Source organism: Ammospiza nelsoni, chromosome 8 (assembly GCF_027579445.1).
Source record: "Ammospiza nelsoni isolate bAmmNel1 chromosome 8, bAmmNel1.pri, whole genome shotgun sequence".
NCBI lineage: Eukaryota > Metazoa > Chordata > Aves > Passeriformes > Passerellidae > Ammospiza > Ammospiza nelsoni.
Window position 1 is genome coordinate 17,140,290 of NC_080640.1, and position 141,779 is coordinate 17,282,068.

Here is a 141,779-nt window from a genome sequence, read left to right on the forward strand (position 1 = left end):
AATTAACCCTCTGGGAGACGAGCTTTAACCTAAATCCCTTTTTTGTCTGATTCATCCCTGACTGTAAAGTTCTCACTTATACCACCTGCCAAGTGCCTAGACTGTGCTTGTGTTCACTTCTGCAGCTTTCTGCATACATCTCCATAAATAAGGATGAAGGCTGGAAACCATTAGAGCCAAGAGAGGTGTGATGTGCCCTGGGGAAATCTCAGAGCCTGTTGCCAAAGGGGAAATTTGGGGAATGATCTGGTGAACCATGGGGAACAGGGCTCACTCTGTGACAGGTGAGAAGATGTGATGGGCGTATTTCCAGATCTGTCAACTCTGGATTCCCCTGTTGGCTCCCAGTTGCATAGAAAGCCATCCTAAGAGTGTTTATGTGTCAGCACAGTTATACCTGCTGCCAGTGAATAACGTTCTGTACCGATGTTCCAGCCGGGTAGTGTCCCGAGTATGAATCTGTTCGACTCTGCAGACAAAGCAGAAGTGTTGTGAAGGCAGAGATCCAGTGCTGTGACAGAATAAAGCTGTGAAGGCTCTGAGAAACATACTGCTGCATCCCCCATTTTTATAGGATATTCTTCAGATATAAAAATGGAAGTTGAGGAAAGGTTCACAAATATGCTAGTTTACATAGGAATGAATACATGGGATTTTATATCTTTGGGATAATATTTTCAACATTCTCAACACAGAGAAAACATCATTTAAGAAGCATCTATGGCCTTTGTTTTCCCAGTTTGTATGATTTGTATAATGCTTTTAAATAGTGCTGTGCATAATCAGTAGAGAAAGATTCTCTACAGTTCTCTTTGGCATAATGAAGCTTTTAATAGGGACACTTGTTAAATAGTGAAAGGTGACTGGAGAACAGACATGTGAAAGGTCTGTAAGAACAAGAGGTAGCAGCCAGAGTAAAGGAATGCAATCTTTCTGCTGGGAGAAGTGTGGAGAAAAGTTTTGAGTTTTGGCTGGAAATATTTCAATGTGTACCAAACAAAAAGAAACCATTTCTTCTGTTCAGAGGAGTCAGATGTCTTGTTGTTTAGGAAAGAAAATATATGAATTGTGCAAAAGAGAAAAACATCTTTGTCCAGTTGCCCTTCAAAGCTTCTTCAGATTTACCTGTATGAAGCTTTTCTGGGAGGTGCTTACCGTGTTCATATTTTGTATCCTGCCCCCGACCAGGTAGCAGAAGATACTGCCACAAACTTTCCCTTGACATGCACAGAACCGTGTTACAGGTCCTTTCATCAGCTCATTGTATTGAAGAACTCCTTTGCAGCCAAGCAGTAACTGAGGGGAGGAAAAGTGCAAAACTTTTCTTAGCTGTTGCAAGATTATTTAAAGAAGAAAACTCCCTCTTCTTTAAGTTACTCTCCTTTAATAGCCTTGCCTCTTCACAAGGGGCAAGATTGCTGAAACTGCTTGCCATCCCACTATCCTTTACGGAGTGTTCTTCCCAAGGGCAGAGCACATGTTCCTCCTTCTCCTTGGCACGAATGCTGGAGGTCACATCCATCTGCTTTTAGTGCACTGATCTCAGTGAGAAAGGAAGCTGGCTACGCTGATGGCTGCAGAATATAGGAAGTCCCTTTTTGCCCTAATACCTTTTCCTGGCAGGTGCAAACTGTACTGTGAGTACCACTCCTAAGTAAAGAGGGATCAGATAAATGAGAAGGGTGTAGAGCTGGATGCTCTGTAGTCGTATCATGAGTGCAGCTTGGACAGAAAGAGGATGTGCATCTGTGGTTTGATATAAAGCATAGCATGCATGATTTCCACATTCCCAGCGAATTCTATTAAGTTGACACCTTCTGCTGTTTAATTTATCACTTTAAAAGTAACTACTTTACAAGCATAAATGATCTGCATGTCTGATAAAATTAAGATGTGAAATATTTTACTTGTGGTTTTTATTAGTGCTTAAGGCTAGATTTAGTAGACTATATTAGATTTCTTTTGTTCTGGTATTTGAAAGTTTTCTTCAGAAATATTTGCCTTAAATAAATAATGGTGAAAGTATACCTGCTACCTTAAAGAAATTGCAAAAACCATACCATGTGAAACCTTGCAGCTCAGCTCCTTGGAAAGTCTGAAGTCTGATATGCTGAATTCAGTTCTAACTGAGCACCCCTTAAAGGTTCAAATTGAGTGAGTCCAGTAGAGACAAAGCAGAAAATTATGTCTTTCTCTTAAGAAGGAGAAATTCCTTACCCTGATCAGTGGCTGGGGAAGCAGTGCAATTGTTATCATAGGACTGGTAGAATGTGTGATGGTGGTCACTGGTGCCAAAGCAAAGAATGCTTTAATCTTCTGAGGCATATCAGGATAAGTAGAAAGTGCTATGAAGCCTACAAGCTCAGAAAAAGAAGTCAAGTTGATGAAGAGATGTCCACAGACCAAATAAATAAAAAAGCAGTAGGCAGCAAAGGAATGAGACTAGGTTAGCATCCCACTGACTGTTTTCTATTTCTGTGCTGCAGACCTAAAGAGAATGTTTGATTCTTGCTTAAAACCTTTATTTGGAAGATAAAGTTCATTCTAAGGATACAAGCTCATTAGAGCATGTCCTGATACTGCTTTTGTCAGAACTGATAACTTTGTGTCAAGGCCGGTTTTGGTTGAAAAGGTATATATTAATTAGATTTTTGAAATTCAAATTCTTTCTAAAGTTCCCTAAATTCAAAATAAAAAGTTTTTCAGCTTGTAGTCTCTAAAAGACTGTACATGCGTATGCTGCCATTCAGCAATACAAAAATTATCTGAAGATTGAGAATAAATTTTTTCCTTGTAATCGAGCACATACTTGCATGAAAGTGAATTCACACATAAAGGAAGAGTATAAGGAATTTAAATACATTCAGAAAAAGGTTGTTCCATCCTTTTTCTGAATGTATTTAAATTTATCCACTGATGGATTTGACTGGCTGACATAATTATCTGAAGACAAAGAAGGTGGTGATTTTGTCCGAACTACTAATTCTGTAAAAAGACTCTTAGAATGCACATATGGGAAGAAAGGAAAATAATTTTCTAATAATGCCACTTCCCTCAATTTTCTCCTCTCTTTCTGAGTTTGTTTTTCTAAAAGGATAATGGTACACTGTGACATAAGAATCTGCTTACAGACCTTATCTATAAATCATAAACACTAACACCGACTGTTTGGTATCCAGGCAGTTCTAACATTACCTGCAGCTGACCCTTCAGAGTGACCAATATAGTAAACATCCTTCTGTCCAGTTTTATTCAGGATGAAGTTCAGCTCTGCTGGAATATCATATTTACCTATCTCATCGAAGCTGTGGGGAGAAACACAAAAAGCTGGCAGACAATGTGACTGTCACAGTGTGAGTTCCTGACTGTCAGTTTTGTTCATGGCAGCGAGCAGGAGCCATTGCAGGAGGAGGCTGCACACGGTGTCTGCACCCTTGCCTGAGCTGGGGAATGGGCAGAGGGTGCAGCTGTGCAGCCTGGCTGCCTGGTGCCCTGGGCTCTGTGTGCATCAGGTGCCACTTTCACCTGACAGCTGCAGCCCCTGGGGAACTGAATTTAATCAGGGCTTTCACCTGCATGGGTTACAAGAAATATTTTTCTCTCAGATAGCATCAGTTGTGGTAGATCAGATTTCTAGGCTGAGCTGAGCAGTCTCCTGTCCTTTCTGCCCTTGGAACATGGTGTCTGGTGGGAGACTTCAAGGTGACAGATGCCTCCCCGTTTTGGAAGCCATTTCCCACAGAAACCAGCAAAGATGACCTGAGTACTTCCTGCTTTGCTTGTGTGTGTGCTGATTCCAGAAGAGCCAATCCAGCTCATGCAGCCAATTCCTTCTTAAAACCTCCTTGATATGCCCAGGAGTGGCTGCATCTCTGGAAAAGAGTTTGTCTAGTCTCCTGAAATGTTGCATGTCCCACTTGAAGTCAGATTATATGAAAACATGTCATGTTTTCATATAATTTAGAAGGGATTTTTTTTTCATCTAGCCAGAAGGGGAAGGTTGCGCATTCTAATGGCAACTGCCTAGTCTTGCTAGTTCCCTGACAGTTGCTTTATTCAGAAATTCTTTCTCCAAAGAGTACCTGAACTGCCAGAACTCTTTCTGGCAGGGCTTAAGGGTCTTATGTTTTAAAGACCAGGTGTCTCCTCGGCTGTTTCCCAACCAGACATCATAGCCAGCATCTGCAAGGATGAAGCCCAAGCTGTTGTTGGGCAGGTTGGCAATCCAGTGAATAGAATCTGATAAAAAACCATGATGTAGCAAGACTGCAGGCTTCTTCCCTACAACAGAAGAGATTTTCTTAAGCTGTAATAGTAATAGGTAATGTGTACTTAAATGTGGGGTGCAGAATTTGGTTTTGCAAGAGGGTTTTAACCAATATACAGAATTCAGACCCCATTCTAGGCTGAATGACTAGGTACCCTTGCTGAGATGGAAAGGTGTGGAACTTTGCATTTGCAAAGGGGAAGGATGGGGAATCCATGTGAGAGTTGGCTCTCATACTGCCCTTATATCCTATATGTCATACCTGTATTGGGGCTGTTCCTTCCAGAAGGAATTCTGACAACACCAAGAATGTATCCATCCTCCGTTGGAACTTCGTATTCCTCACTGGGGAACCCATGATATCTGATAATTTCACTCTGTGGGAAGCCAAAGGAGAGTTTGTTATCCTGCATTTACAGTGAAGATATTGGTGTAAGAACTGTTTGGAGGCTGCTTCTGCCCAGGAATGTGAAGCTAGTCAAGAACATGCCAGGGAGATAAATGTGATAGCACATTGCTAGCCTTTCTCTACTGCTCTGTGTGGTACTGGTAGGGGAGGGACAGGGATTCCTGCAGGAAAGCAAACCCCAGGTCTCTCTTTTTAGTGGATGATCCTATAGCTGCTATGGGAGGCTGGAGGATGCAAACAGCAGCTAGAGGAGTTGGGATGGGTTTCTGTGAAGTGGTTTGTGTATTCTACTTAATGCCTAATATCACTCAAATGGTAGTAATTGCTGTAGCTGTGGCACTCAAGCACTACACAGATTTATAAGAGTAGCAGGATGCAGTAAAGTCTTCATCAGACCTGCTTACATGGTAGTTGTCTGGAATTTGGTTCCCTGTTATGGGGCAAAGTGAGTAACTAACCTTTTGGGAGATAGTTTATCCTGTTTTGCAAGGGTGACCCAGGTCTGTATTATGATATTCTGCCTTGGAATGTGGTCAAACCACTCAAATAATGTCCTATTTTGCAAGCTATCAGTGGAAGGCTGAGAAGGAACATCATGTATTCCTGTTGGTGTTGAATTATTCTAAAACAGGTCTGACACATCAACCCCAAATTAGCATCCTGATAATGAAACAAAGATCTGGCAAGGATAACCTGCTAAGCCAACCTGCAGGCATAAGGTTGGTAGTCAATCACTTTATAATTTCACTGCCCAGTCCACTTTCATAGGGTTAAGTTCTCCTAATACACCCCTTCTTGGAGTGTGTATGAAGATTTCTCCTTTGGTTGGGATGCCCCTCAAAGTTACTCCTAGAGGCTGAGCAAAAGAGATTTTGCCCACAGTTGTTGGCATGGGTGAGGGTGAGTTATATCAATCTCTACTTTAATAATTGTTTATTTTTGCTAGCTTTAATACAATTGCTTTTATACGATTGCTTTGATATAATGCACTGTCCTATATTATCTTATACCAGTAGTTTTAGCTACTCTTCTGTATAGTAAAAAATTCTGATTAGGTTATTTTTGTCTAATCATTAATTATAATAAATCATTTTTAATATAAATATATCTGGTTTGCCATGGTTAGTCCTGCAGGACAAAGTTGTAGAATGGTCACACCTCTATAATTCCTTAGGCTTCAGCAGTCAGAGTCAGAGGCTGAGACTGGATTCAGCTGCACCCAAGCTCCTCTTTGAGGAGTTTAGAAATCAAGAGGGTTCCTTCAGCACCTCAGGACTCAACAGAAGGGCTTCTCTAATAAACTTTGTCTGCAGCTCTCACTCTCCCCACAACAAGGTTGTACCTTTCCAGACAGAAAGCATGCAGCAGTATCTCTATCTGATCCACAGGGAATCCTTTCTTGCTGAAGTGAGGTTAAGCAAGCCACGGAGGGTGGATCTCCTATTTCAGACTCACAGCACCACCTACTACACTGCTGCCACAGTGAGGAAATCTTTGGTGATTCAGAGCAAGGGGTTTTGTTTTGAGAATCTGTTGTTTGAAGAAGGGGTACAAGCACCCTTAGCACTGTACTAGGCAAAGAGGTTGTTACAGAAGGGCAGGCCTTGAGACTAGAAGCCAGCCTTTGTTTCCGCTGCAAAGGAATTCTTCTCTCTAGTTCAGACTGTTTGGATAGGAGCACCAACATTTCCTCTAGGTCTGTGGTGCTGGAGGGACCCCTTTGAAGGGAACTTTAGCCTCCTGATAGGCACTGTTAGTCAGTGGTAGTGGGAGAGAAGCTTTAGGAAAAAAGGAAAGAAAGGTGACCCAACTTACAACATTCATGAAGCATTCCGGGTTGCGGCGCTTGCAGCGGCTTGTGTCAACACCTGCACTGGAGGCTGCTGAGAATCCTGCTGAGAATCCTGCTGGAAAGGCAATTCCCTGGGTGCAGAGCAGCACGAGGAGGCACCACATCTTGGGGCTGTGTGGAAGAGCACGTGGTTTTGGTTCATTAGGAAGAGAGCGGTGTAGAATTCCACAGAAGGACCCAAGAGCAGAGTCTCCTGAAGGTTGCCCAAGGTCTGTTCCCCAGGGGCTGACAGAATAAGTACCTGTGTAAAGGAAGGATTGTCTACAGCTTTTCCTGTTTAATATGGATTACAAATGAGTAAAAGGCTCCAGGATGAGAAGGAACCAACCTGGGGTCTTGTGTTTATACGACATTGATGCTAGTTTGTGATGAGTACCTTCCTTTCTCTCTACATATAGTCTTTTCTATTGTAAATCTGTCTTTCTTGGAGAAAAGGCTGAATCTTTCTGGATTTTAGGCATTGTCTGGTAGTCACAATAAGCCTTGTCTGAGCAGAAATTGTAGTGCTCTCTGTGTAGTTACTGCCCTGCTTTTTGGTTGTAGCCACCTTTGTAATTAGCATGGATGGAACAGGTCATAAACCCAGAGTGTTTTATCTGAACCACCATGGGAAAGATCATTAAGGTTTTGGAGTTTGGAAAGGACAGGTAAAATTTCTTTTATTTGTTTCCTCTGAATTTCTTTAGGATGGAGGGAGTGAGTGGGTTGTCAATTATCTTCATTTTTCATTAAATCTGTCGTATCCCTTGAGTGACTACAACATTTGGATTAAGCCAGAATTGGAATATTATAGATAGATGGATAGATATAATATGAAAGTTATATATCATTATATATTATTAAAATATATAGATATAGTGTAATATTATATTTTTAATATTGAAATCCAAACTCATTGTGGTCTATCCACTTTGTAGGAGAACACTCCAATTCTTCTGTCAATACAACAGAAATCCTCCTACCTGTGTGCTCTGGAAGCACAGTTTCAGAGTAAATATTCCACTGCTTTCTGCTATTTTATTTAGTTCAAACAAAAGTAAAAAACACATTTCTCTTTTTCTGCATGTGGAGCGTTGTTTGGAAAAAACTGAGAAGTTCAGCATGTCACAGTTTGTATTAAAGATGAATCTATGCGGTAGATAAATTATTACCTTTTTTATGATGTGCAAATTTCTCTGTACTGTACTGAAGATGAAAGCTTTGTAAATCAGACATAATGCACCAATCAACTCCAAGGCTTGGCACACAGCTGTCTCATTAATTTCAATGGCCAAGTCATAGGGGCTTTGAACAATAATCTAGTCTTTTTATGCAACGAAACAATGCCAAAGAATGGCATTTACCGTGGCAAACTGGAAATAACTGAAATATTTTAAAAAGAAAAAAAAAAGGTAGAGGAAGATGCCTGAAAGATACATTCATGCCATTTCTGGAAGGTTTTGGTATTAATGAAAACAAACCTTAAACCTAGAAATTCATCAGTGTACTCTTGGGAGAGTCCTATGGCTTTCATATACAGTAAAAATGGGACAGAAAGACACCAGGCTAGCAGGTGTCAGAATCTCTGGGTTAACTTACAGGGAAAACTCAAATTCTTTTGCAGCTATAAGATTTATTTAATCTATGTACATGCTTTCAATGCTGAGATTTCCATGCATCCACAGTGACATCCTTAGGGGGGAAAAAACAAGGAGAAGAAAATGAAACCATCAGTTACCCTTTTTCCCACTTGCATGGGCCAAAGGCTTTTTCCTCTCCCCCTCTGGCACACCGGCCCTTTGGTGCACAGCAGTCAGCAAGGATGGCAGGCTGGCTGCTCTGAGAAGCAGCTGCACAGAGCCAGGACAGCACACCTGCATGGAGACAGGCAAGGGAGAAAGAGAGCATGGATGCATAGGAACAAACTCACCTCTGGTTTGGCTCCTGTGCTTGCCCCTCCTGCTGCAGTTCCTGGTCAATCTCCTGCTGATTCACTGCCAGAAGCTTGTGCCAATGCAAGGAGCAGCAGCAGAGTTCTGTGTGAGATCTGCATGCATGGGAGAGCATGTTTAGGTGCTGTTTGCTTGGCAGTATTTAAGGAGTGGAGTTTTTCTATGATAAATAGCACCGTTGCATGAATTCTGAAAGACCAAATTGCACCATGGATCTGGTGAGGTAAAGAGGCATCTAACCTGTTATTAGAATACTTATGAGGAACTTGGTTATTCTTGTTCCCTGAGGCTGTGGCAGATCTTTATCTGTACTGCTACCTGTCTTACTAAGTGCTGTAACTACTATATTTTGGGATAAAAAGGAGGAAGGATCCAGCTTTTTCAAAACTTTCTAGCTACGAATATGATCTCTGCTGCTGAGAGTAGTACAAAAACTATTTTGGTCACAGGTTCCACACCAGTTGCTTGTTTTCTGAATTGCTGATTGCCTGGGACAATCCTTCTTTGTTAGATAATCTTAGAATAAAACCAGAAGTGATTTCAAAGGTGTGAACCCCACAACATACAAAAAAGAATTTGCTCTGAATTACCCTGCTTCTGTAGGGATTCTGAGGAACTGAATTAAATTTGAAAACATTGTTTAAACTTCGAGTCAAGAGAGGGTGCTAACACTAATTCTTATTATTTCCAAGCCCCGTCCATAACTCTGTGAACACAATATATTAGAGACCCTGCCTCACCACTGAATTAGTTGAAGTCAGCCTGAGGGGCTTGATCCTCACTGAAACTGGCCTGGCTTCTTGATGCTGCAAATTCTTTGAAACGTGGGTGCTAATGATATGCTGCCTTGCCTGGGAAAATGAATGGAGTAAGTACTTGTTAGTAAACACAACCTACCTGAGAGTCACCACAGAAACAGTTCTGCTTTATGAAATAGGGCACACTCTGTGGAAAAGCCAAAAAGGTGATTTCTCAATGAAAAGCATCAGATCAGCAGGTCTGATATTGAAGAATATTGAAGACTCTGCTCTATTCCCAGATTACAACGTCCTGCATTTTTTGTTTTATAGAATTGCCAGCTGGGAATGATCTGCAACATTTTACCTATATCACCTTGTAGTGGCATATGGGATGTATGGTATACTTTCTGATATTGTTGATGGGAATCAAGTGAAGAGCAAAATATATGTTAGCCCATCTGAAAAGGAAAAAGAGAAGGAAAGTAATGCATAAAAACAGAGAATAAAACCCACAAAGCCTAGAAACACAAACTTCCCAGGATGGGCTGCCCTGACATAAAGAGCCAGGGAAGCTGAGACAGTAAGTATTCTGTTTTAAAATGCTGTGTCAAAACTGAAGTGCAGGTGGTCAGGCCTGGAGCTGGACTTAGCATGAGCTCAGTTTAGTGTTACAAAATGCAGGCTGTGGTCCACGCCATGGAGGGGTTTCTTTGTGTGTCTTGGGTCTGTTGAGTCAGTCCTGTCCTGCAGCAGAGGTGCAAGGGACCTTGCAAGGATGTTGTACAAGTGGTTAACAATCTTCTGAGGGAAAGTGTAAGGTGTCAGTGTCCCTCTTGTGCAGACACTGGCCATTCCAGGACTGCATTTCTCAGGAATGTGCATTTGGGAGGACTGCTCTGCACACATGACTCCAAGAAGCCACAGTCTGCTTTCCTGAGAGTAACGCGGCTCGTGGGATTTGTGGCAATACAAATTCTAGTGCTTGGAATTTAAAGAGACAAATGATCTTCTGATTTTTATTGAATATGCTGTTTTTAAGCTATTGATATCTAGTTTAAAAATTAGTTTACCTTATTAGTGCCCTAGTAAAGTCTCTTATGAAAAATATTTAGTTCCCTTCTGGCTCACAGGAAACTTTTGAAGTATTGTTGAATTCTGTTAGGAAGTAAGAATCATGTTTCCCACACAGACTGGGTAGGGGACAGTTTGCCCATGCACTGTCTTGGCACCTTTTGGAGAAAAAAAAAACCTTATTCATATTAAAAAAAAAAAAAAAACCAAACGTTTTTCAGGATTCTAATCTTCATTTACAAGTATGGCAAAAAGCACTGAAGCAATAGGTTAGTCAGAAGAGAACCTGTGACTATATACATTTGCATGAGTTTCATATCTCATCATGGTTGGGCTGCTTGACTGTTCTTCAGCTGAAGCTCTGACCAAAGTAGTCATTTCAGTGCTTTTCAAGAGGATCTGGGATGTGATGCTGGATTAAATGGTAATTTACACTGTGTTGGGAAAAGTAAGTGTTGCCTGAAGCTATTGCTCTGATTTGGAGAGGATGTGGTTTTTTGGGGTTTTTTTTGGGGTTTTTTTTTGGTTTTTTGTTTTTTTGTTTTGTTTTGTTTTGTTTTGTTTTGTTGTTGTTGTTGGTTTGTTTGTTGGGGTTTTCTAATACTTTTTCAGATTACCATACATTTATTTATTTTTGTTAGAAAGAGATTAATTAAACTACTACGTTGTTTTATGTAGCATCTTAGTGATTCAATATTTCTTTCAACAGGTTGTAGCTTATAAATTCCAACAAGCTGGTCAGTAGATGCAGGAGGATGTGACTATCTCAGGATCTTGATGTGAAGAAGATCTTAATGAAATACTGGTGAGGAAGACCTTTTCACCTTTGAGGTGTTACTCACTCTTCCATGCCCTTAGTCCAACATGATATTCAACACATGCTTGAAGAGCAGGCTGTTGTGAGGATCCCAGTGGGTCTGCCACGGGTAAGTGTTGTATCTGTGTCTGTCACTGCCAGCCTAACTTTCCTCTGATAAACAGCCACTGAAAGGGCTACAACTGGTGCCAACACAAGAACACCACAGCCAGCAATGTTGTACTACTTTAATTAGATAGAATAAGAAATTTTATACGGTCCTCCACCTCACTGAGAATAAATATGAACATTATTTAGAAACAGAAGTTCTCAAATGTAAGGCAGAGGGCTTGGATTTAAGATGCATACTTACATTAATATGTTTTTAAACTTTTTAAAAATTTGCTAGAAATACATGAAGGGTGATTTAAATTATAAAAGGAAAATATATTTTTGAGGTGAATGCAGAAATTTGAAATACACATGCCTTGCTCGGAAAGACTGAGTGTAGTACAGAAATGCCATCAGCACCTTATCCTCAGGGCCATCAGCAATAATTCTCTTCCCAATTAGCATATAAAATTATCAGGGTAGACATGAATCATATTCATTGGTTGGGCTGGGCTAGAAAGAGAAGATGGAGCAAATGTGATGAAAGCAGTCGGCCTGTTTAATTAAAGAGTGAGAGGCTAATTATACTGGGAGTTCTCGTTAAAGGCGTGGGATTTAGGTGCTTCCCTTTTCCTGACAGGCATTTGAGGTGTTCTTGCAGTAGGTTTGGAATGTATTTTAGTCAACAGCAGCTTGGGTGGCAAGCTAAGTACAATTCTTCATTATTTTAAGTTTTAGATTTCAAGCTCTTTATTTTTTTCACTCCTCCATTTCTTTACTTGTGTAACTTCCTTCCCTTTTTTCTCCCTCCTCTCCTCAACCTGTTTTTCTACTTTCCTTTTTAGGTAACTGGAGGATGTTATTGCAGAAATGACAAAGGAAAATGCTTCTGTGTTGTAACTTGTTCCATCGCCTCCCGTAGGCTGCTGTTCGCATGTTTGCCTCCCTGGGCCGGGTTTCTGAAGACAATAGTTTTATGCTACTAAGTAGAAAGCACTGAGAGGAAACACAGCTTAAGAAAAAGTGATACTTTCACGTTTACTATTAACCAGATTCAAACAGGCTCGAGCACATTTCAAGTGAGGGTAACTTGGGCTGTTGAACAAGAAGGAACTCCAGAGTGAAGAATAGGCATGGGAATACTCTATTCAGAGGTACGTGACCATTTTCTGCAGTTACTGACGCTGTTCAAGGGATGGATATTCACTGGGCTTGGTTTGCTCCCTTTGCAGCCTCCCATACTCAGGCTTATAGAAATCTGGAAGTTTTTTCCCTTTGGAAATGTTTTCCTTTGTCTATTACAAGCTGTCAGTAGTACTGTTTATAGAAGCAAAAAAATAATGCACTAACTGGCATAATTATCGTGGTTTCACGAAGTGAAATGTGTTCAACATTTTCTGTTGTTCTGTGTTGAGATCAGAACGATTCTGTACATGGTGCAAGCAACAAACAGCTTTGCAAAAAGAAGACAACTACTCCTGCATTCCTTGGCTTACACTGAATAGAGATAATTAAGTTAATGCCTAAGAAAGCATCCCATGCCCCCCATATCATTTTAGGAAGGTAATTGTTTTTTACCTTATCTTTATGGGTTTGTCCCCAAACTACAGTTCATTTAATATTTTCCTGTACTTTAGAATAAATTCTACCCAAACGTATTCTGTTATAGATTTCCCATTTGTACATGGGGACAAATGAGGATTTTGGTCCTTTGTGACTATGAAAAGAGTGCGTTGCACTGTGTTTGTTTTTCTGGAGGTAGCATTACATAGCTGTTGCTTTTAAAGGTTACATTTCTATGCTGAAAGCCACTCTTTTATTTTCAAAAAGCTATTCCTGAAATCAGGAAATCAGGCATCTTCTCCTCTTTCAGTATTACAAGGAACTTGAATCTGTGCATTCATAGGGTGATCAGCTGAAGAGACTGTAGCTTATTCTGAAAGGATTTCTTGCTTCTCTCCAGATCTGCTACTCTGGGATAGTATTGCAATGGAAATCAGTGTTGTCTAGCTTAATTACACAGGTTTTTAAAGCATGTTTAAATGCAGTCCATGTTTCTCATGCTTATTAGTTAATATTTTCATATAAATTCATTTTCTCTCTTTAAACATTTTGAGAAGCAGTTTTCTGCATAAATTATGGTTCATATGGTAAATGATGTAAATTATACAGGATAGAAAGCTAGGCAACTGAAAATAAAGAATTGTAGGTTGCCTTTTCTGAGTAGCAGAACTTAGATATTAGTGTATTCCTTGGCATCCTAAACATAATTTAGACTTTCCTGTTAAGTTGACAGCATGCTGTTCATATAATTTTAGTGCAAAGGAAGAGGCTATGGATTGGTTCAGAATATTTTGACATTGCAAAATGTTTTCCTTTTTTCTAAACAATTGCAAAGACTTGATGTAATTTAGGCAATCCCCTGGAGTTCTACAGGAGGAAGCAATTGCAACTGAAATTGCTCTCCAAGTTGCAAGACAGGCTTTACCTTCACCTCCTCTCTATTGGTTGAATGCTTTGTCCTTCATACTGTGCCTTTAACCTTTACTTGGCTGGTAGAACTTGCTAAGTAGCTGGAGGTTTATCACTAAGCTCATCAAAGCTGAGCAGAGGGTGATGCAAGAAACTCTGAAAACACCAGACAGATTCAGATGTGCTGGTTCATCTGGATCTGGGTAAACTGCTAGGACCTAGCATCAATCATGTTCCACAATTGATTAAAAAAAATTAAAAAATTGGTTCTATAACTGCCCTTTCTGATAGTGAAAGTGATATTGCTTTTCTTGCACCATATATTTGGTGATCTTGTACTGAGTGGTCTCAGTCATGAAAACCCTTGCATGTCCTGTGAGTATTTCTCACCTTCCCTGAAGCCTTTTATACTGAACAACTAAAATCTGGTCTGAAGGGCTTGCAGAAGAAGTATTGGAGAAAGAGAGATTTTAAACACTCAATTATTGGCATATCTAATCTTCAAACTCTATTTTCCATTCTCCAGTGTCTGCCCACTGCTTTTTTTTTCAGCTGGGCAGACTGTGCTCTAGTTTATGATTAGCCCTGATGCTATGGCTGGGAAAAGGCACCTCTGGAGAGGGTTAAAGGAGTGTTTGGGGCTGTGATTCTGGTTTTTCCCTCCCTTCCATGTACATTTTGTGCAGAGTCACACTGTCAGGTTCGTCCCACGCACCGTGTCTGAATGCTGGGTGGTGCCGCAGGAGTGTGAATGAGAGCAGAGCTGAAGGGCTTTGCTGCCAGATCCTCCACAGAGGCCCTCTCCTCCTCTTTGCCTGAGCTGGGATTGTGGCTCCTACTCCCCCTCCGTGCAGAGCTGAGCCCGTGTCTGTGTGGGGTGCAGTGTTTGCTGTGCCAGTGCTGGCTCTGCCCTGCTGCTTCATGGGGGTGGGCAGGTCTGCTGTGAGTTCCCTGGGCAGCCAGGACACTGGGATTTATAAATGAGAGGGTGTGGGCAAGAGAAGCCACTCTGTGTCTTGGACTGCAAACCACTCCTCCAGAAGCTGAGAACTCAGTTCCCAGTGGTGCTTTCTTCAGAACTTGTTGTCGTGTTCTCTTCTCACACATCCCTAAAGGAGACTCCACAGACATGAGCACAAGACATGAACTTTGGGTTCCTTGGGTATGGCTTGCCCCTGGCATGTGAGGCTCAGGTGTTCTGAGAACTATTGCATAGGTTTATTTCTCTCTTGTGTACGATGAGTGGATAACAATAACATAGCAACGGTAATAACCATAACACAAATATGAAACTGGCTGTATCACTACTGAGGCAATCTTCCAACACTGTAGAAAACAGGGTGAGATTTTCCAGCCCCTTATCCTCCAGGATAGGTTAAAACAGTCTAAAGCACAGTTAGTCCTCCTTTAGATAGGGTTGCCAGAGTGACAACCCAAAAAAAGTGAGAGATGGAAAAGAGTTTTGTGGCTGAGGCTTCACAACCACAGAAATCCTGGCACAGGCTCAAGCCCCAGCCTGGGGCCAGGCAGGTTTTGTGTCCAATCTGTTGCTACTGGAAGCTTGTTTTGTTACTTTACTCTGCTTATGAATACAAATGTCTTTTTAATTTTCATGATAAATTTCTTGGTCAGATGTATCAACTTTTTTACCATATTCCTTGAAATTAATTTGTCTTCTTTAATACTGTCCCTTTAATTTATTTTGGAGCACCAGGGACAGTGCTGTGTCTCCCTAGCCCAGCTGAACAAATCAACCTTTCCTCAGGCTCTTCATGTTCCTCAGTTGTAGAGATGTTTCATGCTCCTGCCATGGTCTGAACTCATTTTAGTTCTGGTTCTGGTTCAATGCAAAACCCCAAATTGTATATGTATACTTCTATACAAATATAGACAGATGTGCAAGTTTAAAATATGGCATGTGTTCTTTGTAGTTTTTGACTCATAATTAGAACAAAACAAGAAGTGGTGTAAGGTCTGGTAAGTATGTAAATACTTTCTTTGGAAACAAATCACTTCTCTTATGCAGCTGTCCAGAAAACTAAGCAGTAATTATGCTGGAGGTAAACATGTTTTGTAAATCAAAGTTTGGCTGAAAATGTGTAAATAAGATGAATATTTTTAATGCAGGAAGGTGTAGGAGTAGAGGGGAGGACAGAGAGAAGGGAACAATCTGGAGGAGTGAGGAAAGAGCTCAGAGATCAGGACTAGATCTTTTTCAGATAAAGTATTTAGAATGTGAAAAAAGGAGAGTGAAGAGGAAAACTACAGCTAATATTTAAAGAAAATATCTGTTTTGGAAAATTTTGGATAAAATCTTCAGTATCAAAGAAAAGACAGACTTATTCTATTTTTGTCTGGAGAATTCAAATGCTACCAGTCTGCCTCACCTCTAAATGTTAGTTTCTGCCTGTATTAGGCTGTTAGAACCCTGCAGTACTCCTGCCCTTCCCAGCTTCTCCTTAGTCTGAATTAGTGCTACAGGAGATGGAAGAAATTGCAGTTTAGGTCAAGGATGTGTAGAAATATTGAGCGAAAAGCTGAGCAGAAAGCAGTTCTCAAAAAAAAAAAAAAAAAAAAAAAACCAAACAGGATCTGACCCGTGGGCACACTGGCATGGGGATTTTTTAGGTATTTCAAGGTCTAGAAAAGAAACATTGGTGGGGCTTGGTTTTTCAACTTTCACCTGAAGTGTGGCTCTCTTCTGGGAATGGGTGAGTCAGGAGTGGCTCATTCTGCTCAGCCAGAGGTAAAGCCTGAGGAGAACTCGGGCACAGGGACTTGTCCCTCCCTGCTGCTTAACATAGTGACCAACTATATTACAGAGTTATATCCCGTCAGAATGGAAGCTGCTTTGGGGGTCTCTTTGCTAATGGCTGCAAATATACAGGACTTATTTCCTGGGTTATAGAAATAGCATCCAAAAGGAGCAGAAAATCCATTCCACTGTGCAAAGGCTGTCACTTTGGGGCTGGAGGCTGTGTAGAGCTGCAGGAGCGTCTCCTACCACCATCTTCTGGAAGGCACCAAGAACTACAGCCTCTGCCAAGTGTCCTGGGGTGTGTGAGGAGTCAGCCAGGATGGGAGGTATGGATGTCTTAGTGAAACACGTGCTGATGAATATTATCTTCTCACTTCAGCCCATCTGTCAGGCAGCTTATAACAACGATTTCAACAAAGTTCATCTCCTTTTGGAGAGCAACAGCAACTATTTGAATGTCCAGGACAGCTTCCTTGGAGACACCCCCTTAATTTGTGCATGTAAACAAGGAAACAACAGGATAGTTAACTATCTTCTTAGGAAACATGCTGATGTCAACCTCAGAAATAAGGTAAGTGGCCGCTGACTCTCCTTTTTGGGACTGTTCTTTCAGATTCTTGGTGTGCCAGTGGGGACACTGGAAAGCACAGACAAACATCAAGTTTGTTTCCTATTGAGCATACGTGGAGAAACAGGTGGAACTAAAAGGCTTCTCTGCTTATTTTGGGGCTGTGTCCAGCTCCATTTTGACAACCTGTAACAAGTTTAACACTGTAGCACAAAACTATGCAGACCTGCCCTTTAGTTACTTTGGTATTCAGTATTCAAGGATTTTTTTTTAAAGCTCTATTCTCAATAGGAGTCTGTGGGGGTTTTTGCTGCTTTCCTCTTTTTCTCTGATGTCCCAAAAGCGATGTCCTAAGGTCTCACATATCCTTGCTTCAGTAGTCAGCACCTCCATAAGAAGGAGGGCTGTGATGACTCCTCCTGCTGATTTACCTTGCTGTGTGGCAGCAACAGCCACATGAGATACCCACTCTATCCTTTGAATTTCTGCAGCCAGGTCCAAGTTTGCCAACACACACATGGAATCCTTTGGATCCCACATCCTCCTTGCATGTGTAGTCCAATTTCCATGTCCCTCTATGTGTTAATGTGCTTCTACTTGAAGGAAGCAAGATGCATGTGTCTATTTCTGCTTGAAAATCACAGGAGATTTCCTATTAGAAATTGTAGAAGAAAGCTTGTGGAATTTAAAATGGTCTTCTCTAATCAATGTTAGTCAAAGTGAGATGACTGAATCTGGTACTAATGAGAGTTGCTTTGTGTTTAGAAGGGCGGCACTTGCCTCCACTATGCTGTGAGGAAACGGTTCACCTTCCTTGACTACGTGCTCATCATAATCCTCATGCCAGTTATGCTCATTGGGTACCTTCTCATGGTGAGTCTGGAGGGAAGCAACAATGACTCTGTACCTTTCCCTTGCCATTTTTCCTGGCAGTGTTTCAGGCCATATCCAGCTCTACAGAATATGGGCTGCTTTCGTGAAGGAACAGATTTGTATTGCTGCATCAGTCTGACATTCCCACAGACCATGCCTCTTTTTGGGAAAAACCCCACTGTATTTAGCACAAATATACTTTAGACTATATGCAAATTAACTGTTTTACTGTGTTACTCTTGCCTTGCACCAAACAGGTCTCAAAGACAAAACAGAATGAACACCTGGTCAAGATGTTGCTTAGAGCTGGAGTCGATGTGAATGCTACAGACTCTGTAAGTAGGTTTATACAAATGCAAATGTGGCTCACAGGAAGGAAATAACATTAAAAACAGACTACAGAACCTTCTACAGCATAGCTGGAGTAGGAGCATCAGGCACTGAACTCAATAATGTACCAGGAAGATTCAGTGCTTCTGCTTGACACTCAGGCAACAGATTTATAGTGGATACAGAAATAATCCCCCACTGATCAACTAATCCTCCCTTTCTGAACAATGCCCTCATAAGAGAATCCAGGCAAACTGGGCTCAGGTACTGATGTATTAAATACTCAATTCTGTAAAGATTCTAGTGATAAAAGCATCTGAGTTTATCAGCATTTATTTTGAACTGGAACAGAGTTGTGGGCTACAGGGCAAGACCCTGTGTCTTCTTTTGCTCTTCAAAGTGTGCTGATCTGCCCTAAACAGAGTTATGTATCCACTATCCTACTTGGGTGAGGTAAAGAGCTGCTCTTCTCCAAGGCAGAAAAGGAGAAACATTAATTTTAACAGCAATGAAATTCTAAAACACTGAAGTACAAGCAAACAGTATTGTTTAAGATGTAGTTTCTGAGGTCAAGCTCATGTGATCCCCTGAAATTACTGGTTTCCTGCTAATGTATCAAACCTGTTTTAGCAGTTGCATCCCAGGGAAGGAATTAATTTTTTTGATCCTGTTTTTCTCATGGTAACGTGTTTGTTTCATCTTGTACTGTATTGTGACAGGAAATGGTGTGTGTGTTTTGCAACCAGCTGTTAGGGGGAATCTGATATCCTACAGGTAGTCCTACTTACCTAAGCTCTACTAAAGAAGTCAAAGAAATAAAATTAATTTGCTTCCCTTTCCCTTCAGTCTGGCAGCACAGCCCTTCACTATGCTTGTGAAATGAAAAACCAGGCAGTCATTCCTCTACTGCTTGAAGCTCATGCAGACACTTCTGTAAAGAATCAGGTAAGAAGGTGAAGTTGATAAATGTATTGTTTATCATGGTGGCCAGCCAGTAGGTACATTGTAGGCCTTAGCTGGTGCACAGCAATGTAAGGAAAAGGGTGCACATCTTCCTGGCAGCCAATCTGTTCCCTGTTTTCTACTTAGCTCAGAGCTACTCTATAGTTGTTCCTAAGATGTAGGCTGCAGGGCAAGGATAGAAGTCTTCTCAGGTGGTTTTTGTTCTTTGAGCACCCCTCTTCTGAGAGGCTAAGTCAATCTGCTTTTGTCACCAGAACAGCTCAAGTGTTTCCCAAATCAATATTGACCTGGGAGTATCTGCACTGCTGAGTTGAGGTGAGCAGTGTATTACCTATGCTGCTCTTGAAATCAAATCTTAGCTGAGCTCTGTACATTTGGATATTACTCCCAGGAAAAGTGGAAAGGCTTTCCCTACTGTAGGGGAGGTCTCTGTTCCTTTCTTCAGCCAGAGCAGTATAGGCCCAGCATGTCCTGAAACCTTTATTTTAGAGCAGAAGTGACAGGGAACCTTACACAGGGGGCAAAGTTAGGAAATCTCTTTGTATGTGACCCATATCTGTCATATTGCAATGTATTTAATGTATTTCTTTCAGAATGGGGAGACTCCCCTAGATATAGCAAGAAGATTACAGTTCCACAGCATTGAAAGCATGATAAGAAAAGATTCTTAGCCATCAAGAACTGTCAAACATGCAGAAAATTACCTCATCTGACAACCCACCTTTCAGAACAGCAGAAGTGGGGGCTGATACTTGATAAAGACTCAGTCCACATCCACCCCTTCCTTGCTGCAAACTTGGACAATTTTGTGTGAGATTTATCAGTACCCCAAGGCCATGAAGTTAATTTTATTTTACTAAGCCATGAATTACTACAATAGTGTTCAAAATATCGCCCTTTGCATCTGCTTCATCAGTTTTATTACTTGACTTCTGCAGACTGTGCATTTTGAAAGCTAGCTATAAAATATCTGGAAGCCTAAACATTGCATATGATGGTTGGCAGCCAATGCAAAAATAAAATATCCTTTAGAGTGTGTGCTACTTGTTCCATAGGGAAACTAAACAATGTGCTACAGCAGTTATAAAAGGTCTGGTACCCTTCTTCTTAGTGTTTATCTTCCTTCAATGGGAGGGGCTTGGAAAACGGATCTCTCAGTTGAGCCCTTCTTTCTTCCATCCTTCCTACGATTTTCACACACCTTAATTCTCCCTGTGTTACTACAAGAGTAGGACTTAGGTTTCATCTAAGAAACAGCAAAAAGAGATTCAATCCCTTGGTGGATTAGGAAAGAAAGTCAATTCCCAGATCACTTAAATGCATTAAGAAATAGTAAAGAAAATATGTTTGGCTCAGTAGAGAAACAGGTCTCTAGACTAACTTTCCAATATAAACAGTGCACTAAAGAAAAAAAAAGAGTCAATAAATGAAATGCTGTTGATGGAAACCAGATGTGTCATTCCCATGGGACTAGGCATGATAGCCTGCTGTACAGAGTGGTGCATGCAGCAGGGGATAATACCAATCACCATAATAATATATCCACGAGTCTTCTCTTGCATAAGTGAAGGCAGAAGAAAACCTGCAGTAATAAGCAATGTATCAAAGTGGTCCAGTGCTTTGTGATTTAATAATGCAGCAATAAAGGGGAAGCTCCTTTCATACACTGCTGTGTTGTACCTCCTTGGTATAATGGATCTTTATTTTTGTTGACAATTTTGGCCTTTTCCTGTAAGCTGTCAGAAGTGCAGTACAGCATTGCCAATGGTGCCACAGTAGGCGTGTGGAAAAGCTAGTGTACTTTTCCTGTGTTGCAAAGCCAGCTATATTGTTCAGTGTAACTATTGTATTGGATGTCAACTCCAACTGCAAGGGTTCTTGGCTTGGCAAGAGGAGCTTGAGGCTGCAGCCAGAAACACTCCATGAAATAAAGCTCCTGTTGGAGCCTGTAATAATGAACATTTTGTGTGCAGCCTGGGGACAGACACTCCAGAGCAGCTTGAGGTGAGAAGAGGGGAGGCACTTGCATGGATTGTGAAGACGCCATCACTTAGGGCTGATGGCTGGGTGGAGAAAACATCCAACTGCTGTGCCATGTTTCAGGAACTGCTTGAATGAAGAATGGCCCAGACACAGAGCTGTGTAAAACTGAACGCTGACAGCTCAGAGTGCCGGCAGCAGCTTCATTGCCAGTGTGAAAATAATTCATAGGGTGGAAGCTGTATTGCCTGGAGTGCACCTTGCTGGATGGGTCTACATCTCCTTATTCCACAGCTGCCATCTGTGGTCTTTGAAACTGTGAGGGGCTCAGGGTGTGTGAACAAACATTTGTGTGACTTGTAGGCATGGGGGGTAGAGGAATACTTCAGTAAATTTTTTTGAGGTTGGATTCCTTGATTATTTTAGTCATCTATTATCTGCTCAGCTTCTTGTGCTTGAAGATCTCTTGGTTGTGTTGAATTTAAGGGGTAATTTAAGGAGGGAAAAAAAAAAAAAAAACAAAACCCAACAGGTTCTGTCAAGAGGATCAAGAATTTAATTTAAACAAAATTGTTCATTTCAACAGAGAAATGATCAAATCACACTTTTGGGTCTCCCTAGGAAGACAAAAATTGGGAATGAGAATGCCTCAATTGGATGAATAAGATCCATCTGAAAAAACAGAATTTAGGCTTAGGGAAATTAGTCTTGTAGAAATAAAAACTTTTGAGGTTTAGTGATCCCTGCAATATGTACTCCAATGTATTCATGTTTTCAGCTTTCATTCTTATATACCTCGGACTTCTCAGGAAGACAGCAGTCACAGTAACACCATGGAAAAACTCAAATTATGAGGAAAGCAAGAAATAAATAAGAACAAATAAATACCTGTAGAAGTATCCATTATGTGTGCCTGTGTGTTTACCTCTTCCCCAGATACCACCCTTATTGCCAAATAGAAATTTTGGAGGTTTTTATAATCAACACTCTGCTCATGGTTTCAAAAATATTTTCTTAATAATTCAATGATTTTCAAATACATTTTCTCAGTTGCATCAAGGCCCCAGATGAAATCGAGATGTCCCCATGCAGGAAAATGCTCATGGTAAATGAGATTAGTGATCCGAGGAAGAAGCCTTGCCATGTCTGTTGGGTCTGCAAACGTGTCCTGCCCACCACTCCAAACAGCAGTTGGCACCTTTATCTCCTCTATCTTGTACGCAGGAGGAGCAGTCTGTAAGAGAGGGAGACCTGAGTGAGTGCTGGGTATCAAAGTTATGTTTAGAGAAAGGTTTCTATGCAAGCACCTCTCTTGGTCTTTTGCCTCTGCAGTAAAACCATAAGGATGAAGGTCACTCTCTTACTGTTCATTGCCCTAACCCCATTCCCTGTCCATGGAATGACCCATCCTATTCCTGTTCTTCCTATAAAGCATGGCTAAGGGTTGTCCTGCAGTTTGGTCCTGCTTGTGCTCTTCAGAGGTGTGGGCATGGAGAGAACAGTGGCAGTATTCATCAGTCTGGAGATTTTTCTGGAGATTTTTCCTCTATGTATTCAGGGTGAGAAGACCTATAAGTTTTTTGCTGTGCACAGAGTGCAGATTTTGGTCTTAGTTCTCATGCTTGGAACTGAAGTGGAAAGGAAATAATTTGGTTATTATTTCCCCCCAGAAAATTTCTGAGTGTGCAAGATAGAAGTGACTGATTGTAGCTCTGGAGCCTTTCTGTTTGTGAAAATCAGCATTTTAGTACAGCACAGAGCACTGCAAGTCAAATGTGCTGGTTAAAAGTGAAATGGTTGCCAGTCCACTGGAGAGGTCACTGTGAGATCTGATTCCTCTCTTAAATGAAAGACAAGCTTTGAGGATTTTAGAGCAAGTGAAGAGCTCTGTACTCACCCAGTCCTAGGACTTGGGTGTGGTTCTTATTAAATTTTGAAATGACATTGAGCACATCCCAGCATCATAGGGGAGACAAAATGAACTTCTGTTAATTGTCTGTAAAGGTCTATCTCTGCCTTGTTTGTGAATAGACTTTTACACTTGTGTGTGATTCAGCTGAGACCACTCTCCCCCTTGTTAATACTCACAGGTGCTAAAATTTGAATTTTTCTATCACTAGTTTTACCAAGACTCAAGGGTAAGTTCTGAGGGGGTCCATTTTGTCTTACCTGGTTGTATTTCTTCATGTTTTCCTTAGAGCCATAGTCATAAGCTTGAAACCGGTCTGTATGTGCTAGCTGTTAAAAGGACAGACAAAATAAAAGGTATGAGAGATGAAGGAGTAGAGTGCAAGAGGCATATTCCTGCCTGTGAGTTAAGTCAAGGCTCAGGTAGTGGATTGTGTTATTCCCACACCTTTCTCTGGTTGCAGGCTTCCAGGGTGCTGAGAATAGATCATAGGATAAGTGTCATCCTTGCTTTCTCTCTTGCTAACTTTCTGTCCAGATCCTTATCTTCCACCCTCGGTATGTTTTGTTACTTAAAATTTTGTTTTACTACCTTAGATAACAGAAGTGGGAATCGCTGTTTGTCATACAGAATTGGGTCCAGCTGTCACATGGAAACAGAACCTGAATGTCTATAATGTATCAGGGCTATTACAAGTGTTACAGCATATTACAAGTGTTTGTAATATGCCTTGCAGGACTGGTGAGTGAATACTTGGAGTTATTTGTTTGTTTTGGTAATTTAATTTTTTGCACAAACATGACAAGCAATTTCACTTGTGAGTGTTCTGTAATAAAGGGTGAGAGAAACCCAGTTTAGAAAACCTTTGCTTCCAAGATTTAAGTAGCTGGGTATGTGCTAAAAATCTGCCTGATGCATTGTCTTTGCTGTTCTATCTTCCTGTATCTGTGTTTGCTTTGCATCCACTTGAGTTCATGAGAGGTTGGCAAAATAAACCAGAGTCACTAGCTGTTCATGGTTTGTGTCCATTTCCTGGCTAGTTGTATCCTGTGGGACTGACTGTTGGGAATCTTTGTCTTCAGGAGCACATCTATATCCCAGACCATATTAAATGTGCAGGTGCTCATGGCAGGAGGTGAGAAGGTATGATGGTCAGTTTCCCAAATCCAGAGCCTCTGGATTTCCCTGTAGGCTGTCAGGTGCATAAAAAGCAGTAGTAGGAGATGGTTTACATGTCAGTTTACAGTTGTACCTGTCGCCAATGAAAAATGTTGTGTGCCGATGTCCCAGCTGGGGAATGTCCTACGTACATATCTACTCGACTCTGGAGAGAAAGCAGACATTTTATAAAGACAGACATCCAGTGCTGTGAGAGAATAAAACTGTGAAGAAAGTGAGTTTCTATTAAAGAAGTCAGCTTACAAAGCATTTTTCATAGTTCTGTTAGGGACATGTCCCAATTCCATCTCCCTGGATTCTTCTTCAGCTGTGTTATCTTGCTCTGAGAACCACATTAGTGACTTAAGCAAGGCAGGAAATATCCGTCATGGTTTAGCTCTGCAATTCAAAAGCTGCAATTGATTTTGCATTGAGCCATTCAGTCTAACTGCTTTCCCATATGTGCTTTTAAAAAGGATTATAGATGAAAAAAATGGGCCCAGTTGTTAGAGACACTGCAATAATAAACATTATACAGGCCAGCTTCTGCATACTTTGGCCACTGTAAAGGGGATTGGCACCACAGCATCCATATACTGGCAAGCAGAGGGAAAACTCTGCTGTCTCTCCTGTCCCCTCTGATTGATGCACAAGTGTTTGTGAATCCCACTGTAGGTGTGCTGCACTCCTCAGCACAGTGGAAGGACTTTCTGTAGCTTTGCTCCTTGTGGATGGAGCTGTTGGGCCCAGTTCTAAGGTCAACAAAGCCAGGAAAATGTCCATTACAGTAGTTCTTTGGGACCAAGTTTTGGTGCAAATAGTCTGAAAATTGGGAAGAAGAATAGGTTTTTCTCCTGTCTTTTAGCTATTTCAGTGTTCAGAGGACCCCAGTGTCTATATGCTAAAGAAGGAAACTGCCAAATATATTGGCAAGAAGTCTGACTCCATCACTCTTTGTCTCTTTTTAAAGATCATCTGTGTGTGACAAAAATCTGGTTGGCTTAGCCCCAAAGAGGATACATCCTGACACATGCAATATAGCTCCACTTTGAACTCAGCTCTTTCTCTCTGCCACCGGAATGTGCCCAGCTGTTGGTCCCACCCATCACCTGCCCTATCCATGTTCCCACTGCTGACAGTCCTGGCATTCCCTCGGTCTGCTGAGAGCTACATTGTGGTCAATGTGCACTCACATGCATGACAGTAACTAGACAAGGATACAGTGCACAAATGCAACTGCCAAAATCCCTTCAGTTTTGCTCTGAGTAGGTGTTCTTGCACATACTCACCGTGTTGATATTTTTTACACTGCCTCCAGCTATGTAACAGAGAACATGGGCACAAAACTTATCCAGGCTTGTACAGAGCTGTGTCACGGGTCCTTTCAGAAACTCGATCTGGTGGGCAGCTCCTTTGCAGCCAAATATTAACTGAGGGAAAGGAAAAGTGCAATGCCTTTTTTTCTTGTTACAGAAGAACTTTATGCAGAAAATTATTGCTAATAATTGTTGCCTAGCCTTCATAACACAGTAATCAGAGTGCTGACAGCTTACCCTCACAGTACCCCTTTAAAACACCATCTTCCCCATGGCACACCATTTATTCTTCCTCTTTCGTATTACTCTCAGCAATCCTCAAGCAAGCTGTCCTTCCATTTCTAGTGTGCTGACCCTAATGCCTACTCATTTTCATAAGTCCTACAGATTGTCACGTCTGTCACTGCAGTTCTGGTTTAACTCCTCCTGCATGAGGTCAGCAAAATTTTAGTTAAACAGAAGGAATCCTAAAACAGGACAGAGTTTCACAAGTCTCCTATTCATTGGGAGCTGCTGCTACAAGCTCTATATCCTAACTATTTTCACCACAGGGTTTGGGAACAGGTTTTTGAGAGGACTCAATTCATCCCCAGCTCAGTGTCAGCATTGTCACTTGTTTGGGAACACTCAACCTCAGGCTGAGGGAACCCTGTGAAGATCAGTCAGGCATTGGACTCTTAGAAGGAAAAAGTGACATACCCTGAGCAGTGGTTCAGGAAGATTTGTTATCTTAATGAGAGGGCTTGTAGCATGTGGGCATGCAGTCACTGGGCCCAGAGCAAAGAACACTTTCACCCGTTTAGCCAGCTCGGGGTACATATAGAATGCTATGAAGCCTGCAAACACAGAAGAGACAGCCTGGGTTAGTGAAGATATCCTCCACAGACAAACTAAATACATGAACAGCAGATAGAAAACAAGGCATCATAGCATGTTTGCAGCCCAGTCTGTTGTGTTTGTGCTGCAGGTTTTACTTAAGGAAAGTGTTGAACTGAAATCCTGAAACTAATTTTATTTGGGAGGCAAAGTTCATTTTAAGGTTTAAAACGTGTCTGGGCATTGTCTTTATCAGAAGCGTTTTTGTAGGGAACATATCAGTGAGGTTTTGAAGATATCATAAATTCTCAAGTTAATGAAACTCTTACTAAAAAAGAGTTTTTGAAATTAGAGTCTCTAAAGATCTATGCATGTTTATGCTTTCATGAAACTATAGAATAATTAACTGAATACTGGGAGCTTTGAGTATTTGAACTGATTGCTTGCGCCACAGGCAGATGATGAAAGCCTAGATGCATGGTTTGTTTTGCCATGGGGATACTTAAATACTCTTATGAGAGGCAAAAAAAAGAAAAGGTCAGAATTTGTGACGATATATGATTTTTCCACACTTCCTTCTCTTTTTCTCTGGGTTGTTTACACTAATAACTGGCAGTGGCTTCTTTCTAATCAATGTCCATTCATGGGTCTTATACATAAACCATAACCATCATAACTTTCAACTGATGCTAAAAGAAAATTTGCTGCATTTAGAGGCCATGAAATGAGTAATGACAAAGGCTGGATCTAAGAGAAAATAAACTATTAATGTTTCTACTTTCCTGATTTTTGTTCTTTGACACTATGTTTTTAAACAGCAAAGTGGCCAGTTATAGCCTGTCATTAGCTACAACTTAAATTGTAAGATTTAAACAAAGTCATGACTTAGTAATGCTAAGGTTATTTTTCCTTGCCTTCAAGTAATTTAGTTTAAATAAATGTATTCATGTAAATGATGTATTGTATGGGCTGTTTTATCTTTTCAGTTTTTCCATCCTGTTCACAAGAACAGGGTTCCCAGGGCAGTGGTCACAGCACCAATTCTGCCAGAGATCAAGAAGTGTTTGAACAGTGCTCTTAGGCACAAGGTGAGAATGTTGGGGCTGGCCTGGGCAGGGCCAGGAGTTGGACTTCAGTGATCCTGTGTCCCTTCCAGCTCAAGATATTCTATGATTCTAATTGTCTGCCTTAATACAAAACAATTTCATGTAAATTCCTGTTGCTGAGAAAAATACCCTATAGCAGTACAAGCAGTACCCAGTAAATGACTGTTATTATGTCTGTTATTATTTAAAAAGTTGAACTACCACTGCAGATTCTATTAAGTTTATTTGCTTCTTAAGGGTAACCAAAGCTGATTTAAGAAAAGTTTTGCATATTTTCTAAATCTCAACACAGAAAAATCTCTATGTTTTTTCTAATTCTCTACAAACAAGAAAAATAAGGGAATTAGTGGGGAGAGTCACCTACTGATCAAATAGGAACACAAATGGTTGTCAGTAATTCTCCTGACATTACCTGAAGTTGACCCTTCAGAGTGACCAATATAGTAAACATCCTTCTGTCCAGTTTTATTCATGACGAAGTTCAGTTCTGCTGGAATATCATATTTACCCATTTCATTGAAGCTGTGGGGAGAAACACAAAAAGCTGGCAGACAATGTGACTGTCACAGTGTGAGTTCCTGACTGTCAGTTTTGTTCATGGCAGCGAGCAGGAGCCATTGCAGGAGGAGGCTGCACACGGTGTCTGCACCCTTGCCTGAGCTGGGGAATGGGCAGAGGGTGCAGCTGTGCAGCCTGGCTGCCTGGTGCCCTGGGCTCTGTGTGCATCAGGTGCCACTTTCACCTGACAGCTGCAGCCCCTGGGGAACTGAATTTAATCAGGGCTTTCACCTGCATGGGTTACAAAACACATTTCCTTCCCTCTTGGCTGAATTCAGCTGTGAGAGATCAGATTTCTAGACAAGACTGCTCAGCACGTTCCAGATGAGGTTCTTGTTCCCCCTTTTACAGTACAGTCTCCCTTTTCCTCAGCGTCCCATTTCATTTCCCAGTCTGAAATCTCTTCCCCAGCCAATGCTCCCAACTCTGGGTAGTAGTGAGCATCCATCTTTGTCTGGTTCTTTGCTCTCCTGGGTGTAGATCCTGATCTGATGCTGGTTTAGGTAAAGGCCATCAGGCTGAAGCTCTCTAGTCCCCTGGGAGTTTCTATGTTGAGTCTTTGTCTCTCAACTGAGTACCTGAACTGCCAGAACTCCTTCTGGCAGGGCTTAAGGGTCTTGTGTTTTAGAGACCAGGTGTTCCCCCTGCTGTTTCCCAACCAGACATCATAGCCAGCATCTGCAAGCACGAAGCCCAAGCTGTTGTTGGGCAGGTTGGAAATCCAGTGAGTAGCATCTCCTAGAAAAGCATGTTGCAGGAACACTGCAGGCCTTTGCCCTGAAAAAGATTAAAAAATACTTTTATTGGAACAGCAATTAATGTGTATTTAATATTGGAGCACAGAGTTCAGTTTGTGAGGTTTCTGTCTTCTAGAAGCTCCCAGGAGAACTATACATAGATATTGGTTTGAGAAACCTGAAGGATTTTTTCTATGCAACCAGGAACCATTTAATGACATTTCACAACAATTTTATGACAGGTCTGGCAAATAATCAATTTACTGAGGATGCTTGTCCTACTTCCTCTTGCACTGGAAAGGCAGCTTATGGCCCCCATGCTGAAACCATCTACCCAAAGGTGAAAACTGCTCAAGGCACAACAGTGTATGGAAGAGGAAGAAAAATTAAATAAATCCAAAGAAGGATTAATTAATCCAGACAGCAGACAAAGAACTTAATGTTACAACTTACTTCATAAGTTTTTTGACCAATCACACACAGCAAAAGCATATTGACAGTAGTTTTCTCTAATTACTATAAGCACAAGTACCTTTGGTTAAAACAATGCTTACTTATTTCGAATACAATACCTGCTTGTAAGCCTTAAAACACAATGCACAGAGCTCCATTATTAAGCTTAGAACTTCCTAATATCTCACTAGATAAACTTTTCTGCAGCTTAGGGAGTTATTCTAGACAAGCGTTAATACACACATAATTGTTCTATTTGTCCTTACTTTTCTACTTCTTACATAATTTTTCTGCTGACCTATCTCATGGCTGCTGCTTAGCTCTTATCACAGTTCTGCTGTCTCTGATGCCTGCCTTTTGCAGCTTTCCCAAAACCCTCTGATTTTATGGATTCCCACAAGTAAGCACTGAGCAGGGAGAGGCCCCTGATGTAACTTGGCCAGTTTTATTTTGAGAGTCAGGCTGGTCCAAATTATCTCCAAAGGAGATGCAGTTAGGGGAAGGCATCCAAATAAATTATTCTATAATACTAACAAGGACTAATAATCAAGGTAACAGTACCCAGGGTACCTCAAATTCCAGCTAGAAATTTTTATTCAATTCAGAAAATGTGATGAAACAGATGAAATGCATTTGCTTTTCATTGACAACCTGGTTTCTTTCCTCCTTCCCTAAGAATATCTCTGTCCTTCAGAAGCCTGGGAATTATTCATATGCCTAACCTCAGAGGCTCTGTTGTCAGGGTACTATTTTATATGTGTATGATTTATGTTGTTAAGGCAAAACCTTCCCAAATTCTGTTTACCAGCCCACCTGCCAGACCATTTGAGGGAAGAAAAGCCTCCAAACCTTGTATGTAACACCATTATTAGGAAAGTCAGAAATAAGGACAGAGACACTGAATGTGTGGACTTCAGATGGATTCAGGATTTGAGTCACACTTCTGACAAAGTGTCCTTGTGGAGATGGAAAGGAATGAAACACTCCATTGCCCATGAAAGGGGGAAAGATGGGAATCCTTGTAAGAGTTGGCTCCTCTCAGACCTTCCTTGTGTCCTGTAATTGTCACACCTGTATTTCGGTCATTCCTCCCAGCAGGAATTCTGTAAACACCAAGAATGTATCCATCTTCTGTTGTAACTTCATATTCCTCGCTGGGGTATCCATGATACCTGATAATTTCACTCTGTGGAAAGCCAGGAGAGTTTGTTAATGTTCCAGTTGTCCTATTCTAGAGCCTAACTAAGATGAGCAGGGCAGATGTGGGATGTGCTCTGATGGTAGCGCAAGGCCCCAGCCACAGAGACCATGGCTGAGAATAAACATTACAAATCTTGTAAAAAGATAAAGCAAAGTCCTCTTCAGACCTGTTTAGATGTTGTTTGTCTGGTATTTAGCCCTCTGTTATGGGACAAAGCAGAAATGTGCTGTTACCAGCTCCCTTCTGAGAAGTAGTTTGTCATGTTATGCAAGGCTTATACAATTGTACCTTTCTACAGATTAAATATGCAGCTGTATCTGTGTAAGACAATGCCAATGCCTGTGGGGATGGTCCATAACAAATCACTTTTTCGAAAAGTGTGGTTAGGCAAGTCATACAGGCAAAGCAAACAAGGGTGGAGATCTCATCAAAGGAACTAATGGGACCACCTACACCTAATTTTGCATGTACTCTGAGGAAACCTTTGGTGACTCAGGGCAAAGCATCTTTGATTAGCTTGCATTGAGAGAATCTGAAGAAGGGGTTCAACCTCCCTTACCACAGTTCTGAGCAAACAGTTTGTCATGGAAGGGTAACACTTTGCTTCACTTGATATTAGAAACAGCCTTTGCCTTCACTGCAAAGGAATTTTTCTCTGTGGCAGCCCAGATTGTTTGGATATGAAAATCAAGGTTTCTTCCAGGCTAGTGCTGGAAGGTTCCTTGTTCTCTTGCCAGGTTTGCATTCCTCCTGTTCTGCAGTAGCCTGAAATACCAACATGTGTTGACAAAACTGACTGCAAACAGATATCATGAGCCATGACACAGCTCCACATTTATCATATATCTGTTGGGCTTCACTCTAAATGAAGGCAGCAAAGTCTGTTGTTCAGTTTAGCATGGACTGGAGCAGTAGTCAGTGCTCTGTCCACAGCCAGGGCTGAGTCTGGACACTGGGACCACAATTACATGTTGTGGATCTCCAGTGCCCCTCAGGAGGTTCTGGGGTGCTGCCCAGCCTTGGAAGCAAAGGCAGCAGCCAGCAGTCCCCACTGCAGTGCTGTGTGTCTGTCCTCATGCAGTGAGGCACATCCGCCCCTGGCGCGTTCAGAGCCAGCCCTCACGGTGGGAGTGACCCCAAGGCAGTGGCTTTGGAAACAGCAGGCTGGGAAAACAGGAGATGCAAAAGGGGCTCTTCTTAGCTTTCCTGACAAGGAGTGTTAGTTATACGACTGGAAAAGAAGCTTTAGAAAAGGAAAGAAGGTGACCCAACTTACAACATTCATGAAGCATTCCGGGTTGCGACTCTTCTTGCAGCGGCTTGTGTCAACACCTGCACTGGAGGCTGCTGAGAATCCTGCTGAGAATCCTGCTGAAAAGGCAATTCCCTGGGAGCAGAGCAGCACGAGGAGGCACCACATCTTGGGGCTGTGTGGAAGAGCACATGCAGGGGTGCTTGTGTTAGGAAGAGAGTGGTGTGGAATTCCACAGGAGGACCCAAGAGCAGAGTCTCCTGAAGGTTTTCTGAGAACTGTTCCCCAGGGACTGCCTGAGTAACAACCTGTGTGGGGATGGGCTGTCTTAAACTCACCCTGTTTAACAGGTAGGATTGCAGAACAGGAGTGGGAAGCACCTGGGCATACCATGCAAGAATATGCCTGAGCACTCTGCAGATTACAAGAGAACTGGGCTTGGCAGCCAGGGCCAGCTCTTGGCACAAGCCTAGCAGAAGCTTGACAAAGAAACATGATCACCTGAGGTGATTGTCACCCAGCTCGCCCACCTTTATCTGCTTCCACCCTTCTGCCAGCAGGAGAGGCAAAGGGAGAGGAAAGCACTGTTTGTTTCCTGTCTCCTCAGGAATGAGGTGAAAGAGGTTCAGGATGGGCTCTCTTTAAGCTTGCCCTCTCTTCCTCTGGGACTGAATGCTATTCTGGTGTCTGTCAGTGGTGTGCTGGGGGGAGGGACCAGATAATGAGGCTCATGAAGGGGTCAGGAATAATTCAGTCACTCTGTGAAGAGATTTAATGGATGTTGGGCAACATGCTTGCATGTTCAGTGCCAGTTTGTGCTTTCCTCATAGGGTGATGTGCCCCAGAACATAATCAGTTCCTCTGAGAATATCGAGCAAACAAGGTGACCATGTGTGGGTCCCCAAAATCCCCATGAGTCAGTTCCTAGTCAGCCTTACCTTTTGGCCACCAGGCAAGCAGCCGTGAGGAGAGAGCAAGAGATCCTGAGACTGCCTTTTTGCTGCCAAAGGCATGTCTCCAATACCTCTTAGAAATGGTTGTCTGTAGTGCAAATCTTGTATTGGTCATGGGAAAGTGAGACCTTGCCCTTTCCTGGGATGATGGATGGTTCCAGATTAGCATTTCTGAATAGAAATTGCAGAGTGCAGTCAATCTAGTACCAGTTTATGCCAACTCCATGTAAAATAGATATGCTGCCAGGTTTTAGTCTTTATTTTCTAGAACCCAGATCAATGAGTGCAGGAACTGAGCTTCCCAGACATTTTGACAAAAAAGATTGGTCCGGGAAGCTCAGTACTGTGCTTACATATTCAGGAAAAGCCACATCATACATCATACATCAGATTTTTGTTTTATGTGTGAGGAGAGAATGATACCTCTGAAGAGAAGGGTAGTAGTATAAAGACCATAAAGATCAGGCAGGAGACCTGAATATTCAATAGTAGAATCCATGGGACTTAATGCAGTGTAAGGCTTCAGCTCATTGCAGCACCTTGTAAGAATGCCTCAGCAGGAGTGGCTGGGGACACCACTGCTCTTGCAGGCTGGGCTTCCTCAGAAGAAGAGGACAGGTTTCTATGACCATGGTGTGTTTGTGTTCACCATCCTGTCCATCCTTTAATGGACTTTTGATGCAATTGTAAAATATCTGCCAAGTCCAGCACTGAGACACAAGCCTGCAGCAGTTCCTGAGGACAGATTGTCAGGGAAGGACAGGGAACTCCAGAGGGTTCAGCCTTGCTGGGGGAAGGCAGGCAAAGGCAACTGGTGTTATGCTCAGCAGCAGCCAGCAAGAGAGAGATTGTCAGCATTTCAGAGTCCATCTAACTTCACAGTAGCCATAGCATACATGGTTTGTGAGTGAATTTCATAGGAGACCTTCCTGTCTTAAAGTTTTTGTTAGGAAGTTAAGCAGGCTCAGGAGACAAGTCTTTTGGGAACCAGGCATTAGACATGGAGAATGCAATTTTTAATGATGAACAGAGGTTCTCATGCAGCCACATGTTTCCTGAGTCTGCTTCTAGCCTAAGACATCTGTTATGATGAGATATGCTGCTCTGTGAAGTTTATTTGTACTCAGGAATGTTCAATATCAAGATCAAGAGAAAATAAGGAAGTATTCCCCATAAAGTAGTGGGGAAGAAGAACAAAATTTGTGGGATGAGAGAGAGATAAACAAGGAAAATATGTTTTGACTTTTAGTGATCTTCAATTTGGCCTTTAAATTTGACTGAACAAATTTAAAGAAGTCAAACCTCATGAGTCATCAAACAGTTGAAATGAGGTAGCTTTTGGAAACACCCAGACCTTTAAATTTGGCATAAAAACACACTTCATTAAATTCCCTTTGTATATCAAATACTTCTTAATTTTTTGTCAAAACAGGAAGCCTCACAATTACATACTCAGGCAGTGCAACACTCTGTTTTGCTTTCTGCTGTTTTACTCTGTTCTAGTGGGAGCAAAATATGCCTGCCTCTCCCTGCACTGGGAATCTCAATTTAACAAGAAAAAGTTCTGCTAATATCTCAGCTTGTTTTCACATCACTCAAAAATTTAATTGAGGCAATGCAAAGGCTTAATCATTCCTCTTGTTAAGGTAAACGTTCCCCAATGCACTCTGTGATCACCTGGCTTGGCTGGCATGGATTATGGACTTCCAGGTATTCACCTTTTACTCAGAAGCAGGGGGCCAAGTAGCATCAACCTTGGCAGGCTACTGCTCCCTTAAACTCTAGGAATAAAGACAGGAGATGCAAACAGCTGTTTTCATCTAGTGAGATGAAGTCATAAGTAACTACTGAGCGTCGCAAACTGTCATAAAAGAATATGCTTAGGTGGAAAAAAGATCAGGGAGATAAATGCCCTTGAAAGTTCCTCTACATACTTTTAAGATTTAGTGAAGCTAAGTTGCAAGCCATTCTGAAATTTGTCCTTTTATCCTCATGCCTTAAGCAGTCTAAAATTTACTTTATAGAAGCTCTAAGGCATAGGCACACCAACCAGAAGAGCAACTGTGACTAAACATGCATGAGAATTTGCTGTCTTACTCACTAATAAAACGTAAACCTGCATTATACAGAAGGAACAGGAGGTCCAGATTACACATTGCTGCAATACTTGCACATTCATTCCCTTGTTCTCAGAGGGAAGAAAACAAGTAGGAAAAAATTAAATAGTTTCTCTTTTTTTCTTTTTTGTGCAGGTCAAATATTTTGCCTTCTAGTTTAAGCAGAGAAGCACTTCAGTGCATCGCAGCAGACTTACAAATGAGAGGAAAAACTCTGCTTACTTCTACAACCAACTGCACAGAAGCAAGGCAGCACATCTTCATGGAGACAGGAAACAGAAAGAGACCACGAGCATGTATGTACAAGTAACTTACCTCTGCTTGGACTGCCTGGCTTCTGCCTTCTGCCACGGTCACTGGTCTGTCTCCACCAGCAGACTGATTCACTGGCAGGAACCTGCGCCGATGAAAGGAAGTCCAAACAAAATGAGCTCTTCAGGGAAGCAGCTGTGAGTGTCATGAGCTGGCAACAGGCATTGCAGAGCGTGTTTAAGTGCTGACTAGGCAGTATTTCAGAAGTGGGGTAATCTTTGTGATGAAAAAGATGATCTGGTTTAATTCACCACCCCAAAATGCACCATGGAGCAGGAGAGTGTAGAGACTACCTACAAATCAGTGGTTAGAATGTTTAGCTGGGACCTGGGTGTTGCAGTTCACTGGGGCTGTGGCAGACCTTGATCTGCACTGTTGCCCAACTGAGGGGCTGCTTCAAATGTAATCTTTTAAGATGAAAAGGAGGAAGTGTTCAGCTTTTCTCAACATAGTGTCTCAAGAACACCGTCTCTGCTATTGCTTTTCATTTGGTTTATGTTAACTTTAACATTGCAGACTGACCTAAATCTGTTTTCCAGTGAGCAATACAACTAATGAAACCCACCTTATTCTGCATTAATTACACTCCAGTGACAAAGAAGGCTTGAGCACATGTAACCTTTTTCCCAGTGAGGGAATGAACAAGGGTTCTTGTTTATCCCAAGCTATTTTCATCACCTCTGAAAACATGGTATCTGGAGATCTTTGCTTAACGGCCCAATTAGCTGTAGCCAGCCTGAGGGCTCAGTCCTCACTGAGATTGGCTGATGACCATGGGTTGAAGGACTTGTTCCAAGGACTTGTTCCGTGTCCTTGGGCAGCTGGGCTGTAAACTAAGTACAGTCCTCCTAGATGAGGATCAACCTGTTCAGCCAATTAACTCACAAGTGTCTTCAGGAGAACTTGAGTTTCATCATGGACTGATGAGCATTTAGAAGAGCACCAGATAAGAGGAATGTGTTCTTGGGAACATCATTGCATAGTATGATGCCTTCGTGTACTGGGGGGAAGGAAATGAGTAAAACAACAGGATGCCACCGCAGTAACAGCTCTGTTTTACATACAAAGTAAAGAACATTGTTTGGGATAGTGGGAAAGGTAGTTTGATAATTTCTCAGTGAAAAGCACTATAACTTGACTTCTCTGATGTCTGTAAGTGACAATAACTATCATCAAACCATAAACTGATCACTCAGAAGGACTTCTGCAACATGATGTCTCATCCCTTCTCGTGTCCCAGGGTGGGATCAACAGTCCCCATAATGTGTCCAATGCTGTTTGCTCAGCCTGCCTTTCCTGATTTTCCAGAAAATTCCTCTATGGTGTCCCAGGTTGCAAGATAGCCATACAATTGCAAATTCCTTTCTAGGGGACTTTATGGAATGCTCTGTCACTCTCAGGTATGATGCTGTTGCATTTAGCAAGGAAAGGATTGAAAACTTATAAAGCAGGTCTCATGTCCTCATACATTTTCCCTACAAGCAGTGAGTTAGTTGAAAGATTGACTCTCTGAAGGGCATTTGTCTCCAGGAATTTGTATCTGATGGAAGGAATGTCCTTTTCTTGATGGGCACTGTTTTGTTTGGATCAAGCTCTGGTTACATTTGTGAAACAGAAGGAAACAGGACAGCCTTCAGCAGCGGGCTCAGGAGATGAAAAAGGCCTGTTGTTTCTCTTGGAAGGGAAAGGTGCAGAAGTGGTAACAGCCATGGTTAATTTGTTTGGCCAATGAACCATTACTCAGAGTGAGACATTGGTCCTTTGGTCCTACAGTGTCACCAGTGAACTGTCCCAGTGCAACAGCTGCACTGTGCTGGCTAGGATCCCAGCCCTGGCCCACATTAACATGTCATTGAAAAGGAGAATGAGGGCGTCAGGCTGAAAGGAAACCCCTAAATGCACTGTGCTCCCTTCCCCAGTGCAGCTAATGGAACTTTGTTTTGGAGGAATGGTGACCTATAATGCTGTAACCTAATAACCACAGAGGTTACCCTCCAACTGAGTGGTTTTGTGCAGTAACTACCTATTTGAAACAAAATTGGTAGAGTCATAATTACCTCAGGAAATTAATAGGATGAATAATTCTTTAGCACTGCCTTGAAAGCAGCTCTTTCCAGTAGTGGTCAAAGTGCTCTAAATTTACATGGGATGAAGATAATGAATTCCTTCTAACTATGTTCAGGTACTTCTCATTTTAGCATCTAAACTCCAAAGAGGCTGCTCAGAGCCTTGACCAAGGTTAGATCATGTCAGCTCTGTGATAGCCCGTAGCTCACATGTGAGACAGCAGTATGTGTGAGGTTTCTGCTGGTGTAACTTGGAAATAAATGGTCCCATGGAAGTGCTGCCATTGCCAAAATGATTAAGATTGAATCAGCAAGGATTTCTCTTTTTCAGGGTGGGTCTTGAAGCCAAGTTTTCCAGCTTCCAGGTGCATGCTTGAACCATGGTACTGACTACTGTCTTCTGTTTGTCTACCTTGTGTCCCTTGCTCTTCCTCATGAAAACAGGGAGCATTCCTGTTTCAGACAAAGACAAACCATCTTTTTTTCAGGAGTGAGGTGATATTTTTTGTATGAACTCACTTTTTTGTTTAATAATCTTGCTTAACAATAAAATTATACAATACCAGAACTGTTAGAATAAGATTTTGATTACACTATGCCTTTAAATAACTGCCAGCCCAATAAACTGAGCAATAATGTGAAGAATGGAAAACATCTAGAAATCACAGAATCTATCCAGAGAAAGGAAGTGCTTTCATTACTGTTACAGTCTAGAGAGGAGAGTAGGCTGGAAGCAAACCCTGTCTTCTGTTAGCAAAGTATAGTTATTGCAGAATTGAAGATGTATAATTTGAAAAAGTATTACAGATCCACAAGGTTGCCAGAAAACATGAGGTGCACTATCAGGATGCAAAAGGCATTGGAGTGACATGTAGTGTGCAGGAGGAACCCTTTCCCTGACTCCAGATACAACAGAAGGGGGTTTCTGTACCTAGTGAATCTAAGAGCTGTTGAACGAGTCAGGCTCCTGGCTGTGGGTTAAGGATACTTCTGCATCAGGTCAATAATTTCATTGTACACATGTAAAGGTGCATCCAGTCCCCAGATGAAATCCAGGTGTGCCCATTCAGGAATCTTCTTGTGATAGCTAAGCTTCTTGATTTTGGACAGTAAAATGGCTGCATCCTTGGGATCTGCCAGCAGGTCTCGGCCCCCAGTCCATACCGCAGTTGGTACAGTCATCTCTTCTATGTTGTAGAGAGGAGGAATAGTCTGGAAAACAGCACAGGAATGAGTGTCCAGGAGAGCACAGCAACTTTAAACATTCATTTGGGGCTTTCTTCTGTCACTGCTCAAAGTAGAAGTGTCTAAATCAAGGAGGAAGGAAGTTCCCTTGTTTGCCTTTTCTCTCTGTGCTCACAGGGATTACTCAACTGATTGCACAGCCAAAAGTAAAACACCTCCTGAGCTGACAAAGAGTTATTGTTGGGTCTTTGCCTTCTCAAGTGGGAATCTTAGGGCAGGAATCTGAAACTAGACAGAGATGTCAGGATGGCTCTGGATAAACCCCCATCATGGTCCTTTTGAAGTACTGTTCAGTCCCAGGAGACAGGGGCTAGAGAGAAAACACCACATGTGACCAGGATGAAAAGGATCAAAGAATGGCTTCTGTAGGAGGAGAGGGAAAGCAGCTTAGGACTCCTGTGTTTGGAAAAGAGACGCCAGAGCAAGGGCAGGAGACAGGTTTATACAACCACAAACGGTATGAAGAAAGAGCACTGTAAGTAATTGTCCCAAACACAAAACCTAGAAGGCATCCCGTGACTTTCCAGGAGCAAGCAAATTCAAAGCAAACCAAAGGAAGCTGTGTTTCATGCAATTCATCATTAAAACATGTAACTTGTAATGACAGGCTGCTGTGGAGACCTAAAGGCTAGGAGGGTCAAGGATAAGATTAGACTGTTGAATGGAAAAGGTGCTCCTCAGGGTCTGCTTGAGGACAAAGTCCTTTTGTCTCTGGCTGCCAGAATCTAGGGGTGCTTGTTAGTTTTCCAGTTTTCCTATTCCTATTGTTGTCATCTGTTTCAGTTACACTAGTAGGCAAGATGTTTTTGTTATTTTCTGTGTACTCTTCGTTTTCAAAATGATTTTCTATTTTTTTCTGCCCTTACTTCCTCTTATTTGTATTGATCATTTAATTGGAAAGTTTTTCTCTTCCTCTCTCTCTCTTTCTTTTAAAATGTTTTAAATGTATTATTGCCACTAGTGCTTGCATGCTTTCTCTGTTGACTTCCAAACTGTAAAGCAATAATATTTTCTGAAAATGTGTCTCCCACCACGTTCTTGCTCTCTTCCTGTGTGTTTCTGTGCTGTCCAAGGTTGCTTCACCAAGACATACCTGTTGGTATTTTTCCATGTTCTTCTTTGAACTGCCCCAGTCATAAGCTTGGAACTTCCCTGAGCGGGCCTCCTAAGAGGATGAACAAGAGAAGGGTAGTTATAAAGCCATCATTTGGGAAGTCTGTGTGTTCTTTCCCTGACTCCAATCTAAAGCCCCAACAGAAGTTCTTCCAAGGGCTATGAAAGAGCTGATAGTAAATTAATTAGAAGTGTCAAAAACTGAAGAGTCAGATGTTTTTGTCATAATGAAATAAATTCACATCTTCTGCAGACAGACCCAAGGATGTCCTCACAGGCAATTTGTTCAAGTTTGTAAAACTGCTGTTAACAGCTGCTGTCAGCAAGTTCATCTCAGTGCTACTGCCCTGTCCTATTCTTGCAGTCATGTTGCCAACACTCAGCTCTGTGAGTGGCTCCATCTTATGTTTTCTCTTCCCACTCTATTTTGAATACAGAAATTACTATTTTTAGTTCTTCCCCTTCTTGGCTTTACCTACAGCATGGGTTGCTCCTACTATGAGAGACACCTTCACCAGAATCTTAGTATTGAAATTCTGTTAGCCCTTTGGTTGTAATAACAGTAAGGACTACAAAGACTTGGGAGTATTACTTCTGCATGTTTATGCTTGTATTCTGTGGTTAGATGCTGAATTACATCAATTTGCAGAACTCCCCCCACTCTGCTTTTGTAACCCTTTTTCTTTACAGAAGAAGGTCTAGGTCATGGTTACAAAAGCAATTTATTCAAACCTACTATCTAACACAATCTCACATCCAAAAGTATAATTTTATTTTGAATAAGTGCTTGTGCAGATGTCACTCAGACATATGTGTGTGTTTGCTTTGCTGAAAAGGGCACAAACACTCTTGCAAATTCTGTGTGCTCACAGCTGCTTCCAGGGCTGCCCCAGAGCCCGTGGTGCTGCCAGCAAACCTTGGATCCTCAGAGTGTGAGCCCAAAGACAGAAAGGCAGCTCCCATCAGCACTGCTGCTGAGGAGGTACTGTGGCAGTACCTTGTAGGCAAGGGATATAAACAGTCTACTAAATAAAGTATTTATTATTTATGGTTCTACTGCTCTCCAGACACTGACAGCCTTGAAAGCAAGAGAAGAAACTACAAGGTTTTAATAGTAAAATTCTGCTCATTTGTTGACACCACATTGGAAACATGACTAATTTAAGGTAAATTCCCTACAAACTGTGGACATCATTTATGCAAGGTACCAGATACACAATAAGAAGAGTGATGTGTACACCTGCACACACAGCTTCCAGCCTACATATTTTCACTCAAATGCAGCACTTCACTGTTGGCTTCAAATGTACCTGTATCACACAGGACATTTCTATGCTGCTGGCAAAAGAAGGAGCAATGAAAAATAGTGTTCTGAACTGAGTTTTCAGCTGCAATTCACAAGTTGCATGTGTTTCCAGGAAGTTGGCAATGGCTTCACAGCTGATTATCTCTTACCTCTCTACTCAGCTCAAGGTGAGCTGAGGTATGATATCTTATAAAGATAAGATATGATATCATATAAAGATATTTTATCTTTCAGGGGATTGCTCATACCCGACTCCAGTAGACTATGTTCATACCTGACTCCAGTGGATTATGTTCTGCACAGAAGTTCCAGCAGTGGTTTGGGCAATATACACGTTGATTCGGTTCTGAAAGAGAATATTCAGTGAGCATTCTCTTCTTCCCTTCTATGCAGATGTACATCAAAAGATGTATTACTGCTGCAGCAGAGTCATGTATCAATTAAACAACAGAAATTGGAGTAGCATGATTGGAGACTCCCTCAGTTTTACTTTACATGTGGCAGTATGTCAGATTAGGAGTAGCATGGAAAGAGCAATCCCTTACCAGAGCATTTTTGAGGATGACTAAGAATCTAAAAGAATCTACAGGTGAGAAGGAATTATAAAAAAGCCTGCATTTTAGATCCCAATCTGTATGGTTTTTTCAGAATTCTGAGAGAATCACTGTTGCACAGGACAGCAAAGGAAAATGCAATTTCCTGATGGATGCACAAATATTTGAAATAAAACACGCCCCAGTACTGCAGGGGTTTCTTAGCAAGCTGCTGTGGGATCCTTCCTCCATGAACACTTTCTGAGGCATTTTTTGAAAAATGCTGGAGCAAAATTTTGACTCCCAGGTGATCTGACCTATAGCTGAACGTAGCATGAGGTGCCCAGGTACATCCTAATACTCTCCTACCCTGATGGCCCAAGGCTTGGAGAACAAGGACAAGGAGGAATATGTGTGTTCCTTTCTGTGTTGCAAAGTGAAAACATGAAGCTGGCAGACTTTTCATTTCTTCTTTTTCAGTGTGCCAGCATGTGAAATATCTCTGATGAGACCAGTAGCCACAGGATGGACCAGGATATGGTGCCCTGGGTGAGGTCTGTCAGGAGGCAGACTGCAGAATTCTGGGGGGCTCTGAGCAGCTGCCAACTGCAGAACTGGTGCCAAATGCTCTTCTGAGGGCAGTGATTCCCTGCTAGAGAAGGATAGTCAATCAGCAGATACTGCTGTCCTGTAGCGGGGACTGTTCCCTGCAATGTGATACTCACAGAAATTCAGGATTCACACTACAGGATAGAGGGTGAATTTGAGGAGCATAAGCTTAAACTCCCAGAAGAGCTGATAAAAGCTGTACGTACCACATCAATGTTTTTCAGGTTACAGCCACCCAGATTGAAGAAGACACTTCTACAAAGCCTGGCAAAAGCTTGGTAGCTGCAGACAGGGGCTATTATCTTTGTTAAACACTCAGTCTGGGGAAGGAATTCTCTGTTGCCCAGCATACCCTGTGAAATACAAAGGTAACAACAATTTAGGAATGCGCACACTTCTCCATCAATTTCAGTGGTTCTTACTCGCCTTTTCTCCACTTCTCAGATGATGTTGCCACAAACAAGTGAGAAATTACTTGGTTTCCCATTGCATCAGCCTGCTTGAGCATTACTCAATCTGGGTTACATCACTTTTAATGAAGAGATATGTTAAATTAATTCCAATTCATAGTTTAAGCTTTTATATCAGTGGCTTTGCCTGGAGGAATCTTGGAAACCTTTGAGGATTTGCATCTTTGTACCTCTCTGGATGACCTGTCCCTGTGCTGCCTTGGACTGAAAGCTTTTCTTATTGCCCTGTCTGAACTCTCACCACAAGGCAAACCTGCCCACATGCAAATGAGTCGACTTCACAAAGCCCCATACTTTCCATTTATCCATTTTAAGAGCTGAACAAACAAGTATATGGGTAAACAGTGGAAACCAAGACATCACACACCCTGAGCATTTTCTCAGGAAGGTAGAGGAGTTTTGTTGCTGGGCCTTTAGCGTACTTAATAGCAGTGACAGGTGCCAATGCAAAGAAGAGTTTGATTTTTTGAGCCAGCTCTGGCATTGTTGAAAATGCAATGAAAGCTGAAAAAAAAAAAAAAAAGAGGAGTTAAACCCCCATATTTTTGCAATAGGCTGTTTTCAGTATTAATATATATTCTGCACTTTCAATTTATAAGTAACCTTGTTAGTTGTTCAGAGACTATGGTTCAACCTAGATTTGTATGAAATCTCTCCTTTCCATAAGTTACCAGCTTGTACAAGTTTTCTCCTATTCAGAGAAATTTCTTTCTATATTTTGCAGCTTTCTTCCAGACTTGATTAAAAATGGATGTACATTTCTGATGTACATTCATGTATTTCTTACACTATTGGGAGGAAAAGTAATTTTTCTTCTGGTCGATCCAATTTTGTATTTTCTTTTTCATGCCTACATCTGGTCCAAACTGGCCAACTTCTCTTTCTGTACTCTCATCTTCCTGTTTTGTTTATTTTGGTGAACTGACCAGCTGCTGTTGGGCACACCCTTGCATCTTGGATAGAAACAATTTGCACAGCCCACGCACATTTTCCAGATTAATTCTTAGTTGACAGATTTCCAGCAGCAGTGCATTTGATTCATTATGCTTCATTATCTTTATAATACATTTTAAACACCTACATGTTGAAAATTGCTTATACTAACACTGTATTTCCCAACTAGAAAGAGTTAATGAAAACTTCAAGTACATTCAGAAATTCAGTATCTTAAATCACATTTTACACCTGTTTTCTGGAAGAATTCCTCTCTTGTGTGTAACTTACCAATGGTAGTACCTTGAGAATAGCCAATATAGTACAATTTTTCCTGTCCCGTTTTCTCCAAAATGAAATTTATTGCTGCTGGAAGATCAAACTTTGCCATCTCATCAAAACTGCAGGCAGGAGATTTAAAGAGAGGCATGCATAAATTAAAATCCAGACATTAAATTGAATTCACATTTTTATTAATAGCTTGCCAGCAAAGAAACAGTCTGACTTATTTAGTGAATAATTCAATTGTTCCAAGTTCTTTGTTTTTCTGGCACTGGATATGGAAGATTCTACTCAAGATTTTTTGAGGGTATTGTATTACACAGACTAGTGTTTGTGAGTAGCTGCTAAAACTGGCTCTAGGGCTGAGGAATGGCTTGGAGATGGCCTGGGCAGGTTCCCCTGAGTCATCCTGCTGCTGTCCTCTAGTTTGAAGAACCTGATCAAGCAGTAATTAAAGTTGTGTCCATTAATATTACAGTTCACATGCTTTCATAGGGGCACCTCAGCAAAAGCAAATGTAAACAGTGCTTATTAAAAAGTAGCATATGTAAATCCCTGATTTAGCCATCTGAAATAAATATGTAAGGATGGGCTGTGGACATCCCCTTCAGTGGTTCTGTCTACCTGAAAGCCCAGAATTCATCTTGTTCAATGGAATACTGCTGGTGTTTTCTTGACCAGCGATTGCCTCTGCTATTTCCCATCCAAACATCAAATCCAGCATCAGCTAGCAGGAAGCCCAAGCTGTTGTTGGGCAAGTTTGTGACCCAGTTACGAGCATCTCCCAATAATCCATGCTGGAGAAACACAACAGGCCTTGAAGCTGAAAAATAAAGCAAAACCAAAACAGTTTATAATTGTTTTTATCTTTTCATTTCCTGGTTGTTCAGAGACATTATTGTCTCATATTCAATACTGGGATTTTTTCCTGAATCAACAAATCATAAGAACAAAACCCCTCTTTCTGTAAGAGAAAACTTCTAAGCTTCTGAAAGAATTGATGGAAAGATCTGCCTGACAGCACAGCAAAATAACTTGGCACTCTCTGGTCATTGTTTGTACAGTCAGACACATCAGCTTGAGATTCTCAGCACTGATAGGGAGATGAAGGTGTGCATTGTTTTCAGAGATTTCCTTTACCCAAAATATGAATCAGACACTGATACTAACCAGGTGTAAGCAAAAGCAAAGCAAAATGAGAAGCTGGAAAAAGCTTTTGCAAAACAGGTTGATTAGGCAACCTTTATCCTATTTTTAATTTTTTTTAAAGTTTTACTCATCAACTCTTCCTAGGAAGTATATGCTTAATACTATGGTGGATTTTTATTATAAACAGGTGCTTGAGATTAATTCTATTGATCTTACGGGTTGTTCAGCGCAGCCAGAACACTTTGCTAAAATTTCACTCATGTATACAAGCTTTGGTGGATATTTTAAAAATATGAGTTGTCTCTTTTGAGAATATGCCTTATCTAGATTGGTGTTGTGTCATATCAAATAACTGTACCTGTGCTTCCTTGATTCTGAGTACCATAAGGGATTCTGTTAATGGTAATGGTATAACCATCTTCTGTCACCACTTCATACTCCTCACTGGGGTACCCTTTGTAAGTAATGAGCTCATTCTAGGAGAGAAGGTACAAATGCATTTGCTTGCCCAAGTCCATTTCAAATATTTTAAGACAGCCACAATGAAGGAATGTTAAAAAGGAGGTAAAGCTGGGGATTTAACCTACATACAATAAGCATCTGAATGTATGTAACCCTAAAGCAACAACAAATTTCCTTTTTTCTTTATGTTATGTCTAGGGCTTTACTACCTGGTTAAAATATGTCATATAAAACCTGTATTACACTCCTGCCATACAATCATCACAAGCCCTTACATTCTGGGGATATAAGTATCCCTATAAGCTCATAGGAGGACTTTATGAGCTGACATGAGGTGTGTGGCTGAGTCGAGGAGCTGTGTGGGTGCAATGCTTCTGATTTTGACACAGCCTGGGAGCAGCTTGTTTTAAACTACCTTCAGAGGAATCCAGACAGCTTCACAACTGTGGTTTGCTGAACAGCATAGATGCAGTGAGCACTGCTGAAAAGCTCACTATATTATGGAGAAAAAAAAAGATCAGGCATTTGCCCAGTTTCAAGGGAAACCAGCATAGCCCACCTTAAGCTCTGAAGTAAATATTACTTCTGTCCTGTAACGTTCCATCTGTTTTGCTACAAAAGAGTATTGGCTTTTATAAGTTGTACTCAGAGAATTACTCAATGTGTTTTGCCATGCAGGACAGAACCTCCAAGATTTTGACAAACAATGAAAGACCTACACAAGCTTTCTTGGCAAGAGGTGTTTTTCTGAAAAGCTGGCCATTTCTGGTCTCTGCTGGTCACCACTAGTTGTTTACAGACTTCATTGCTGATGAAATGCTGACATTCCAGATAGTCATTCTTTCAGATAGGCAGGCAGTGCCAGCAATAGCAAGCTGGTAACTGATATTTAAAAGGAAAACAGGTCTGGAGATTTACTATTTGCTTTAATTTCTACCAGAGAGAAGACGGGCTGTTACACATGCAGGCAGAAGAGAATAGAAGAAAAAGCATACACTGACTAGAGAGGATAGGTTAAATACAGGCAGCTTATCTACCCTGTTATTTCTAACACTTAGAAACCCCTCTGCTGTTAGTCATGCATAACATCCATCCTCAGGTCTCTCCATCAATCAACTTACAATACTCATAAAGGCTTCAGGATCCACAACTCTCTTCATTCTTCTCAGTTCTTCTGCATAAGCAACTCTCTGAAACAAATATGTCACAGCAACAAACAGCCATATCTTCTCCCTGCAAAATCCAATATATCAATCTGTCAGTAGTCCTCCTCCGCACTTGCAATCCAGACAGGTTCTGTATTTTTCTGATGAGGAAAGTGCTGTCTAATAATGAATAGAGCCAGTCTGGTACTCCCTACTTGTTAATTAAATGGAACAAAGCTGACTTCAAACACCTGTCTGAGGGTGTTGGGCAGCAATCTGAACTGTCTGCTAAGGTTTGGGCAAGGATGCTGCTCTTGATCAAGGCAAAAGTATCAATGAATCCAAGAAAAGGAGCAAAGCTTCTGGAGAAATGAACTTCACTCATTTGTCTGAAAAGTAGGTCACTTGCATTCCCATACCATGCATTTGAACTGTAGGTGAATTTGGAAACATTTCTGGTTACCTCTGTGAAACAGAGTTATTGGGTAACTTGTAAGTAAATCAGTCATTGTCACAGTGAAGATTTCAAAGTGGAGATAACCAAGTTGTTGGATAGTTAGTGAAAAAATTAAAACCAATTGCAAATAAAAAAATTAAATATTTATCATTTAATTAAAAACTTAGGAACCTAAATAAAGCAGTTCTTTATATTTGCAAAATTCATACAAATCTTCTTAATGACAAAATTTATCCACTCCATAGGATGAGGATGGATAAAGGAAAAGGACACTTTGCTAAATGTAATGCTAGGTAGAGACCGAGTACAGGGACCAGGATCCAGTTTTGTTCAGCAAAAAAGGAACAAAAACCCCTGGAGGTAGCTGTCCTGCTTAGAGGCACACATAGAGCATTGTCTGTGAAGACCTACATACTCTTGGCTCAAAGAAAATGCAGTGTTTGTATTAGCATCTTCTCTACACTGTATAACCACCCAGAGGCCACACCTAAACTTCTGTAGTCCCAGTGATACATCTTTCAGTCAGACTGATTCAGCCAAAATCTATTGCATTTATTGTTCTCCTATTCAAGAAGATTTTTAAACGATTTTCCCCCAAAATGATATGAATAGCATGTTATTTTCTTCTCAAAGAACAACAATTTATACACTAACTTCCTAGCACTGCATTCTGGTACAATCTGTGTGTTGAAAATGTGTAGCTCCTTTTGTAGAAAAGGGACATTTAGAGACCTTTGTTTTACTGAGCTAGCACCCTTTCTTTTGGTTTAAACTCACCACTTTCTGATTCTCTCACTTGCCATCTTCCCACACCTCTTCAGCTACCCCAGAGTTACTAAATTCAGGCTAGGTGAGCCAGGCCTGAATCTCTTTAGTTACAAGGAATCTTGTGAGAAAATGCCATACTTTCACCTACCTACAAGCAAAACAACACACAAAATACATTTGTTCCCAAATAGTAAAGCAACTCCTCAAGCTCAGGTTTCATACCATCTTTTGCAGCTCCCATGAAGCTTCACCAGTTTTGGATCATAAATAAATCAAAGCATTACTGACCTTGTGCCCAAAGTCATGTGTTTGGCTGAGCAGCTGCGGCTGCAGAAGAATGAAAACTCAATTCCTGCCTGTTTGGAAGCGGTGCTGGCAGTGAAAGGATGGTCATGCACTGTTTTTTCCCCCAGTCATGCAGCAATTTGACAATAAGCCTCTGTTTCTTTCCCACTATTCACTCCTTCTACTATCACTTCAGCTTTTCCCTGATGCAGAATCAGAGAGGGGTGACTCCTTTTATTCTCAAACCTCATGCTTTTGAGCTCCTTAGCCACCACAGCTATAACAAGGCTCTTCTACTATCACAGATTGCTGGATTTTTAAGGAGAATACCAGCCTCTGGAGAGTGGCAGAGCAGGATCAGGAATTTGAAAACAAATATATTCATAGATATACCTTATCATACCTAAGGAGATTGTCAATAGAATTGCATCAATTTTCTCTTTTACTAACAACCAATTCCAGCTTCTCATGTTATCTGGAAAGGAAGGAAGGAACTCTGATACCTCTACAGATGTTACTGCACATATTTTTCTTTTATTCTTGAATGCTTTGGTTGCTGCTTCACAATTCTACATTGTTGCTGGAGTGGTTTCAGGAGACTTTCCTCCATTTATATTTCACCTCTTAAATGGGCATAGAATTGAATGGATATTCCCTAAATGAATAGTTATGAAACGAGAAAGCTTTTCTGCAATCTGTATGGACTCAGAAAACATTGCCAAGATGGGCACACTTGTGTCAGTGGTCTCAAGCATAATCTGAGTGGGCCAGGATTGTTCAGCAGTGGAAATTAGGCAGGCCTGAATGGAGAGTCCAGACAGGTCCTTTCTAAGGCATTCAGGACAGTGACCTTTTAAAGTCTCCTCTGTTAATGGAGGACAAGCCCTGTGCAGCCGTGTTCCACCATGAGTGGTGACCTCCCTACAGCAATACAAGCCTTGCAGAAGGATGAGTGAGAATTCTGCATGTTCCAAGTATTTTTAAATCTTGAAACTATTTAATCTTTCTTGTCCAGTTCCCAATGTTTATTCCTCCAAATATTCCTTCTGTCTCACAAATAATGTTTATCCACACAGAGCAAATCAGCTTAAACACTGAGATGAACATTGACCAAGATTTTGAGCAGGATTTGATATTTCTATTTCTATTATACCTTGCAGTACTGCCTGTGGTTAGGATCAAAAATATTCAATATATCCTCAGAAATTATTTTCTTTAGTATTTACAGATCAGAAAGAAATATGAAAGAAAATCTCAGAAGACCTGTTCCTACAAATGTTGTTATCAGGCTTTCAAAGAGAAATAGAAACATCTGAGTTCAGTTTCTGGGAGCGAGTAAGGAGAGGAAATGATTTTCAAAGAGCTGGTTTAGAACATGGAGTGTTTTCAAATATTGATTCTACACACAGGATGGGATGTTTTTGAATCTTCTCATTATTTCCTTTATATACTCCAAGTTCTTTCATCTTTCTTGTAACAAAAGCAGGTTTCTGCCTTTCTAAAGTGTCAGTGTCTTTTGAAACTCGACAAGAATTTCATGAGTGAACTGTTTAAATGTGTACTTGCCTTTGAGTACCTCATGCTATTCTGTGTCATTAAGATGTGCTATTAACTCACTGTGAACAAAGCCATCTTCATTCTTTAGTGCAAAACAATGCTCCAATAACAAAAACTCACTAAAACATTGCATACACATGCCATAATACCATAAATAGCAAATGACTGGATAAAGTCATTGCAGGCAGTATCTGTTCCGAGTGAGTGTTTGAGATGGGCAAAGAAGGTGAAGTAGGGTTAGTGTTGGGCTGATTTTTTTAAAACCAGACACGCACACTCTGTTGTAAATTATCCAGTTTCAGGGGAAGTTACTCACACTATAATAAGGTATGGAATTCAGTGGAAATGCTTCAAGGTTGAGATGTTGCTGTCAGAGTTGTGGCTGCATCTTCACAAGTGTGGTCATATGTAAATGAACTTTAAACTGGTCAGTCTAGGTGTCTTTGTATAAATAAGTGCCTTATATAAATTGCTCACTACATGCTCAGTTTATGAAGCCTCAGCTCTTTCCAGTGTTTTTTATGGATAAAACCCCCATCAATGTACAGAATATAATCCCTAGCATTTTTGTGTTTTCTGTAAACTCTTTGCTCTCCCCATTCCCTCCTGCTGCAGGAATTGGACCTGGCTCTGGAAATTACTTAGGAATGGAAGATATTTTTATACAGCTGAATATAGCAGTTCATCATGGATCAAATATGTCCTTTTGGCTTCTTCATGTAGCTAGTGAACGTAGTTATCAGAAATGTTTGGCTATTTTAAGTATGTTAAGGAGGGCCTTTAAGGGGAGGTATGCTCTATTGAGAGACCGATTTGTTTTTGTGGAAGTTGCCATCCAGGAGTCTCCAAGGGAACACATAGCAGCAAAACCAGAAGGATCCCTTTGTGCGCTGATATGGCTTTAAAAACATTTCATGTCATAATGGTGTAAACAGTTGCTTCCTGAGAGTGAGAAAAACACTGAGAACTAAGCACAGGGTCTCACAGTGTGCTCTCCACTGAATCCCTGGGATAATACCTGGTTCCCACAGCATACAGCTGCCCTCAGCCACCCACCCCATGCTGTTGCCTCAGCTGGAGGGCTGGCTCCCAGCACAGGCACATTTTGGGGGTGAAGGCAGAACCTTCCTATTCAGCAATGGACCCTACACCTCCATACAGCAAAGGAACTGCTCTCAGGGGAGTCCCTACACACAGACAGAACTGCAGAAGCATAAAGCACTAACGAGAACAGGCACTGCTTGGGTGAGAGATTCTTCCCAGCTCTGTCAGGCGTGCAAAAATATTTCTGGTGGTCATCATTAAGGTCAATGGACTTGCCTGTGGTTACCAGTACTGGGCTGAGTGGCACAGTATTTGTAAGTTATGAGTAGCTCTGCCCTGGCACTTGGATAATTATGAATCTTTCCTGTGACAAAGGTAAGCTAAGAAGTGTCAAAAGGAAGGGCTCATGAGGGACAGAGAGGGCTGCATGCCTGGCTGTGCTGCTCACACTGTTGATGCCTTGTCTGGAAATGCTCCAGGCAGCGCTGCCCTCCTGCTCAAGTGTCAGTCACCTATAGAAGGGGCAGCTTCCACATGAAAAGCTCAGCACCAGCCTGTCTGTTAACTTATCCAAGGGAGATACAACTTGTGATAAGAGCAATTATTTCCACAATACTTTCTGGCTGCTGATGAAGTTTGTGAAATGTCTGCAAGCCAGGACTTCTTCACCTCTGAGGGTGGATGACGTCTGTGTTGAAATTTATGAGCTTTGCATTGTTAAAAATGTTTTGCCTCACAATCTGCAGATTGTTTTTTTAATCCTTCTGCTAATTTTGTAGCAATGTATAGAGCAGCATCTTTCACTCCCACAGTCACCAGACATCAGTGCTATCAACTATAATTAGAGAAGAAAGGAATTTACACATCTGCCGACATGTATGGAAAGCTAAAATTACATATGCATTATTTGTCTTGTACTTGTTGCTAAATGAAAGTCTTGGGAGTGTGAATTGAGATCCTCTGGCAGAAAAACTGGGACCAGTAGGAGCACTGTGCAGGCCTTACGCTCAGTGTGCAGCAGTCTCCTGGTGAGCACTGATAAGCCCAGACTGAAGAAGTCTCTGGTCAGCTTCGTGCTGCCATCAGCAGGACCTACCCAGGTATTTACAGAGGTTAAAGGGACTGTGGGCAGAGGGGCTTTGGTTTTTCTTAATCCTAAGAATTAAAGTAAGGGATTTGCTCTGGGAAAGAAGGAAGGTGCTAGGGAGGTTAGAGACAGCACCACTAAACCTCTGTCCTCTGTTCAAACTGGGATTTTTGCATACCTGTAGCTGGGTTGAGTGGGGGCTGAGTTAGCAGCATCCCAGAGTGGGCTGTCTCTCTTCCTACAAACACCTTTTTCCTTACTTTCTTTCTGCTGGAAAATTCTCACCAAATATGAATTCCATTACTAATCATCTCCATCATGGGTTCTTCATTCTTTTCATGCATTAAAACCAACTTCCCCCTAACTTCACACAGAATCACACATAATCACTAGGTTGGAAGAGACCTTCAAGATCATGGAGTCCCATCCATGCTCTAACAGCTCAACTAAACCATGGCACCCAGTGCCACATCCAGTCTTTTCTTAAACACATCCAGGGATGGTGACTCCACCAGGCAGGCCATTCCAGAACTTTATCACACTTTCAGTTAAAAACTTTCTCCTAATATCCAACCTATATTTCCCTTGTCACAGCTTGAGACTGTGTCCTCTTGTTCTGTCAATGTTTGCCTGGAGGAAGAGACCAAGCCCACCTGACAACAACCATCTTTCAGGGAGTTCTAGAGAAGGTCACCCCTGAGTCTCCTTTTCTCCAGGCTGAACACCCCCAGGTCCCTCAGTGGTTCCTCTCAGGGTTTGTGTTCCCAGCCCCTCTCCAGCCTCGTTCCCTCCTCTGGATGCTCTCCAGTTTCTCAATGTCCTTCCCAAACCGAGGGGACAGAGCTGGACACAGCACTCAGGGTGTGGCCTCAGCAGTGCCGAGCACAGGGTAAGGGTGATCTCCCTGCTCCTGCTGGCCACACTGCTCCTGATACTGGCCACCAGGGCACCTTCTTGGCCACCGGGGCACACTGTCGGCAACTTCTGCTATGGCGGCAGGCAAGATAGTCACAGACCTGTCTTTCCAAATCGTAAAGCACTTATTTTATCACTTGTACCTTTAGACATATTAGGAATTTCTTTTGAAACAGCAAAGGTTTTGCTGACTCACAGATCATTTATCTTTAAAAAGTAAAGATACTGTTACCAATACAAACTAATGGTTTGTTCTGAACATCGGCATTAATTTTCCCACATGAAATAATCTACGGTAAACAGTGAAAAATTAAATATACAGTAATTATAAAATTAAGATGATTATTTTGTACTTAGGATGCAGAATATTGTTTTGATCTTTTGTAAGGGAAAAGGAACATGATCAAAGTATATTAACCTTAGCTATAGAAATGCACTTTAAATAGCAAAGCTGCTCATCAGATATAGTCTGTGTTTTCAATAGAAGCTTTCCCTTATAAGGACAAAATTTGCCTGCTGACCCCAAAGTGATACTTTCCAAACCAAATGAAGAACCTACATGTTCTATTTTACTTATGTCAACAAAATGTTTCATACTCTTGCTACGTGAAGGAAGTTAACTTCTAAAATGTTAGTGCCAACACATAGTTCCACAACATTGCACAGAGGAGCAAATGAAACTTATGGACCTCTTTCAAGCTCTGCTCCACTGAATGTTGCATTAGACACCAAAAGTTTTTATTAAACAAAGGAGTATTCTTTTATTAAGACAAACAATATCAGACAAGGGCATAATTCTTACCATCCCAAAAGAAATCCATGTCTTTTTTATGATCAAGATGACCTCTTTGCTTTGGAAGCATTTTGTGAAGGGTCTTGAGGCAGGAAGATCCCATTGCAGAGGGGTCTCGTGGCTGTTTCACTCCTCTGGAGCAGACAGTAGCAGCCATCTGAAAAGCAGTCCATTCCCAAGTCTGTGTAAGAGGACACTCTGTCCCTCTTTGTGAGTGGGACTGTCAATCTGCAGAGGAGAGGCTCCAATATTAGAGAAGAACAGGTCTGAAAAGCTGGTAATTTGTATTTTCCTTTTGAAAACCAACAGGACAACAAGTCAGGTCTTCACTGACCTTCACTGTCCAAAAAGTTGTGGTGCAGTGATCCTCAGGCTGATTGAGCTGGCAGCAGCCCTACAGAGCAGCACGCAGGGGTACCAGCTGACAGCTGGCCCTGGCAGCGCCAATTTAAGACCCTGTACCCCTTGACTGTGCCCTGTCCCTCAGCTGGCAAGGCTGGGCAGACATCTCCCTGCTGCAGCAGTGCCCAGACAAATCAGTCAGCACTGGTTGTATCCACAGTCTTCTCAGGTCATCCTGACATCCTGAAATAGGTGTCTGGTGTCCGTGTCAAAGAGCTGGGACATTGGGCTCTCATCACTGTTATTCGATCTTCTCCAGTAGTTCTGATCTCCAGGGCTTTTGCTTCCTTCCTGTGCTTCAGCTGGCACCTCCAATTAGGAGGATTTTGTGCATGAACTGTCCCTGTTACTTGTCTGAACAGCTTCTAAACTGCAATCTAGTTAATCTGAATAAATATTCAAATAAGTATATGAAAATTGTGGCTGAAATCCTTCCCTTTGTGCCAGAAGGGATGTCAGACTTTTTTTTCATATAAATTATAAATCATGCCCTAATTATAAATTGTACTGAGAGTTTAGAGAATGGATTACAGGAGATAAAAATGTCACCTTTTTTTTGCCTTTCAAAAAAGAAAATATCTGGAAGAAATATTTAAACAAAATTTTAACAGGTAGGTAAATTCTTACAGTTAGCAAAGCTGTAAAAATTTTAATTCAATCCTATCAGAATTCTTCTTTGTTTAATAAATCGTTCCCTGAGCACTAGATGAGGCCACCCTGGTTTCCTGTCAGTTTGCACCCTACAGTTGATTGCAGGCACCAGTCAAGTATTTATGGTACCTCTTGTTCTTCTTCCTCTTCTAATTTCCTAATCATGCTGCATTCTTTACTGGTCAGAACACTTGCAATCTTTCTCTTCTAGTTTGTCAACTTTTTGTTATCACACAACAAAGTCTTAATTATTTTGTGGAGGACTATGCTGCAAACCAGGGAACATGCAGACAAACACAAGGCAGCATAATCTGCTGAGCGTTGTTCTCTTAGGAAGGCAGCTAAACAATCCTCCCTTAAGCCTTTGAATAAAATCACTGTATGTTTCTATACTTCTGCTAGATTGCTCATCTTCATGGTTTGAAAATGGATGGTGCCATTGCAAAACAGAATTATTCTTTTAGACTAATATAATTTTCAAATAATGAAGATGTGCACAGGTACTTTTAATAAATGAGTTATTTTGATGTTATGGAACTGCTGCAATCAGACTCACCCTTAAACTTATGGGCAATGTGCAGCGCCAAATTTGTATGTGATGCATGTACTGGATACTTGTCTTTTTAGTTTCATAAGAAGGCATTTGATTCCATGGAAGGCATTGGATTAGGAGGCACCCTGAAGTTAGTGCCACTGTTTTCAGCATGGCTGTGCATGGTTTACTTTTAACAAGGGAGGAACTGAAATTAGACCAGTTCAGAGAAAATGGGATCCACCCAAAAATGGATGGGAGTTCCCAGTCTCCAAGGATCTTGGCACGTATGTGGAAAGAATCATTACCATTTTGTGTACTGTGAATTCTCACCTGGCATGTTCAGCACCCTGGAGTTTGTCCCAGATTGTGCAGAAGTGAAGCACATCTCCATACCAAGTTCTAGCAAGGGACATTGAGGAGGGCCTTTGGGATGATCTGTGGAAGGAGACAGCCTTGCCTTCCCCACTGCAGGACTGCTAAAATCAGCAGATTTTCCACATGATGCCTTCCCCACACCCGATGCTGCCGCTGGCGCCAGGGAGGGGGAGCAGCGTGAGGGGCAGGTCACCTCTGAGATGGCTTCTCTGACCACTGCTCTATAATTTTCACTTGGGACTGCAGAGAATTACAGCCTCAGACTTTATTTATTAGAAAATGAAATCACAGCCAGGGCTAGATAATTGCTTAGGGCAAACTGACTTCTCTACGTGATACACCAGCCGTCAGCTAGTAGTGGGTAAAATTGTAAATACAGGGTGTATAGGCACACAGGGTGTGCTCATGCAATCCTCTGCTCACAATGGCTACTTCTTCCCTCACATGGCAATTCACTTCACAGGGAATTTTGGAGAAAATTTTTTCAGAATCACAGAATTTCAGGCACTAATCTCTCTGCTTTCTCCTTTTTCTTTAAACCGTGGTAACCACGGGACCGTGGGACACTGGACAAAGAGTGGGGAGCAGCAAAAGAAGGGGTTAGTCAACACACCAGTAATCAAATCCTGGATCCATCAGCAAGAAGCAACCAATGGGCTTTAGTGCCATTTCAGATGCCTTTGGGAACCTTGCCTGCCTCTGGGATTTGACTCAGGCTTTGTATGTAGTCATTTTGGCTGAACCAGTTTCTTGGTCGATCATGTCTGGACTGTGTTTAATCTTAATCTGCTAAAGATTGCTTTATTTACAAAACTATAAGTAAATAATGAAGACTGGATTTTCAGGTAAACTTCACTTGGTTTATGCAAAGCAACAGCCATATTTTCAGGTGTAAAAGAAATTTTCTATTTGTGATGACTGATGGGCACAAGTTGTTTAAGATCCTGAACACCTGTGGTCTGCAAAATTTACATTGTATGTAGATGAACATTATAGGGGGGAAAAGGATGAAAGAAGTGGTCATTTATGAGAGGAATTCTAAACATTTTCCCTTTCCCAGGTGACGCAGACTAGTCAGTTCTGTGCATTCAAAGCCACAAACAAACTCTCCAGGATCAGCAGGTGCTCCCAGTTTTCAGGATTTTTCTCTGTGACAGAGCCATCTCTTTGAATAGGAACTCAGTGTCTGATATCCCCACATGACTCCAGGAGTAGCAATCTTTATGGAAATGCCAACCAACCTTTCAATAAAATCTTAGTAAATTTATTAATTTATAAGATCATTATAATTATTATCATTTCAATTGTGGCTTTTCATAGCTGTGACAAGCCTGGGAATTATTAGCAGGATTGTATCCAGTTTGATATTATCCTTGGACTTCAGAATACTTGATAGATAATCTCACAGTTCTTATCCAGTCCTTTGATGTTGTGCAGGTTAGAGAGTTTTAGTTTGTCAGTTTGCTTGTTTGTTTTGTTTTTCCTGTTAGTGATATATTTGGTTTTGGTATTTAGTCTGGTGGTGAGGCTACTTTACATCATTATGACTTTTCTAGCCATGGTATATTTTCTAATGTGCAACAGACACTGGATTGCAGAGATCTGTTCAACACAGAGAGTGTTTATAACCATGCTGCAGAGGTTAGCTCTGTTAGCATGTGAACCCCAGAGGGTTTGCTGCCTTTGAAACATCAAATGCACGATGCATCAGCTACCCAGTGTGCACACACTACTTCTGCCTGAGAAATCACAGTCAGAAATGGTGTCACTGCACCTAATTGGAGACAATCACCCTGGTATTTCCCATCAAAGCAATGTGGATTTACCAAAGTGACACAGAATGAAATAGCAGGCTCTTATTATGCAATGCACATTGTCTTGTTTATTAGTTATAGATAGGGCTGTTCATCTGAGACAAACCTGGTTTGCTAAATACAATCATAGCATGGAAAGGTGTGGTGTGTGTCCTTGATGAGCTGAGGAAAAGCTGGTTAGCTCCAGCGGTGGTGCTGTGAGGGCATCACTCCCACACACCCTGGTGTGCCATGGCTCACTGTCCCCTGCAGTGACCTCCCTGTGCAGGGGGAGGTGATGTCCTGTCCTGCTGCTCCTGCCACAAACCACACAGCCATGCTGCAACAGCAGAGCATTGCACAGTGCTCAAGCCATCTCAGAATTAAAAAGCTGATGGAAGAGTTATACAGGGCAACTACTCCTCATGTACCTGTGTTTGCTTATGTTTGCTACATATTTGTGCATAGACACTCCTAATATATGTGGCAATTTCAGTTCCAAATTCGACTCTGTGTTCCCATACTTCTGCTCAGGGAGGAAAAAAAAGAAATCTTCACTTGCCCTCTCCTGCTTTTCATATGCATCCATTTACGAGTGATTCATCCAGGGCAGAGTAAGTTTATAGACTTGTGAACTCAGATCTAAAACATGATTAGAGATCAAATGGAATATAAACCACAGTATAGTAAAACAGAAATTCCCCTTGGCTTCTGTTCTTCTTAGCAGTTGTTCTGCACAGGTATTGAGCCATGTACACACCTACTAAGCTTTACAAGAAAACTTTTCCTAGATGTCAAACTTTTTCTTTAAAAGGATAGAAAAAAGGCAATATTCTACTAATAAAATTATCTTTCATCTTAGTAACTCCAGCATTAAAATAATTGCAAAACAGATTAATGTTTTCAGAAATATTATTTAACTTGTAATTTCTAATTATTGTTAAGTGAAAGCTCTGTATAATTTGATTAATAATTATCATTGATTTTCTACTTGAGATTAGCTTTGACTGAATTCCATTCAACTTGTAATTTTGACTGTGCTTGCCTGAGATGTAGAATCTTTTAAATAAGAAAAAATACCCATCTGAATGGCTGATCTGAATGCCAGTAACATGTGGATTACAGTCTTATAAAAAAGGTTTGAGACATTGCTCAACTTGATTTTTCTTACACCTTTGTTTTGAATTGATACACAGACTTAGCTGGTTGTAGGGCAGTTATTTGAATAATTACTTTTTCCATGAAAGTATTGAGTAACAAAGCCCAGCTTGTGCAGGGTAGTTCTGTGCAGGGCAGAGTGGCTCCACGAGCATTTCACAGGTGACACAAGCTACATTTCACAGCTACAAGCAAGTAACAAGAAAGAAGAGAGTCTGTCCAGAATGGCACACAGGACATGTTTTGGGGCAGAACCAGCACAGTGGCTGCAATAGCATTTCCATGGCAATGTAATTCCATGTGGTATTTTTTACTTCACCTTGTCTGGTAGTTTGTCTAACATGAGCTGTCATGATACCCTGTCTAGATACACAGTATTGATGGAGTAATTCACACCTGTGGCACGGTTTCAGGATGAGTAGGACTGAAATTAATGGGTTTGGGGCATTCTTATTTGTAGCTTTGGAACATAAAACAAAAAATATTTTGCCATTTCATGCCAGTTTTTCTATGGTTGAAAGTGCTATGTAAGTGGAAAACAAAAATACGTGGAATTTTGATTTAGAAGGAATCAGCCTGAATAAGGAAATGTTTGTGTCTGTGATTACTGGTTGGAAGTGAAGAAAACATGAAACAATAAGCTTGATAAAATGATTATAGCAGAAATACAGTATTTTAGTACTGGATAAGAGCCAGGAAAAGTAATGATAAAAACAGAGCCTTTTCCATTTCCAAACCAGTCAGCAAGAATTTGTTTGCAATTTCCTTCTCAGGGCACTTCCATGAGATATGTTGAGTAAGATTGTGATATTTTTTACATTGTCACAGCATGTAGTCCCAATGTGAAACACATAACATGTCTCTGTTCTGCTGGAGAAGACACTGAATTTCCATTTCTGCAGCTGGTGATTTCTTCTGAGCTTGCAGATGCTTGCATGAGAAACATGCTGAGATGGAATCATAATTAATGAGAAAATAATAAGATGAAGTTCACTTTCCTGCCTGGGCCTGGGTTTTTGAGGGAAAGGTGCTGGTTAAAGGGTGAAATTTCCTTCTTAAGTCCAATCTCCCAAGAACTGCTCAGATCAAATTTCCTTGCCACGCTGCTACAAAGCTATATAAGGGCTGGGGAAAGGGCTGGGGACTGTTTCCTCAACAGGCACAAAAGTAAAAGAAGTTATAAAGAACCCAGAGCAAGCCTCTCCACCTTGAAAGGGAGAAATGGAGTGCTACTATATCAAATTCAAAAGCCCTACCATTATACCAAACTCCCCCAGAGAATTTTACTTGAGTGTGGCTTAGAGAGAAGACAGTGTAGAAAAGCTTCTTCCCCTCAGTTTTGTGCACAATAAAACCTTTTTGTGTTCTTCTGCCTTCTCATGCTATTGAAGGAAGTAATGCAGTCTAGCAAAAACATAACTGAAAAAAAACCCAAATTGCTTTTTTTATTGCACAAATGATTTTTATGTGTTGGGTTTTTTTTTTTACATACTGCGTCAGCAGGCAGTTGGAAGAGTTGGAAGGTGAGGTTTGCCAAAAAAAACCTGGAAAAACATAACGAGTTATGTTACAGACTCCCTGTGTCTGCTTCCTTCTTTCCTTCTAGGCACAATTTGGAAGACGTGAGCTCCCTCTGCAGTGTTGAAAGCCTCATCCAAAACTGCAGCTGCAAGCGTGTGTCTCCAGGGAGTGTGGAGCCAGCAGGGCGCTGGGGGCTGGTGACCAAAGCTGGGCATCTGGTGAGTACCAAACACAGCCATTCTTGCAGAGGGGCTTTGGAGAGGGAGGGGCAGGAAGGAGCTGTGCAGTCACGCCACAGTGCATGCAACTTTGTTCAGTGTGACTTGATCAAGACAGTATTTCCTTTTAAATAGTGCTCTGGAGGGGAAAAGTTTGGGCTGAAGAAGTGGCTTGGTAGAAAGAAGAGATGAGAGTGGGATAAGGATTAATGTTAAGATGCTGTTCACCTTCCACCCGAGCTGTAGGAAGTCCAGGATGTGCTGAGGAGGAGCTCCCAATAAATATTACTCTTCCCTTTTTTTTTTGTTTTCTTTCCCTTTTATTTAGTTTTTTATTTCCTATCTGACATATGGATTCCCTCTTTAGTCTGTGATCCAAAGACCTGGGTTGGCTCCTGGTGTTTGCCTAGAGCCTCAAAACAAGATTCAATAAAGTTACATGCTGAGTGAATAATTGCCTAGAATTAGAATCCAAGAGGTACCTCAAACATTCATTAGGATATAACCTATGCAGTCATCTCATTAGTGGTATGTCAGCTGATACATGGTGGCTGCAAGTCATATTCCTGCTTTTGCATCACGCCAAGCAGACAAGGGAGCTGACAGCTCCAAGAAATCCCAGGCAGGTTTGGGATCTAGTTTTGGTTTCTGTAACTTCCCTCACAGCAAGAAATGCAGGAGGCCAGCCAAAACAGAAACTGCATTTCTGTCCCAGCACATGGGAGAATCTCCTGGCTGGGACAGGAGAAGGTGCAGGGCTGAAGAGTGGTAGGGTTGCAGGTGTGTTAGTGGAGACAGGTCCTCTCCTGCATGTGGATATCACTCAATACTAGAAGCCACCAATGCCACTGATGCTGATACTGGTGTTTGCTGATGCGAGTGCTGCAGTTACAAACTCAAGCTGGGCATTTTTGATTTCAATTGCTGACACTGCAGAAACGGAGCACTTTTCTCTCCAAGTGTGCTTTATTTTCCTAATACTGCTGTTATTTGGGTAAAGCATTAATTTCCATGTTTCAAATATGAAGCAGCACTCAGAGAAATGAGAGACCAGAGTCCCAGTGGGGATTTGGGGAATTAGGAGGGTGACCATCCCAGCCCCTGGTGCGAGGTGGAAGCACTGTGGTGGGGCAGGGAGTGTGCCTGTCTCCAGGGCCCTGCAACAACTGCTTGTGCATCAGAAGAGAGGAATTGTAAAGTGAAGCTTGCACCAAAATTTGGTTTTCCTGCATATGAAACTTAAAATGGAATAACTGTTTGCAACATACCAGTTTACCAGTTTACTGTGTTTTGATGGGGGCTGTCAAGTAACATTGTAGAGTTGTTCCATTTCACATGTAAAGCAGGCAAACTTTTCCTGATGCAGGGGAATCTTTGGTGGAAATTTTGAAGGAAACAATTTCTGCCGGGATTACCTCACAGAGTTTTACCTTACAAATGTATTTCTTTTGGATGATTCATCTCATTTCCTTTCAGTATGTGAATCCACAGGAGTTTATAGCTCTATGCACTCTAACTCAGTGAATTAATCTCAATGGACCAGCCGAGTAATGAATTTTTGCAATGCAGGCAAAAATTACATAGCAGAGTTCATGTAGTGGTGTGTGGACTTGCAGTTCAGGCAGCTCATATTCAAATGCACTACACTGCAAAGTTAATAGCATCAAGTTCTCCCTCTTTTTCTTTCCCTGCAATTACCATGCATATATGAGAGCCTTTCTCATACAGACCCCCCACAGCCCTCTACATCATCTCTGGTGCTTTCAGTAGCCCCTGGGATGGCTCTCACAGCTAGATGTAGGGAGTGGGGCCAACAGAGAAGTGCACACTTGAGTGAATAATCTCTGAGGCCTCTGCAAAGTCATCTGACACCCCCTGAGGCAGAACATTTCCTCTGCACTGGGTTTTAAAGAAAGCCTGAGGCTTTGTTTCTCTAAGCAGTTGAGCTGCTCTAACAGCCTGCTGACTCTGAAAGAGATTCTTTTATCCTCCATCCCCTTAATTTGTGGCTGGCTCTCCCTGAACTTATTTGGCTCATTACCCAGGAAGATAGCCACCTGCTTTCTTTTTCCTAATTATTGTTCCTCTGGGCTAACAGGTCCCTACACTGATGGAGCTAGAAGGTGGCATCAGGGGTGGGATGGGTGGTGAGGAGCAGAGAGGGGATGTACAAATGGACTCCTTGGCAGGGAGAACCTGGGAAGCAGCTCAGGTGCTGTTTGAGGCGCAGCTTGTCTGCCTCTGGGGGAGCAGCCACTTCCCCAGCACGGATGCAAACTCTTGGCAGACTCCAGGGTGAGTCAGCCACAGACCTAAGCTGAACAGGCAATTTAATACCACAAAAAAGACAAGAAGATTATTTTTCCCAGCCTTTATCTCCTGAGCTAGCTAGCTGTGGGGTTGGAGAAGAACCAGGCCAACACAAGAGAGCAAGCAAGAAAAGCAACCAGGTCCATGCTGGCTCTGTGAAGCCTGAAAAAACATCTCACCTGTAGCTTCCTCCATTCTTGGTTCTGAAGGGAGACCTACAACAGACTTTTAAAAGATGAGCCGAAAAATGGAAACTTAATTGTGCAGCTCTAAAAACTGCAAATGCATTTTAAGTACTTCACAGAAATGAAATTTGCTCCCTACAAACTTCCAAGTGCCAAAGGTGCTGCCAGCACATTGCTTCACCCCTTGTGCTGCCCCACGGGTACAACTCATGGGGCTGGCTGATTGAGCAAGGGCTGAGGGATGAAATCTGTGGCAGAGCATCTGTTCCCACCCTGGCTGCCCAGGAGCTTTGCTAAGGAGAAGAGTCTACAGCAATACAATCTTTCTCTAGTCAGCAGATTGCTCCATATATTGGGAGCAGGGCCTGTTCAATGAAGTTGATCTCCCTGTGTGCAATTAATTAAGTAATGTTTAAAGAAGGGCCTTGGATGATGCAGAAAGCTGACTTTGCAGATGAAAGTGGCTTTAATTGCAGAGCAGATGTGTGGTGAAGCTGGGAGCCAGCTCTGCCTTTTTGGGCAGAGTAGGCCAGGGTGGGTATCCTGTTAGCATGGCTGGGTTGGGACCTTGGTTGGTGCAGGTATGTTTGCCACTAGGTTTAGAGGAAAAGAGCTTTATTTTTTATCTCCTAATGTGATGAATACGCGAGGTGGAGGGTGAAGCTGTGGTTGCATCTTGGCTTGCTGCTATCAGTTGTGCAGTGTTAACTTGGCATAATTTTCTGAAGGTATTTTCACAGGTACAAATCCACCCTAAAGGCACGTGTGTACGTGACTCCTTCCCAGCACACCATGACAGGATAGGAGGGTAATTTCTGCAGCCAGAAACAGGAGGTCTCTAACCCATGTATCATGTTTAGAGCAGATTGATATTTCAAATGTTGGTGATGCAACAAAAAGTTTTCTGTTTATGTCTCATTGTAGGATTGACAAGTATGTGTAACCCTTCATAAACTGCTCTTGGCAACAGCTTTGGTATTAAACACAGGCAGTCAAATATTGTGAGTCAATATCTTTCATCTTCTTCCTCATCCATATCACAAATTAGAAGTCACTTAAAAATAGTTTATTAAAAAGCAGCACTGGTTTCTTATCTCAGTTGCCTTCTGATTACACTTTGACCTACTTTCCTAAATGAACACAGTGATTGCCCCTTGGAGAGATCAGATCTTAAATAAAAGAAATGAGGTATTTACAAGAAAAACAGCCAGTTAACTGGCTTCTACCTTATAAATAATCTAGCAGGTCCCAGGAACTTGCTCTAATTTCCATCACTTTCCCCCGGTGCTATGCGTCTGGGCTCAGAGCATTTACAGATTTTCATCCCAACAGCAGTGACAGTATGGCTTCTTGTCCCATGTCAAAGGGAACCCAGCCACCTGAGCTCTTCCCACATGTCCTCAGGTGAGAGCTGAATAGGAGGAAAATGCTTGATTATGTCCTCAAAAGGCAGAAATTGTGCCAGGATTAAGCCAGAATTAAGGGGTTCAGTGAAGAGCTGGCATGGAAGAAACTGGTGGGACAGTATGGTAATTTTATTATTGCCTTTGCCCTCTGGGGGCCATAATTACACACATTGGAGTTACACACAGTCTGCTGTGCCAGTGTGGTGCTGAACCTCAGGACCTGGGCTGCCATATCATCCCAAAGTTCTTCTAATTCAAGCGGGCTGTCCAAGCAGGGGACATCTGGAAGGCCTCTGCTCCTGCTTAGGTGTCCCCAAGGCCAGAGATGATTTCCCTGCTGGTCTCAGAGTGCCTGGGGAGGTACTAAGCAGGTGCTAATGCCAGGGGTGTGCTTGGTCTCAGCCCACCTCACAAATATGTTTTGCATGTCTCAAGCTACTGCAGCGGGTGCAGGTGCTGAGAGGGAACCTGCAGGCTGCAGTGCCTGTGCTGAATTCAGCCCAGCCCTGAGCTCTGCCATGTGCAATGAGAATTCACCCAGCCCTGAGCTCTGCCATGTGCAGTGAGGCCAGAGAGACACAAGTGCCCCAGCAGGGGCTGCTCCAGGGCACACAGATCTCCACTCCTGCTGCCTGAGTCTGCCAGCAGGGAGGCACACGCCATGGCTGTGATGTCAGGAGGAGCACGGAGGGGTGTGCACAGGGAGTGACACAGGTGAGGCTGTGGGAGCAGAAACCTCACTGTGCTGGCACTACCCCAGCTGAACCCCACCTGTCCCCTGGCAGCCACAATGTAGGGGACCAGGGAGTGCAGGCAGCCCTTGGAGAGGGGGTGGCACAGCAGTCACCCTAAAGTACAGAAGGCAGTAAGGGCCACCTCCTTGGGCCCGTTGGCTGCTGGAGCATCTGCTCCAGGGTAGCAGCAGGCTGTCCTATCCTCAGTCCTGCTGAGGGCTCAGAAGAGGCCAGGAGAGCTGAGAGGGGCGATGATGATGGGGGCATCAGGTGGGGTGAGGATGGGTGTTGTGTCTGATGTGGTCTCCTCAGCCTCACTCTCCACATCCTCCACGTCCTCGCTGACAGAGGGGATGATCTGCACCACCTTCTCCTCAAAGTGCACTTGCTTGCGAGGCGCTGGCACGGCTGCTGGCTGGACAGGAGTGTCTGGGGCTGAGCTGCTGTCCTTGCTGCCCTTCAGGATGCTCTTCATATGGCCCAGAAGCGAGCGGTGCTGCTCCCTCTGGGCCCCGTGGAAGGTGTAGGTCTGCTCAGTGTCACCAATGATGGTTGGGGCTGCCTCAGTGCCTGAAGGGTCCACGTAGTGACCCACCTGGGGATGCGTGCCTTTGTGCCCTGGGCTCTTCCTCCTCTTGCTCAGCAGGAAGTAGGCCAGGGCAGTGAGCACCAGCATGGACCCTGGGGACAAGAATATGTTGGCTGCAGGCTCTGGCTTGTGGGAAGGCCTTGCCAAGCAGTGCTTGGTATGGCTAGCCCAGTGCCACCAGCCCAGCTCCCTGCACATCCCCACCCCTCACCAGACCATTCTCCTCTTCCATCTGCACTACTCCCCACCCAAGCTTCTCACCAGGGATGGTGACATGCCAGACCAGGACGGGATGCAGGAAGCAAGCCACTGAGAGCAGCGTGTACCCCAGAAATTTCTGGAAGCTCCCTGGGCATCTAGCTCGCTTCCAGAAGGCCTGTGCCAGGAATTCAGGCTTGTGACTGGGGAGAGAGAGAGAGGTCCTTGTGGCATGAGGCACCAACCATATGCCAAGAAGATTTGGTCCTAACCATAACCCATCTAAATGTGCAGATCCTCAGTCTGGTTTGTCAGAAGATAGATGTGCTTTTCAGGGAAGATAAGCAAAGCCTGAACATCTCCTGCAGGGAGAAGAGCATTTGCCAGAGGCCAGCATCTCAGTGCCTCACTAATCAAGTGCCTGCTAATACAAGTAAGGAGATGCCTCTAAGCTGTAAGGACTTTTGAGTTTCTGCTAGAAGACAGCAGTAGTGCTCAGCCTCTGAAAAGGACATAAGGATTGTTGACATTTCAGCTTTAACTTCTGTGCTGTCTCTGGAAGGAGCTGAAGCTCACCCTGGGGATCTGGGTCTTCCTCCAACCCTGGTACCTTGTGCCTCCACACTGTGTTAAGCAGATGCTGAAACCAGGGTTTGTTGTGCTGATGCTCAGGAAATTAGGGCACAAGCCTGGATTAAAACACAGGTTTAAATGGCTGTGCCCATGGACCCATTTACCTCCCCCCTGTCTGAGTGCACTTGCCTTGGCACTGGGGGCAGGACCTTTGGTCTGGCACTTGCAGCTCCCCCAGATCTGGTGTTGCTGTAAGGGGCAAGGTGCCTTTGGGAGGTCCCACCATGGCTGGAGAGTAGTGGGCAGGGTCTACTCACGTGAAACACATCTCCAGGAACAAACTGATAAAGAAGAAGCCTTCACAGACAGTAACTGCAACCCCTGAAAAACTGAAAGGTGGAGCTGTCAGGGGAGCGGGGCTGTGTTTGAGTATGTTCTGCAGGTGGGCAGAAAGGGCACAGGGGGCCAGAATTTACTATCCAGTACTCAACACAGTCTGTATGCAGGGGTCTGAACACCCTCTGCTTATCTGGTTTGTTGAAAACTCACAGCCCTCCTGCCCCTGGGGAATCAACTTGCAGCCAGTGTTGCCTCTGGCCTGCCTGAGTCTGCAGTAGCATTTCTTTTCCTAACAGAAATAGCTTATTTTTCTGAAATATGGAGATCTGAAATACCCAAAGCCTTGGACACTGTCTCCTGCTGCTGTTGCAGTCTAGTCTGGTGCTACATATGGTGGTGGGGTTGACCTTGTCACCCCTGCCAGCTCTGATTTCAAGGGCAAAAATACTCACAGCAGATAGAAAGCCAGGCTTTTAAACTGTCCTCGCTGCAGAGTTTCTACGCCCACACCGATCAGCACTAGAAAGAGAAGGCAGGAAAGATGCTGACTGCAGAGTTCAATCCCAGTTCCCTTGGGTTAGTAACCAGCTCCCAGAATAAATGTTCCCATTTCCCCAGGGGCTAGCAAGGCAGCTTCTTCCATGCAGGGCAGCATGTCAGGACTGCCAGCACCGGTGATCCATGCTGACACACCCACCCAGAGGAGTCAGAGCTGAGTTCTGCCCTTGACACAGAGCCCTGAAACCCATCCCAACTGCACCCCTGTGATGGCAGCCTTGCCACTGTGTGGGCTGGGGAAAGGTGCTCTGGGAATACCAGCTGGCCTTGGACAGCTGGGGGAGGCAAGCAGCAGCGTCCTGTGACCATTCCACTCTGAGATGGGCTATACTGCCACATCCCAGCTGCCACAGGCCCACTGCCCATCCTCCTCTGCTCCCAGTGCCTGCCAGCCCCACTCCCTTGCCCTCCCTGCTGCACCCAACACGTGGCTGCAGAGCAGGGCAGCTGTGCCAGCTGCCTTCACGAAGGGCTGTAGCCATAGCATCAGGATCCTTTGCTAGCCAAACACAAAAACATATAATGGGAGCAGGCAGATTAAAACCAGGGAATGAAAGTTCTCTCAGTGCCTCAGCCAGTACAGAGCACCAGGGAGTCAGTTTTAGGGGGATTAAGAGCATTAGCAAGGCTAAAATCTTTGATGGATTGGCCAATAGCTTCAGGGGATGGAAAATTTTCTTCAACATCCTTCAGGTCCCTTCAAGATTATTTCTAGAATTGAGCAGAAACGTAATGCCTCACACCAGCTGCAGCAAGCTGGTCGGTACATAACAATTCACAGGGCACAAGTGTCAGCAGTGTGGAGCTGAACGAAGCCCAGCTTTCATAGCCAGAGCAATTTCCTGTCTGCACCTGATGCCTCCAGCCCTCAGTGAGCAGCCCACTGGTGCTCAGGAAGTTCACCACTGCTCCTGCTCCATGCACACTGGCCAAGGTTTGAGGTGCAGATTAGATCCATTTCTCTGAGCTGTGGTTTGCCCCATCTGGAGAAGGGTACCAGGCCCCCAAACAAGGACACAGCTCAGTGTCCATCGAGACTGCAGTGTAGTCAATGCCAAGGGTCAGCTTTCCCACCTGGGCTGAAAGAAATCCCTCTGTGCTTTCCCTGTGTCTCCTACAGCTGCCGGCCCCTGTCAGCCAAGGGAACTTATGGGGCCCATGTGCCACCCTTCTACACTGCCTTTCCAGCCCTGAGCAGAGCACAGGGAAATCAGCCTCATCAGAGGGCTGTGAAGCTGCAGGAGTTGTGTAATCCTACATGCAGAGTACTGTCTTTTACTATCTTGTGACTGAGGGCCATTCTTTATAATCTTCCCTACAAATGTGGACTTCATTCATTCCCATTCATTCATTCATTCATTCAGTCTGTGGATGAATGCAGAATTCTACAGCTTGGCTGCTAGCTCAAGCCTCTGCTCTGGATGGGGAGATTTCCTCCTATTGCACAGCTTCTGCTTTATCCACAAAGCTGTTTGGATGAAGAATCTGCAAGAAAAAAAGAGCTGTTTCGAGGTGTTTGTTTGGACTAGTCACTGCCTTGATTTGGATCTTGTCCAAACCATGTGGCTAAAGGCACATGATTAGGAATTAAATGGTTGAAAGCATGAGAATTAAGAAATAAGTAGGAAATCTTTCCTAGATGCAAAAAACACAAGGCCTGGAATCACTGACCTAGAGATGCTGAAAACCCTGCAGCAAATCACACAGGGCTGTTTGACAACTCTTTGCTAACTTGCCATGAGACCAGTTAGCCATTTTCTGATTCAAAGGAAGCCCTGTAGCCTCACCACTGCAGAGAGCCACACACTCCACGATCCTGGGGGAAGGGGAGGTTTGTAGCATGTGGGTAACTTGTATTTACTAGCAGCATAAAGAGCTGGGCAGGCCTTCTCAAAATCAATTAGCGAGGCTGATGCACTCTCCATTTCATAGTTGTTTTTTTTTCAAACAAAACCCATGGGAATTTCTTCTGCATGGTTTCCATTTCATTCAAAAGGCTCACACACCTCATCAGGCACTAAACACTGCATCAAGCTGATTTCTTACTCCATTGAAATACACAGAGGAATAAAACACAGGCACATCTCAGTCTTCACGGGCCTTTTGGGAAAGTCAGGTGATACTGGGAATGCACCAGACCTATAGAAAAGCACAGGGAGTTGTAGTGCAGCCCTCTATGCTCTGATGCTAAGCAGACAGATAACTGCAATGCTCATTTAAAGAAAAATTAAAGAAAGATGTGCAGATGCTGCAAAATGATGAAAAGAAAACATGCAGGAAAGATGATATTCCACTAACACATTTCTACATTGTAAACTACTTTCAGTTTTGTTGGTTTAGCATCAGTTTTCTCATGGCAACAAGCTCACATTTTCTCCCAGAAAGGTCTCTATGAATTTCCTTGGAGTTTTAAGTGAGAATATGAGCAATGTGAGGCTCATGGGGGCTCAAATGGATAGGGATGAAGAAATTAGGTGATCTGCATTTTCTGATTAACGCTGTGTCCCATCTCCCAGTGTTGCAGTATCCTCACAACATGCACTTATCTGCTGGGAGTTTTAGAAACTCAGAGACTTAGATCTCTCTGCCTGTTATCAGTATCAGTCCTTTAAAGCACAATCCAGAGCCTCTATCACCCCAGCTGTGTCCTTGGGAACCTGTGCACACTTCAGCTGACCTGTGTGCTTTCTACTTTGTCCTGGTTTGAGCAAAGTGCCTCTTCATGACGTTCTGCAGCTCATAAAGGAAATACAAAGGTAGGAGGGCCTGCTGTGACTTACTCTGATTTCTGACTCTGAAATCCCTGGGGTTCTGAAACAGGAGCCACAGGCATCACATCAAGTCACCTCTCACCAGGAACATCTGGTTCACCCCTCCAGCCTTTAGACAAATCAGACCCTTTGATCTCTGCTTTACTGATGGGGAAACTGAGGCAGAGAGTGCTGCCTGTCCTGTTCCATAACAGCTAGTCAGCAGCAGTGCCAGAGTCAACCCCTGAGCCCTCTGCTTTAGCTGATTCCCCAAATCCCACCTGGAGATGCTCCCTGTGCAATGGTGTTCCATACTCCTGAGTGAGACACTGTGTCTGACACCTGGCTCAAAACTCCTGCATTTCACCTGAAACCAAATGATTCAGCTTGTGCAAGCACTTGGGTGTGCCACCAAACCCAGAACACCCTGGTCCAAAGTAGCCCCTGGCAGCAGGGGGGAAGGATGCTACTCCCCAGGTACCAGGTGGGTGAGTTTATGGTGTTTGTGCTGCAGCCATAACCTGAACTGCTCTGAGCAGCTCCCCGACAGGCTGCTAGAGAGGCAGAGCAGTGCTTTTATTGTAACTATGCCATGGTGGCTGGGACAGAACCTCTCCATCCTGCCTGGGACAGGACATCTCACTGTGCACACTACAAGGAGCTCCTCCTTCATCTTCACATCCACAGTGTAGCCCGGCAGTTTTGCACAGCCATGAGTATTTTGCTTTTCAGTCTCATTACATCTTGTCTATACCTATGCCTGTTTTAGAAGAATACGGTTTTGTTTTCTACTTTTTTTTTTCTTTTGGCATGCATTAGCTTGCCCTCTGAATGTTGGCCCTTCCTTTCCGATGTCTCACTGCTTCCCACAGCATTTGGAAAGAACCTAGCCAGGCAAGCACCACTGTCCCACCCTGGGTCCCAAAGCAAAAGCGAGCAAGTTTTCTTGTCCTCCCCAAAGGAAGGGGCTGTGGCTGCAGCTCGCCAAAGGCAGGGAGGCAGCCTGGAGGTCCCAGCTCCCACTCGGTGCCTTTTAGTGCCAAAGACAGAGAGAATTTGCTCTTACCCGCTGCGGTGGAGATGCCCAGCAATCGGCAGGTGTACTCCAGGGCGCTCCACAGTGCCTTGTGCTGCATGGCGGAGGATGAGGGCTGCGGTACAGCCAGGCAGGAGCTCCTGGGGCTCAGAGCCCCCACGTCAGGCGCAGCCCAGCAGCTCCCAGGAGCAGGCAGAGCCTCTCGTTCCCTGGACTGAGTGACCTTCCTGGAGGAACGGGCAGTGCGTGCAGGACTGGCCACCTCCACAGGGCCTCCCAGGGGAGGGTGGTCGGAGAATGAGCTGCCACCCGGGGAAGCGGTCAGCGCTGCTTGCCGTCGCTCCCGAGGGGGCTGTGGAGCCCCGGCCCTTTCCCGCCCGCCGCCCGCTCCCTCTCGGCCGGTGATTAATGATTGCTGAGGCAGGGTGCGGCCGGGGCAGCATGGGTGCACGGCCTGCCCTGCTCCTGAGGTGGACGCTCTGGAAGCCCAAGCTGATTAAATGAATGTGAAGTCATTAGTGCTGTGCGGCTCCCGGCAGGTTAACCATTTGTGAGGATGACGATGTTTGCTCCTGGCAGGAGAGCAGCACGTTTGTGGCAAGTCATAGGGGGCACCCCGGGCCCACTGCCTCCTGCAGCTGAGGCCGTGCTGCTGCTTGCCATCCAGGTGCCATCTAGTGCGGCTTGGGAAGTGTCTGTGCTGATGTGCAACCACAGGGACAAGGTCATATTCAGAGGGGTCCCACACACTAGGGATCTGATATTCTTTCTTTAGGAACACCAGTAAAATATGTTTTTGTTTTGTAGCTACCAGAGCCATTTGAACAGCACCAGGGTCTCACAAGTGTCATAACGTATGGAATGAGCTGCACAGGTACCCTGACCTCTTTGCCTTGGATTTGGTAGACAGCCTGGGAGTCCTTGGCTTGTTCCTGCAGGACACACTGGCTCAGGAGAGGGGCAACCCTATGGATGTCTGAAGGACGAGCCAAGAAAGCAGTGGCTGTTCTGTTCCCAGCCCCACCCTCCCTTGTGCGTGAACAGGGTACACCTCGCTGGAGGTCACCATTGATCCCCACCCGCTGCCACCCAGGGAAGAGGTGGTGTGGGCAGCAGCATGGCAGTCCCAGCAGGAGGGTGGTGTGAGCACAGTCCCAGCGGGCAGCAGCATGGCAGTCCCAGCAGGAGGGTGGTGTGAGCACAGTCCCAGCGGGCAGCACAGGCCTGCAGGGCAGTGGGTTCACAGGTCAGTGAGCTCACCTTGTGCTGGACAGTCACTGCAGCCCCTGCCCCTTGCAGCACAGGCTGGGAAGCTGCTGTGGGCAAGGGACTGGGTGAATCATGCTCAACTCACACACAGCCCTGCAGGGAGGGAGCAACCAGCTGAACCTGTCCCCCTGTGATCCCTTCTCACCTGCCTGACACCACAAAGCTGAGCCTGGCCAGTATGTGTTGTACTGACTTATCCTGGGAGTAGAGATGACTTGTGCCAAAGACAAAGTGACAGCTTCTCTTCCATGGCTTCTTGGTCTGTATTTCAAACTGGTATTTTTCCACGTCAGCCAAATGCCTGAGCTTATGTAATGGGTTCATGATTCCTGTAAATAAGTGCTGATACTGGTTCTTTGAATGTTCACAAGGCTGTGAGTGGCAGAGATTTTACAGCAGGGATTCCTGACAAGATTTGGGCATAGCGCACCATGTGAAAAATGGAAAGGCCCACAGGAGAAGGGTTTCCAGAACATCCTGGGGTGCAAACCCAACTCATGTCTTTGCTTTGTGTCAGTGTCACCCTTTGGGTGTTCCCATTTCCTCTTGTCCTCCTGCACCACCTCGGGTGTTTGATGGAGCTACCTGTTTTCCCACACCTGGTGACTCAGTGGTGGGCCTTCCTTTCCAAGAGGCGGAAATCAGAGACAGCCAACAGGGAAGGTCACATGAAGGCTGAAGAAAATCCCAGCAGGGGTACCTGCGCCCTGCCTGCTATGGCTGAGCATTGCCTGGGTGGTCCCCATGCCTTCCAATGGTGCTTTGCTGCCAGCTCCAGGAGCACCCTCTGCCCCCAGTAATCACCAGGACAGCTTAAAGGCCCTGGCATTTACAGAACACAGATTCACAGAATACTCAGAGTTGGAAGGGATCCACAAGGGTCACTGAGTCCAACTCTTAAGTAAATGGCCCAAATGTGGATTGAGCCCACAATCTTAGTGTTACTAGCACCATGCTCCAACCAGTTGAGCAAATCTCAGGGATTCCCAGGCTGCACAGGTTGGGCAGGTTCTTTCAGGTTGTGCAAACAGTCTGGATGCTTTTTTCCTGGCTGTCATGTTCTTTTTTTAACATTGATGTCTCTTTACAAATGTGAAAAGTAGAAAAGTACTTTAAAAGCAAATAGAGGAAAGGAAGACGGAAGTCTTTCAGAATCAGTTAGAGCCATGAGCTTAGTCTTGAAGAGATGCAGAAAACAGTGCAGCCCTGACCACCCATCCTTCAGCACCCAGCAGTGCTCAAGGCAGCAAGCTGCTGCCTCCTCCCACCATGGGGGTCCTCTTAGCCACCATGGGCAGTGCAGCATACTGGGCTCTTACTCTGGCATTCTTATTAAACTTCACTGAGCTCTCACCCAGAAAGTACATGACTTTCTCTGAGTGCCCTTGACAGCAATGTTTCCTTTCTGGAAAGCAACATGCCTCAGGGTTTGAAATAAATGTAAATGTATGGGTGCCAGTGGTGGTGGTCATGGAGGAACAGAATCTATTTGGAAAAGGCAGATTAATACATTAACAATTTAACACTCCCATCTCCTCCCCATGTTCCTGTGGCTACTGCCCAGCCTCCATCCTCTGAGTGGGCCTATATTTGCCTTCCTGAGGGTCCTTGTCCCCCATGTGGGGAGACCCTCAGCCTGGGGCAGCATAAGGCCTTCACTCACTCTTCCTAGGTGTTTCACTCCACTGCCCAGCAGGGTAGCATGGAGGGAGCTGGTATCCTCAGACTTCATTTGTATCAACACCCATTTAGCAGCTCCTTCCCTCCATTTAGGTTTTTTTTTGGCGAGTGCTCCTACAAAGCAACCTCGCATGAACTTGATTTTTCTTGGTAGAAGGATCCCTTCTCCTTCTGTCTCTGTTCAAGTGGGGAGATAATACCCTTAATGAAGGTGTGTTTTAGTGAGGTTTTTAGGAGTGAGTTTATGCAGTCAGAAGAGGACTGACGGCTTCTGAGCTTAGAGGGTTTAATAGCCTGTAACCAACATTGCAAAACCTATGCACCAGCACGGGCTGTTCTGGGACACGTAACAGCAGTGGTCCCCACAGCACATTAAACCATTTCTCTTGCACAGGGATTTACAATTTGCACTTTGGCTGCCAGCCAGGATTCACATTTACAGTCTGCTTCCCATGATGTATGGGCTGATTTGAGAGGACTTTATCTCAGGGTTATGGCTTCATGGTTGTGTTAGTCTGTGTCTTCATCTCTCCCTGCTCACACTTTTCTCAAGTTGGTTTTGTGTGGCATCACCACCATGGCCCTTCTCCTGTGACCAAGGCAGCACTGGGATTGGCTGCCCCAGTAGGGATGTAGGGGAGCAGCACACTCACCTCATGTTTGTCTCTGCAAAATGGTGATGCTGCAGGAGTGATGCAGATGGTGGAGATCCTATCCTGGGGCATAGGGTACCACAAAACATGCTCTGGAAGAAACCTACAGGAACATGCTTAACTTGCTCAAACTACAAAAACAGTTCCCAAACTGCCTTGGACAGTGTTCTGGAAATTGGTTTCTGATATTTCACCTTCTCTCCTCAGCCCTCAGCTATAACCACCATGTCAGATAGCTTTGCTCAGCAGCCTTGGTCCCTCTCTGAGCAGCAGCAGCTGAGGTGCTCCCACCAGTGTACAGCTAAGACAGACTGACACCAATGCTCTCCCTGGCCCACCAGAGGACAGGGAGCCAGCAAGCAGCTGCCCAGAGCCTTTGCAGTGGTGCCAGGTGCTGCCTCCCTGTGCTCTCCTTCCACCAGGTCACCTGCCATGGAGGGGACATGGACTGTCACAACAGCAGGCTGATGGCAGATGGACCCAGTCGATTGGAAGCACCAATGAGCTGCAGCTGTGGGTTCACTGGCTGTGAGTATCTCCTTGCAGTCAGCAAGAGTTTCACTCTGCCTTGTATCCCCCGAGGTCCACTGCTTTCCAGAACAGTCTGAATGTACTGACAGCATCCTGAGGCGAACTTGGCAGACCTCCCTCCGCTCCTGAACCAGGGAAAAACATGGCAGAGGGCTGCCTGCAGTCACAGAACCAGCAGAGCTAAAGAGAGGACCTTACATGCGCTGCCCCTCCCTTTGCTATAACAGAACGATGCCCCTGCAGTCTCGGCCCCGTGCGAGCCGTGCTGGGGACGCCCGGCAGGGGACAGCAGGACCCCGCACGGCACCGACCGGCTGCTCCCCGTGCAAGGCAGGCTGCGGCCAGCCCCCTGCAACGTGGGGATGAAAGGGCATCGTTAACTTTTACTGTTTGAACAAGAAAAGCCTGATAGCCACAATATGGATCTGAAGGGGACTGGGGAGAGCCCAGAGCTGCAGTGAACACAAATCAACAACTGGCCTGTTTTGCTTTATGCTCTGCGATCAAAGGAATCAACGTGCTGCCGAGCACTCGTCTGCTCCTCCGGGAATTTCCCCGCGCAGCAGGAATGCCAAGGCTCAGCAGCACTGCCCCGACTGCCCCACATCAGCCCAGCCAGCCCCAGGGGGCTCTGGTGCGCAGCTCCAGGGCTGCAGGCTGACCCAGCAGGGAGGGTGAGCTGGTGAGGAGCCTCTGTACCCACAGCCCCTCCTGGGGACCCTCTCCCTGCCAGCACAACTGGAGGGACGCTGCATTTATCCTGGAGACTGAGCTTTCATCCAGGCATCCGGTGTTAATGAAACTCAGGACACATGGTGGTGTGGGATGACGTGGGATGATACCAGGGAAGGGGGGTGAGGTAGATACCTCTGTGGCAAAGGCAATCTTAAGCAGAAAATGGAGGTAGAAACTCATCTGATGCACTTGTGGGGATCTCACAGACCTCTACAGCACCTCTATCACTCTGACTTGCTGATGATATCTGCTTTTCCTGTGAAACCTGCAAGCCTCCTCATCCCAGCCCTTTGCTCAGGAAAGCGACCTCCCAGCATGCCAGCATGAACTTCCCTTTTCTTACTTGGTCACCTGTTTGACACCAACTTAAGAGGTTTTCAAAAACATGGACTGATACCAGTTCCCTGTGGCAGCATGTGTGAGGGGCTCTTGGCTGGCCATCCCCCAGGAGTGGGGCACAGCCCTGTGATCAATCCCCATCCCAGTGCTGCTCTGCTCTCCAAGGGGGTGGGCTGAGCAGTGTGTGCTTGTGTCATTTTACAGTACTTGGCAGAGAGATGTGTGATCAGGATATGTGCATACATAGGCAAGTGTATGTATATATGTGTTGAAAACTCGTGTGTTTTTCTTAAACTAAGCTGTAATAACAAGAACTATCAAAATTACATTTATTTACTATGCATTCGATCTCCACTTCCACAGCAGGGCTCCCAGAGATTGGTGTCCAGCTCCCAGAAACATGTGACTATGCAAGACTCTCCATGAAAACACATTTCTAGCTCAGCAAACTGCAGAGAAAAACTGCAGAAACAGACTCAAAATCCAGAGAAAAGGAAGCTCCCAAGTTTAATCTTTGTTTCCTACTACTAATAGTATTATTTCCAATTGTATGATTGAAATGCATGATCTTTGGGGGATTACAGCAAAGCTAAACAAGAAATGTCATAGGGAACTAGGGAGAGGGGACATCAGGAGGTGAAGTTAAGGTCAAGGCAGTAATTCCAAATCTAAACCCCAAGGCAAGAAATACCTTCAATCTCAGCATTTCTCAGCTGCCAGTGAAGTTTCTGTGCTGACAGCAGTGTGACTGGCTAGGAGGACTGAGGCTGGGAACTGCAAAATACCATGAAGGCAGCAGAGGCCTGACAGGGACAGGGGTGCTCCCCCAGATTAACAAGGGGCAGGGGATGCCAGCCAGTGAGATGTATGAACCTTCTGTCCAGGGAGCTCCTCAGGGATGTGCCTGGTGCACAGGGGGGCTGCTCCCTCTTGCAGGTACAAGCCCTCTCCACTCCACTGAGAAGCAACAGAGCCACGGAGCTGGTTGGCAGCTCCTCTGAGAGGCAGTGGGCAAGAGGGGATTCAGCCTGTTGGGGTTGTTGTGGGATGCCCAGGGCAAAGGGAGCACTGCTCCATGCTGGCCTTGGCAGTGGGGACCTGGGGGGATTTGTCCCTCTGCCTTGGGGATCTCCTTTGTGAGACTGATTTTGGCTCTCAATGGAGACCTCAACTTGCATGTAAAGAGGGCAGTGAAATGTGAAGGGAGTTCCTTATGTGATCTTAAGGCATGGCTACACCCTGCACAAGTCCCTGCATGTCCTCTATGCCTGCTGCCCCTCAGTTCTTGTTCTTTCTTACAGTCAGGCTCACTTGCTATGCGCTGCTCCCATGGGAGCCATGGGAACTCCAGACGTGTTCAAAGATGACATGTCACAAAGACCATGTTGCCCACACGCACAGGAGCCCCCTACCATGGATCAGTCAGCTGCAGAACTTGGGAGAGACTCATCATGCTGAAACTGGCATCAGTGCCTCTCAATGGACTATCACTAAAAATAGATCCATCTCCTTTTTTCCATATCTAGATTGAAGGCTAAATCATTGCCAGAGTCTGAGTTTGATGGCAGTCCTTTAGCAGGTGGGTGTGTTGGTTAGCATTGCTAAAGAGGCAGCTTGAAGGGATCAGTAAGACACACACAGGCAGGCAGAGCAGATGGAAAAGGTTGTGCTTAGGATCACTTACTGCAATATGGGCATGGCTTGGGATATGGATGTGAAGGCCATGGGTTTCACCTCACATGGATCCAGTAAGCACACACCCACTTTTCCCACTGACACTGAAAAATTCCTTGCCACACAAGAAGTCCCATGGCACTGGAGTAATCAAACAGGGAGGTAATTGAAGGTTGAAGGACCATCACTGCCTTTACCAATAACGATGTGTTGTTTGTAGCGTAGTAAAAGAAGTATGGTTTGGACCATAGTAAAAGAAGTCCACACACCACAGGTCACAAAAAAAACAGAGTTCAGGGGGCACCAAAGGTAACTTCACAGCAGCAGTGCAGAGGCAGAAAAATTACCCACGAGATAGGCTAGAGTCTCAGCCTATTTGTACTGAGCTGAAGAAGAAATGAAATCAATCACACGTCTTTTGCCTGAATTTGCCACTCAGCTGCTGCTGAGACCCCTGAATAAAGACTGTAGCTTGCTCCCAAAGCCAGGCAATTCCTTCCTCAGTAGCTGTCAGTGGATCTGAGCTTTGGGCTGTCATGGTAGGTGTTTGAACTGCTGGCCAAGCTGCTCTGAGGTTCCATCTCCCCTCTTCCAACTTCTCCATCCCTTCAGCTTCCACTCCACAAAAAAATTTCTATCATCTGCCATCACCCTGGGAGGCAGCAACTTGCAGCAGCAGTGCAGTAGCCACATGCAGGTGTGAGAGGGTGTTCAGAAGGGGTTGCTGTCCCTGGAGCAGCGTGACATGTTACAGTGCTCTAAGTGCTGACTGGCTCTCATCACTGAGACCCAAGGAGGCCAACAGAAGTGCTTTGTCAACATAAAGTAAATATTCTCAGTTTTCTGTTGCACTGATTAATTTTCATTTTGAATGGGGAAACTGAGGTGGGGTGATGCCTCGATCCAGATAGTATCACACTGCACTGTCAGCAGCACAGCTTACTCAAGGATGATGAATTTTTGCCTACCTGTCTGTAAGTCTTCACTTCCCTTGTGAAATACAGTGCTAGCTCTCAGACGAGGAGCTTACTTAGCTAAACTCTAACCTGAACCCACGATTCATTCCCTGAACTAAAAGTTGTGATATGATGATGAAGGGTAAGATCCACCTCTGTGTGGAGCAGGTCTGTAACAAGACTAAAATACCACCTTAACACCACAAAATAAGGCTGTTGTTTTACTTATTCCTGTAGAGAGATAAATTGCCACCAGGGGAGGAAATGCAGTAGTGTAAAAGGAGCTCACAAAGATATCAAATATTCGTGTGCAGGCTCTTGGTCCAGAGTATATTTCCTAAGGAAGGCTGGTGGGGCAGTGCTTTGTTAGTAAGTGGGAGGAGGGAGAGCTTGTAACTCAGTATTAACAAGCTCTGTGCATAGGCTTTATCCCACAGACATTCATCCATCCATCAGAACCATTTGACTCTTTGCCCTCTTCTCTGGCAAAGGGGACTGGTGACTTCTCCCTGCATGGGAGCAAACAAGGTGTGCACAGCAGTGATTGATGCACCTGGGGGTTGAGACACATCAAAGAGCCTGCTTGCTGCATTTCGAGTCCCAGTGAGCAATTTATAGAAGGATTTATGTAGATAAATAACCAGGGAGATTTATGTGAAGCAATACAAAACATATGTTTTTGGCTGCAGAGATGTAGAAATGCTTAAGGACTTGGAAGCTGTGTAGCTGAGGTTATTTGTAAAAGTGTTCCTGTTAGTAGGATTTATTCTGGGGCTTCATTTTACTTGGCATTGCCTCCAAAGGCTGCAGAGCAAACAAGCATAGCAGGATCCATCACCTCTTTTACTATGTTGTCTGAAAGAGTTTTGAGCTTTAAAACCAGAAGTTTGGTCACATCACCCCTAATTCGGGTTGGGAATAGGAAAAGGCTGAGAGCAAGGAGAAGCAGCAGCAAAGGAAACAGACCTCCTGGAGATGGAGGTTGGGTGAGGTCAGACAAGTCCCTGGAGGGACCCCAGATTCCAGCTTGGTCTCCCAGCCTAGCACTGGGTGCTTACTTCTGAAAACCTTGCAATCCTGCCATGGCTAGTGTGATTTGAAGGGAGAAGAGAAGACAGTCTTGGCCTTAGCTGGAAAGCTGGGATGTAAATTTGAATTTGTCCATCACATCTGGTATGTTTGTGGTAATGGGAATAAGTTTCTGCCATGTATTATATTTGCCTGGCTTGGACATCCCCTGCAATCCTGTGTCCCTCTGGCTGTGTAGTATTCCCTTTGCACTGAGGTCCAGTCCCTGAACCTTTGTGCCTGCTGAAGGTTAGGAGCAGGCTCAGTGCTGTGTTAGTGTGACAGTGAGCCAGAGCCTGGATGTGCTCTCACTGCTGTCCCACCCCAAGAACTCACAATCTGAGGAAGCTGTGTGCCCGAGATCACCTCCCTCCTGCTCATTTGCCCCCGTGGGATGGCACAGAGGACTGTCAGAGTGGGCAGTTTCACAAAAACCTCTGGTGTCAGAAGAGACTCTGTGGGCCAGACAGCAAGGTCACCTGCTATCTCTCTGAGGGTGTGCACCAGGGAGAGCTCACAGCCCTCACACCCAGTCCCTGCCCTCCATGCAGACCCTGACACCTGCACTCGCCTGACAGAGGGGCAGCACCCTCTGCAGAGGGGCAGAACCATCATGGGATATTGCACAGGAAATGGATATTGCACAGCTGTCTGGCTATCTGAACTGCTTCATCACTTGCTTTTCAAGTCTGAGCTGTTTCTGTTTCAGGAAGGAACATAGGAGTCACTCAAACAAATCATACCAAACTGTCCCCATAAGGTGTGCACCCCAATGAACACTGATGTGCACATATATCAGCAACACAAGGGTAAGACTGGTAATCCCTTCTGGTTGCAGGCCACTTATCCATTAAATTCCTCCCTACATATCTCTCTGTCCTCTGACCCTCTCTCCTCCATGTCTCTGTCTCCTGGTAATGGAGGCAGATCTTGGTGTGCCAGTGCCTGTCATTTTCTACCCTAGGCAGAAAAAAATATCAGCTGTTCAAGATAAGTTGTGACTGCCCCTAAATCTTAGGCTCCCTTTCCCTGTGTGCAGAGCTTGGGATTTGCTTGGCTATCAGCCCTCCCATGGATGGGAAAGGCCCCCTGCCCTCATGTGTGCTCACCACATGGGCCACTTTATTTACATAGCTGGGTCCACACATTTATATTTAGTATGTTTGAGAGGCCACCATGGAATGAGAAAGCTAAAAATGAGGCTGGAATAAAATGTATGGAAGTTAAGGGGGGGATAGGAGTGAAAACTGAGGAGGCTGGAGGTAACTCCAGGGCTCGCTTGGCTGTGTGACCATGAATGCCAGAGGCTCCTGCTGTGAGCACAAGGACCAGAAGTTAAGGGCACCTTTGGATATGAACCCGGACCAGATTCAGGCCCTTCTTCAAACATTCTTACTTGAATACAGCTAGAAATTGCAAAACCAACCCAGTTTTATAGACTACAAGACATCTATATATCTGTCTATATTTATCCTGATTTAGAAATTTTTAGTCACCACATAAGTCTGACCAGAGTTAGGCCTGAGGTTTCTCATTGAAATGCTTTAACTCAGGTATCTCAAGTGAGTACCCTGGAGATTATTATTATTCTCTCCCCCAGTAAACAGACCCCCTCAAAAAAAAAAAAAAAAAAAAGAAGCAGCCATTTGATGAGTTGGGAGTCAATTATGCATTCATCTTCCTCCCACACCCTACACACATGGGGGGAATGGGGTGGATCTGTTTCTGCCAGCATCTCCAGTGGCACACAGCCTGCCACAGCTCTAGTGGCCTCTCACGTGAAAGGCCTGCTGGAAGTGGTCTGTGATAACAAACAGCTCTGGTTCCAGCTGAAAGGTTTTGCCTTAAATGCTTTTACTAGAAATATTGCAACTCATTTCTTCTTTTAGTAACTATAAGCAGACTAAATTAAACTTTCATGAGTCTGAAGTACATAACTCTCCTTCAAGCTCCAGGATCTGTTTCCCTGGTCATTCTAAACCAACAAGGGCTTTGCTGTGGTGTTGGGTCCTGGGCAGAGATGGTGCTGCTCACCCGAGCTGGTGATGTAACTGGTACTAAATCACTCCTGTCCTTGGTAGATTTGTGTAGCTGCTGATTGAGGCTGGTTGTGAGCTCAAGGGCAGGAAGGGCAGTGGGTGCTTCCCTGCCATGGCTGGGATTGCCCCCCACACAAGCAAAGAGGGCTTGAGGACCACCCTTGGGCCAGCTGATTGTTTCCACGAGCTGAGTGCCAGCAGTCCCCTCCCCTTGAGGAGGTAAAGTGCCCTCATGTGCTCTCATGAGATGTGCTTTAATTTTGGAGAATGAAACACTACATTCCTCACCCGCTGGCCTTAAAAAGAAACTTGTTGACTCCCCAGCCTGTTTCATGCTTTGCTAGCAAAAAAAGAAAAAAAAAAAATAAAGACACTGGGGAAAATGAGCATGCTTTTGAGGTTCAAGCAGGCTCTGCACCCAACTGCCAGCTTCTCTCAAGTCAACGCAAGCAGCAGTTCCCAGGAAGGTAATTTCAGTGTGTCCAGGCTCCTAATAATGCATTGCTCTGTCAAGAAAAGGTGCTGAAACCCTCTCCTCTCTGCAGCCACAGCCACGGTGAGCCCCCCAGAAACACAGTCGCTCTCCTGGGAGTGGGGTTTTCCCATCCACACCGGGTATCCTGAGCCCCGAGAGGAGCTGGGGCTTATGTGCCTGTTTTGATGCTAAGGCTGCCTCTCAGGAGTGCAAGCAGATACAAATTTCACTTCCTGTGCCTAGTTCAGTGGCTTAACATCCTTATGGAATAGGTGTGGCAGCATTTTTAGTTGATGGATAAGAAATTTCCTATGATTGGGGAGCATAGGATTGTGAATCTCCTGTAGTCTTTGATAAAACTTGTTTCAACTCTGGCATGAAATTCAAAGGCAATTTTAGCCTTTTTCAGAAAGGTAGAAAACAGTGGTCTTGACCAGAGGCAAAATTCTCTTTTAGTGACTCCAAACTCTCTTACTCTCATATTTGCACTTCTAGCAGAAGTTATTCTTGCTTTAGATTTATGTCTGCTCACAAAACTCTCAGCTTGAATCTAGCAACATTTTCTTTTATTTCTAGAGACAATGTTGCATCATCTAGCTTCAGTCAGAAGCCACTTAATTTTACTCCTCAGAGTGTGAAAAGTGAACTGAGGGAGATGATATCCTATTTTAAGAAATATTATCTGTACTAGTTAGAGATTTTCTGGGGGATTAGCTTTCCCCTTGGCATGATGAGAGACAGGAGTGAAGGCAAGATTTTGCCTTGGTGCTCTATGGCCTTGATAAATCAGGCACCACAAATCACTGTTGTTAGATCCCTTTCACATCCCTTAATTTGTGGGTGGTAGAAGTTCACTATCTTTTGAGAAGATCCTCCTGTTTCTTACTTGCATGTTAATTTAGCAGCTCCCAAAATAGCAACCTATAGTACCTAGATTCATAATTCATAATTAAAACTCCTAGCAATGTTCAGGCTCCACTGCTGGTTTGACCTCTGTGCCTCTCCATGAGCATACATCTCAAGGGATTCTTGCCCTCTTCTCAGGGAGGGCCCTGTGACTTATCCCATTAAGTTAACAGAAGGTCATATAATAGTCATAAAAATATTATGGATCCCTCCCACATTCCTCACCCGTGGCAAAATACTGCTACAGGGAACAATCAGTGCTTTTTAGCTGGGCATCCAATAAATCTGGAGAGGTATTAGGCAGAACTGAAGCTCTACAGCTGCTGGGGTGGAGCGTGAACACAGATGGATGGCTTGGGAAATGGGGTTCTTTTTTTGCCTCTGTTCCTGTTTGGAAGCAAACCTGTGTTTCAAGTTTTCCAATATTTTTAAGAGGTGTAAATGTTCTATTTTTTTAAAGATCTTGTTTTCTGTTTATTTGTCAGCTGTGTTATATGGGGAAGTAAATTCAACAAAATTGAAGTAGTTTTGCAGAAGTGCTGTTCTGCTCGGTTGCTTTCTCTGTAGTGGTTAAGAGGCTTATTTTGTATGGGACCTACCCAAAAGCAATCTCCTTGCACTGCTCCTTGCTGAAGCTCACTGCTGCCAGATGAGCAGCTGTGAGCTTTGTCTCTTGGATCCCAGGAGCAGTGTGTAATTCAGGTTTTTTGTACAGAGAATTGCAATGTCTGCTACAGGCTGTCCTTCTCCTCAGCTCCAGCCCACCGAGTCCTCTCCATCTGGCTGCTCTGGCTTGGGCTCTGCTTGCAGCTGGGAACTGAGTCATGCTGGCATTTTCAGCCCAGCAAGCAGCCAGGGCATTTCTTTTCCCTGTGGTGCCTGAGCTTGTCTCATGGGCTCATTCCTTACTCTTTCCTAAGCCTGTGGGAAAGACCTGGGGAAATGTGGTCCTTTCTATACACCTGTTATTTGATCTGCTCTGGGTCTGAGCTGCTGTGTGCTCCTAACCTCTGGGTGGGGTGTTTGGGGTGAGAGTTGTGCCATGTGCAGTGGGATGACACTGGCTGCTGCTACTTTGGCCAACACAGGGTCACAAAGTTTTCATGCCACTTGGGGTTCCTTCAGGGAAACTTGTCTGACATACATGTTCAAACTTTCCTCCTTCACACTCCCCAGTACTTGCTGGAACCCCTTGGTTCTCTTGTGCTTTGTCTTGGCATGTACAGAGACACTGTGCCTTTGCTGAGGTCTCTGCCACCATCCTAGCTCTACCTGGAATTTGGGTTCCACAGCCCTGCTGAGTCCTGCATGTCGTACCTCAAGCCTAGCTTTAGCAGCACCTTTATCCATGAAATGCATTTCATTTTGTTAAAACATGTCCCAAGGGTGAGGAATGAAAGGATGCTGCTGGCATGTGACTGAAGTCCATGTTCTGAACCCTTTGCATGCTCTCATCTCCTTGCTGTTGAATGTTTGTTGTGCTTAAGAGGGCAGCAAAACAAACCTTGCCTGGCCTCTCTGGAGCCAGTTGTGTGACAGTCAAGAGACCCAGCCAGCAGTCAATGTAGCTGTGACTAACTCCTGCAATAACATGACCTTTCAGGATGAACAGTGACCTTCATAGGCTTAAGTGTGTTTCTTTATGACCAATAAAGTGTGGTCATGGCTATTTTCCCAATGATTTCTCTATGGATGGCAAGTAGCTGGAAGAAGTGTAGAGAATTAGAATTAGCAATTTGAAGAAACTGATATGCTCTTGCTATTGACTCCTTTGAAAAGTTTCTGCAAGCACTGAATGAACAAAGGAGCAGGCTGCCAGGTTATGTGGCTGTTGAAGAAAGTCTTCCTGATGCTGGAGGTCAGAATCTATCAGAATTTTATCCAGAAGTGAATTCATGTGTTGACAATGTGCTGCAGGAGTAAGGTCACATGCAGTCTTAAGATTTTTCTCAGGAACTTCTTTTGCTGCTCACACAATTTTCAGGCTGAAATGATGTTGTGAAGAGAGCAAGATGAAAGACAACTCCAACTCCTTGCCCGCGAGCCTTTTGGATAAACTTCAGATTTTAGCATGGGGGTGCCAACCACACTATCTAGGAGGGAAGTAGTCTAATGTGCTACATCTGCAGGCTAGTGGGCATCCTGTGCCACAGCTTTGGGCTGTGGTGTGTTAATGAGGAGTCTCAGCCTGGCAGGGAGTCTGTGTCCAGGCAGGCACCTCTGGGATGCACATGCTCACTGCCTCACAAGAATGTGCTGGGGACATCTCCTGTGCAGATATTCTTCTCCATAGGGCCTGGAGTGAGCAGCTGTAGATCAGTTGCTGTGCGATTGCCCTTCCTTGCAAATTGCTGCCTACTGCAGAGTGAGGCTGGTCCCTGCAGGGATCCTGGCCAGCCTCAGCCTTGGACACCAGCTGAGGATCAGGATAGGGGCCCACTGTAACCCTTGCTCAGGCAAAGGCCAGGCAGAAGGAGAAAGAGAACTCAAGAAAATAGTTTCCCCAGGGAAGCTCCTGCAGGAACAAAAAGCCAAAGCCTCTGTAACAGAGCCAAACATCAATGAAGGAAAAATCTAATTACCCCTTCTTGTGGGGTTTGCAGCACAGGAAATGTGGCCCTCTGGGACAGATGTAAGTATAGGCATAATCTAATGCCGTACTTGCCTGAACTCCGTGAATTCAGGATCTCCCTATTAAGCAGTCAGTTGGTTCTAATGGGAGGTTTTGAGCTGGAGGTAGTATCTACTTTTCCCCCTCTCTCCCCACCAGCTTGTGCACAGTGCAGCAGGTGAAGGCTAGAGGCATTGTAAAATAATTGGCATGAGTTACTTCTCTTGATTCTTTTAGCTTTCCACATAATGTGATGTCTGTATTCTCCTGGCTGTTTCCACAGCTATTGCTGGAGAGGAGTGTAAAAAGAGAGCCCTTCAGGTGTGGGAAACTGCCCTGAACAGCCTGTGTGTCTGTCCGTGCTCCCTCCTGGCAGCACTGCAGCCTATCTTCAGCAGAGATCTGCCTCAATTTGAGTGGATTTGAGAGCTGCAAGACTTGGATCTCTTGCCAGTCCTAGTGATTTTTGCTTGTGGTTTGTTGCTGAAATCTCGAGAGCTGACAGGTCTGGGTTTGCTTTCCAATCCTGCCTTTATGAGAAGGTGGGGTGATCCTGGGATCGTCAATGCAGGTCCAGGACCCAGTTTCCACAAAGGTGTATAAGGTTTTTTGTTTCAAACTGCTGAGAGGTGCTTCAGTGTAGCCACGTGAGAAAAGATGCTGGAGTGCATCAGAGTAAGGGCCAAAGAATCTTCAGCAGCTGTGATCCCCACAAGTGTTGCTAGAGTGCAGTACACACACATTGGCCAAGGCTTGTCAGTAATGAAACCCACTACTGAGCAGAAACTGCTTAAAGAACCCACATTGCTGACTCAGTTTGGGCTCAGTTTGGCTTTCCCAGCTGGAGAGCTGTGCCTTTGGGAACTAGTGTGCTGCCTGAGGTGTGCCAAGGAGAGAATAGATAAGTTTCCCTTGCATGGGGTAGAAACCCAGAAGACTGGCTGCAGGGATAGCATTTAGCAGGCAAAGTACTACTTCAAGTGTCTTTTGTTGTGTTAATTGACTGCTATCCAAGTGTGTTTTCTCACCGTGCTTTGGAGGACTGATCTAACCAGATGCAAAACACTCTCCTATGAAGGAGCAGCTGTGTGTGCTAGCTGGGTTTGCTTGGCTTTCAGTCCCAGGGAAAGGGCAATCTGAGTGCTCAGCTGTTCCTAAAAAATTGCTGGTGAGGAAAACAAACTAACAGACACAGCGGGGATTTTGTAGCATACAATCGAGGAGCTGAGATCTTTTCCCCCAGCAGAGCTCAGCAGCCGTGTGCTCCCACGCAGCCAGCAGGCAGCGGGCTCTGTGCAGGGGCTGCGTTTGAGCCCAGCCCAGGGAGCTGCTTTCCACCCTGGGCAGAGCCTGCAGGGCGCAGGGGCTGTGGGCACTCAGCCCTGCAGCCTGCCAGAGGCTGGGCTGCAAGGGCAAAGAGGGGCAGAGCCCAGCCAGGACTGGCACAGTGTTACTGTGGAGGTTTGGTTTACTGACCATAGAATTCGAGACCAGAAATCAAGACATGTCTGTTTCTATAAAATCTGTGCAGGTTAGACAAGAACTCATGGCACCTTGGTCCATCCTAGAACTGGATGGAACACTGTTGATGGAACATTGTCTTGTTCCTGCAACAAGCAGTGGAACATCAGACTGCGGCTGATGGGAAAAGAGGATGAAAAAGTACCTGATGACCATTTCTAAAGGCAGATTTCATTTACTGCTGAAAAATTTCCAGCCTGCCTTCATAGCCTTGTATCCCCTGAGGAGCAGTAATGCCAGTTTATGCAGCTGTGTGAGTACCCACCAGCTTCCTCAGGCTGGAGCTCCATTGCCCTGTCATGTTTAACAGAGGGAGAGCAGGAGTGGGTGAGAGGATGTTACCCAGATCCCTGCTGTTTTGGGAATCACCCAGTCATGCAGGCAGCTCCCTGAGCTTAAATGAAGTTCTTGGTAGCAGACTGATAATATCAAACACTCAGTGCCCTGGCAGCACTTCTGAAAGCCAAACTCTGGAGTGAATGACAAAGTGTTTTTCCATTCCTTGGAAAGTACAAACTGGTTTTCTTTTTGCTGCCCCAACTCTTGCTGCATGTGGGGGAATTGTTTATATTAGGCTGTGGAAAGGAAAAAAAAATCTACATGTTATCTCAGAGCTGGGCAGATTAATCCAGAGGAAGATTTACTTGAGTGCAAATCAAAGGCTTAGTTTTGTTGGATAGTTCTTCAGTGTCTTGAATCTAAATCCATCATGCTATCCCTGCAGCACTCAAATATTTCAAAAGAATTTGGAAAGTTTGCAACCAGAGTGGAAGTACTGGATCTATTGCTGTCTTTTGTTTTTGTTCTTAGAACTGCAACTCTGCTATATTTTATCTAATTTATTTTTGTTATGTTTAGTGTTCAAGATCTCTGAAGCCCTAAGGAAGGCTGTACAAATTAAAGGTACAACCCAAATCCAGGACATGCAGTCCTAGTTCTGTGTAAACAGATTTTAAGCTGAGCCTATGTAACTGATGTGGCCAGGATTTAATGAATCAGGCACATTAGGAAGTTGTTGGGAGCAGTAGACTCTCCTCCTGGTAAATGAGTGTTTTTCACGTGAGTGATGGGAATGGCAGTGGGCTGCTGCTCCTTCTGACATCTTCTGTGCAGGGAGGGCTTTGGAAGCAGGTAACACTTTCATTCCCAGCTTCTGCCTTTAAATTATGAGCGTACAGAGAATATGGGTCTCAATATATTGATAGTTGGAGATGGGAGCCCAAGAAATGTTGGCAGAGTTGTGAGATATAGCAGAAAGACATTGTGGGTCTGGGTTAGTTAGGCAGTTGGGCCGGATCAGTTCTGAGTGTTGACAGATAGTTTGTGTATACGAGCTTGGCTTCCTGGATTGATTCTTGTGTCCAGGGTGATCTGGAGGTATTCCTAGTGAGAAACTGAGCCCTGGCTCCTCTGCTGCATCTGCAGGGCAAGCTGGAGAATCTGTCTGCTTTTTCCAGCAGTTGTGAGCACTTTTCAGTTGATTACAGGTGTGCAAGTAAAATGATTTTTAAAAAAGGTATGACCAGATAGAAGTCAAAAGCTGATGCAGCCCTTTAGTCTGAGTGAAGAGGAAAGCAGAGGTGCTGAGGCTGAGCTCCACATCTGGCTGTCAGGCTGCAGGAGCACTGAATGCAAGGGGTTGGCCTAGAGGAGATGGGGAATTCAGACTGAGCCAAAGGCACTGGGATCATAGGGAGGGATGGAAAACCAGGTGCAGGAGCAAGAGTGGTGTTTCCATGGGGTGGTTCCAGCAAAAGGGCAGAGAACTTAGGAGATAAAAGGTTAATTAGGCAGAGCTTGGGGTGTTGTTTGGTATGTGTCTTGTGTTGGGAACTAGCATCTTTAATGAAGCCTTTTCCTTTGGGATTCAAATGCTGGGTTCAAATAGCAGTCAGGACAAGAAGTTTTGTTTCCCATGTCACATCAAACTGCAAATGGCAAGATATCCAAACTAATTGGCTGCTCACATTGTCAGGTGCAGAAGGCTGAGAACTGCCAGCCAAGTCTTTCCTGGGCTCTTCCTTTAATTTCTTTAAGTTGTTAGTGTGTGTAAAGGTTCTGACTCAATCATTTCTGCTCTGGGCCCCTGTGGACCAGCTTGTCTTCCATTTGGCTTAGGGAGCACTGAAGCAGATCTCAAGTGAGAAGCCTTTTTGTCCAGCAGCCTTGAAGCAAAGCAGTTTTCTCTGCATGTTTTGTGCAGCTGTGGGCAGTTCTGCACACTCCCAAATTTTTAAATTCTTTATTCTGTCCATATTTCTGGCTCAGGCACCATAACTGAGAGCTGGGTGGAGTATTGCATTTGCATTGCTGCCACAGATTTCTGCCTTGGTGCTGATGCTAAAAAGGTTGCACTTCTATACTGGCATGATACTCCAGTAATCAGTGCTTGCCTTTGCTCTACCAAACATAAAACTGGCATTTTTGCAGTGCTAATAAAAGGTGTTTCCTACAAAGGGGAACTCATGAGCAGTTTTTAAGATACCTTTCTCTACCATAATGGGATTGCCCATGGATTTAATATCTTTCAAAACATTTCTCAACAAATGTGTGTGCTGCTGTATTTGTTACCAACTACACATGAGCATATTTGGGAAACACACTGTTAGTACACTCAAAACCATGAGGAAGCTCTCCAACTGATTTCTCTTTTTCTTTTATTTTTGTGTGTGTGAATCTGTCCTGCTGAAGTGGATGGCAATTCTCACGAGTGTAAGCAAGATGAAATCAGTTTATTTCTGCTCAGATGACAATAGTTTCTGACAACTTTCTGGAAAGCATAGATAAATAAGAAACCTTTTCATAAGAAACCTAGATAAATGAGAATCCTCTGATATGGAGGCAGTGCCCACTTTGCCAAAGGATTTTGGAAGCAAGTTATCTCTGGACAAGAGGCATATCTGAGCAATTCAGATATGAATTTTTTTCACCAGCGTTGTTGAACAGATTGAAAATGTTGCCTATTCCAGAAGGACCAGATTAATGTGATTTTACCCATCATTTGCTGTCAGGTCAGATATTGTTACTTAGTAAAAACATGCCTTTTTTTTTTTTTTTCAGGGTTTTCTCCTTTTCCATGATATCTGTGAGTAGGAAGCTCAGAGCCTTGCATTCTGCTTTTCATGTTATCTTCTAGATCCGTTTTATCTCTGCTCAGATCTTGTTGGCATAGTTCTCTGTGCCCAACTGTTAAGGTTTTTCTACCTAGCTCAGATAAATTTTTTATTTTAGTGGACATCAGATAAAGACCAATTATTTCTATGCTGTCTGCTTTATTTGGAAAGGCTCTTCTATTGCAGTCTGATGTAAAATTCATTGCTGTCATGACTGACTCAGCCTTTCCTTCCCCAAGCTATGTCCTCTATTTCTGCAGCAGGCTATAGAGATTCTGCTCCCCTGGACATCCTTGTACACAGTACTGGAAGGCAATTTGCACTTCAAATTGGATGACACTTCATGGTTGGCTGACATGAGCACGTGTCTGACATCGTAGCTGGCCCAGCTTTAAAACCCAAGTTCCCAGCTGTAGCTGCCAAAATCTTAATAGGATATACAGTATTCCTGCTGATGGCAGAGGTTATTTTCAAAGGGGGCTCAGATGGAGGGCTTGTTCTGTCTCCAGTCCTTGGGATTAGCAGCATTCATGGACATGTGTGAACATTTGCAGACCCAGTGTGAAAAGCCAGACTGAGAATTTCATTAAATCTGTAATCTGTTGTCATTTGGCTGCATATCTATGACTGCAAAAAAGCAGCCACACAATTTTTTTTCCAAAAATTTGCTTCCAGGCTAAGATCTATTTGAAGAAAAGTAATTTTCCCGTCTAACATTTCTTTGACTTCTTGTAAAGATGTTGTGTATGGCCTAAGCCACTTGTATAATCCCCAATAAACAGTTGTAGTGCCAGGGCTGACCCACCTACAGTACTGGTTCCAGCCACCATGGGATTTTACTGGCTCGTTTTTCAACTGGTTTCCTATTCAAACTCTTGCTTAGTATACTCTTTCATGTCTCTGATGTTAAGCACTGTCCAACATCTTTGAGTATATTGAATTTTTGAGGAAATTTTAGAGCTTGAACAAGTTATGCTGCCTTTATGTTGCCTTTTGAATGCTCTGCTAACTTATTTGTTGTCCTAGTTAGTGCTTCATCCAATTCCCTGCCAGATGTTTTCTCAGACTTCATCCCCTAGGAGGTGCTCTGAGATAATTTCCCACTGTTGATGATTAATTGGCAAGTCTGTCTTCTGTGTTTGTTCCTTAAATCCTTGTTTAAGCTACAGCAGGACAATGTGCTAGTTGTCTTTTTTTCCATAATGTAAAACTTGACAGCTGAGACACTCTCTATAAAGGAAGATCTCTTCATCTAGTTCTTTTGTAATCAGAGCTTGGGAAAAAGCAGGGTACAAAAAATCTTTCTGGAAAGAGAGGAAGTTGCAGCCTAAACCTGCTAAAACACAGGAGTGCCTAATGCATTGCTTAAACTGTAAATCCCAGCAAATATCCTTTCAGAATTTGCTCTGGGATTGATGCTTGGCAGCAAATCATGGCTGAAGACAGGGCTATTTTTGGCCCAGTTAGGATTTCCCTTCGTTTTGTAGCCAAGTGCAAAACCACCATCCAGCTGTATTGCTAGATATAGCACTGACCTTTTCACCTTATTGGACCACAGCTTGACTCTTAATTGAAATTGCACTATAATTACACCTTATGTCCCAAACTTGTCTGTCTCATGAAACCAGTACAACATATTGGAACAATCTGTTCTCAAGTGATACAGATCAGACTCTGAGGAGCCACTGTCTCTCATCTCTGCTGGTGGTGGTGATTCCTCCAGGACACCATGGCTAAAGCTGCTATTGAAGGAGGTGTTCACGTGGGTGTAAGAGGGTGGTGAGGTTGTGGCTGGTTTCAAGGGAGTTGGAGCCCCTCTTAACTGACCAGCCAAAACATTCCCATGAAGCAGAAGGAAAAGGTCATTGGGAAAACTTCTTTGAGATCTCTCAGCAAGAGGAAGATACATCTGTAGAAACTGGAAGTTTCTCAAGTCTGCTGTGGCATCTGCACAGGTCTGCAGAGCAGTGTGCACTGTTGGTGTCAGTACACCTTGACAATGGCTTCAGGACTGGAATATTTGTCCTGGCTGTATTTCAGTCCTGTAATATGAAAAGTACCAGCTCCACTGACCCCCCAATCACAGAATGGGTCAGGCTCAAGGGACCACAGTGGGTCATCTGGTCCAACCTTTCTGCTCAAGCAGGGTCATCCCAGAGCAACTGGCACAGGATTGTGTTCAGGTAATTCTTGAATATCTCCAATGAGGGAGACTCCACAACCATTCAGGACAATCTGCTTCAGTGCATGGTTGCCTTCCTCTCAAAGGCATCCTAAAAGACAAAAGGAGGTTGTTACATGTTTGGCTAAATCTCTAAATTGGGCAATTAGAATATCAGGATCGTGAGGACATAAATATGCTGCTTGGTTTAGCCTGTTTGCTTTTGTTTCTTGTAGTTCTGATGCTTTCCTGGTTGAAATAAAACACAATTTACACCAAAAGGCTCAGTGAACTTTGTGCTAAGGAATACAGTGGTGTTTATATGGAGGATCACTTTAACATTGTACATTATGCTCTGCCTAGGAAGAAGGGGCAGAAGAGTTTTGTAACATTACTTGCAGATCTGCCAGCAGGGAGTGGGAGAGACTTGTCTGAATTTGAAGATCAGCAGTGGGTAGGATGCTGCTTTCCACCTAATGAGACTAAGTAAAACAGCTCCTCTGTGCAGCTGAAATATCTACAAAAAATTATACAGAAAATAATGCCGTAGCAGCGAGCCAGTTCTGCAGTAGTTATTTGGCAGATGATGCATGCAAAAACTCAGGGCTATTATTCCATCCCAAACTCTGTCCAAGCTACCTTAAATGGTCTCAAGTAATGGGAAATCTGTCACTTTTTCCTGGACTCCTCCTTGGTCTTGGAACCATTTCTTCCCATCAATCTCCATTAACTTTCCTTTGGTCAGATTCATACAATTATACCTTCTCTGGCCTTTCTTTCCCTGATTGCTCCTCTTTGCTTTATACACATATGAGAGCTGTACAAACAGACTGTACCTGTAAGATAGTTACCTGTCCCAAGAGGAATTTGCCAGTGCTGAAGATAGGCATTTTTATTGTGATGGATGACCTTATGGAGACAAAGTGAAATGTGGAGTCTTGAGGACTTGTCTGTAAAGTTGGGTAATTGGTTGCATATGAGGCAGGTTAATCACTGTCATAGTCTTGTGTGTTGAGTGTACAAGAGGAAGCTTGCATGCTGCTTTGGGGCTGTCTAGAGGGGATGTGGAGAGTTGAGAAGATGCTGTGCACACAAGATCAGTGTGGCTAAATGGTGAATGCTGGTTAAAACCTGGGAACACAGTGTATAAAGAGTGTGCAAATCATGTCCTCAAACATCAGCCTTCTCTCAAGATAGTATGGCACTGACAGGTAGATGTTTGTCATTAGTGTTATTCTGGGGGAGTGTGAAGGAGCTATGCTGACCCCACTTTGGGTAGGTTCCTAAAACCAGGTAGAACTTGATGCTTCATTTCTCAGCATAGCTATTTGTGGTCTTTAGCTCTGTGTCTTGCTGTTTTGTCTGTAAACTGGGGGATAACTTGCTGCCCTACGTTCACAGGAGCTTATTAAATGTTGTGTTTGTGGCTCACTGAGGAGTGGCAAACAGGATACATTAAGGGAGATGAAAGTAATAGCATTGTGCAGACAGTGGAGTTGAGGAGCCCATGTGGGCCATCAAGGGGGAAGGAAGTTATGAGGAACTGCTGAATGAATTTTACCTTTCCTGTGTGCTCATGTTTTGTGGAGCAATAGTATGTGATTTGTATTTTAATGCTGCCCACACTGGATGCTTTTCTCTGCTGTTCTAAGGGTGGTTTTGGCTCTTCTTGATAATTTTAGTTAAGTGGGGCTGGGTATATAAATGCTGTGTGATCAAGCATATGAGGAGGATACTGGGGAGCTGGGAGACAGCTGATGCTCTCTGCACATTGACTGTTCCAGACATTTTTCCTCTTCAGCTGGGCTGCACTAAGTCAAACTATCTGGGTGAACACAGGGACAAAGTGACAAAGAGTAAATCACTTAAGAAATGGCAAGCCTAGAATTATGGATGTTATTTCTGTCTAGTTAAATTGAGGAGCCTGCTGGGGAACTGTTTTGTCTATTGATGGAAATAGTTTCCCTGATAAACTATTTGCAATTACCTGTTAATTGTCTTCCTTCAGCTCCTGTCATGCCATCTGGAAATCACCAAAGCCTGGCTATTAACAACTGGCTTCTCAGCTCAGCAGGAAGACTGGGCTTCTGATTTGCTAATCAGAGTATCAGGCAGTCACTGCTGCTCCTCTTGTCTGGGCTTGAAGTGTGAAATACAGCATGATTATGGTTGAAGGCAAGATTTCTGCATGCGGCACTCCACATTTACCCCCCTGTCTTGAAGAGCTGGCTATAAACACAACTCAAGTGAAGCAAGCAGGGGTTGGTTTCTCCCCTTTTCCCAGACAGAATAATTTCTGGTTGGTATTGTCCAAGGTGCTTGGGAAATGTGCTACTCTGCTCCTACAGCAAGTTGATCCTGAACTCCCTCTTCATGCAGTTTGAAAGGTCCATGTGGAGCTTTCCCATCACGAGGATTAATTTGTCTTGGGTTTTCATGTGTCTATAGAAAAGACAAAGGAGTTCAGAGTTTTCAGTAGCTAAGAAAATCTTGCAGCAAACAACTGCAAAGTCACACTGCAAATTTACACACTACTTTTCTTGAGAGTTCTGTATGAGGGCAAGCAAATGGAAAATGTGAACTTTTTAAGACAAGATATTTGTAAGCTGTGCCTTCCCAGGGAAAGCAAAGATGGCTTTTCCAAATGTGAGTGATTTGAAAGCCTTGTCTGATGGGCCACAAACTTCCGCTAGAAAAGAATTTGGCAGGAGACCACACAGGATAAACTGCAGGCAGAAATCATCTGCTGGAAGGGAAAGGACTCATAACACAGGACCTCTGGTGGGAAAAAGAGTTAGAATTGTAACAGGATAGTGACTGCTCTTCCAGTGCCTCCACTCCACAACAAAACAGACAGGAAGGAGTAATCCCCTCTGCCTTGCTCACTGCAGGGACACCAAAGGCTGACCAGTGTTTAGGGCAACAGGCACACAGAAATCTTTCTTTTTAATTGCCATCATGTCAGACTGGTTTCCTCCAAGGACACTCAGATCATATTGATTACCATAGAACAGAAGAGCATCACATTTAAAATAAACTTCATCACTTGTTTTTGTATGAAGCTAGGCTTTTTTTTTTTTTTTTTTTTTTTGGCAAAAACATTGCAAGTGTTTCACTGACAGATTTTGTTCAATGTAAAAATACTTAATCACAAAGCTCTTTTGCATTGTATCTAAAAATTCATAAGGGAGATATGGAACAAATCTGCTTTGCTCCTGAATAATAAGAGCATTTGCAAAGAGAAAGGAACATTGTTAACCTTGCGTCTTTCCTAAAATGAATCAGCCACCTGGAGCTCAGTTTTTTCTTCAAAAATAATTACTGGGGAATAAAAAGGCAGCAGTTGTTGCCTTATTTTTATTTCCCTTCTGAATTTTGGGCATATTTGTCTGGGACAAATTTTCTAGCTTTTTATAATTTAACAGTGGCTGGAAACATGGAAGAAAAGTTGGTTCTCTCTCATGTGCCCAGCACTCAGCCTGGTGTTCTGTGTCCACAACCATGTCCAGAGCAGCACCACGACCCCATTTTTCAGTGATGCAAACCCATCTCATCTTCCCTCTGGAGTGTCCTTGCTGTGAAGCTGCCCCTGTGCTGTGGCTGCCCAGTTTGGTAGGAGTTGCTTGGGTACTTTATTAGGTTTAATTTCAGCAAATGCTGAGACTAAAATCAAAATACAGGATTCCCACTTCCTTTTCTTCGCACTTTCTCTGGATAAAATGTCTTGCATGTTGAAGAGGTAGAATAAAAATCACAAGATTTGACAATGCCAAAGTAATTTCTTCTCAAATTTGGCCCATGATTCAGGGTTTTAGCAGAAGAATGGCTTTTTAGAAGAATAGTTTTTATCATTCTTCCCAAGAGTATACTTCTAAACAAATAAATATTCTTCCACCAATGTTTACAATCAGAAGGGGCAGCCAGAAATTTGCAAGCATAGAAGAATAAATTGGTCAGTAAGTATCTTTGCCAACAGGGAAGTAGAGGAAAATAAACAACATCTATTATGGAAGTATATTTTATTTGAAAGGTGTTGTCCAGTCCAGACTCTCAAAGAATTATCACCAGCGTTGAGGTGTCCTGGCTTATATCTTTGATTTATGTTTGAACTTGTTCACATTCATCCAAGTGTTGAGAAATGGCCACTTTAACAAACAAAGCCTTTTATTCATAGCTATACAGGGTTCATATTGCAGTTTTGTGTACAGATAATTACATTGTATATCTTGACACTATCGTTTTTCATGTTTGTTAATAGTTGCTGTTTGCCAACAATTAGTGTCTTTCTGGGGACTTAACTGCAGGCAGTTTCTTTCTCTGTAATCATATTTGCTTCAGCAAAACAGTTTTATTCTGATTTTGAGCATATGAGACCACTGATTCATTCCAGGGGTCTGCCCTAAAGTTCTACTTTGAGTCGGTCTGTGTGGTTTACATGGACTAATCAGGAAGAGAGCTGCAGCTCGAACAGTCCTGAATAATTAAAATATCATTGTGAGAAACATGAATCAGTCCAGTAGGATCTCTGGGGCTGCCCCTCAGCTATACTGGTGCCCTCAGCTCCAGCAGAACCAGCTCTGCATGCCAGGTTTTGCTGGTCAGAAATCTGTCATAGTACAGATGTGAGAATTTCTCTTCAGGCTTGGTGCTTGCCCCAGAAGGATCCAGAGGACAACAGGGAGGCATTAAACTCAGTGAATGGCCTCAGTCTGGTAAAACAAGGTGAGGCTCCTGGTCAGCTGTTCTGCTCACAGTTCAGCCCCGTGGTGTTCAGTGTGTGCACTGCAACTTGTGATCCTAACTGGCGTTTCTGTCATTATAAGAGTGCCACTTACCTTGCAAGAAAAAACTGCGTGGCTCCCATCAGCCAGTGCACAGGGAAAGTGAATCCTTGTGGCCATGGGGCCAAAACAAGATAGTAAATCTTTCAGGGAAGAGAGGAACTCTAGTTTAGAAGTAAATAAAGGAAAAAACTTCTACATTTATTATATACATGTCATATATCAGAGACCAAGACATTTACTTGAAAAGGAACAGGCATCTGTTCAAAGAACCATCCCTCCCCTGGTCAGCTGAATTTCCATCACTCCAGTCACTGTATTCTGCTTTCCTGCCTATAAGAGAGAAAAATGGCAGTGAGAAGGGCAAATAGTTGGAACTCCTCATCTTTCAATTTGCTTTCTGCAAATGCAGCATTGAGCCTTGTCTGTAGGGAGGATAGTGCTGAGAATAGAGCAACTCATCAGAAAATTCTGTCAAATTTTCATCAAACCTTGTTTTCCCCCCAGCCTGCAGGAGGTCTGGCAGACAGGTAACAAAGGTGATTGCTAGCTTAAAGGTGATAACACTGGCAAATAAGAATTTTGAAGTTAATCAGAGCATCTTGGTTTATGACCCAACCATGGACATGCAAAAGTCATGAAAACCTCCCTTTGTTGCTGGCAATGATTCCGAGTCTGCTTTAGAAATGTTCTACTCCACTTATTTATCTGCTGTGTCTTGGATGGGAATTTTGTCTTATCGCCTTGCCTTACATGGTGTGCAAGCAGAAGAGCTGCCTGGTCAGGAAAGAACTATTATTTTTGCCCTTCTAGGGACTTGGGGGATATTTAAGTGCACCTTTGTCTTGTGGGTGAGCACTTAAGAAAGTGATTAGGCACTGAATTAGGAGCTTAACTTCCATTTCAAAGCAGTGCTTGCCTGTATTTGGTACACTGACTGGCTTCATAAGATGGTTTCATTTATTTTGTTGACCTCAGCTCCTTGGGCCATTGTTGATTGTGTGTGGCAGTGTTAATCATGTGTGTTATAGAGAATAATTTTGCCTGAGGTTTTGCATCTGTGCCATGTAAGGAGAATATTTGGGTGGCATTAAATACAGTTTAAACTCACTTTGTGCTCACTGTGTGCCCTAAATGGATCAGACATGTTCAACAACTATCTAGCACTCCAAAAGCATCATTGGAAATGAATGGTTTTGCATAACTCTAAAATCAGTTAATTTGTTAACAGCCTAGTCACCAAATTCACATAACTTATCCTATTTCTGCATGACTCTGTCATGCTGAGTTGTGGATGGTATTAGAGAGAAGCTGCTTTAGCAGGACAATCTGCAGGATGGCCATTACTGAAGAAGGGTAAAAATGAGCTGTCCTTCCTCATAGCCAAAAATTTGTGAATGGTCTCTTTGTCATATACATGAGTATTACAGGAACCTCTCCTACTGACCAGCAGTTGAGAATCACGCTGCAGAGACAAAAGTGAGATACTGACAGACTTGACTAGCACAGGTTTGTTGGACTAGCTATATAACAATTCTCTGGAAATTCCTTTCGACAAGAACAATTCTGTGGTCTAGGTTATATTGCTGACAGAATATTTTGAGCTCTTGGTCAGTTGGGACATGATTAAAATGTTTTAAAGGTGTTTTTTTGTGTTGGTTACTCACAAATGAAATACAGATGTAAAACTGCTTGAGCTATAAATCTGGCCTCAATCATTCCTAACATTTCAACATCATACTGTGCAAAATGGCCTCCACTTAAGTAATTTCCAAATGACTGAACTTCACATTTTTCTTCTGTTATTGCCATCAACCTCACCAGATGTCATAATCAAGGAAGAGCCACTAATGAGAAGCTGCTGGTAAATTTGGCATGTCTCAGTCACTTCCATGTGAATACCTGGAGAAGACTGAGCATCTACAACAGCCAATGTGAATCAAAAACAAAACTAAGAATAAGAGCATGGATGTGATCTGTTCTTTCAAACCACTCTATATAATCAAAATAAATAGCACTGTCAGTGTATACAAAGCAATAACCTGACTCACAAACAAGGTGAACCTTGGTGAACCTTTCCAGTCTTGTGTTTCCACTGTTGCACTCTACAACTAGACCTAGAAAGACAGCTGTCATCTGCACCTCAGTGAGCATGATAAGCAGTGATTATTTTGTAACCAACACAAGTCTGTTATTTATATTCATACAGCTCAGCTACACCACTGATGGATAAAAAGTTACAAATACCTTGGTGCTCCATTAGATCTCTTTTAAGATTACATGTATCAAGATGGCAAAGAATGATAAAATTAAATTGTTCTCTTGCTGCAAAATGTTGCAGTCACTGACTGAGTCTTTCCACAGTTAACTCTTTCTTACACCAAACAGACATTTTCCAGATATTTGCATGGCTTAACACATCTGTTTACATATTTCCTCAACCAGCCAGATTTTCTCACTGATTGAATCTGAGAAAACCTATGGAGAGAGAGAATATAGAGAAAAAAATGTGTGCAACATATTTCTCTTGATGTATGTTTTCATCCCAGCTGCTCTTGTAATAGAGATGTCTGAGAGCATTTTGGACGTGATGAACTGTGACCTTCACTGAACAATGGCCCATCCCCAATACACAGAGCTAAACTTTCTCAGAGTAAGGACTATCCTCATCCTCCCTACAATGTGTAAGTTTCCTTTATGTGGATCTTCATGGTGGAATAAGCCAAAATCCAGGTCTGAACATTCAAATATCTTGGATAAAATCTAACTCCAAGGCCCTTGTGGCTGCACTTTATGATTGTACAGAGAAGTGGTTGTAAAACTGAGACCTGTTTGTAAACAGTTTGGTCTCTTTATGCAGCTTTCCCTTTTTGCTGTTTTGTAAATTCTTGCACAGGGGAGAATTCGTATTGTTGATGGAGAGAGAATTTTGAGCCTATGGTCAACATGCATATATCTAAGAAATAGAATTTTTTGCTATTTAACTTGGAAACAAAGGTAATGTATTTAAGTCAAGCAAGGTTATGTAGTCATGATCAGAAATCATGGCACGTGCCTTGAATGACCAGGCACAGGGACTAAGCAGTAAGTTGTGTACACTGGGTAAACGTGTGTTAAAACACAACTAGGAAAGCACCTGGTGCTCTGGCCCCTTGGGAAAAGCTACGTTTGGCTCTATTAAATGAAAAGAGGGATAAATCCCCACAAACTGCCTAGAGGAAATTTGTAAACAGGAGGGCTGGAGAAAAACTATATTGAAAAATTGTTCACTAGTCCTAATGATTTAACAAATACAGTATGCCTATTTCAGTAGTGGAAAGGATGATGGGATGTGTGTTAGAGAAGGCTGGATTGAATCCAGGCCTCTAGGATGATTTTCTGTGACAGTTTGGTTAATTATAAGAACCACATGAAAAAAGGCACATAAACTTCATCCTGCTCTGTTTTAAAACTTTCCCCAGAGCGTAAGTCCTTCTTTAAAGGTTACCCTCTGATACGTAACACGTCCCGTGTTGTTTTGCTAAGCTATGACTCCGTAATAAGTGTTTGAAATGTACAGCTTCAGTTGGTCGTAGACTTGAGAAGTGTTTATTTTTTCTCAGTTGCCCTTGCTATGCAGTGAATGTGGCTCAGTGAGAGCTCTGAGTGCAGCCCTGGAGTCCGGCGGCGCCACCTTTCCGAGGAGCACGCTGGCAATGGGAGCCAGCCCTCTCTGCCCAGCACCCAGCAAGAATTGGCAGCCTGGGGAGGAGAGGCTGGAACCAGAGTCACATGAGGTCATTTCTGGCTGAACTGAAAATAAAGCCCATGTTTTAAAGGCAGCTTAGGAAAATTGCAGCCACTTATCCATATTGGTTTGCAGAAAGAGTCTGTCTGCCTAGTTAGATGTCGCGGTTGCAAAATGGGGGGTTCCTTTCCCATAAGTAACTCGTTTGTTTTGGTGAGTTAAAATTCCCTATCTGGATAAAGGTCTGTGAGTGCTGGCAGTCATTGTGATTAGGACTATGCTGCAAACAGCTCAGGGATTCTCGCACAATGGGAGCTGCTGTGCACAAAGGATCCTGGATCTTCTTCAGGAGACTTCAGAAGCATGTGTTTGTATTTTGAGAAAAACTGAATATTCTATATGGGAAAATTAATAATTTATTTTATATATATATATATATATATATATATATATATATATATATATATATATATATATATATAATATAGTATATATATTATATATATTAGACATATATTATATATCATTTATTTATAATATTATGTACACCATTAATACTAGATGTATGTTCTGTAAATGACTAATACTGCAACTAAATCCAAATTAAAACTATGCTTCTAGTCATCAAGACTGATTAGTAAGTGTTTACTGTTAAATAGTTGATTTATTTAGCATATCCATAATGTTCCTAGCAATAGTTGCATGGCACTTAAAACAAGATTTCTTTAAAAGAAGGTCTTTGTAGCCTTTTATTGTGGGGAGAAGCTCAAGCTGAGTGTGCCTTGGCCTGCTGTTGCTCCCAGTGAGTACCTTCTCTGTGTGTGGTGGTCACAGGGTGGGTTCCCTCTGCTGCAGTCCCAGACAAGCAGTGATTGCCCCTGGGTGTTTTGGTTGCCCCTGGGGTGTTTTGGTTGCCCCTGGGTGTTTTGGTTGCCCCTGGGCAGCCTGGCAAAGACTGTGCCATGCTGTGGGTGGCAGTGGGGGCCCAGCAGCACTGCCTACAAAGTGGAGCACAGCTCCAGCTCTAATAGGCATTTCTGAGCTGCTGATACCTTTGCCAACATTTTGATGTTTGAGCTAAAGCTCTTTTGCTGGTGCCTGCTTCAGACCAATGTATGCATCTTTCTTACTTCAATAAAAGTAACATGGGGTTGATTTTATTTTGTTTAGACAGTTAGAGGAAGTTTGCAGTTCTGCCTGTGTTCAAGGGAGGCAGGTCACTGGTTTGTTTTTACTGGTGTTAGTTGTGAAGTATTTTATTCTCCTTTTCATTATTTTTCCTTTGGTGTCCTCGGTCTGGGCTGGACTTTCTCATTGGTGAGTCAGCTTCTTTTCTGGTTGTTCACCCTTGGAATTGCCTTACAGGCTTCATCTGCAGCTCCTAGAATGTCACAGGGCTGTCAGTGTGTAGGGCTGAGGTGGGAGTGTTTGAATTTCCTTGCCTCTCCAAACTGTCCCATGAGGAGAAGCTGGGCTGGGGGGCTCTGTTTCTAGTATTTCTCTTACTCACATGCATGAACAATGCTCAAAGGTGGCCAAGTGTCCCAGTCCCCAACTGCAGCAAACACTAATGCTGTGGACAAGGCTCTTGAGACTGTTTTCAGCCTTTGCCACAGACAGTGTCAAACCTGGTGTGCTGTCTGCAGCAGTGCTCTCAAAGGAGTAAGGATGGAAATACATCCTGCCTTTTTTTTTCACTGCAAAACACTGTGGGAATGCTGCCCTGGACCTGTGAGGCTGTAGTGACTGTGCTTGTTTCTATTGCCCAAGGATTGCCCAAGCATCAAGTGATGCCTTTGCCTCCTGCTGAGCTTCCACAAGCCCCATCTGCAGGTGGGTCCTTTCCACAGACACCATCTGCTATCTCCCTGTACTGGCACCATGCAGGTTTCTATCAAGGACAAAGCAAACCTTAGATAGCATCAGAAAATCCCTTTTAGAAGTGTATTGAGAGGGCTGTGAGCATGGGCCTCTGAAAATGCAATGGAGGCTTCATTTAATTACTGTGTGCCCAGACCCTCTGCTCTGTACAGCCTGTAGATGTCTGCCTCTGCAGTGATGTCAGGCAGGAAAAACACTCAGGGCATTTTCACTGCAGGCTCCACTGTATTTCCTGTAAGAGGCTTGAAACTGCCTGCTGAGGGTTTAGCAGCAGCCTGGACTGATAACTGCTGGCCACACAGGCTATGGGACACATGGACCTGGGTCACAAGGTCTGCCAGGAACTCAGGGCTCAGGGAATAATCTCACAGGCTGCATTTCAGTGTCAATTATTTCCCTCTGAAAAATATTCCTTTTTCAGGGCTTTACTGGAACATAAAATGTGGCCCTTAGGAGGTGGAGGCTGCTTCAGGCTTGCTGATTGGATTAAAATATAATTATTTCCTGCTCTCCTCAAATCACTTGCTACCCAGTGTGGGATGCTGCAAAGAGGATGCACTCCCCTAGCCTGGGAGCTGAATAGGATTTCTCTTCATTCAGTAGAATGGAAAAGAAAAATAGAGAATATTACATTAGGGACTTCTATATTGTTGCACAAATAATTGCTTGGCATCAGAGCAAAGCCAAGTAACCCCACCAGCTCTCATTGGCAGTCAACCAGCAGCAGGAGGGTCAGGTTCATTACCTGGGGGATCCTGCTCAAATGCAGACTGCAGTCCAGCAGGGAGATGCCAAGAAAGAGTGAAGGCAGTGTAATCAGCTCTCAGTGTAAAAGTTACAATCCGTTAGAGGAGGGAGCTTATAACATCCTGCAATGAGTGGAGTGAGACTGGGGCTGAAGGATGAAGGAAATTGGGGCGGAGATTTTCTAGCTTTTGAGGTTTTATGAACCTTGCAAACTGTTTTATGGGTTCATAAAGCTAGTTGAGTCTGCAAACCATTTTTTTCTTTAAATTTTTGTAATTTGAATCCTTTTCTTTCCAGGGCCATCTAGGTTAGCAATAAAAATAATGTCAAACAATGAAGTAAAGCTGAGTCTGTTCTGCAAAGACTAGAACATCCCACCAAAGACAGCTGAGCCATAGAGAAAAAGCACACTGTCTTTATTCACTGAATGCACTGAATGGTGAATAAATGGATGCTTATGCTGGCTGTGGTTTGTTTCTATTCTCATCTTTATTTTCAGTAACTTTCACCCTTCTCTGTGTTGTGTTTGGTTTTGGTTTTTTTTTTTTTACTTTGGTTTCATAAGGAAGCAAAAGCTACAAAATAAATCAATTTGTGCATGTATGAGTGCCTTTCAATCTCACCCATCTGGTGTTCTTATTGTGGCAACTAATTTCATCCAAATTTACCAGGAAGGCACAGTTCTCAAAGGTAATTGTGTTCCAATATGTTTTGTGAAAATAAGTGCCTCAAGAGAGGGGTAAGACCTTGTTAATGTTTTGAGCAAGGGGCAAAACATCAGGGAGTTGAATTCATTAGGAATTATAAACATACTCCCCAACCAAAAAAAAAAAAGAAAAAAAAAAGAAAAAAAAAAAGGGAGAGAGAGAAAGAAAAAAGAAAAGAAAAGGAGGGAGAGGACTCAGGAGAAACTCACTGTGCTGCAGCTTCAGGAAAAGCTTATAACTACCATGAGACTGAAATCCTTATGAGACTGTGTCGTTAACTCATGGACCTCTCTGTGTTTCTGCCTTGCTGAATGTCTCTGTAAAGCAGTGTGTAACCTATAACATCTGAGAACAAATCAAACTGACAATCCAAGCCGCAGTGAAACTAGATCAGCCTGTTTGTTATTCCATGGCTAGTCATGAGAGAAACGTGGAGCTTGTTTCACAAATTGAAACATCCCAAATTATCAGCAGGCCTATGACTACTCTGCTTTTTTTTTTTTTTTTTTTTTTTTTTTTTTTTTTTATTGGCAGTTAAATGAAGCCAAACAGGACCAGACCAAGCCTGTTACTTCATTTCTGCTTGGCTGGAAATGTCACTGTGGTCTGACTGTGCTCCTGGAATATCAGATGTGGCTTTGTGTTGGGGGATGCTGGATCCAGAAGCAATGATTTCTGAGTTGATCCTACTACTTGTGGGATGAGCTCCCTTTGGAGTCTACTGCTTGCTCTGGACTCTGAAGGACAGGCATATGGGAAGGGAACAGTGATGGAAATGTTCTGGAGTTAACTCTGGATAATGTTGTTTTCATGTCCAAATTTCCATATAGTCCCTGCAATTTCAATTGTATGTTTAGGAAGATGGAGAAAAAAGTAAAATGTGTAAATATTTTTAAAAGGGAGGGAGAGCAGCTCCCTTCTGGTCAATATATCTGTCCTGCACAAATGTCAGGTATTCCAGGGTAAGGAGTGAGTGCTCCTCCTCTCATCCCTAAAAAGCAGCTTTGCTTGCTGACAAGGCTGGGGCAGTAAGTAGTCTATTTTCTGCAGCTTTTCTTGAAAGATCATCCTGAATTTTGCATCTCTTAAACTCTTGTGTTCATGGCAAGCACTCTCCTGGTCATATAACAGTACAGCTACCAGGTAAGTACTTTCATGGCCAAAAAGCAGGTGCCTAAATGTGTGTTTACTGAAAGCCACTTCAGAGGTGAAATTTGGGATTGCCTCCCAGATACAGCTTTTAGGGTGAATGCAATTACTTTGGGAAATGCACAGGGAAGCCCTATAAAGGCTCTGTCCTCCTGTATCCTGCCATAAAGTGCATCCAGTCACTGTGTCTGACCAGCACTTGGCCATTGATATTTTACCACTGTTGGAGGTACCTGCCTGAGGCCATGGTGCTCTGCATGACCCTGCCCAGAGAAGGGCCCTGCCTGTGTTCATTTGCAGCCTCAACAGAAACATGCTTGGGAGAGAAAAGTCCCTCTTTCTTTGGCCTTGAACCAGTTTCCTTGTACATGGCTTGGTGAGAAGTTCGGTGGCTCAGGAAAGACTATGTTACAGTGTCAAGGATGCTTTGTTCATGGGTGTTAGTTAGGTCCTTTTCAGTTGCTCTTTGCAGGAGTTTACACATAAAAAGTATAAACCCTACTGTTGTAGCATTTTGTTTTACAAGCCATGAGGCCTGACTGAGTGTCCCTGGAACCCTCCACTCATCATCCATCAGTTGGTGTGGGGCCAGGGGTGCCCTGGCTCTGTCCTGGTGCCCCCAGAGTCGCTGGTGCCCAGAGCCAGAGGAGCTGCAGGCTGTGGTGTGTTGTAGCTATATGGCTTTTGCCTTTGGACAGAGACTGAATCTCACTCTGAAAACCATGCCAGGGAAAATAACCTGCTTTTTGGGGTGAGTTGATTGCTGAGCCTACCAGACCCTAGTTGGAGGGATGTCCCCCGTGGCAAGTGGTTTCCCATCTGGCTGAGTAAAGATGGTCCATAGGCAGTGTTGCAAGCATAGGTCATGACTGTGTGCTGTTTCAGCCAAAACTGTAAAAAACAGCTGTCAAACAAGATCAGCAAGGGAGGATTCTGCTGCTTTGTTGCTCAGGCCCTTTTGGGGGAGGAAGGAGTGAAGAAGCTGGGCTTGATCCATCGCAGGCTACCTGCATTCTTTCTCCAGGCTGGGTGCTTCACAGTGCAAATGCCTTACACTCTCTTATCAGCAGTGGGAAGGTGTTTTATTACTGGGCTGCTGCTGGCTGCTCACCAAGCACCCTTGAGACAGAAATCGTCACTCAAGCTAAATTAAAGAGTGCTTGAGTACATACAGGGCAAGGAAAAACAAACTGTTGGGAACTGAATCCAGAACACCTGACATTCAGAGCTGCCTGCTTGACATCAGCCTTTTCCCCCTTCCCTGACCAGGTGCCCCTCTTGCAGATGAAATCTGGGTTTCCAGAGCTGTCCAAAGGAGTTAGGCACCATCTCTAGAGTGAGATGCCTAATGTCAGAATTGAGGATTTCTGCCATTTCCCCTGACTGTCACTAGCTGTTTGTACGCCCTTGGGTACATCAGTTAACTTGCATTAAGCATCCTACTCTGTGCAGTAATCCCCTCTCACAGCTCAGTGATGCTGCAGGCTGTGGAGATGTGCAGTTGATCAAGCTGGGATGGGATGAACTGTGTAAGCCAGGGCAGGGTTACTCCTGCAGGCATTAAAATATCTTCTGATGCAGCAAGGCCACAGAAACTCTGCTTCACACCCCACCTTCCAGCCAAGGGGCTGTGCTAGCACAGGGCTGGTGCACAGGCTCTGCTGTGTTTGCCATGTGAGGTCCCCAAGAGCAACTGGGGTGAGATGCTGAGGGGCTGTGGCTCCCATCATGTGCAGACCAGCCCCACACTCAGCCAGGAGCAGGGCAGGGCCTGCCTTCCCTCAGGCACAATGGTTTGAAGCAGCCCTCAACATGAATATAATCCAGGGATTTTGTTTTGTGGGAATTGTAATCTTCAGCTTCCGCTTCTCCTTGGGATGGGAACGTATGGATCTGGCAAGGAAGTGGAGAGCTTGGCAGCTCAGCAAGCCTTGGCTGTGAATGGAAACAGATTGTATGCTCTGCACCAAGGCTCAGGCTGGGGAGGGATGGGGGCTGTCCATGCACTGGGGTCTGGGAGTATGGTGGGGCAGGCAGGCCATAAAGTGTGAGATGCCTGCAGCACTGAAAAGTCTTGGACATCTCATACACTGCCTGTTGTAACCCCAGCAGAGCTTACACTTACCCTCTCACGGGGAAGGAACAGTCGAGTTCCCCTGAACTGTTGTTTTGCCTCCTCTCATTACGTGAAGCCAATACCTGCCAGGAGCAGGCCTATGTGTATCATGGAAAAAGCATTTTCCCAAGGAGAAAAAAGTTAAATATTTGGTGTATTTTCCCACAATTTTGAATTTTACAATAATTGGAGAAATGTATATTTATAGCATTATGTCAACAATTATTAATATTGTTGCAGAAAACATCATTTTATGCCAGAAAAAAAATTTCAAATTTATTTTACTTAGCTATGTGTTTGCTAATACCTGAACAACTACCTGTGCTGAAGGAGGAGGAGAACTGTGTGTAGAAAAGGGGAGGGTATTTATCAACAGCCCTGGTGAGGGAGCTGGATGGGTCCCTGCTGAATTCCCCGTCATCAAAGAGCCCCTGTGGCACACAGAGGAATCCAACCCTCCATTCAAAAATATCATGCCCCCAGGCATTATGTATCCCAAGATTTTGAAGCAGCTATTTAAATATGTGTGTCTTTGAATGACTTGTCCTTGATAAACACCAGCAAACCCCTTTGTTAACCCAGCCCTGACTTTGACCCATATCTTTGAACCACAGGAAACACCAGGTGACATCTGTCTGCAGCATGCAAATAACATGGAAATGGGAAACCACGGGGCTTTGGATGGGCTGGCTATAGCTGCTCTCCCCTCCTGGACGCACAGGACCCCTCTGCTGGTGGTGGTGTGTGCCCTGGGCTGTGACAGAGCTTTATGGATGCTGGAGATCAGCCTTTCTGTGCATTTGCTGAGCAGCGTAGGAGTACAGGATAAATATCTGAGGATAACATCTATCATCATGACAAACCTCTCTAAACTGCCCCAGAACCATGCTCCCTCTAAGCAGCATTGGGCTTCTGGTATGATTAGAGTCCACACTCAGCCCCTGATCTGTTTGCAATTTGCTGATAATTATGTAATTTATTTCTTGGTCCGGGTGCAAGTGCAAATCAAGTTGGCTCCCTGCAATTGTCTTGTTCAGTCTCTTCCTTCAGTGAGGAGCAGTGTTTTGGTCCCACCCACAAACATGAGTGTGCAGTGAAGGAGAACCAGGAGGGATCATGACAGCTTTCCAATTCCCTGCTAAAATGTTTGATTTTGGTGTCTGCAACATGCCAAGTTTGGATCCTGAGCAGAGGCCAGGCAGCACTGGGAAGGAAAGGCCCTTGGCAGGGGGATTGGAAAAGGCTGCTGGAGCAATCACTGCAAGAACAAAGCAAAGGCAAGGGCCAGGCAGATCTTGCTGCTTGCATGCAGCAATTGAACAAAACTGGGAATTGATCACCAGGGCCTGGGGGTAGAGACAGAATTTGCAGTCAAGGGTCCCTCTCCCTGCCACAGCTGCAGCAGAGGGGTGCTGAACTTTTACCTTGTTACTTCTTGCAGGGATTTGAGCCCCTCTTGGATTAGAGAGATACAGCAAATGTGCCTCTATTTCTCCCCCCAAAGGCTGGGAGTGAGGATGGGTTTAGCAGTGGTGCCAGGCTCACAGGACATGCCAGGGTGGAGGAACAAACCAGCATCTTCTGCTTCAGGAGTGCTCAAGATGCCCAGTTATCCGAGTGGCCTGTTGGGCTGAGCAGGGTTGAATCTCTCATGAAAGGGCACTAAACTATCTGATTGTCACCTGGTATAGAGTAAAAAGGTGTTGGTCTTTCTCTAGTAACTGCATGTGCTATATTTTCCCAGTTTTACAGCATCTTGCTTGCTTTTCCCCAGTCTGGGTCCTAGGATGCTTCAGAGTGTGTTTTAAAATCTCTCTAAATCCACTTGTGATTTCACTGTCTCCCCACTATTGGTAACACCTCTAAATTAAGTTTCACTAGTGAATTTATTTCTTCCCCAAAGAAATTGTTTTTTTCCCCAAAGGATGCAGTGTTTTTATGGTGATAGAATAAATATATAAAAGCAGATTGCAAGAGTGAGTGGACACTAACAAACTTTGTCAAGTGCTTTGGAGTATTTCCAAGGCTGGACAAGAAACCTGGATATCTAGGGACAGTTAATTGGCTGGAATGCTCCAGAGACAGGGGGTGGCTGAACATTTGAAGACACTCAAATTCCTCTCAGCTCATTCTTCCAGAGCAGAATTGAATCTACAAACTTTAGCAAAGGACCTTATTACCAAACTAGAAAACAGACTGCAGAAATATAAATGTAACTCAATAATAAAGTACTGCAAAAAGTTTTTAGCTCTTTATCTGGCCTTGGGAGTCCTATGGCTCTGAGAAGCTTGGTATTCAGGGCCAAACTCTGGTCTCCTATGGACCCAGAGGAAAGTGTGCATTCATATTTCTTTGTGTGTATATTATGGATTTATCAGTTTTCATCTACTAAACACATACAAATCTGATGTGTACTCAGAAACAAAGGATGGAATTTTATCTCTTGTTAACTTTACCTCCCTAAAGTTGGAGAAGCCACAGGTGTAGAGTTTTTCCTAAGGGCTAAAGTTAATATGAAAAATCATAGATTCATTATAAACTTTTAGTGCTGGAAGGGGCCTGCAGAGATCTCCTTCATCACTCTGCATTTAGGCAGGAGGATTACTTCTACAAAATGCTTATGGTTGTTTGCCTGACTTCTTATAAAAACCTCTCCAATATTTTACTATGCTAATAGTCAGAGAGCATTCTTAATAACCCCTTTAAATCTGCCTTGCTTGGAGAAAAACTGGTTTTTCTTCTCTTTCTCTTAGGGAACCTGGAGAGCAATTGATCATAATCTTCTTGACCTCTTAAATGTGAGAAGATTGCTATTACATCTCTCCTAGTCTTCTCTTTTCTAGACTAAACAAATGTACTTCTTTCATCTATCCTTCCTGGGCCATATTTCCAAATACTTCAATTCTTCCTATTACTGTCCTTTGGACTTCTTCCAGTTCTCTACATCTCCCTTTAACTGTGGTGCCCCAAAATGAATACAGTATTCCAGAAGAGTGATATCATTGCTCTTGTGTTATATACACATAACACTTGTGATAATACATCTTAGAAGGAAATTTGTCTTGCTTGCAATGGCATCACACCATTGACTCACTGAGTTTATGACTTGACCATTCTGTACTATGCAGTTCTGTTCAGTCAGTGAATAGCTCATCATTCTCCCCTCTGCTTTTGCACTTGATTTTTCCTTTTGATGGTAATACTTTGTACTTGAACTTACCAAGTTTCATGTTGGTTGGGATTATCTCTCCAATTATCAAGGCCATTTCTCATTCTGATCCTGCCTTTTAAAGGAGTGGCAGCCTCTTTCAATTTGTGATCCTTTGCAGCGTCTAAAACTGAGTCCTTTTGGCTGGTATTCAGAAAGTCAGGACAGAGATGTTCATTCAAAGGGGACTAGGAAATTGGTTGAAATTTATAAAGGTGGAGGGAACTGTGGATTTTTTCACAACCCACTTAAGCAGCTTCTGGTTGTGGTGTCCTTTCATTTTTGAATTATTAAAATAGTTGGCTTTTTTTAGCTGTGTTGCAGTTGTACACTAGAGACATCTTGTAAAAAATGTATGAGTACTGATGTCTTAATGCTATTTCCTCACAGAGCTCTCCTTCCTTTTCTAGTTCCATTTGTAACAGCAATGTATTGACTTTTCAGGCCCAAAATGAGATCAGTTTTCCATATTATTTCTATTTAGGGAAAAGACTTATTCTTTACTTGAGAAGAAGTTCCTGCAAAGGCATTCCCCTGTTGTAAGAGAAGAGACTTGGGGACTCTGGTCAGTGATAAGAACTCCATCTAGATCTGTAACTTGGCAGGCTTTATTTCTCTTGTCCATTGAAAGTTCATAGAGAGTATCTGCCCCAGAAAAAATCTAATTCCTTCAAATTTCCCCTCCTATATGTCACCAGATTTCTTCTGGTGCAGCCTCCTCGTATCAATCCACTTCTTTATCTTGATTCCACACTAATAATGCCTCTTCCCAGGTCGTGCATTTATATATAGCAATTATAATGGTGTTCACAAAAATGGTGGGGAAATGGGAAGATAGTTAGCATTAACCAAAGGAAAAGGGATTTCCTTGTTTTCATCCTCACAAATTGCTCCCTGCAAGCAAAGTTTCTCCAGGAGGCCCTGCAGGCAACATGTGCAGCAGACTCCATTCCTGCAGCATATTTCCCTGGCAGTGTGCTGACAGATGCTGCTCTGACCAGCAATTCCAGTAACATCCCTGTCTGTCCAGCTGTCAGAGGACTGCTTGAGTATTTTCAGCAAATCAGGTCTAATAGTCTCACCATTTCATCTATGCAAGGTCGTTAGTCCCCAGGTAACTATTGAGACAGACTGTAATTACCTCCTCTCTGCTGCACCATAAATCCTAATTTTCACTCATGGGTCTGCACTGGGGCCAGTCTGGAGCTTTCCTCTGATGTGGTGATCAGCTTTGGGGAGCAATCATCTCTCCAGTACTTCTGAGAGAGGATATCTTTTCTGAAAGCTACATCCTCCCACATTGCCTAGAGATAGGAGTTGTCAGAGAAAGTCCTCTGAGTGTATTGTAAGGAACAGAATGGTCCCTGGTGGCTTTGCTATCTGTGGACTCAGTGCCCTTTGACCTGGATCATGTATTTAGGGGCTGCAAATCCTCCTGAAACAGGCAAGTCAAAGCTGGCAGAGCTGGGAACTCCTGCCCTCAGTCCTCTCCCTCTGCAAGTACAAATAAGGCACCTCCCTCAACTGATCTTGTGTGATGTATTTGGCTGCTTACCTTGGCTGGTTTTGCCTTCTGAAATGGCAATGGAACTTGGTCTTTGTGGTGTTTACTGGGCTTGGTTGGGAACTGGAGGGAAGACAGTGCAGAATGGTGCTACCTGTGCCACCCTCGTGTCCAAGGATGTGCCAGCTCAAGCACAACAGAGAAATCTCGTGGGGCCCCAGTCAGCTCATCCTCACTCTTCAAGGGCAGACCAATGCAGGCAACTCTCGCTCCCTGCCAAGGACCATCCAGACTGGGATTTGTATGTGAGAAGCAATTGTTATCTGCTCTCCACAATCACTGCAAACCAGATGCTTTTGGAGGCATCTAGGGCTGGGGGAGCCTGTTGTACAAATCAAGATGAATTAGGAGGATGTCAGGATGATCTTTGTACATAATAAGGAGAATGAAACAGGCTGAGGAATATTGGACAAATGGAGAAAGGGAGCAATCAAGGAGAAAAGCTAGTTCTGGGCAGGGATACTTGGCTTGGCTGTCTTCCCTGAAGGCTTGTTCCATTAACGTTTGGATGTTCAGCAAAAGCTGTCTTTGCAGGGGTAAAGAGATAAGCAGAAATGTTTAGTTTGAAAGTAGCAGAGCTCCATGTTTCAAGTGCATTCTGTCTGGCTTCCTCCTCCTCCCTCAATGAAATACTCTGGCTTTTCTGTAGCAAAATATGTGAGTGAGTCTGGGACATGCTTGGATTCCCTCTGCACATGTGGTTCTGCTCCCCTCTTCTGATTTCATCCAGATGTCTTTTTTAATTATTATTATTGTTAAACCGTGCTGCTACTAATAACTTGGAATTGCTCCTCTGAACAGCAACTGGATACAAACCCAAAACTTAATTTAGTCTCATTTAATGCTGGCTCCTTCTTTCAGCTATTTATCATCCTAGTACTAAAGGATGCATTGTCCAAACCAGGATGATATGAACCTTTCCTTGGCACCTCTGAGGTGACACCTGAAGGTTGCTGTTGTAGTGGTGGTTACACTGAGTGCTATGTATTGTTATGAACAAGTCACTAAGAGCCAAACCCTCACAGGTGGGTTGGCTGGCTGCTGGGGCCAGGCCTGGGAAATCAACGGGATGATTTGGCTGAGCTGAGGTCAGAGCATTCAGCATCTCACAAAAATGAGCATGGTCTGTAATTACCCAGAGTTTGCAGTATGCATGCAGGAATTTGTCTTCACCCAGCATGCAGAGGTCCTCAGCAGATGCAGCACACAGACTTACATGTTTCTTCTCAAATATCAGTTCCACTGACTGCAAACTGCCGCTGCTGATTTTATATTGCAAGTTTCAGGGCATGTCTGGAGGGATGCCACCTCTTTAAAAGAGACATCAGCTGTCCACAGAAGTTTTGCTGTAAAGGAATCGTGCTGGGTTCACTGCCTTGCCTGGAAATTTTGTGTGAAGCCATGAGGGAGCCTGTAAATGGCATTTTAGCTTTGTGGGTGAGACCTCTCCATGAGGTCAGATATGAGATAGGTCTGATGTTTAGCACTGGCTACACTGCTGTTTTTAAACTTTGCAGGTATTTTTAGACACTTAATTTGGTGGTCCTGCCATTGAGTTCTATGGAGTATCTGCAGTTCCCTTTGACCATAGGCAGGTATGATGAAGTTTTGGTGCCTAAATGACAGTGATCATCTGTTGCCAGTTGATACAGAGAAACCAAACATGAGGCAAGCCTCCAGGAATTGTGTTATGTGGTGCTGTGAGAAGTGAACTTGATGATCCAGCAAGTCCTTTCCAGGCCTGCATTCCTTTGGTTCTGAAGCTGGAAACATGAAACAACGTGATTTCTGAGGACCTTGTTAGCTTTGGCTGTAAGTGGTAGCATGTATCTCCTGAGAACCATTCATAACATGAAAAACTTTTTTCTTAATGGTAAAACCTAAACACTTTGCTCAACAGTGATTTAATGAGTAGAATATTCCCATTGTCAGGGTCTGATGCTAATAATAGACAGATGGCTGGCAGTTTGAAAATCAGTCAACACAAAAATTTTTGCTATATAAAGCCCACACCATTTTAGCTTGAAAAAATTGAACTGCTTATTCCATGGTCAGATTGTAAATGAACTGGCAGTAAATACAATCTAGTGACAAGATGTGTTTACACTGCAGAAATCTTGAAACACATATAGCGGAAAATGGTGCATTTGATGTTAAGTGAATTATACATACAAAAAAAAGGAGGTGGGAAGGAGAAGCCTGACAGAGGGTAGGAGCAAAGCAGTGATGGGAAACAGCAAAACCAGCAGAAAAGGGAAGACAAAATTCACTGGCTTGTTTCTAAGAGACAGTTCTGCCAGATTCAGGATTAGGTAACAGTTAAATCGGTGCTCTGTATTGTTTAGAACAGTCCCTAAGAGCAAAGCCCTTACAGGTGTGTTGGTTTGCTGCTGTGATCAGGTGCCCAATCTAACAGTGTTAGATGGTCACTGATGTCCCTCCTGTTGCTTGGTGGGAGCAGCTCAGTCAGACTGCTAACAGAAAGCAAAACACAGAGCCTGAGTGTTTTGGGGAAGCTGAGGGAGCAGTTGCATCTGGAGGTGTTGCTAAATTATGGTGGCCACCCTTGGTTTGGATCATCTACATTCCAGCCCTTTGTCAGGGGTAGTTCTCAGTCCCCAGTCCATTACTGTCAACCCTGAACTCCTGATTTCTCTCCACTGTTATCTCTAGCTTAACAGACTCTGAGATACAAGAGCACAGTCTTTGTGGGGAGCCCAGTGAATCCACTGCTTGGGATTTAGACTAACAGGAATTCCCACAAGAACAGGAAGTTCCCTGGCATTTTCCTCTACTACTTACTGCCTGAAACAAGGCATGAAAAACATGCAGAGTGTGTACTATAGCCTCTCTTCAGAGATCTGTCTCACTGTCTAATACTTATGATAAAGAAGTCCCATGTGAGGATGGTTATATTAAACAATTCTCTGGACAAGCACTAGAGAAAGAGACAGCAATTTGAGATCTGTTTTGTTCTTGTATATGGGAAAAGGGCAGGAGCTTTTCATTGTCACAGAGAGCTCAAGGTGTACAGTGTAATACACTAGAACAACTTCAGGGCTGCTCTCAAGGCTAAGAACTATGTTTGGCCTCCACATTAAACTGAAACTCCACACTGTGGAAGAAAGAGTGGAAGATATCATGTTGAAAAATGCTGTATGAAAGAGAGCAAGAGATACTGGACCTGCCTGGAGATATAAAACAAGAAAACAATCTGTGTAACAGCATTGGCTTTCTTGCAACCATTCTAAGAGATAATGAAAAATGAGAAGGAAGATTTGGAAATAAACAAAGCAGGCTATGGAAGAACTGCAAGCAGTCTATTATTGAGTATTTATGCAGTAGAATATTATTCATCAGCACTTTATGAGGAAAGCCATTTCCTATTTGAAAATAACAGCAGTGATTAATCCTTAAGAGAAAAAGGTTTCAAATTTAGTCAGTGAAAAAAAATCAGTGATTCTTTATTCTAGGTAAGATGAACACGAGCTCAGTAACATCACTGGAGATCAAGAGGTGCAAAATAGTGACATGCACCTGCTGAAGAGTCAATTTTGAAGTTAATCTGAGTGTGATGAAAGGATAAGATGGATATACTTCAGAAGAGTCACTGAAACTAGCTAGTATAGCTTACAAGCTGCCATTCACAAAACAACTGGTAGACACCACATGCAGTTTACAATACTGAGTAGATACTAAAGGAAGAGTTTGAAAATTTACTTATTACCTTGATCCATGTATCTGTTTATATCTATTCTTTGAGCCACGTGTTTTTTGACCTCTAAATTATTACACCTTTTCTACTTACAAATATGCAGCATGATGTATTTGAAATAAACTATTTTGAACTACAAAAATAGGTCCAATGGTAGCAGTCTTGCCACCTTGAACACAGTCTGTGTAATAACCCAGTGTATGTCTAAGACCTTCTTGTGCCCATTTGGATTTTGGGAGTGGTAACACCACATGGACTGGCTGGGAACAGGCTTGTCTAGCTGCTGTACCCTCACACATTTCCAGAATTCAGTCATACAGTTCGGAAGTAAAACATAAATTACAGCAGAGACAGAGAGCAATTGACAGGTATGAGGAAAGGGAGAAAGGACCTATTGTGTGAGAAGCAGACAGCTCTGCTGACCTGAAAATATATTATTCTATGGAAGCACAAACCAGAGGGTTTGTGGAATTTGCTCTCAATTCACCATGAAAATGCTGGGCTGGGGCAACCATCCATTTGATGTGGGTGGTCCTTAATGCATGTCATAATTTACACTTAAGGCACATATGATCCCTTGAAATTCTCTTCTTAGGAGGACCATAAAAACAGTGTTGCACATGGAGCTCACTGGAAATTTCTGCAAAGCTCCCCCATTGTCAGACATAAACACATCCTATTATTCTAGCTTAGGTCAGAGTTCAATGACTCCCCAAAGCTTATTTCAGTCCTGAACTGATCCCACTGCAGTCGGGGTGGGCAAAGGGGAAGTGTTTCCAGCACAGCTTCTTTGCTGTGGCTGCTCCACTCTGCAATGGGAAGCAAACCTGTCTCCTCAGGCTGCAGGTTAATGCTCAGCTTATCAGTGAAATCACCCTTGCTCACCCTCAGGCTGTTTTCTGAAGGATATTGCAAGCATTACTGGAGTTTCCTCTTTTCTCTACAGGAGATCCTGGGATTATCATTAACCTCATCTTCAAGAACAGGAATCAGAAGTAAAAAGATTTCATGCAGGGAATCCTTGTGAGCACAAGGACCAGATCACAGATGTGCCTTTGCCTCTCTGCTGCTGTGAAGGCAGAGCCTGGCCTCTGCTGCACCCCGTGGGCTCAGCCCCTGCTCAGACACAGGTGCCAGGGCTGTGCTGCTGTGCTGCTGTGCTGGGCACTGCTCTGCTCCAGCACAGCCACTGCTGGAGCCACTTGCTGGGCACCATGGTGGATATGTCCCCCTCCTCTAGGCATTGTCCCCGGGCCTGTGTCCAGCTGGGCAGCAGCCAGCAGTCAGGGTGAAGAGCAATCCACGTGGTCTAAACGTGGCAGTTCCCTAGACTGGGGCTATTCCTTGCTCTTTTTACCAAATGCACTGTCCAGGGCCATCCATCCAAAGGTGCTGCTGCCTCTGGGGATGGTGACCTAATGGACAGGTTTCATGGATGGCAAATCAGGAGGCCCTTCCCTTGCTTAAATGGATGAGATGGAGCTGTAGGAGGGTTTACACCTGGACCAGAGGTATGGGCTGCACAAGCTGGGGAGAAAGTACTGACTCATACCCTGGGAGATTAATGGCAAAAGGTTTACTCTGTACTTCATCTCAGCTGACAGGAGGTAAGGCTATCTCTGTGAACTACATGGCTCTCTGGTACCAGGAATGGCTCCACAAGAACAGGTAAGAAACATTTCGGCCATAGCTGCAGTTCAGAGGTTTCAAGAGCCAAACAAAGCAATGAAGGAAGAACAGAGAAAAAATCTGACAACAGAATATAAGCAGAATAAAAAGTGCTTCTTGTTAACATCTCAAAACAACTGGATCAGGAGAAAACCATATATTTTACCTAAAATTGCAATGTGCATCAGGATTTATTTCTCCCTTTTAGTCTTCTGTCTCTCAGAATCAGGCAGTTTGTATCCTTAGAGACAGTCAGCAAAAGACCAGAATGGCAACTGAAATAGAGAGATTGCATGGCTGGATCTGGCTCTTGGTAGTATTTTATCTCTAATGGAGAGAAAATAGCAGTGACAAGGAGTGAACATGCACAGTGTCTTTCCCTCCTGTGGTCTTCCCAGGGGAGCTTTCCCTGCTCAACTCGTGACCAACAGGCTGTTTCCCCTCTCTGAAATATTGCCCATTCCCTTCACCAGAAGTTTCCTGTGCTGACTGAAATATTAAGAAGGCCAAACAACATGGGGGAAGTTTGTTTATTTGTAGGGCTGCATATTCATGCCTGGCTTAGGCCCCTCCTGCTGAGGAATTTCAGCTATTTTGCTGGAAATCTGGGGTAGGGGAATTAAGGCCCTGGTGAGAATGGGGGGCTTGTGGTGATGCTGGTGACAGGAGTCAGGCCCAGCTGGTCAGTGATGTCTCCATAACAGTAACAGGGGTCAGTGGAGAGGAGAAACTGTGTGACAAGGGATCTGAGCCCCCAGGAATGTGCTGTGGCAGGGGGTGAGTGGGGCCCAGCCCCATGGCCGCCACAGGGGTCACTGAGGCAGCACACAAGGAGGCTGGGTTGTGCACCCCTCCCCAAGCCCATCCATGCTCTGGCACCTCAGTTACACCTGGGCAACTCCAGAGAGTTTTGTTTTTCCTTTGAAGATCCCAGACCCAGCTTCCACTGGAAACTCATTGGGAGCCTCCTTGCAGGGCAAGGCTGTGCTGGGAGCCCTGCTCACCATGGCAGGGCCCTCAGCCATGCTCTGAGAGGAGGAGGAGTATGAGGAGGGAAAACAAGGCAGCTGCTTCATCCCGGGGCCAGTATTTCCCAAGGCAGCACAGCAGTGATTAATGCTCAGCCTGGCAGTGGGGCCTCTCTGTGAAAGCCTGGCTGGTGCAGAATCCTGTGGGGCACCTCCTTGTGCCCTTCCCTTGTGGTGAGGGGCAGTGGCTCCCCAGCTCTGGGGTCTGTGGGGAACAGCAGCCTCTGTGGCTGCCCAGGAGCCTGCCCTTAGGAAGCCATCACCCAGATCTTGGGAAGCATCTGTGCTTCCTGCCACTGTGGGCTCTCAGCCACACCACTCTCAGTTCTCAGCTGTGTCAGCCAACAAAACTCCTGCCCACCACCAGCCTCACCAGCAGCAGGGACATGGAGAAGGATCAAGCATTGATTCGCCAAGCCCTTGGGAGCATGAGATGGCTCAGGCAGCTCTGACTATCTCTGTAAGCAGTTGGCACAGCAGGCTGTATCAATCAGCTTCAAACAACAGTTCTTCTCCAGGTCCAAAGGAAAAACGGGTTTAAAGTGTTGCCTTTAAATAGACAAGTTAAATAAAAATGGTAGCAGCAGAAAACTGCAGCGTGCATTAGGATTGTGATGACTGAAGCATGAGACCTGGCAAAGATTAACACCCCTCTCACACCAAGGGCTGCAAGGTCCTAATAAACTTACAGCTGCATTTCTCCTGAAGCTGTAGAGAGACCAGCTTGTGAGGGTTTCAGCACAGAACCAAACTGGGATAATGGGGTTGCTGTGTCTGGTACTATGAAATCATGTTTCTGCATGGCTACCCACTGGAAGAGAGGCTCACCACAGGCTTGCCTCCTGAGTTTGGGATCCCTTTGCCTGTATGCTGCCAAGACTACTCAGAAAGCTGAGGATATTGGGTTTGCATGCTCCTAATTTGTACTATTTCAATGGTTTTTTCGGCTTTTTTTTTTTTTTTTTGCTGACAGTTTCTACAGAAAATATATTTTTTTTAGAAAATGCCGTGACGTTTCCAAATTTCTAGTGTTGAGTTTGTGCATGCTTTGCAATTAAAATCTTAAATGGTTCCTAAAAATGAAAACAAGAAAGAAAAACCTAATATTTGAGAGACAGTGGATGTTTTCAAAAGAAAAATTAGCTGTTGCTTCTGCAAATTGATTTTCTGGCAGATGATTATATCACAACCATTTTTCATTAAAAAATAATCTGCTGACCAGCTGTAGCGCATTCATGTTTCAAGAGAAAGGGGAAGACCTCCACGTGCTGCAGTTTGGCTTGGACTGTCAGAAGGTGGGAGGGGAAACAGTAGTCCAGAGGTTTTCCTGAGCACTGCAGAGCGTGGTGCAAGCACAGCGTGGAGGGGTAGGCAGCTCCTGCTGGGCTGGCCATGTGTGTGGCCTCACACCGAGCACCTGCATCTGCCCCTGGCACCCTGACAGAACAATCCCTACCCCTGGCACCCCAGTACACCACTCCCTACCCCTGGCACCCCAATACAACACTCCCTTTCCTGGCACCCCAATACAACACTCCCTACCCCTGGCACCCTTATACCCCACTCCCTACACCTGGCACCCCAAAACAACACTCTCTACCCCTGGCACCCCAATACAACACTCCCTACCCCTGGCACCCCAATACACTGCTCCCTACCCCTGGCACCCCAATACACCACTCCCTACCCCTGGCACCCTGATCCACCACTCCCTACACCTGGAAGGCTGCAGGGACACAAACCCCGTAGTCTGAAGGTGTAGGACAGTGGTGCCAATCTGTTCTGCCAGGCTGAAGTCAGGATGTCTATCCCTCCACGGGGGGGGAAGTCTCATTAAGGGGTTAAAGAACATTAAGACTTGGAGAGGGAAAACATAAATGAAGTCCCTGAGCTCTCCAGTGACTTTCTGGAAATCACCATGACCATACAAAAGCTTGAAATTCTGTCACATCTTGCTAACATATGATGGAAGGTGATGTAGAGGTGACTTTTGAGGCACCATAGCACTAAAATTAACGCTGGCTGAGTGTGCAGACAGCAGTGGCCCAGCTCTGAGAGCTGCTAAGGCATGTCTGACACCCAGGGATACCCAGGCACAAAAAGCATCTGCAATTCCTATAGTGTGCTGCCAGAACTGAGAGCTGCAGAATGTCCCAGGATCTGGGCTGGAGGCTCACCAGGGTAGGGTCAGGGCAGGGGGCTGCATAATTGGCAGCTTTCTCTTATCTGAAGTTCTCACTTCATGTTTGGTTTCTTTTCCTGCAGCCCTCTTTCTTTGTCTGTCTGAATGAAAGTGAGCATGTGTAGCTATGAATCCCAAGTTAAAGGCTTCTCTCCTGAGCATCTCAAAGCTGAGTCATTGCTTTGTCCAGTTTTCCACACAGGAATTTTCCAGCCGGATTTTAGTCTGCATTCTAAGCATCTTGGTACCTTCGGGTTGTGTTAGAGCACCAGAGTTACAGAAGAAGAAAAATACTGATCCCCACAGTATTCTGCTAAGTGACCAGCTTTCTGGTCACTTACAAGCCAACAACCAACTCTACCTCTACACGTTTGTAAGCTAACCTGTGTTTGTCCAGAATGTTTTGTATTTAATTCTAGTGTTAAGATGCTACTGGAGTCACAAAGCCAGTAATGCTGCAGCTAGAGAGAGGCCTGAAGAGGTCAGTTTGTAAACTTGCACTTCTTTGCTCTCCTTTCTTAGAAGTCTGATTTCCAATGTGGTTTTGCACAGAAAGGCAATGAGTACGTGTGGCCCATTCTAACTGCACAGGGGTTTGAGCCAGCCCTGCCCTGATGGATGTCTGCTAAGCCTTGGCAAGCAGCAGCCATGAGCTCTGGAGTTCAGGGAGCTGCACCCTGCTTTGCAGTGTGTGCAAAGGGGTTGGCACTGAGAGAGCATTGCCTGGTGACAGCCTAGGACAAAACTCAGCAAGGAATTCCATTGCAAGTGAGGGGTACAGTGGCAATGGTACCAACATAACACCAAGCAGTCATGCTGTTGGGTTGCATTTTGCAAATGGGAAAATTTTCCACCACTTCTTTGTGACCTACTCATCAGGCTGGTGAATCTGTAGAGGAAGAGAAATACTGAGATATGAGTGTGATAAAAGATGGGAAGCCATGCTGATGCTATTCTCCACACTTACTTACTTGCTCTCCACAAATATTCCTGCAAGCAAAACTCAGACCACAAAAATGCTTGTAGAAAGCTCAGAGCCTCCTATCAGCCCTCCAGGAGTTTGTATTGTGGCCAGTTATCTCCTGTGCTGTTTGCTTTGTTGAGAGCAAGTGGGCACAGCTAACGGGAGCTGAATCCAGCAATGTCACGGTAGGAATGGTTGGCTTCCCGTGCACCGTTGTGCTCCAGCAATCTCCTCAGTGCTGTCAGGGCAGTGTGCTCAGCAAATACATGCCCTCTGGCTCTGTGCAGCAGCTGAGTGTTGGCACTGGGCTGCCAGCATGAAATCAGGTGCTGACCTGCAGCCCACCTCCCACCACGGGGGCACTGTGCCAGCAATCCTTACTGGGTTACATGAGCTATGGGCCTGCTGCCAGGAGTTTGCTGTCATGGAGCTTGGAGGTGCTCAGCAGATTTCCCAGGCAGGAACAAAAAGCCTTATGTCCTATTCAAACTTCATTTAGCTCCTAATCTGGGATGTTGTCACGGTTAGCCAGCACTTCTCCCCCTTCATTATCACTGTGTATCACATGAGCTGCCAGTCAGCACCAGAGCTGGCTGCCTGCTCCAGTTTGCCAGCACTTGGTGCACCCCAAATCTGGCCAAGCTTGTAAGATGATGGTTTTGCCAGTCAATCAGGATATTTGAAACTCACTTGTGGTCTCTGTGCCCTGTACCATCATGTGTGGGAGGAAACAACACTTCATTCTAGGAGGTGGCAGGCTCCCAGAGGACTCCAGTTTCACTTGTGTGAGGCAGTGGCTTTTTCTTCCTGTATCTGTACAGCATCAAGCACAGAAAGGGGCCTGGCCTGAGGCTGGTGTACCTGTGTGGCATCTTAGTAGTAGTAAACATAGAAGCATGTGATATTTGTCAGGGAAAAGCACAATAATCTATTCTGATTTTTTTGTATTTGGCTTTATACATTACTGGGAATTTTGCAAAAACCTAGCCAAAGGAATTGTATAAACTGCCTTAAATGTAAACCAGATACTGTCAATTTAGGGCATTTGTATTGGTGGTGTAAACTGAACCAGAAATGCTGAGCTGTGAGTCCAGGAGGCAGCCAAAATGCAGCCAAAAGTCTTTTCTCTGCATTTAATTTAGTACAAGTGTGACTGGATAGGTACCAAACCATGATCCTGATCATGCTCTGAGTAGGGAAACCGTAGGAGAAAGTGACTGGGGACTTTTGGTGAGAAATCACAGATTTTAGATCAAGTTTTATAATGAGGTAAGGAAAGTGGATGAGCTGGTACCTGGAAAACCTGCCCTGAGGGTTCCTCTGTACGTTTATCTAAGGATATGCCTGTGAAGTGATGTGCAAATAGAGAGGAGTTCAATCTGCCCATGCCCAAGCAATCTGGAAACCATGGGAGCAGCAACCTTATGCCTCAGCTGACAAACTTCACTCCAGCCTCCAGTTTGGTACCTGCAAAGCCCCGAGGACTGAAGCTACAGAGATGTGTCATGTAAAGGGCCATTCTCCCTCCCTTGAATTCTATATTTGTATTTGAACCCCTGTGGATGGCTACTGTCAGGAGCTGGGTAGGAGTGGTCTCTGGGCATCTGCCTTTTTTCCTAGTTGGCTCAGCACATGTGCTGTGTGAGGATTGAGGCTTTTACAAAAAGAACTTGCAGATATAGCTCAAGCAAAGCTTTAAAGGTGAATATTTCCAGCATTACACGAGCTGCCAAGGGAGAGAGCTGCATGCTAGAACACTTCTCTTAGAGGTGTGGTCCAAGCAGATCCAGAGGACTGGAAGCCAGACAATTCAGCATGGAAATAAGGTGCAGATTTTTTTACAGTGAAGAAAATTAACTACTGAAATAATTTACTAGAGGCTGGATTCTCTATCACAAGTAGTTTTTAATCAAGACCAGGTGTCTCTCTAAAATATGTCTTTCCTCAGCAAAAGGATGGGCTCACCCCACCACAGGTGATGATGCTCTCCAGCCTGTGGGATGCCAAACACCAGCTTGCTTGACTAACATTTCCTTCTGGATTTAAAAACCTATGGATCTTGTGGACAGCAAGAACTGTGTACTCTCTAACATGGAATGTCTCTTGCATCTGGGAAAGACTGTCAGATTTATGGAGTTGCCTCTTGCAGTTTGTGGTAAAAGAAGGTGTTTCTGCATGTGAAAGGCCAGAGGCTGGATGGTGGCTCATCAGGGCTGCTGAACACTGGGGACCTGGGTGTTTTCAGTCTAAGGAAGAGCTGAGACACACTGATGCACCCCACCTGCCTGCTGCTCCAACAGTGGATTTTATGGATGGATTCCTGTACTGGAATTGGTGCCAGGAATGCCACACCACTGTAAGGTGATGGAGCAGGGAAACATGGCTCCTTCTTACCTTCAGGTCAAGTCTGCAGTGAGTATGTGTGAGAGTGAGGGTGGGGGAAACACAAGGGAAGAGGAAACACAGCTCAGAGATGCACTGAGAGCAGGACTGAGTTTAAATGTAAGGTTTCATTCTTATCAGCAGCAACTGGAACCAGCCTGGGAGGTAGACATCCAGGAATGCTGGGTTCCTGTCACACTGGGCAGCAGCTTGACTGTTGCAGGAACTTTAATAAAGTCAGGCTCAATAACTGAAGCTGTTCTGGAGAGAAAATAAAGAAAAGCAAGGAAGAAAAAACTGGACCCTTCCCCACCAGAAACTGGCTTTTCAGAGTAATCTCCTATGAGGCACAAAATCCATGCAGTCAGCAGTGCTGGTTCCAGCTGCCCTGAGTCCTGGAGAGGTGACACGGTGCAAACTGAGCTGCAAACGAGGTGAGAGCTGTGGGACACAACACGTGCTGCACTTGCCAGGCACTGGCAATCCCTTTGCAGAGCATGCTGAGCTCTCAGTAGCGTAGCCACGGTGCTCTTGTTGTGTTCCTACAAATTGTGCATCTCTTTCACAGCTGATTGTTTATCCCTTGGCTGGCTGAGGACATGCACATAATCCATGACAAATAATTTTGATTCAGTGAGCGATCTCTCACTTAACGACCTCTCCCAATCATAGCCATCTCATTGGCAGGCTTTGCTGACAGATAATGCTCCATTTGGCAGACAAATTCCTGACATTTACAGCTTCTGCTTCAGTTCCAGTAGAAACAGCCTGCATGGCAACACAATCCGACCCCACCGGGTTCCTGGCTCAGCTCATTATCATTAGCTGTTTTAAAGGCAGCCTCTAAAAATCTCTGTGCTTTCCCTCTCAGCACCTCACAGTGTGAGTGCTGTAGCTGGTTCACAGATGGGGAAAAGAAGTGACAGGAAAACAGGCTGGTTCTGGGACCCTTCCTGACAGCCATCACTCACACTGAGTATGTATCTGTGAGCTCTGTCTGAAGAAGGGGTTATGTGTGAACACTCCTGCCATCCCCATGAATTCCAACACACTACCCCATGCATGAAGTGAGAGAAAGTTTTTACTGCCTTGCTTGAGCTGGCTCAGGGCCAGTGGGCAGAATCCTGCTGAGCATCTGCAAATGACAAACTGGAAATGCTGTGGTTCCCTCTCCCAGTGGGCAGTGAGTCACTGCTCACCACGGCTGGTAGTTAATGTCCCTGCCACGCTCCAGCCCCTCTGCACTCCTGCCTGGATCCATTGCTGGGCTCAGACTGCAGCCCCTGGGGTGAGCTATTCATGGTGCCCACTCTGCCTTCAGTCTACTGCCCCAGGAATGGGGGGAGTCAAGGAACTCTGCCTCTGACATTAATGCTTCTGACTTATTGGCTTAATTACATTCCCTGGCTCTGGATCACTCTTAAGCCTTAGGGAGATGGATCAGATTTCCCAAGATGCTGAAGTGCCTACAAAGGTAGGTGGGCTCCTATCAAGACCTTCAAATATTCCAAACTGGCAAGCCAATTACCCCACAAGATCTGCTTTTTCTGACTCTGTGGGAGGGGGTCAGTCTCAAAGGAGCCAGACAGATCAACATTTGCATGAAATAATGAGCAGCTGATTGTTCTCTAACTCACCTGTGTACCTTATAGCCACAGCTTTTGCAGTGTTGCATTCTTGCTTTTTGATGCCTTTATTCAGCCCCTTGGTCTGATCAGCACCTGATGTTGAAACCAAGAGTTCAAAGAGAGATGTGCACCCAAAGAGCACCTTCCGGCTGTGACCCCAGGCCCTGAGCCTTCCAGAACAGACTCCTTTAGCCTCCACTGTTTTTGTTGCCTTTTGTGCCATTAAAAAGCTGGCTTCATTTTTAAAACCAGATTAAATAAGCAATCCCTGTGTTTTCTGATGGCTGTTTTGAGCTTTTCTGAAAAGCACAGAAGAGGCCACCAGAAGCAGCTCTTTTCTTTGTTTTGCCATCGCATTTGAGCCTTGCCTGTGATCATCTGACAGATCAGAGTAGAACATCTACTGCTGCACAAATTGTTCCTCTTCTTTGCTCCTCATGTCTTTCCTGGCTGAAGTCCTCCTTTGGAAGGCAGGAGACCAGGAGTGCCCATGTGCAAATGATAAGGATTAGGAAGTCCCAGATTCCTTGCCTGCCTTTTCTTCTTGCACCAACTAATGCCCAGAAATATTGCTGACAACAAAGAAAAAATTTCTCAGGGTAAAACTGAAACTCTTTTGAACCAAAAAGCATTCCTGTAGCTGGAAATCACTCAAATAACTAAAAAAAAAAACCAAAAAAAACCAACTTGTACAGATTTATATTTTTCAATTAAAAATTGTCACCTGAATGGAGATAGGTGACAAACTTTCATCTCCACTGAAAGCCTTTGCCACTTCAGTGTCTGGCCAGGTCTGACTCTGCCCTGGTATTAAAAGGTGTTTGTTGGATTTGCTTAGGAATCTTCAGAGGAGAGGTTTATGTGCCCTGTGTCCACACACACACTTGGTGGCCAGGTGCCTGAGTTGTGCCTTAGGACAGGGATACTTTGGGGCTGTCCCCAGGCTGAGCACTGGCCCCTCACACACCAGTCTGCTGAGCCTTTTTTTTTCTCCTCGCAAGGCTTTGATATTTGCGTGTTGGTGTTTTTATTATTCCTGGGATATTTCCAGCCCCCTGCATGCTGTCTGGCAGAACAGTCCCTGCAAATTCCTGCATTTATAGTTTCTCCTCCATTTTCAACCTCTGAATGCAGAAATGTTTTCTACAGAGGAAATAAAACCTATGTGCCCTGAAAGCTGCAGTCACAGACTAACCTGAGAACAGTGAAGCGTACAAATATCTCTGCACAGTGTTTTGTGCTGCAAATAGGCCAAAATCAATGGACATGAGAATGTTTCTTTTATACTACTTGTCTCAAAAGCAGGACTAAAAACATTTTTTCATGGCAGATGGGTTATAGTGCTTTCATTTTGTTTACATGGCTGAGAACATGACCCATCTCACTTTTCATAGCTGCCATCTGTTGGTCAAATTCATTCCAGTGCAATCAACCAGGCCATGGTTTTGGTTTTTGTTGGTTTTTTTTGTTGTTGTTATTTATTGGTTTTAATTTGTTTTGTTGTGGTTTTCATTATTATTGTCTCTGGGAATTTAATTCTGAGGTTTTGGATCAGTGAGTAGAAAAATGTTTTCTCCTATCTTGCAGTGGCTGCTTGAAAGAGCTTGCTGATAGTAGAAAATACTCTCTCTTTCTGCTTGCTTGCAAGTTTTTCAAAAAAATAAAGCAACCAAAACCAAACCTTTGAACAGGTGAGCACTCAAAGTAGTGGAATGATGGATTTGAAGTCTTCTCACAATGCTTTGTCCAGGTCAACAGAGGACAGTAATTAAAAGATCTGTATCAACATGGCTCAGGTTTCAAGCAAATTAAGAATTCTTCAGGCTGAAGAATGCCAAGAGCCTCTGTCTCTTGAAAAAGAGAAAGGTCACATATTGTTCCCTAAACTAAAGCTTCTCTCACAAATTCCACTACACTAAGATCACATTCACTCCATTCTTACTAAGTAATGATTTGCTTTGTTTATTTTTATCAACAATCCTTTTCTCTGCCTTGTAATTATGTTTTCATAGAATCCTTAAGGATGGAAAATACCTTCAAGAGCATTGAGTGGAGGGGCACAGTTTGTTAACAGGAGGTTCTTTGGGAGGAGGGCACCAAAATTATTCAAATATCCAGAGCAGAAGAGCAAATACTGTGAAAAGAAGAGTTTCAGTTTCTATGGTGATAAAATATTTAGAAGTGATTCTACTGCAGGCATCAGAGTAATTCAGATACAGGCAAGAAGCAAACCATGCCCTCTCTTTTCGCAGTATGGCCAGCAAGAATGTGCTTTCTGTCCCATGTGGTGTAGAGGAACAGGATGGAGAGAATTGGCCTTTGTTTTGAAAGCACTGGAAAGCAGAGGCTTTCAAAGCATTTGCAGGGAAAAGCTATAATTTAAGAAGATTGTAGTAGAGATTTTGGTTAATTTAGCTATTCAATTACCTATAGAAAATGGAATTTACCATTTAGGAAAAAAGGTTGAAAGAGAAAGAAAAATACCCTTCTGAAGATGTTGGTGGATGTTGGTTACAGACTGACATTATTTTTAACTTCTACTGAGAAATTCAGACTGTATCTGTGTATTTTTAAAAAGTCCTTAGGGATCTGCTGCAAATTTCTTGTACTTTTGGGGAGGGAATGTGATTACTTTTTTTTTTTTTTTTCCCTAAACTAGAAACTGGTCATATACTGCTTATTAGTTTTTAGGTGCATTTATATTTCTATCAAGCAAAGTTCTGTTAATTACTATAATAAGGCCTGTGTTTATTTTGCCAGCAACCCCTGTTCTTGTTACAAAAAAATCTCAGAGGAAAAACATCTGTTTTGGAAAAAAAAAAAAAAAAGCCAAAAGCCAAACCTGCTTGCTTAAAAGTGTTAGAGCTTTTTCAACCTTTTTAAGAACAGGTTGGGGAAAAGTAATTGAACTTTAAACAATGTGGCCAACTGAGAATAAAGGCAACAACCTCTTACACTGGCTTCACATGCAGGGGGTGGTGATGGTGGTGCTCTTCCAGCGTTAAGTACAAATTGCTCCTGAGATTTCCTATCTCGAAGATCTCGGTTAAGGTAGAGCAGCTCTTTGACAGGAACCTGCCCAAAACACCCAAGCACAACTCTTCCGCCCTAAAGGAAATGTTCAGTGAAGTGAAGCTGAATCTCACAGGCAGGTAAGGACCAGTGGGGAGCTCACAGTGCAGAAACCCAGGTCAGGTTAAACAGGACCCTGTCTCACATTTCACGTAGCTCCCCTGTCTGTGGCTGGGCAGAGGTGGGCACCAGATGAAAGGGAGGAGTTAAAATGGCGAAAGGGGTGATGACAGACAGACAACACCCCTACATTCCTCTTGAGATGCATTTTCACATCTGTCTGGCATTTCAGGGGTTGTTTTCCTGTGAGCATTACAAAAGGACTTCCAAGCAAGGTGAGATCCTACACTTGAAAGGTCAGGAAGAAGAGTTTATCAGAAAGGTACATTGGACACGTGTGGTAAAGTGTGGCTGTATAAATTAAAAAGCTGAATGAGCCTCCAAAGAAATAGGAACTATCCAGACTCTATACCAAAATCAGTGGGTTCTCTGGGTTTTCCTTTTCTCTCCCAAGCAGAAGGTATTTTTCCACTGGCCTGAACTCCTGATCCAAATGTTTGCAGATCTGCAAGTGGATGTCTTTCGTTACTCCCCAGAGAGTACTATTTTTAAAATCTGGATCATCTATGGAAAACAGGACTTAGATGCAGCCTTTGTAGAAACTCTGCTTGAGGCAGCAGAGTGTGTCTTTTAAAATGTTCTTTCACCCTGTGGGTGTTGTTCACCTGCAGCCCTAGAAATAAAGCCATGGCTGTATCCATCCTTCCATTGCTTTCTGTCTGGTTCTGTCTAGCCAGCAGTGCAGTGTGCTTTGGCATGAGCCCTCCAGCCCCAGAAACATCCGTGAAATGTTGCAGGGTTCTTCCTCTGCAGCCAAGGGTTGGGAAGCACATCCACCCTGTCACTTCCTATGTCTGCTGACATCTGTAATGTAGAGAAATGAGGGACAGAGGTATTTGTCCAGAAACTGAGCCTTAAAACTAACTTTCCTCATGAGAATCAAGTACAAGTTTCAGACAAAATTTTCAAGGCATGCTGTGGTATGGATCCAGTCTATCTACAAGATTGCCTGTAGCTCTGGAATAAAGACAGTGAAGGGAAATCTTTTCCCAAACCACAGTGAGACTTTCTGGTTCTCAAAGAGAACTCCTTTTTCTGGTGATGCCTTCTCAGGAATGGAGATCTGTTCATGCCATTCTCCATGGCAGTAGGGCCTCAAATGCTGCAGCATTGCTGCTGATACCACCAGGCTTTAAAAATTCCCTGTACTCTTTGACAGGTGAGGGCTAGGGGGATTTTACCAAGAAATCCTTCTCAGAAGAATTTTAGCTCAGTCAGTTGATGAATAACATAAACTTTGGGCTCAGAAAATAATAGGAATTAAGGTGATCAGGGATTTACAGTCTGCATTCCTAAAACTCTAGAGGGCAAGGTATTAGGTGGAGGCCAGAACCATTTATTTTAGTTATATTAAATGGAAACTCTAGACACTGTCATTCTGCCTGTTCCTGCTGCTAACACCACCTGGCAGAAAGGTTAAAAATATCATTATCTGCAGTTTACTTCTCTCCTTTTAAAAATCCTTCAGCCTTCCAGTCAGAAATAGGCACAATGCCATGGGCTCCAAGAGACCAGGCTCAGATGAGGAAAACCAATCAGATACGGAAAGTGATTGCAAACATTTTTCATCTGGTTATCTGGGTAATCCTTGGAAATGCCAAGAGGATCCAGATGAAAACAGTCTGCTAAAAGGGATGACTCTGCTAAAAGGAATATTTTTCAAAAAGACACAGAGCAGCTGTATTCATGAGTCTGTTGCTCAGGTAAATGCTGGCTTACCCCCATCCTCCAGCCCAGCAGCAGCTGACCAGGACCAGGGGAGGGACCGTGCCTGGGCAGTGGGCACCAGGGCTCCACAGCTCTTCCAACAGGTCTGTGATCTTCTCCAGGGCACTGCACATTCCTCAAGCCCTGTCCCTCACCCTGTTCCCATGTGTTTGGTTGTTGTGAGGAGTTTTCCCAGCTACATGGCAGTTCCAGCCAGTGGGAGCTCAGTAGGGCTGCATTTGGGATTGTACGGAGTTGGTGAGAGTTTAAGGAGCAAAGAGCTACTCTAAAACATTTCCTGGGGCCTCAGAGCCCCAGCAGTTCCTTACAGATCTGTCTCGGGGCTGACTCTGCTGCATCTGAAAAATCTGCCACAAAAAACTGCAGATGAAGGAGGAATACAGGAATTTTCCCTTTATTACTGAAAAGCCTTGAGACAGTTTCAATGTTCAGTATCTTGGGAGAAAAAAATCCTTGCAGGTGTATGATTCTCTTCATTTACAGCTCTATGGAGTGAAAATGTTGTTCCAGGAGGCTCCCTGCTCCCTTTGGGAGGCAGGAGATGTGTGTGCCTACCTGGGATGGCAGCTCATGTTCAGTGAGGGGATCACTGTAATTTTTCCTGTTGCTCTGTCTGCACAAGGTCCATCCAAACTCTTGACCTCCACCCCACTTAGTAAACCAGGGAGGCCAAAATTTTCTCCCTGGTTTTCCCTGTAAGGATGACACTCCCAACATCTCTTTTAGCCTGCTAAAGCACCACACCCACCAGGAACAATAAATTCATCTTAAAAATAAACAGCTGGCCATAAAAGTGTCCAGAAAAACCCTGGCCTCTGCTCTTCTGATAGCCTAGGGGTCTCAGTGCAAATCACCCTTGCTACCTACCCCCAGTGAATACTCCCTGCTTGTCAGCTCAGCTAATTGTTTTGGAGTGGATGCAATACATCTCCTGCCAGAAGAGGCTTGTGAGGCACATGATGCTGTAAATGATCTCCTGTTTGTCTAATCTCTTCTCTTGCTGCTATCATTGTACATATACACAAACTGCCTTTACAGCCTCCCTCCAGCCACTGCTCTGGTGACAGGCTCAAACTAGTCCTTGCTCATTTTACAGCTACAGGCTTGTTTAAGGAAATGGATGCAATAGCAGCAGGCTGCTGTGGTCTCCTAGCAGGTAAAGTGTTGTGCTCTCCCTACTCAGCCTGCTTTTCCAGGTGATGATCTTTGCAGAATTCCTCTGGATTGGACAGCTGCTCAGCTGGAACACAGGGCTGCTGTTCTTTGTTCATTTCACACACACAGAGACAACCCTACTTTAACTCAACATATGTAAATAAGCCATAAAAATCAGATTAACATATCCAATTCAGAGGCATGTACAAGGAATATGTCACCCAGGAGCTGGCTCCTGATTTCTGTGGCTGAGATGGCAATGCAGCTCGCTAGAAGACACTCAGGCAAAGCTGAAGCAAGGTGGGACATGAACACACCACCCAACACCCAAGGAACATTCCTAATGCAGGGGCTTAAGCCACAAGCGTGGCTTAGTGTGTAGGCCAGCACTAGAATTGACCTTTTCTTTGTGTTGCCTAGAGAAATGTGAGACCAAAGAAGGTTTTTATGACAGTTATAATCTCCCTATCACTTCTGCAGCCAGTGAGTGGGCAGGCAATTAAGTTTTAATTGAAAAATTGGAGGGAAAGGGGGAAAATCAGAAAAAACAAACATTCAAGTCAGCAAGTCACATTAGTGACAGCAGCTAATGTTTCTAACATGAGCTTTAAATCCTCCAGCCTTCCTCCAAAGCAAACATATTATGCATTGTTCATAATGCTCTTTATTGGAAATATTTAGCCATCCAAATAGTAGAAGTACATTCAATTATTTGCTCAGAGCCTGGATCAATATCAGCATTTCATCATATATCAGCAATTCATTTTAGGAGAGATATATTTAGTTTTCATTCTAGAGATCAGCTGCACAAAACTGTTTGAGATTTTAAACTGGGCATCTTGGTTTCCTGAAACCAATATCTGAAAACAAGGAGCTGGCTGAAGGCATCAAGGTTTGTGATGGTGGGGAGAATGCATCAGGGCATTCCCGGCAGAGAAAGCACTGCTTCAGCACAAAGATCTGTGTGAAGGCACCTGCTGAAGTGATGGGATTTTCTCTCCCATGGTGTCCAAGAGGTGCCATGGGCTGCAGCCTCTGCTTCAGGCCGTGGGCTGCAGTTCTGTGCTTGTGCCCCAGGCTGTGGCTGTGCCCCTCACTGCCCTGCCCATGGGTAACCCCAGGAACAGTGCCCAGAGCTTCCTGAGGGCTGGGCAACTCTCAATGGCCTTCATCCACCCCCTGGTTAAGGCTCCCCATCTACTGCAGACAGCCATTAACTCGGAGGGATTGATTGTAAAAGCATAGAGATGTACAAGGGGGGCAAGGCTCTCTAAAGCATTTGCAATAATTGCTGGCACTGATGGCAGTAGGAAATTACATTTTCAAGGCAGAAGGAAAATGATACATTCAGTCATCCCAGTCCTCAGGAGAATGGAAGCAGTTAATGAGTCCATGTCCAAATATATCCTTCACTGCCTGTGAAGACATGTTTGAAGAAAATCCAGAGTGCCCAAGCTGCTCTGATTTTTTCTTTTGAGGAACCAGCCCAAATCCAGCTCATGCTGGAGACTGTTTGCTGTTTGTGTGAGGTCCCAGCCCTGTCCCTGTGTTGGCAGCACCAAGCACCCCCCACTGTCCCTGCACAGAGGCTGCAGGCCCCTGAGAAGAGCCCTCATGGGAGAGCTCAGCTCTCTGCATGGCTCATCTATGGTGAGGGTGGGAAGGGCTCTGCCTAGGGACTGAGGAAATACTGACCTTGGAACAGGCTGTAGGCTCCTGATAATCAAGTTTACCATGGTTTTCAGTTCATTTTTGTTAGGTGCCTCTTACATTATGAAATTACCAAGGATTTAACAGGAAGGCTGCTTTTGCACTGAAAGTATACATGAGAAAACCTTATCTTTTAACCTTTGCACTACAAACTAGTTTTTAATTCCAAATGGTCTTTTTTCCACTCAGTTATTCAGGAAATATGGCGATTTTTCCTAAGATCCTGGGCAAAGGGACTGGAATAAAAATTATATTTCTATATTCATAAAGAATAGAATATAACAAATGAAATTTCAAGCCATTTCACCCTTTGCTTTGAAACTTTTCATGCATCCCTCTGGATGCCTCACATACAGATGGGGTTTGCAAACTGCTGCTGGGGCTTCTATCTTATATATAACACCACTGTGTATTCCAATACCAGAATATGTATTTGCCATCTCAGCAGTTGTAAAGAGGGCTGAGACCATTCTGGGCAGAGAGTGGCTTGTGATTCTCTGCTGATAAATAAACATCTCTGTTTCCCTTTTGCAGTATGCAACTTGATTGTAAGGTTTCAAAGAAAAGTTGAGCTGACATCAAAAAAAGACTCTCCAAGGCAAATAAAGAGAGATTTATTTTCTTATTCAGGATTCTCAAAGGCTCCTTCTCTGTGCCCGTTCTGCACACAATTGTTTTCAGCATTCAGGAATGCTTTCATTTAATGTCTGAAATAGCTTATTGTATCTCCTGGTATCTTTTTTAAACTGTAAAATAAATATCCTTTCCTTAACAGGCCTGAGGATATGGGGTTTGAGGCAGCATGTAAGTAATTGATCCAGAATATAATTTTTTTACTTGCTGTACTTTTAGACACTGCTTTTCATCAAGCTATTCTCTGTGTCTGGGTCTCCTCATACAAGTTTGGTCAGTATAATTCTGTAAAGATGTAATTTTGTGTTAGTTACATCAACTCAGCTTTAATGTCAAGGATGTGATGTTTTTGTATTGGTACAGCTTACTTCCCTTGCTGTGGAGCAGCACAAAGGGCAGGATGTGCTCTCTGGCACTGGTATTGGGGTTGCTGCAGTGGGCAGGGCTGTACTCATGCAAGTCTGCTGGGGTGGTTATGGGAGCAGGTGGAGAAATCCTAATAACTGAGTGTGATCTACTGAAGGATTATCTCTCAGCTGCTTCACCAGGCCCACACTGCTCTTGGGAACAGAGCAAGAAGGATAGAGGGCAGGTCTACTCTTGATTGAAACTTTATGGCCTTCTCTGAAGTCTGTTTTTTCCCTGAGGAAAAAGAACAAACCATCCCCAACCCTCTGGCACAAGCAGCTGCTGCTAGCATTACTGAACAAGGCAGAGTGCAGAGGTTATGACGCTGCTGATTTTTGAAATTTTGTTTAAAACTAAATTTAAAAAGTGCTGCTACAACAATGCTGGTGCTTGGCTGTGCTAAGCTGCAGACAGTGGCAGGCAGGGATGCCTGTCTGTGAGATGAATTCCTGCACAGTGATAATTGGTTATCACCATTTCCTGCGTGGCTGTGTGAATCAGGGCCGTCTGTCAGCAGCTTTCTGTGGTGACAGATCGATGCTGGAAAGACAGATGGAGGGAATCTGAAGTGAGAGACCTTCCCAGCTGTAGGGGAGGCTGAGCTGGACAGATTTACAGTCTGCTTCATTCTCTTTAGGAGTGATGCTTTCCTGAAATGCTTTTCTCTGTACATGTGATATTTTGGCATTAGGTTGTCCCCCAGGTGCTGTGTTAGCTGCTGGGAACGAGAACTGCAGCATCTCAGCTCAGGTACATCCTGGGCAGCTGTTCCTCAAAACCTGCCTCAAGGTGGGAGGATGTTTTACCCCAGATCTAACTTTTGAAGCCTGAGGAGAAGACAAATCAGAAAGATGCAAAGGGAGCTTACACAATATCTGTAGCCATACAAAGATTGAAGCTATAGCTTAAAAATAGCTGCATTGTGCTTTGACTACAGCTTATCAAAATATTTACTATATTCCCCTTGACTTTAAGTAGTTTTGGTGTTTCTCTGTGTTACCCTACATAACTAATTTATTGCAATTTGAGTACACCATTGCTGGTTTTGAACTCAAACAAATGGTTTTAGTGGTGATTTATGTTTCAGAAATAGGAGCTGCCTAGTACTGGAGAGCTATCCTACAACAACAAACCAGCCCAGGCAGTGCAGTCCTCATAATAATGCTGTTTTGTGGCTGCACAGATTAGATGTTCAGCCTTTTTAAGATTTCTATGCTTTCTTTGTGGCACTGGAATTGCTGAAGATGAGGTGGTTTAAGGCTACAAAGCAAGGCAGGGATGCTGGAGAAAAGCAGTATCTTTTATTAGTCTTCACTAACTGAAGGCTTGTCCAGTTTCTCCAGCTATGTAATTTAGTCTCCCCTTCCAAGCCTTTATTGTGGACTTCATAAAATGGGGCTTATATTTAAAGGAACTAAAAAATTATGTTGCAGTGGAAAGCTACACACTGCAAAAAATTATCTGAGAGGTTTTGATTGCTTTGCACTGCAGGAATTGGAGAGCTCAGGCTACTTATCACATTGAGACAGATAGTGGAACTTTGCTAGTAGGTGCTTTGTGGGAAGAACCCAATTGTGAAGGGCTTTTTACCTTTGTGAAGTTGCAGCAAGAACCACTGCTGGAGATAATATGTGAAGTAGAAATAATGACATTTTTAATGGTATACTGATTTCCATAAGCTTTCCTCTACATTCAGCTTGCACGCTCAATGTGACAAACTGACAGTACAGGACTTGTACATCACATTGATGGATCCTTTCCTCTCCTATAGAGGAAAAGTTTACAAATTAGTTAAAAGAGCATGGGATTAACTCCAAGGAGTCTGAAGTTCTGCAGTGTCTCTGAGGCTAAGGAGGACACAGATTCCTGACTCTGTGTTTGCCATCCTCCTCCAGTGGTAATGAAATACCATACAGCCAGACACACACTATAAATAATGAATGACTTAAAGAGGAGATCACTAAACATTGGAGGGATTTAATGGCTGGCCTAGGATTTAGGAGACGTGCATCAAAAGATCTGCTCTGTCCAAGGAAGTTTGTAGCTCTTCCCTTCTCTCACATTTATCTGTGAAGACAAATGCATTAAGGCTTGTAGGAAGCTCATGTGCTGCAGAGCAAAGGCCAGGCGCTTAAGAACTAATCAAAGGATGTGGACATACAATAAACAGCTTGGTGGCTGATTAGAAAAGGTTTTTAAGAGGCTCCAAAACCTTTCTGCTGAAAAAAGCAGAATGAACATTTGTCTTACTGGCTGTTCAAAGAAAAATTGTCCAAGCACCTCTGGCACAAGCACCCAGTGACATTCTGCCCTGCCATCTTCTCTGGTGTGCACTTCCTCAGGCAGCAGCACCAGCCTGGTGAGAGCATGGAAATCAGAGGGAGAAACAGCACAACACTGGCTGGGAACTGAAGAGCATCAGCCCATAGCAAAGCCCCATGTAAAACCCACTCAAAGCAAGAAGAGAGAAGAAGCAAGAAAGAGAGTACACACTTGCAAGTTTTCCTCTCTTCTGATTTTACCCTGCCTCCTGGTTTCACTCATCCCCAGGAAAAATAATGAAGGTCCTTTGTACCTCACACAGTAACAGCCTTGTTGGGACAGACCAGTTTGACACCCACAAATGCTGAAGCAAGTGAGTTGTACCAAATGCTCAATGCTTAGGAGCCCCTTTCCATCTGACTGTGACATTGGAAAAATTGTATTGCCCGATGCCCTTGACTAGCTGAGAACCAGCAGTGCAATGGATAACGTCTGATTACAAAGGTGTAGGCAGGTCTCCCTGCCCGGGGCAAGCTTTTATCCACCTTGGGAATATGAGGTGGTTCCTACTGCTTGTAAGATTTGTCTGGATGGGATGCCTGGCAATAGATGCCATCCATGGCAGGAGAGTTCTGGAGACCTTGGCTTGTATGTTTGAGGGTACAGAGGCACCAAGCAGGAGGGCAGGGATTGCTGATGGCAGTGCTCTCAGTCCAGTCAGCAGCACAGTCCCCAGCCCCAGAACAGCCTGGGCTGGGGCTGCAGCTCAGCTTTGGCCTCTGCCTGGCTGCTGTTCCCAGCCCATTCAGGCAAGGTCTGATCCACAACCTGCTGCAATCAGGAGGATTCCCAGCTGAGTGGGGAGCTGCAGATCAGGGTCCTGCTCACAGCTGCTGCCTCTGGTGAGGCTCCAGCTCAGTCAGAGGGAGCTCAGACACACAGGAGCTCATAAAACAGGCCACAAAATCTGACTGCCAGTGGCCCTCTCCTGCCAGGGAGAGGCCCCTCTGCTGCTGTGCTTCTGTTGAGGGGTGTCAGGTGCCTGCTAATTACGGCTAATGAGGAATTTAATTGCCCTCAGCACAGGACTGGCTGTGCAGGCAGTGTGTGCGCAGGCAGGCGGCAGCTGGGGGGTTTCCATGCCCTCTCAGCCCACACACATGGTGACAAGGGGCCCTTCCCTGCCCTCGGCTCTGGGGAGGGGCTGTCCCAGCCCCACGGGCCCTCCTGTGAGCTCTCCTCCTCTAGGGGCCCTGGGATGGGGTCACCCTTCCTGCCGGGGCCTGCCCCCTCTGTTCAGCCTGGGCCTTTGGGAGGGCTCTTGGCGAGGTGTGTGCGCCTGCAGGGCCTTGGGTTGTGCAGAGGCTGCTTCTGTGAGCCCTGTGGGGATGGCAGGAGGAGGATCCTGGGGTGCCTAAGTGGAGAGGGGCTGGGAGCCCTGCAGACAGGCTGGGTCCCTTGCTTTGGCCTGTGATGGGTTTGCTTTGATCCAAACGTTCTGCTTGGTCTGTGTGTTTGGGGCATGGAGCAAGGGAGGAAGGAGCTGCTGGAGGAGCATGCACAGGAGGGCAGATAGTGGCTTGGGTACTCTGTTTAGGAGCACATTACCCTTTGTGTAATGCACCAGCCATGTCCCAAACCTATCTGTGATGTCAGTGTTTCTCCATGCTGACCCCCAGCACTGTGCTCTGTCCTGTGTGCCTCCCCTCTTCTCTGTTCTGTAAATAACATTCATGCAGTCCCTCTACTCTTGCCTATGTACCTCCCTTCAGAAAAATGAGTCTGCTCCCTGTTTTGTGCAAAAGATAGCAGCTAGTTCCAGGTAAATTCCAGGTGAGCAAGGAGATGTATAACATTTCAGGTAAATTCCAGGCGGGCAAGGAGATGAAACATTGCATGTTTCAGAGAGGCATGTTATATCCTAGAAGAAACCTAGTTTATCTTCTAACTAAATTTTATAACTTAAAATTACTCTTTCCCAGTTTGCCAGATCAGTCACCTTTTTCTTTAAAAACAAAGGCAAAATCTCCCTCAAAAAGTGCAAGTCCCATATGAAAGTTGCCCTTAGACAATTCAGGATGTGTTTTTTTCTTTCCTGGAGGAAGCTGATATGCAACCAGGATTTTGTAAAAGCCCATCACTGAATGGCCTAACAGGAGAGAAGGCATCTGTGTGTGTGTGCTTGGCTGTGTGACTGAAATAGCTGTGCTGGCTGCAGAGCATGGCTGTGGGCTAGGGCTGGGTGTGATTTACCCTCAGCAAAACCAACTGGCTCCAGCAAAATGTCCTTGTCTGTTTGATTTCATATCAATTGAGGCTGTTTGCACAGACTTGTTGAAAACCGATGAGGTTTGGATTTAGCCTGACAGGACATGGCCAAGAGCATTTTAGCATTTCTAGCAGCTTTTTTTTCCCACTGCTAAGAAATTCTGAACCACCTAATCTGACTAGATGCCTGAATTCTTAAAAAAAAAAATTAAAAAGGCAAGTAGCAAATAGAAGGAAACAGGATGATTTCAACAGCTACCAGGTGGTGGGTTACAGGCAATGCAAATGCCCCCATGTTACAGTCTTTGTTATAGATGTACAGCAGGCAGCCAGCAAGTCCTGAGGGAAAGGCTAGAGGCCAAATTTTGATTCTGGTCTTGCTTGTGTAAGGCTAGAAGAAGCCTTTGAGCCTGGAGAAGTTTAAACAAATTGTTTTGAGCAAGTCAAACACTCTTTCAGGAACCCTGTTTTGCAGGCAAAATATTGCAACTACTAAGCTATAAGGGCTGTATTGAATATTTGCTTTCCTGTAGGAGTACCTCATTCAGTCATGCTTTTAAAGCTCTTTTCAGAGGCTGGCAGGCCAGAGCCATGCTGGGGGCTGTGCAATAGCCCTGCTGTAGTTCACCTCTGATCATGGCATGGCTGACACTGTTATGACACACAGGCACAGGGGGAGGCTGGAGCTTTTATGTGCTCTGAATGCAGGGCTCTGGGATGAGTCTCAGCTGAGTGCTCCTGCAAAATGCAGGGGCAGCTGAGCACCACAGCACAGAAAAGAAGGAAAACCTTCCCCATGCAGAGATGCTCCTTGTTGAAGAGTGGCCCAGTTGGAGACAGATCACCTGCTTCAGTCCCTTGTGTTACTCCTCCGTCCAATAACTCTCTTGAACTCATTCTGCACACTGGCCTTGTCCCCTTCCTGCTCTGGAATGAGTTCATTTTTAGCACTTCCCTTCTGCAGGTCACCTGTGATTTTGGCTTTGGGGTGTGGAGTTGGTGGAGATTGCCTTGGCAATGTACAGGGTGGGAGTCCATCAAGGCAGATACATTTCTCTGCTCTCTGGAGAACCTATAAGATGTCCGAGAGTTATTTGGTGCCTCAGATTTCCCATCTGTGGGATAGAAATTGAGAAGGCAAGCACATGTATGTTAGAGGTCACGTAATACACAGTTTCCTCAGGCAAATACAGCTGGTGCAGCTTAAGGTGGTGCCAAGGCTGTCCTGGATCACTCATGGCTACTGTGGATGTATCTGCAGTTAGGGGCACCTCATAATGCCCCTTCCCATAGATGAACTCACCCTGAGAAGGCTTAGGTGAAGTTTGAAGCTTGTTTGTGGTTCAGCCTCTTGTGACAGACCTGGAAGTAAAAGCAAGCTCAGACTCTGCTGCCAAGGCAGCCAGGAGGGTTCTCAGTGTGTGGCTGAAAAGGCAGCACCCCAACATCTCCAGAGCTTGTCACTGAGCTTGCAGTGGAGAGGGATCCCAGCCTTATCTGCAGGATGAGAGCTCTGTGCCACTTCCTGTTCTCACAGAGTGTTTGAGCCTTACCCTGCCTGTATCTGCAGGAAACGAGAGAGCCCACAGCCTCTCAGCACACCCATCAGCATTGGCACTGATCCTTAGCAGCTCCCCACTGTGGCTGTAGGCACCAGGAAATTTGTTTGGGAGTGGTTGCCACATCCCAGAGCACCTCTAGGTCTCATGTGCTTCTCCGTACACCCAGCTGGTTTTGAGCTTCAGGGCAATGGTGACATGGACACATCTCTTGGAAATGCCTTGTGGCCATCCTAGCTAGTAAAGAAAGAACATTTTATCAAGGTAGAGTTGAAATTCTGCAACAGGCAGAAAGCTGACATGTTATTCTCATGTCACCTGGGTGACAAGTGAGCAGCTGTCTGTGGACACCTGATCTGAGCAGCATGGGCCTCCCTTTCTGCTGGTCTGGGGCTTTGCACCCTGTCACTGACAATTTGTCATGTTACACGTAGATCTAGGAGCTGACCCTGTGTAACACTGCACAAAGCAGTGCAGGGTATATATTGGGGTGGGGTGGATCCCAATCAAAAACATGTGTGGGATATCTTTGCCCTAGTCAAAACTGTCCTGTCTGGAGACACGTCTGTCAAAAGAGAAGGCAGTTCATTAAATGCTGAAGTGTCCCTGGGCTGGTGGGTCCTGGAGCCTGAGAAATGCAGGGCCTGAATTCCCCTGTTTTACAGCTGTGGATATGGTGTGGAACAAAGAGCCAGGACAGGGCTGGGGTAGAGCAGGAGGCTGGTGCTGGGAATCAGACCTGGGACAAATGACCCTTGTGTGACTGCAGCTGCTGGCAGTGCTTAGGATGATGGCCATGCAAAGATTGATGCTCCTTTTTTCCAGCCAGAGTGGGGAGAACTGTGAGACTGAAGAGTGATGCTGTTACTGCCCTCACCACACCCCCTGTGCACACCCTGGCTAAGGTTTGAACACCTGCAGGCCTATTTTTAGAAGACAGAGCTTTTTAAACCAGAGGAAGTGCTTATGGTCTCAAAAGCTTTATGCCAGCCATGCCTCCCTTTTATTCAGGTGACACAGCTCCAGGCCACCCCTGCAGAGGGCATCAGCAGTTCTGCTCAGGCACATTTCCTCCTCTGTATGACTCCTCTGGCAGGGAGAGCTGTGCCTTCCTGCCTCTCAAGTCC

General features: G+C 44.1%; 5 protein-coding genes across 8 annotated transcripts in view; 1 reads left to right on the forward strand and 4 right to left on the reverse strand.

The window, feature by feature from the left end:
* LOC132076518 (lysosomal acid lipase/cholesteryl ester hydrolase-like) overlaps positions 1-6,635 on the reverse strand; it is an 8,950-nt gene extending 2,315 nt beyond the window's left edge. Inside the window, exons 1-7 of the mRNA XM_059477651.1 lie at positions 6,492-6,635; positions 4,530-4,644; positions 4,083-4,281; positions 3,196-3,305; positions 2,218-2,354; positions 1,156-1,296; positions 398-469 (exon numbers count right to left, since the gene is read on the reverse strand). Coding sequence (XP_059333634.1) covers positions 398-469; positions 1,156-1,296; positions 2,218-2,354; positions 3,196-3,305; positions 4,083-4,281; positions 4,530-4,644; positions 6,492-6,632 — 915 coding nt within the window. The 5' untranslated portion in view covers positions 6,633-6,635. The remainder of the gene's footprint in view (positions 1-397; positions 470-1,155; positions 1,297-2,217; positions 2,355-3,195; positions 3,306-4,082; positions 4,282-4,529; positions 4,645-6,491) is intronic.
* A 5,477-nt stretch (positions 6,636-12,112) lies between these two features.
* On the forward strand, positions 12,113-21,985 carry ANKRD22 (ankyrin repeat domain 22). 3 transcript variants are annotated; one of them, XM_059476788.1, is made up of 6 exons: positions 12,113-12,331; positions 16,787-16,978; positions 17,741-17,848; positions 18,106-18,183; positions 19,025-19,123; positions 21,900-21,985. In XM_059476788.1, exons 1-6 carry the CDS (start codon positions 12,311-12,313, stop codon positions 21,948-21,950), a joined length of 549 nt encoding a protein of 182 aa, XP_059332771.1. In that variant the 5' UTR covers positions 12,113-12,310; the 3' UTR covers positions 21,951-21,985. The 3 variants fall into 3 exon arrangements, with proteins under 3 accessions (XP_059332771.1, XP_059332770.1, XP_059332769.1); XM_059476787.1 differs by lacking the exon at positions 21,900-21,985 and adding an exon at positions 19,735-20,803; XM_059476786.1 differs by lacking the exons at positions 12,113-12,331; positions 21,900-21,985 and adding an exon at positions 19,735-20,803 and having other exon boundaries at positions 16,727-16,978.
* Positions 21,986-22,116: 131 nt separating this feature from the next.
* Positions 22,117-35,382, reverse strand: LOC132075977 (lysosomal acid lipase/cholesteryl ester hydrolase-like). Its single transcript, XM_059476785.1, has 10 exons — positions 35,013-35,382; positions 31,652-31,802; positions 30,246-30,360; positions 28,563-28,761; positions 27,839-27,948; positions 26,204-26,340; positions 25,478-25,618; positions 24,283-24,354; positions 23,291-23,359; positions 22,117-22,355 (listed from the first exon to the last, which is right to left on the reverse strand). The coding sequence occupies exons 2-10, from the start codon at positions 31,793-31,795 to the stop codon at positions 22,122-22,124; spliced, it is 1,221 nt and encodes a 406-aa protein (XP_059332768.1). The 5' UTR covers positions 31,796-31,802; positions 35,013-35,382; the 3' UTR covers positions 22,117-22,121.
* A 659-nt stretch (positions 35,383-36,041) lies between these two features.
* LOC132076259 (lipase member M-like) lies at positions 36,042-48,071 on the reverse strand. Of its 2 annotated transcripts, XM_059477245.1 has the most exons (10): positions 47,836-48,071; positions 46,299-46,410; positions 45,074-45,191; positions 44,191-44,389; positions 43,576-43,685; positions 42,719-42,855; positions 42,088-42,234; positions 41,014-41,085; positions 39,414-39,485; positions 36,042-38,287 (listed from the first exon to the last, which is right to left on the reverse strand). In XM_059477245.1, the coding sequence occupies exons 1-10, from the start codon at positions 47,850-47,852 to the stop codon at positions 38,054-38,056; spliced, it is 1,218 nt and encodes a 405-aa protein (XP_059333228.1). In that variant the 5' UTR covers positions 47,853-48,071; the 3' UTR covers positions 36,042-38,053. The 2 variants fall into 2 exon arrangements, with proteins under 2 accessions (XP_059333228.1, XP_059333230.1); XM_059477247.1 differs by lacking the exons at positions 45,074-45,191; positions 47,836-48,071.
* Positions 48,072-63,504: 15,433 nt separating this feature from the next.
* On the reverse strand, positions 63,505-70,859 carry TMEM72 (transmembrane protein 72). Its single transcript, XM_059477239.1, has 5 exons — positions 70,590-70,859; positions 66,668-66,734; positions 66,194-66,265; positions 65,367-65,506; positions 63,505-65,197 (listed from the first exon to the last, which is right to left on the reverse strand). Exons 1-5 carry the CDS (start codon positions 70,657-70,659, stop codon positions 64,737-64,739), a joined length of 810 nt encoding a protein of 269 aa, XP_059333222.1. The 5' UTR covers positions 70,660-70,859; the 3' UTR covers positions 63,505-64,736.
* Between the last annotated feature and the right edge of the window lie 70,920 nt (positions 70,860-141,779).

Excerpts from the sequence above, each read along its gene's own strand:
- ANKRD22 (XM_059476786.1), top strand. The coding sequence starts at position 16,727 with ATGGGAGGTATGGATGTCTTAGTGAAACACGTGCTGATGAATATTATC. Across the intron at positions 17,849-18,105 it reads TCATTGGGTACCTTCTCATG|GTCTCAAAGACAAAACAGAA; the intron begins GTGAGTCTGGAG and ends TGCACCAAACAG. Across the intron at positions 19,124-19,734 it reads ACACTTCTGTAAAGAATCAG|AATGGGGAGACTCCCCTAGA; the intron begins GTAAGAAGGTGA and ends TATTTCTTTCAG.
- LOC132075977 (XM_059476785.1), bottom strand. The coding sequence starts at position 31,795 with ATGTGGTGCCTCCTCGTGCTGCTCTGCTCCCAGGGAATTGCCTTTTCA. Across the intron at positions 28,762-30,245 it reads GAGGAATGACCGAAATACAG|GGCAAAGGCCTGCAGTGTTC; the intron begins GTGTGACAATTA and ends AATCTTTTTCAG. Across the intron at positions 26,341-27,838 it reads CTCTGAAGGGTCAACTTCAG|GCTTCATAGCATTCTATATG; the intron begins GTAATGTCAGGA and ends CTGTGTTTGCAG.
- LOC132076259 (XM_059477245.1), bottom strand. Across the intron at positions 42,235-42,718 it reads TTCCTGAGAAAATGCTCAGG|GGTATGCTGGGCAACAGAGA; the intron begins GTGTGTGATGTC and ends TGTATTTCACAG. Across the intron at positions 41,086-42,087 it reads ACCTGAAAAACATTGATGTG|AACCGAATCAACGTGTATAT; the intron begins GTACGTACAGCT and ends ATTCTCTTTCAG.
- TMEM72 (XM_059477239.1), bottom strand. The coding sequence starts at position 70,659 with ATGCAGCACAAGGCACTGTGGAGCGCCCTGGAGTACACCTGCCGATTG. Across the intron at positions 66,266-66,667 it reads AGCCTGGCTTTCTATCTGCT|TTTTTCAGGGGTTGCAGTTA; the intron begins GTGAGTATTTTT and ends TCCACCTTTCAG. Across the intron at positions 65,507-66,193 it reads TTCCTGGAGATGTGTTTCAC|TCACAAGCCTGAATTCCTGG; the intron begins GTGAGTAGACCC and ends CTCTCTCCCCAG.